This window comes from Solea solea, chromosome 2 (assembly GCF_958295425.1).
Source record: "Solea solea chromosome 2, fSolSol10.1, whole genome shotgun sequence".
NCBI lineage: Eukaryota > Metazoa > Chordata > Actinopteri > Pleuronectiformes > Soleidae > Solea > Solea solea.
In genome coordinates this window covers 23,105,133-23,221,687 of record NC_081135.1, presented here as the reverse complement: position 1 = coordinate 23,221,687, position 116,555 = coordinate 23,105,133, and the positions used below count along the sequence as shown (strand labels likewise).

General features: G+C 39.5%; 8 protein-coding genes across 14 annotated transcripts in view; 6 read left to right on the top strand and 2 right to left on the bottom strand.

Moving 5' to 3' along the window:
* The first annotated feature begins 15,582 nt into the window (after positions 1-15,582).
* Positions 15,583-24,603, top strand: chn1 (chimerin 1). Its single transcript, XM_058617198.1, has 7 exons — positions 15,583-16,294; positions 17,688-17,772; positions 20,349-20,522; positions 21,948-22,025; positions 22,698-22,835; positions 23,136-23,241; positions 23,445-24,603. The coding sequence occupies exons 1-7, from the start codon at positions 16,043-16,045 to the stop codon at positions 23,614-23,616; spliced, it is 1,005 nt and encodes a 334-aa protein (XP_058473181.1). The 5' UTR covers positions 15,583-16,042; the 3' UTR covers positions 23,617-24,603.
* A 3,945-nt stretch (positions 24,604-28,548) lies between these two features.
* Positions 28,549-36,146, top strand: LOC131446144 (acetylcholine receptor subunit alpha-like). The gene is made up of 9 exons (XM_058617184.1): positions 28,549-28,795; positions 29,753-29,895; positions 29,985-30,029; positions 30,400-30,509; positions 30,948-31,143; positions 32,036-32,273; positions 34,745-34,968; positions 35,179-35,415; positions 35,503-36,146. The coding sequence occupies exons 1-9, from the start codon at positions 28,753-28,755 to the stop codon at positions 35,629-35,631; spliced, it is 1,365 nt and encodes a 454-aa protein (XP_058473167.1). The 5' UTR covers positions 28,549-28,752; the 3' UTR covers positions 35,632-36,146.
* Positions 36,147-37,215: 1,069 nt separating this feature from the next.
* On the top strand, positions 37,216-47,573 carry gpr155a (G protein-coupled receptor 155a). The gene is made up of 16 exons (XM_058616138.1): positions 37,216-37,474; positions 38,185-38,665; positions 39,308-39,707; positions 40,140-40,308; positions 40,406-40,561; positions 41,488-41,571; positions 41,661-41,781; positions 41,897-41,981; positions 42,239-42,329; positions 42,440-42,647; positions 42,780-42,869; positions 42,968-43,098; positions 43,494-43,589; positions 43,670-43,734; positions 43,849-43,983; positions 45,764-47,573. Exons 2-16 carry the CDS (start codon positions 38,236-38,238, stop codon positions 45,957-45,959), a joined length of 2,457 nt encoding a protein of 818 aa, XP_058472121.1. The 5' UTR covers positions 37,216-37,474; positions 38,185-38,235; the 3' UTR covers positions 45,960-47,573.
* An 89-nt stretch (positions 47,574-47,662) lies between these two features.
* scrn3 (secernin 3) lies at positions 47,663-51,414 on the bottom strand. 3 transcript variants are annotated; one of them, XM_058616154.1, is made up of 8 exons: positions 51,286-51,414; positions 50,915-51,081; positions 50,651-50,832; positions 49,839-50,038; positions 48,551-48,763; positions 48,303-48,465; positions 48,022-48,202; positions 47,663-47,925 (listed from the first exon to the last, which is right to left on the bottom strand). In XM_058616154.1, the coding sequence occupies exons 2-8, from the start codon at positions 51,068-51,070 to the stop codon at positions 47,764-47,766; spliced, it is 1,257 nt and encodes a 418-aa protein (XP_058472137.1). In that variant the 5' UTR covers positions 51,071-51,081; positions 51,286-51,414; the 3' UTR covers positions 47,663-47,763. The 3 variants fall into 3 exon arrangements, with proteins under 3 accessions (XP_058472137.1, XP_058472131.1, XP_058472146.1); XM_058616148.1 differs by having other exon boundaries at positions 50,915-51,084; positions 51,286-51,387; XM_058616163.1 differs by having other exon boundaries at positions 48,049-48,202; positions 50,915-51,084; positions 51,286-51,387.
* Positions 51,415-51,676: 262 nt separating this feature from the next.
* Positions 51,677-56,931, top strand: cir1 (corepressor interacting with RBPJ, CIR1). Its single transcript, XM_058616126.1, has 10 exons — positions 51,677-51,858; positions 52,238-52,332; positions 52,547-52,620; positions 52,758-52,771; positions 52,898-52,950; positions 53,045-53,093; positions 54,050-54,170; positions 54,944-55,050; positions 55,343-55,428; positions 55,762-56,931. Exons 1-10 carry the CDS (start codon positions 51,787-51,789, stop codon positions 56,435-56,437), a joined length of 1,347 nt encoding a protein of 448 aa, XP_058472109.1. The 5' UTR covers positions 51,677-51,786; the 3' UTR covers positions 56,438-56,931.
* Positions 56,932-58,672: 1,741 nt separating this feature from the next.
* sp9 (sp9 transcription factor) lies at positions 58,673-61,109 on the bottom strand. Its single transcript, XM_058620938.1, has 2 exons — positions 60,952-61,109; positions 58,673-60,618 (listed from the first exon to the last, which is right to left on the bottom strand). Exons 1-2 carry the CDS (start codon positions 60,970-60,972, stop codon positions 59,320-59,322), a joined length of 1,320 nt encoding a protein of 439 aa, XP_058476921.1. The 5' UTR covers positions 60,973-61,109; the 3' UTR covers positions 58,673-59,319.
* A 37-nt stretch (positions 61,110-61,146) lies between these two features.
* On the top strand, positions 61,147-109,080 carry LOC131448466 (obg-like ATPase 1). Of its 3 annotated transcripts, XM_058620952.1 has the most exons (12): positions 61,147-61,294; positions 61,374-61,403; positions 64,585-64,676; positions 69,623-69,766; positions 70,857-70,984; positions 84,237-84,412; positions 87,781-87,861; positions 88,156-88,253; positions 98,932-99,072; positions 99,625-99,721; positions 102,961-103,083; positions 108,648-109,080. In XM_058620952.1, the coding sequence occupies exons 1-12, from the start codon at positions 61,199-61,201 to the stop codon at positions 108,747-108,749; spliced, it is 1,308 nt and encodes a 435-aa protein (XP_058476935.1). In that variant the 5' UTR covers positions 61,147-61,198; the 3' UTR covers positions 108,750-109,080. The 3 variants fall into 3 exon arrangements, with proteins under 3 accessions (XP_058476935.1, XP_058476956.1, XP_058476945.1); XM_058620973.1 differs by lacking the exons at positions 102,961-103,083; positions 108,648-109,080 and adding an exon at positions 100,023-100,596; XM_058620962.1 differs by lacking the exons at positions 61,147-61,294; positions 61,374-61,403 and adding an exon at positions 64,312-64,462.
* A 6,144-nt stretch (positions 109,081-115,224) lies between these two features.
* The window catches only part of sp3a (sp3a transcription factor), a 9,095-nt gene continuing 7,764 nt past the window's right edge, over positions 115,225-116,555 (top strand). For 2 of the 3 annotated variants that reach the window (XM_058622722.1, XM_058622721.1), the window contains exons 1-2: positions 115,225-115,399; positions 115,774-115,874. In XM_058622722.1, coding sequence (XP_058478705.1) covers positions 115,393-115,399; positions 115,774-115,874 — 108 coding nt within the window. In that variant the 5' untranslated portion in view covers positions 115,225-115,392. The remainder of the gene's footprint in view (positions 115,400-115,773; positions 115,875-116,555) is intronic. The other variant, XM_058622723.1, reaches the window with a different exon arrangement.

Sequence of the window (116,555 nt, the reverse complement as noted above, 5' to 3'; positions counted from 1 at the left end):
AGTGTTCTTGACATTGACTTGCATTACTTGTGTTACCCCTCCCCCGTTTGGTCTCTCGGTCCACCGCTCCTCCCCCCCTCAGCTCTCTGTGCACTGACCAGTGTTACTGATTGCTCCAGTAGCATCGTAGACACAGTTGTGTTGATTTATTGGCTCTGCTGCAATCTTGATCCCCCTCATTAGCTCCTTCATTACACCGTCGATCATTTCACGGAGGGCCATATTGCACACATTGTTCTGGGTTTTATTGAGCTGGCTCGGAGCACATTCTGTGGTTACTGTTATAGATCCAATATTGTATCACATGTGATCTTCAATTTAAAATCACTTTGTTGTCAGAAATAAGTAAAAGCCTCTTGAGCACCCGAGGATTTCCCTCTGGTTACACAGCAGGATTGTTGTGGGGGAGTGGGGTGAGTCCCCCGCTCCCCAATTTGGGCCGTTGTATGTCTCCTCCAAGCTCCGGTCCTCTACCAGTGACCTGGGAGCCTGAGGGTTCTGCACAGTGTCTTAGCTGTTCCTAGGACTTCACTCTTCTGGACAGAGATCTCAGAAGGTTTTCCTGGAATCTTTTGGAACCAGTTTTCCCAGTTTGGAGGTTACAACTCTTAGTGTTCCTATCACTTACCTAGTGTAGTTTCCTTTACTCGCCACATCTTCTCTAGCTCCTCTCTGACCTTGGTATTTCTCAAGCTTCTTGAGTTGCTTCTTCTAGATGTTGCTGTTGCTTGCCACATCTATCACTAACCACTGCGGCCAGTTGATTATCCACCACCAGTTTGTCTGTCTGGATCTGGAAGTCCCATAAGATCTCAGCCCTTTTCATTCTCAACCACCTTTGCAGGCATCTGCCTTCTTGATCCTGGGACCTCCAGTCCATACTCGGCGCAGATGTTCTTGTACACTATTCTAGCCACATACTTGTGGCATTCCATGTTCGTCTTACCGGCCAGCATCTTACACCCTGCTGTGATGTGCTGCACTGCCTTAGGGGCATCTTTACCCAACCTACACCATGGGTCCTGCCTGGTGAGATAAACCCCAGGCCCTATTGATCTAGTGCTTCTGGCCTGCTCCTGTGCAGCCGTGATCAGCGCCTCTGTGCTGTCTTTTAGTCCAGCTTCCTCCAGGCATCGGTATGTTTTTTCCAATATCAGCCACTTCTTCAATCTGATGGTGAAACATGAGACGTAGGAGCTTGTCCTTCAGTGTTTGCCTCTCGGCTGCTCCTCCTCTGAGGCATTCATTTAGCAGGTCATCACTGAGAGCCTTTTTCCAAGTGTATTCTTTGATGTTAGTTGTTTCATCCTCGGTAGTGGCTTTGACACCCACTAGTGTTTGGCTTCCTTCCCTCTGCTCAGTGTACAACCTCAGTTGTTGCTGGACTTGGTGAGGAGTGTCCTTGTTTTGATGACAGTGGCCTCTAATCTCTTCCTATGGCCAGGCAGTTATGCCAACAGAGTATCTTATTACCAACAGGGAAAATAGGCTTGGATCTTGTTCAGACCGTTCAGCTGACTCTTGAGGACCATGTCTTACTTGGTGCAGATATTTGGTTGTGGCAAATCCACTCCCTCAGTGAATGAAAAATATTTTACCAGTTGTGTTGTCTTTTGTTTTTTCATTCCGTTGTGTGTATTTGTCACTAGTGGATCATTACTACTCATTGCTGTTCACGGCACACTCTTCTACTGAAGCCTCTCTTGTGCAAACACACAGCGAAACCAAGTGAAACAATAAACAACAATTACCATGACACCTTCTTGCTTTCTGACGTTGGAGATGACCCTTAGGTGTGAATTTGAATGTAAATGGTTGTTGATTTCTGATAAGATAGCAATAACCAGTTTCCCCTGGGACCCCCAGAGGAGAAGAAGTATAGATAATAGATGAGTGAAAAGATGACTTATGGCACTTTTCCACTACATGGTCCCAGTGCGACTTGCCTCGCCTCAGCACGGCACGGCACGGTTATTTTCCTTTTCCATTAGCGATAGTACCTGGTACCTGGTACTATTTTTAGTACCTGCTTTGGCGAGCTTGCATGCCAGCTGAGCTCTGATACTATGCCACTGATTGGTCAGAGTGTCGTCACAATGCCGAACTGTAGATCGAATAAGAAAGAAAATCCTGAAAACTTGCGTTAATCTCCAACATTTAGCAAGGAAAGGTCTAAAATCTCAATATTTCTGGTGTATTTAGCGACAGCACTGCTGAAAGCCTGCGATCTCGATCACAGCCCCTGCTGCTGTATTTCAGTTCAGTGACTGTGTCAGATGGAGCCTGTGCTCCAGTCATGCAGGAAGTACTGAATGAATTTGAATGACTTTTTAATGAACTGATTGCAATGATTCAGTACATTGAAAACAACTGCTTTACAAGTCACTCGTCACTAGTTTGCCTGTGTCGAGTATAAAACGAAGTCACAGAGAAGTTTCATGCAGCTGTGCTGTGACGACTCCGCCCCCATGTGTAGACCAACCAAACCGAAGCGTGCTGAGGCGAGGCGGGGCCATGTAGCGGGAAAGTGGCATCATAAAGCTGCTTGGCTCTGTTGGCCCTGAATGTCTAAAGTGGTTGTCTCAGGTCTGACTCACCATCATACTTATATGGTGCAGCTCCACTGAAATGACTTTGTGACAATATACAGTAGGTGAGAATTGTGGGCCATTTTCTACCACCGTTCAAAATGATATCAATCAAGACCCTCACTGATGTTTTATTTTCCACTCAATTGTTTTTATGGCGCTGATAAATCATTTTCTTTTCATCAATAACTGTAATGGGTCTAATGAACTGCGCTGGACATTCTCCCTTCACAGTGCCACTGAATTTTTATTTTCACCACGAGCCATGAAAGACGAGCTCAGTCCATTTTTGTCACAACAGCTGTATCTTCTAATTTATACAGCACTAACTCAAGTCAGTCACCCTTTAATGGGATTTCCATAAATCTACTAAATGAGTTCAAACACAGCCTGGTTCTGGTGTGGATTTCATAAATCCTTATGTGGATTTTTTCTTAAGTGTTTAAGATGCACACAATTTGACAGAATTAGTTCTATCTCAGCGATGTCCTGCATGGTCTCACACACAATTTCTCCAAGGGGCTGAGCTTGATGAAGTTAATGGGATTACAGAAGAGGCTGCTCACCCCACGATTTAACAATCAAATGTTTAAGAGTAGTGCCGAGCTAATGAGGGCTCTTCTCATCACACATGACGGGGGGTGTTATTGCTGTGACTTATCAGATGTCACCGGGAATGGCAGGGTCATTGCTTTTATTTGCAGCATTAAAGTCTCTTTTTATGCTTCTCGTGTCCATGAAGTGCATCATCGAGGTGAATCGAGGTCTGACAGACCTGCGGAGACACGCTGTACAGCTCTGCTGCTGTTCCAGCTGATGACAACGCTATGGAGTCACTGAGTGGGATATTTCACCAGGAGATAGATTTCAATTGCTACATGAAATGAGTTCAATGTCTACATTCTCAATGAGCAGAAAATAGTCTTCAACAAATAGTGTTTAGTATTATTTGAATATTTTCTCCCGCTGAGCTGTGCTGAACCTTCCTCTTACATTAAGAATAAGAGTAAAATAAGAATATTTGTGGCCACTTTTTAAAGATTTAAAACTTCAGACATGGTTCAGATGTTAGAGATGGAGGATGGTGGCTTTAAGTCTTTTCATGGGATTTTATTTATTCATTAAAGCCACAGTGCGTAACGTTTTGTGATTTTTTTTGTTTGTTTTTGGTGATGTTCTTATTCATGCACAGAAACAATGAAACCATCAACAATGCAGACAAAAGAAGGCAACTTCTGTTAAGCATAAATAATTCTAAATAATGATGAAATCTCTCATTGGTTCCGTCCAGATCGTCCCAGGGACGCAGGTCTCTGGCCAATCAAATGTCACTGTCAAGGCTGTCATTCAAAATCACTGCCCTGGTGTCCAATCCTGAAGTCAGTGGACGTACGCCAGTGACTCCAATAACATGCACATGAAGTATCCCGCTAACACTAGCCTGTGACTCATGTAAATAGCTCGTCCCTGTAAGCATTACTCGAATAAGCCCTTACTCCAGCAGTGAATAGCTGGAATAAGAGAGCTGTGTTATTGCAAAGCTCGTACACCTCTGCAGCTGTTGTCCGTCTCTCACAGCTCACAGCTCTGAACAACGATCATCATGTTTGATCTTTAATCGATCACTTACCCGTCACTTCACTCCGCATCAGCTGTTTTTGTCTTCTCTTTTTTTGATTCATAAACAAAGTTTCAGCCGCAGATCAAAGTCTGTAGGATCACAATCAGGCTTCATTACGCCATGTAACTTGTAGAAAGACCTTCACGACATACTAAAAAAAAGAGCCTGTAGATCAGTTAAAAGATTTTAAATTCCTGAAAGCAATCATGAGCCGAATCACAACCGCTTCCACCGTATTTCAGTTCAGTGGCTGTGTCAGACGGAGTCGGTGCTCCGGTCATGGAGAAAGTATACTGAAAATATCTTTTTAATTAAGTGATTCTAATGATTCAGTACACTGAAAACAACTGCTTTACTAGTCACTTGTTTGTGACAAACAACGTCACGACAGTTTCGTGCAGCCGTGAAAATGATACCAAACCAAGTAGAGTCAAGCCGTGCGGAGCTGAGTCGTGCTGGAACTGTATAGTGGAAAAATGCCATAAGCGTTGTGACTGTGAATGGTGTGTGTGTTGTCGTGTGTGTCAGATTAATCATACAGGGATTTGCTTGATTTTAAATTTGGTATGAAGGGATTATGGATATTTTTTTGACTCAATCTGTATCAATGTTGCATGTCAAATAGATGTTGACATACAGTTGTCAAAGTTAATTACACAGTCACACACAATATTATCAGTAGTTTACAAGAACAATTTAACTTGCAAACTAAACAATGAGAAGTGAAAATGTCACAGCAAAAAAACTCTTTACCCATCTGACATTTTCCAGTGATTTTAAAGAATAGACTAAATGTGTCATGAACTGGTTTATTAGAAGTAGTGTGTATTGTGTGTTGTTGTTTATTTGACCCATATTCATTAATGTTGAAGATGCAACGTTGAGGAAAACAGTTCAAGCCCTGATATGAGATGAGTCGAGAGAATCACCATGTATGAAATGGAAATATACATCATTAATTGTAAAAAAAAAAAAATCCAAGCTGTGTCATGAATTTGGATGTATGTTCGTTGTCCTGATCAATGGTTTTAAGCACAATCGTATCTTTCCCTCGCAGCAGACAGTCACAAAGATTGCCGTGTTGTGATGATTACTTCCACTGATTAGCAGACTTGCAGCTGCTTGCTTTCATGTTGATGAATGAATTAATCAAGGCAACAAAGACAAGTTAATCACTGTTTTCACATGCACCCATTAAATTAAGTGATGGCTAATTACTGTTTGTGCTTTAAGACGGGCTTTAGGGGATTCGTGAACTGACGTGCAGTCAAATATCTTCTTTGAACGATTTCTAAAAGAGTCTAACTTTACGCTGATGGTTGCAGGTTTGCGCCGTGATAATCACGCGGCACTATTTCATACAGGTTACACTTTATACTGTATTTAATATATAGAATCATAATTATCCAGTAAATCTATACTGCCAATAATTCTATCTTTAATAGACAGAAAATAAAAAATGTTAGTTTTGTTTTATGAAATATGAAAACTGCTTTATTCCCTGACAAACCCTTGATGATCTCTGTGTAAACACGTGGCTCTGCAGACAGATAGTGATGAATCCAGACATGAAGTGATATGTTCACCCTTTCTCTCATTACATATATGGTTCAGTGCAAACACACCTAATGCCTTTCCACTGTGTGTCAAATCTAAAATTGCAGTTTGGCACTGTTCCCTGGTCAGGAAAGCAATAACGGGGGAATTAGGGTGACTTAAACCACAATCATTCTCTCCACCTCATAAGCCTTGCCTTGTAAAGACTGCCACTCTGCTCAGTGAGCTGTGCGTTGTCGGTCACATGGGGAGATATTTCTCGACAGGGGAGTTTTAAAGGAAAATGTATAATATTAAAGATGCTACAGAAAAAAAAATCTGTTCTAAAATGTTGTCAATGGAGAAGCAGGGAGACACTAATGCTATGTGCGTCACTACAAGTCATCATAGCAGTACTGTCATACATAATGCATACATAATGACAGTTTCATCCAATCAGTCCCGCGTTATAATCACTGATCCACTTGATTTTCCTTGGAAACAGAAAAGCATTTAGTGGCTTTTGTGGAGCTTTAAATTATTTCCCAGAATCATCAGTGCTGTGTTCAGTATTTACACAAAAATTGATATACTATAGCCCGTGGAATTAATTTGATTTATTTAGCATTGTTAAATGCTTTTGTAAATGTCATTATTTTTTAGCATTTAGCAAAAATGCTATGTCACTGAAGGAGCAACGCAGGAGAGGAAGAGTCATTAAGTCAGCAAATTGACTCAGTAATTATCCATAAGCTCTTGTTCATAAGACAAACTATTGTCTTAAGGCATTATCATGATTATAAATAGTTATTACCAATAGTTGGATACATTCCATCCCTCTTTTTTTCCTCTCTCCAAAATTCATGTTGTTTACTCAGCGGTTAGATGCCGAGGCTGATACATTATCTGACTCTAGAAAGAACAGAGCCTCTGCAGGAAAACCAGCCAGAGGCAGCATGTCTACAATGAGCAAGATTGTCTTTGCATAACAGTGCAGAACGAGATGACGTATTTGACAATTCCACATCTCTATGAAATGTACTCAGTGAAAGAAGCGTGGTTCAGAGGAGTTCAACCCCAGTGGTCGCAAACAAAAGCAGCTCTGTCTGAAAATCCTGGCTGATTACACTCAATAACCCACTGCTTGTGTAATGTCTTTTTTTTTGGACATTATGTAAATTGAAACTGTTATTCAACCCACTGAAAATGCACTGACAAAATAGTCCTTTTTTTTTTACATTTAAAATTTCTGTTCTCCGGCATCTGCTTTAATAATAACTGGGGTGTTTTCCCCTCTCTGTGTGAGAAGCACATCCCTGTCTTTAATATGTTAATGGCCAGGCAGCATGAGGAGAACATCCACAGATACCGGTTGACCAGATGTCAAATGATCTCTCTGTGCTGCGTAATTTTGAATGATTTGATATTCATGGCCTGCTGATTTGGAAACAGCCTCAAGCCAAATGCCTGGTTTTGAAAAAAAATATAAACTCATATACATTTCTATCTGTGGGCTTGTTGTTCATGCATCAATCAGTGTCAATCATCTTTTGCCTCTGCCATCTGCCATGATGCTGTAGTACATGAAAGTGCAGCAGGATACCATACTAGTTTTGGAGAGCTCATGCTGCAATGTTATGTAATCTGGTCTCATTTTCTTCTGTTGGTGCAGATTTTATTCCACTTTGCCCACATCATTTACAAATGTGATCCCGCTTTATGACGACCATACTCAGAAAAGCAATATGTTCTCAGTGTAGCGCAGTCTGAAGCACACTAATCAAGTTATTCATACATCAGTACTTCTAAAATACCTATTAACATTGCCTCCTCCTGGGACTAGTCAGCTAATTTCAGATGTTAAAATAACCAGTGGTGTATAAAAGAAATCCTTCAGCTTAGATACATTGTTCTCATGGGAACTTGGAACTCTGAACAGATGTTGTTCTTCTGCAGCAGCGAGTGAAACATAATCAGATACAATATGGTCAGCACTCCACAGGTTTCTGTCCTCTCCAGCCAGAGCAAATAGTGAGCACATTATGGATCAGTGTGCATGGGTTTTCTCCAGTTTCCCCCCACTGTCCAAAAACAAAAAATTGGACTGTATGGGTGAGTGTGAGAGTGGATGGTTGTTTGTGTCTATATGTGGGTTAGGGTTTGGCACCAGCACCCCCCACGGCCCTCATGGGGAGGATAAAGCGATAAATAGATGGATGGATTATGGATCAGCAAGTCGAGCACCACTACTACAGTAAGATGTGACTCTATGCTATAAATTGTGTAGGTTATTAGATTTCAATACTGAAACTGCATCGTGTCTATACCTCAAAAGTGGTGAAAAACTAAAATGATATATTATATATCATTATATTATAATAATGCCTCTGATTTCAGCGACCCATCCCATTGCTAATATGGATGGGGTTTTTTTTTTAGAAAGAGAATGTTCCTTTGTGCAGACAATCTTGTGATTTCTATGTGATGAAAATAGAAAGGACCTCAGGGTGACAGGTGGAAAAGTGTCATGTGAAGGAAGCAGCTTTGAAATGGTTGTCAAGACTAGAAAAGTGCCACAGATCATTTACCTCTGATCTGAAGCCTGTTACTCACTGATTGTGTAAGAGCTGATCATGAAACCTCCTTGTCCTCCACGTAGCCTGTCTTTGTCTCTCCAGGGATGTGGAGGAGTAAAGTACAGTTACATAAGTGAGAAAAATATATATATATAATATAGAAGCTCTCGTCATCTGTGATCTGTGAACAGTGCGTGATGTTCAGCACTTTTCCATTAGGGATGTTCACACAGGGACCTTTCATGCTGATATATATGTATATATATATATATGTATATATATATATATATATATATATATATATATATGTATATATATATACATATATATATTTATGTGTGTGTACTATTTCAGAACAGTATATGAATCGTGAACAGTAAAAGTAAAAGTACCAAATAGATCTGACATTGTTTTTGTTTATTGTAAATTATACACACGCTAATGTGTGTATAGTTTGAGACAAATATGAGATTGAATATCAGGCACAGTGTTTTCCCTTTGACCCATGACATGTCCTTTTCAATAGGAACACATTACTGGCTGAGGGTTTTGACGACAGGGTTGACAAATCTGGAGAAGGCACTTTTCGTTGTCTTCTTTTTGAGGGCGGAGACAAACATGCAGTTGAACTTTTCGCCGTTCAGAGTGACACCCACAAACATTTCAAATGGAGAGCCCCACGTCTTGCGCAGAGTCTTGAACAGCTCTTCTGTGAGCATATAATACTGACTTGGGATTTCGGGGACACGGATGTCTGCATCTTTGAGCTCAGCCCATGCGATGTACACCAGATGTTGAACGATGGACTCATATTGCTGATAGTATGTGCAGCGTACGTTGGTTAAGTCTGCAAATCCCTCCGTTGTTCTCGCCAGTATCATGAGGAAGTGGGTCACGATGGACCAGATAGACGCTCTCTTCATTTCGTCTACCTTCGCTGCATGCACACTCGCCCACATCCAGCAAATGTGATACTCGGCTTGGTTCGTCACCCACCATCTCATTAGTGCCTGAATAGAGGTCACTCTGCTCCAAATGTCAGCATACAAGTGAGGGTGTGATACACAAGCCGATGCCTCTTCTAGAGAAGCATTACTCATGAGGTGGTGGTACATGAGATCACTGAGATTTGTCCTGAACTTCTCATCTAGTCCATGGTCCAACAGAGAGCCAAGTCTGGCTATAAATGTCCCAGTCGCCACTTTGCTTTTCACGTTGGTGTCTTTGGGGAATTCTTTCCGCAGTTGTTCCAGGGTTCGGTGGACCGATGCTTTGGCCAACCTCTTCATGAAGCACTTCTTTATGTTGACTCTTTGAATATCAACTGGCATGGACAAGGGTGTGTTGATGCCCTCTGTGGCATTTTTTATATCGCGGGCAGTGTCCAATTTTATTATCTCGTAGTCTGGCACGTTGTCCATGAGACGCTCTGTGAGATGGCTCACCTCCTGCCTAATTACTGCCTGGACACATGTTTCACGCATCATGTCGTCTAATGTGATCGGTCTCCGTGGAGGATCACACATAAATGTCCGCTTGGCCACAAAAGTGCTTAACATTTCGGCAACGGCACCAGCCATTGTGTGAAGGTCATGAGGGAGGGTGGTGGATGGTATCACTGGTGCCGAATGAGGGAATCCATTAGGGTGGGAAAGGTTCAAAGTCTTCACAACCTCCTTCCCGATCATGTGCTTGAGCAAACAGTACGAGGAACACAGCACTTTCTCGTTACGGCCGAGAACACTGGCAAAGCTATCCAAGAGTTTGTTGCCGACGGCGTGCTCGACGTGCTCCTCAGTCACAGGCCGTGTCATATTCTTTGCGAAGCGTCTTGAGATGTCTGAGTTGAGGTCCAGAACCAGCACTGCAAACAAAGTCATGGTGCTATAATCAGGCTCTTTAGATTGTATTTGCACCCACTGGTTTTCTGTCAAACTTGCCAAAATAGGCTCAATCAGAGATTGGAATGTTTCCATTGTAATCAGTGGCATTTCACGTTCATTCATGCTGACGTCCATGCTTCACAACGGTTGGCTTGCCACAGCTCTCTTCTTCTTCTTCTCTTTCCTTTCTGTCTTCTCTGATGTTTTTCTTCCTGTCATTGGGATGTTTAATGAAGTGTCTTGCAGCAGCTCCCCTAGGGTGTGGCAGTTAGTTGGCATCTGTATGAATAACTGCTCTTTATGTCCATTTCTTGCCTCTTCAAAGGAATTAACAGACCAAAGGAATCAAGGGAGTCTTAGTAGCCTATGTTCTCAAAAGAGAACATACGTCAGAGTCACCTTGACTTAAGCCCCGCCCCCTGATGGCGACTGTCTCTGACTTTCTCGACAACCGTTGCTAGGTGGCGACCGACGTTCCCTCCACTTGTCTGGCGTGAGTCAGTGAGGAGAAAGTCAGACGGTCGTTGTACTGTAGGTGTCGTGCGATTTTCATCGCAAAACTCGACTCAAAACAACGAGTCGCGTGCTTTCACCATGAGGAGCTAACAGTGACAGAGCTACCACCGGCTAACAGGTGCAGTTCAATGGACACACGCACACATACACACACACACGCGAAGGTTATAGCTACATAAAGTTGTGTGCGTGTGTGTGTTTTGTAGGTTGTGAGGGCACATTCTGAATCAAAACCTGCATTTGTGAACACATTTTGACCTTGGCGAGTCTTCACAACTTTAAAGGGCTTTGGTTTTAGGTTTAGAATTGAGTTAGGTTTAGGATTACATTATGGAATATGGTCAGTCACTTAGTTGTGATGGTTAAGGTTAGAGTAAGAGGTTAGTCATGTGCTCACTATGAATGCTGAGAGTAGTATGTAGTAATATATAAGACACTATCCATATAGACATAAACTAAGTCGAATACTGTTGTAATATATTATAATATTATTCAATACTGTATCATTAAATAAACTAACTAAAGGCAAGTAGCTCTCGCTGTCTATAATGTACATTATTTTGTAACTTTTCATAGTCATGTCAATATCTTTCTATTTTGTACTTTCACATATGTTTATTATTTTTAAGCTTCATGTAGTTGAATCACCTTTTTGAACATTTGAGACATTGAACATGTTATAGAAGTATTTCAATTGTGCTGTCCACGGAACACACTAAGGCTGCGTCCACACTACTGAGTTTCCATCCTGTTCTCATCACCTCGTTGCCAAAATAGCTGATGCACAATGACTCATTCATCAAGTTCTAAACACTGATATTCACACTGCAGATGGGGGGGATGGAAACTGCTCTCCACAGAATCACACTGAGCTGAAGGACCACTCAAGCCTTTTTAATTATTCTTCACAGCCATTTGTCATTCTGTATAATGCCCAGTTGTTCTTTATAAAAGCCGGTGATTCGCAAGTAGATGGCTTAATGTTTTTAGGATAGGCTTAATTGGCAGTATTTGTACTTGACTGTCCATAACCCTGAGGTTAGGCTTTTTTGGAGGTTAACCATTAATCATAAATTGATACTTAAATTTAAGACCGTTATCTTAATGTGCAGTGGGGGGTTTTCAAGAGGGTTGTTTTTGATGAGTGGAAAGTGCTACAGTCATAATGCCATCTCTGATGTGCTTCCACGTCACTGAAGCATTGAGTCACTGTTATGCTCTTCATTGTGTAACATTTTTAGACTCCTGGTACTCGTGTATATATATATCTATTTTTCTCTTAGGGCTGGTTCTGTGACTCAAATATTTATTTTAAAAACATACAGGCGAGTCACAGAATAAAGGAAAAACCGGCAGTTTAAAAAATGCAGCTGTGACTCTAACCTGACACCATGCATCATGAAGAGTGTGTTCCATGCATGCTCTGACCTTGCTGCATGAATAGTAAACTCCGATAGCAAGCTACCATACATCACTGTCAACGCACAGACAGTCCCAGCTACACGCAGGTAATCTATTTGTCTTGGAAACAATATAATGAAATTTGCTCGCGGTTTCTTGCAAGCTCGACAAAAAAAGCAACTAATTGCAGTTCATCCTGTGGTTCACCCATATATAGTCTCTCTGTATCCATGCTTCACATTATTGTACATATTTACGTATCATATGTTGCATTTTAATAGTTATAGATTGTATAAGTATAGTTCTGCAGCATCTACCATGTTTGAAAAAAGGCATATATTTAAAGATGGGACAATATATTGTGATAAAAAGCACTCGCAATATGTCAGTTGTGGTGAATTAATATTAACAGGACAATAGTGAACGGGGGGAAATTCCAAAAGGGGGAGCCTTTAATAATTATCTCATTCGTGGGGAATGCTGAGAAGAGCTGAATAATTAATAGTATTCAAATTGAAATCGCAGTTTGCAATTCACAAAGGGTGCAGTTTAATTCTTCTATTCTTGTCTTTAGTGTATTATCATCTATGCAAACTTAAAGATTTAACCCTGCTTTGTGACCCAGTTGGAACAAGGTCCTTTTTGCATTTTGCATGTTCTTCCTGTGTGCGTTTCTCCGGGTTGTCCGGCTTCCTCCCACAGTCCAAAAACATGCAGAGGACACTCTAAATAATCCATAGGTATGAGTGTGTGAGTGAATGGTTGTTTGTCTCTATGTGGCCCTGCGATGGACTGCCGACTTGTCCAGGGATAAAGCAGTAGATGAATAAATGAATGTTCTCATCCTTACAATCAAATTTGGATGAGATATTTTGGTGCCGTCCTGTGATAAAGCTCCATCACATTCTAAATCTATTACATAGTGAAATAATGAACTAAACCTTAATTTTAAAAAACATATCTTAGAAATAAAACTACTTTTTTAATATTTCCTCAATATTTGAATAATTGCAATTCGATATTTCCCCAAAATAGTGGTTCCTAACTATTGTTTTCCTGTTTTTTGTTTTTTTAAGATTATCATTTATTATTTTTAATATTGTGATGCACAACTTACAGTAAAGCTGTTTCCGTGTGATTTAGAGCCATTTTAAGAGTTTAAAGCACATTTACTCTGCAGTAACATCATGAATCAGGCTTATTTTGCTCAAGATATGACATTCTTATGTCATCTCTTCGCTACATGTAGTATCATGCCATTCAGCTCTGTGTACAGGCATCATAGATGCTGACTTCCGTTCACTGTATTCCTGGACTTGATTATGACGTGGCTTTCACTCTTTTCACTAGTTTCTGCTTATGTAACATTATGTAAGTCAGTGATTTCCTGCATTGGTGAAGGATGTGGTTGACGGATCAGGAGTGTTTTGACATTAATTTGAAGGCTCTCAGTGTTGTACATCACTACCACTTGATTTAGTATTTGCTTTAGCTGTAAATTGAAAGCTAAAGCTCAAACGAAGTACGTTAAGTCAGAGGATTATAGATAACCCTGAGAGTGTGTAGTCAGATCAGTGGAGGATACTAATGTCATCTTAATTGATTGACATGTTCCATGCTTGCTGAAGTAACAACCTCCTTACAGTGCAGAAATAGTCAGCACGACCCTTAATGGCTTAGTTAAGAGACTAGTGTGGGAGTGTGGAAAGAAAGTTTTAACAAAGAATGTTAAAGTTTGAGATTGTGCTAGTTTCAAATCAAACGCAAGTTGTTGGACAGAAAGACTGAATTGCAGCTTCTGTCCCAAATGTGGCAGGAACCAAATGCTCAGATAAGCTCAGATGTCCAGGCTGGAAACAGATGGACGTTACTGAGATGTAAAAGATACTGCACTGTTTACATCCGCTCTCAGGAGTCCCATCTCTGGACATGTTTACGAAACAAGCAAATCAATCACTGTCAATTAGAGTTGCGTTCAAAGTAAACCACATCCTGGGAGTCAGACGCTCATTCTGCACTTAACAGCAGGCAACACAATTAGGCTGTGGCAGAGCGCTGTAAAGTGCTCAGGGTATGAGAGAATGAACTGGTGCATATAAAAGGCTCTTACTGACTTTTATCTATACCATGCTCGGGTATCCTCCCGAGCAGAGACTATCACTGAGCATGAGAGAGGAAAGCTGCACTGGAAGCCCTCTGTTTCACATCTTTCATGTTCCTGACAGACTCTGCAGTTTGGGATGCCATTCTACATAAGTACACTGCTGCCGAAAGCCCCCATTCTTTCTGCCCCCCACCCACTGTGCTTGCTCTCATTTTGATACCCATCTGCTGACGTTCGGATAGCAACAGTTACAGCAGTCCTTATTGGTTTCTGAAGGAGCGTCTGTACAGTCACTTCCTCTCCAGCTGTGCTCCATAAAGGTGAGAGCATTGCACTTTAACAGCTAGAGTCTAAATCAGGCTTTGAGACGTGGGAGCATAATCACATTTGATGTGAGGTGTGAATTACAGACGCTGGTTTGTGCATCCTTTCTCCCACACCACTGCTGCAATGCTATATTTGATACTCAATTTGCATGCACACAATACAGTGCTGAGTTAGTGCAAAGCTCAAGGAAATTAATTTTTGAGACAAAGAGAAAAAGAGCTCCCAGCTTCTGGTGCAGACATACGTTGTTAAATTCTTTATTGTATATTTTATCATAATGTAAAAAGGATGGGAAATATTGCTGGTGCAAGTGAATATCGATGTATATGTGATACAAATTGTTGAACTGAATGTCAACATATATAAGATAAAATTAATTGTATACTTCCTCCATGTAAACGTTTATGAGTAAAATAATGTGAGCGACGAGCACAAAGACAATTGAGAAAATAATGAACACTTGCAGTGCAAGGATTCAATTAGTTGTTCCTGGATAAATGTGTAAAAGCTGTTTCTTCATAGACATTTGATTGAAATACAATATTCCTTTTTGACAGTGATGCTCTCATGGGACCTGTTTTTATTGTTTATGAGTGTACATTTATTAAATGTTTTGATTTTGGTTTAGATTTTAGTCCACACTATGGTTTGTTTTTAAATTGTATGAACACTCCTGGATCATCCCTCATGAAAACCCGTTGGTATCGATGACCTTACATTTACTGCTGCCGTGCTTGGTGCTTTTGTGCTTGTCCTCTTTGTGGTCCCAGCCATGACCAGTTTCTGTGGCAACATGATTTTGAAAACAGCTTATCCCACTAACGGCCCACAGCCGTCGAAACTTCTACAGCCCACTCCTGATGCATTACTCATTCATTGCTCATTATCATCCCACTCTCATTTCATTTTTCCCTGCTTGGATATCTGATGGAGACGGTTGTGTGTGGGGCGGGGTAGAGACTACTATGAAGCCTGTTTATCCATTCTGCGATTGGCTGGTGGGATCTATTTAATCCGCTGTGGCTGCTGTGGGTCCGCCCCTGCACTCCTCCTCCTCCTCCGCGCTCTGCCTGCCCCAACAGCATCCATACACAACAGTGTGCTGTCTCTGTTCCAGGGAGAATATCAGCTCTGCACAGGGAGGAGAGGATTAGCGCAGCCGCTCAGCTCATCTGCATACACATTCCCAGAGAACCACATGAGTGCTCAGGGCTGCACCTCTTTTGTATAAAACCTGGCACTCCTATCACAGTGGTTTCACTTGTACCACTGTCACTGCTGTGAGAGGATTTAATAAGGACTACTGTTTTTGTTCTTTTATATTCCAGACTTTAAATTTAAATTTGTTGTCTCTGCTGCCCCTTTTTGACTGGGACAATGGGAGTAACAATGTTTGATTCAGACCTTTTCTAAGCATCTTTGCCTCTTTTTTTAATACTTTTCTGCTGGGATTGTTCCTTCACCTGGTTTTGGAGGTGAGGAGTAGCAGAATGCCATCTAGAGAGTCCTACGAGACTCTCAAGGAAGAAAAGTCCCTGGTGCAAAAGGCCAAGCGAGAGGCCAATCAGGAAGATATTCTGGTGGCTGCTCTGGGGATGAGGATGGGGCCACAGAAACCGCCAGCCACTTTCTGGCAACCACTAAAACTGTTTGCCTATTCACAGCTCACCTCACTGGTGCGCAGAGCAACACTGAAGGAGGGCGACCGGACCCCCAAACCCGAGAAAGTACACAACTTCAAGGTGGGAATTGATCAACTTAAATTACTCTTGTCCGCTGTTGCAGCTGTAAAATGTTTATTTTATTTTCATCATGTATGGTTAGGTTGCCCTTTCTCATGCTTGTGAAAGATGGAGGAGGGGAGGCAGGGTTTTCCTGAGTTCAAGGGAAAATGAAAAACAGAGCTGTCCATTAAGCTTTTTATCAAAAGAAAATCTGTTGTGTGGTCTGTGGACCAATGGTGATAGTGTGATTACCAGATGAACAGATTAGGGAACTGAGAGGGAAAACAGTGGAGGAGTGTTTCCATGTTCTGCTCATTCTCACTTTTCTGGCAGGCTAATGGAATGGAGAGCAGGGTGTGAAATTTTACCTTCAAGCCTTTTAAATTGCTGCTGCTGTTCTGCTGCGTTGTACTTTTTAAGTGCTGAATGTTGCATTTCAACATTTCCTTTGTTCAGAGGGCGTGTGTGAAGAATGTTACAGTACATTAGTGTGAATTCATGATGTATTATTTAAGTAACATGAAATGTGCTCAGAACCTTGGTCAATTTAAAAACTCTCGGGGTTATGTAATCTAACAAACATGTCTTCTGTCTGGTAAATTTCAGAAAACATGTGCGATATTATCTTTCTAATTTTGTCTTTTGGAATTAATTTGATGGGGGCTGTTGGTGTTACTAGTTAGATTACTCCTATCTATATTTTGTACCTCAGCCTTTTAAGTTAATCCACTAACCACCTACACTTACAAAGTTTTTACTAATAGAAAAAGGAATCATTACATTATCATAACAAGTCAAAAATGAAAAATAAAAATGATTAGATGTAAAAGATCATTTATAAATCATTTGTCTCCTGTAAACACATACATGACATCACCATAGATGTTCAGGATAATCGTAAGTGATAAGCTAATTTTATATGTGTCCATATTTTGTAACAAAGTCATTACTTATTCACACCAGCAACTACCAATTCTGTCGTGAATGGCCCTCCTGATGTGTCTGTTATTGACTCCATGCAGAGGAACTGTGGGAGTTATCGCTCCCAGAAGCCTCCGTGATTGGCTGCGCTGTTGTTACCTGGTTGAGAGCAATGACTTCTTCCAGTTCCATACAACAAGCACGGTGGCCTTTTTCTGTTTCCATACTGAATTTCCCTTGACAGCATACACCTTCTGTCTCTAGTGAAGTGTCAAAACCTCCCCTGCTTGGAGTCACCACTCCACATCAGTGTTGTCAGCTTGAGGATAATCCTCCTCCTCTACCTCATTTAAGATGGCAGCACCTTCAGACCTCCTTGCTTGTTAAGAAGGAAGATGCTGTGGAATAAAATACCTGCTGTTCTCCCTCTGCTTTGTCACTGCTCCAGAATCGTCATTAATGTGTGTCACTGTCCTCTTCTCTGTTGCAGGTCCATACCTTTCGAGGGCCTCACTGGTGCGAACACTGTGCCAGCTTCATGTGGGGACTGATGGCACAGGGGGTCAAATGTGCAGGTACATCTTGTTCTCATGGCTTCATTAACAGAGTCTTATGTAAACGTCACATCACGCTCTCATTACATACATGTGTACAAAGTGAGCATCACTGTATATGGGTTACTTGGTTTTCAGTGCATCTGGAGCTGGATTATTCCATTTTAATCTAAAATCCCCAACAGTTGTTTGTGGATTATGAGTTGTATAACGGACCAAGTGCAATGGTGGCCCAATAGCTGTGATGTAACAGGTCTGATTAAAGGCCCGCATGTTTCTTCACTGGCTTTGTGAAAGGAGTAATTATTTTGAAAGCGTGCGGGATCTCACACCCCTTTGTCGTTATTGCAGAAGCTTTGTGCTTATAAAGGGAAAACATCGGCTGCTACTGTCAGTCAGAGAACACACAGACCAGAATTCTAATATATTCTTATGCAAGCTCAATTCTCTGCACTGACTGAATGATGTCAGTATGTGTGTATTACCTTTTTCAGTCTTTATACATTTTCACATTATATTTTTCTGTTATATTTGTCTCTTTGTTTGTCAGATTGCTGTGTTTATTTCACTGTAGAGCCATTGTTAGAATTATTTTTCCATTCCGAGAATAGTATAGTAATACTCCCTGATGTGCCTTTGATGTTTTATGGATGAAACAAAGTGTGTCACACAAATCTGTGGTAGTGCTGGCATTAATAAATTATGTCTTGATTTTGAAAGCTTACAGCAAACAAAATAAAGGCACATACAGTATGTGTGGAGCCAGTCTGTATCGACTCAAGAGATCGCCATTCCTTCAGACTCAGCCACAGCCTCCAGAATCTAGGGCAGCGAGGGCTCACATGATGCTCACATTTGCATACCAAAAAAAAATGTTCTTCCCACCTCCTTTTTTCTTTTTGTATGTGTGAACTGTGTTTGGCTGAGTGCCAGAGAGCCAGCCTCTGCTTGCGCTTGTTGTGCCACATTTCTTCATCAGAGTACAACCCCCCAGCCTCATCCCATCATGCCTATGAAGGAAAACAAAGCTGGCATGTCTCTGTAATGAGGCGCGGAGCTCAGAGTGTGGGGAAGGAGATCTGTTTCTATACACATTAAAATTCGAAGGCTTCAACCAAAGAGCTAGGTCACACAGCTCAGCCTCAGTTTAACTTAAATAATTTGTAGAAAAACCAAAACATCCAACAAATGAGCGCTGCTTTTTGTTTTTAGAAACCGGTTTCAGCTGGTAACGCTGCTGGTTAGACACAGTGATAATGGGCTGATTAGCATCCAGCAACCATTAAACCTCTTTTCATAGCCTTTAAGCCAAAAACAAACTGCATCCCAACACCATAGCAACACAGATAGAGTTGATGGTGCAGTGAGCAGCATCCCCTGTTTCCTGGCTATTGGTGTCCCTTGGGGTGTCCCTCCCTCACCCTCACCCGACCCACCTGGGACCTACGGCCGTCAGCGTGCTCACATGGACACCAGGAGCTCAGCAGCCTTGTGTCTGATGACAGACTCTCCTCTATTATACTGCCTGTCTCATATCCTTAAGAGAATCATCTCTTAAGGTAATTACATTTCTGCATCAGTGCATATAAATGCTGGCTGGACAAATTTCTCCAGGGACTCATATTAATCAAAATATGGTCTGAGATCCTACAGAGGCATAGATTCTAGGCTTGTAGAAAGATCATTTTATCTAAAATTACAAAGACGCGGTGATCAGAATGTAATTCTTTTTATGGTTTTCAAATCCAAAGGCATTCAAAATCTTTCAGAATTTGGAGAGAGCTCATGAGATCTAAGAGCTTGAAGAGCTGCCCCCATTTTAGTCTGGGAAAGTAGGTCTAGTGTAGCCCGCAGCGGCTCAATTGCTGCTTCCACGGCCATTGTGTGTGAGCTTGGATCTGGAAGAGGATAGAGTGTGGTGCAGCATCGCTGACTGTCCCTCCTCCAGGCCACAGGGTTTTCAGTGTTCCTCTAATTCTCTCCGTCCTTCTCTGTTACAAAGCAGAGCTGCGGTCGCTCTGTGCGCCTGCTCTCCACAGGCTTCTCTGTTCCCAACAAGGTGAATTCTGCCCTGAAACATATGCGCCTCAGGCCCATTCCACTGCCACTAAAGACAAAACACACTGTGGGAAATACTTACACTGACATCATGACTAATGCGCTATTTAAAGTCCAAAAGAGATTCATTTTAATGAAAATATTGGGGTGATAAAATGACAAAATAAGACTTACCTGATGTATTTGTTTTTGTATGTTTATATAATATAAAAACAATATGAATGTCCTGTATTCTGTTTTTATTTTACTAATAATATTGCACTTTAGAGGTGACTTTGGGGTGATGCAGTGCTCAAGGTGACTCAATACCATGTGTGGCCTCATGAGATTCTGCCAACAAATATTGATCTAGATAATTAACACTCTTCTCTGCAAACCAAAACACACACACACACAAAACCATTCGACCTGTTCAAAATTAACCTCATGTTGGATTTCAATCATCATTAAGTCATTTTCAGGAATATCATGGCTGTGTTGACTTTGACGTGTCGTGTTTTTGTAATTCTGCAGTAATGTGCTTCTGTCTCTCTCTGTAGATTGTGGGTTGAATGTCCACAAACAGTGCTCGCCTCTGGTACCCAATGACTGCAAGCCAGACCTGAGACACATCCGCAAAGTCTACAGCTGTGACCTCACGACCCTGGTGAACGCCTGTAATACAGCGCGACCCATGGTGGTGGACATGTGCATACGGGAGATCGAGTCCAGAGGTTAGTTCACGACCTGTGTGTGTGCGTGTGTGAACTGAAGCTCATAATAAGAACAATATTCCCTGCAGATGTAACTGTAGTAACTGCTGTGTAAATAGTAAATAAACACATTTTAAGCCATAAAAGCTTAAAATTTAGACAGATTTAATTCCACAAATGCTGCAAATGGATGGGGATGATCTATGAAGGCAAAGAACAGCTGCGATAATTGAATTTTTAAACCAAATGAATACTCACAGTAATTGTCACTACTAAATATTTTATATTGCAGATTTAATGTAGCTCAATTAAAACATTTTATTTCAACTGTCAGTTTCTAAAATGACCAAAAGTTGAGTTCAGATTTATACGTTTATAATAATAATAACAATCTGGATCAAGTGACTGTCAGAACTGGGACTGTGATTGACTTTAGTTTCAAAATGTTTATCTTGAATTTGATGTTTGACTTTACCCAGTCCAGTTTGACCCACATTTCATACTCACAACTATATTGAGTGAACATTGATCACTTGATTTATTCAATTATTACAAAATAATTGCACAATATGAAACAATCCAGACATTTTACAAACCCCATAAATCTAAATACAAGGTTGTCACCGTTTATTAAAGCTCATAAAAAATTAAGTACTACTTCCATTTCCTTAAAGATGATAAAAAGAAACCTTACTGATTTCATTGTTTTCATAAGACACGGAGTAATTATTAATCAGGCTAATGCCTGCTTTTCTCTGCTCAGGTCAGAAAAGTCGTAAATTATTCTGACATAATGTCTTTCTTTTTTTTACATGCTATGATTTCCAATGGAATAACTCTAACAATAATGTTTAGTTTTTTTTAACAAAAAATATCTTTTTAAACGACCCCTTGAAAGTTGAATTCAGAATGAAGTTCATGTCATTGTGATGCCTGTTGTAAAATCATTCATTTGGTTTTATAGTAAGTGATCTAAACTGTATGTACAACATACAAGTTAAGGTGTTTAAAGTCACTTTTATTATTAACTGTGTTAATGTTTTTTGGTGATGGGTGTGTGTGGTTGACTGTGAGGACTGAAGAGTGTGCTGGTAATTGTAAACCTATAATGAGGAATACATTACTCCGTTTCCTGCTGTCTCTGTTGATTGCATTTCAGTTAAATCATTCAGCTATGTAGGAAACTCATTGCTGCCTTATTGTCTCCCCCCTAATCCTTGTACATCTGTAGCTAAGTTTGATTTATGTCTTCATTATTTTACTCACTGATGCAGAAAACTCTTTGCATCTGCCCATGTCCTACCATTGTGACACTGTGGACATTTTATCCAAAAATGTCTTATGCATATTTAAGAGTGTTAAATGTTCTTTCCTGAATTACCCAAGGCGATTCGCGGGGGCTTGACAATATCTGAAAGGTTGTTTATTTCATCTTTGTTCCTCAAGGACTGAAGTCTGAAGGCCTCTACAGAATATCTGGATTCAGTGATTCAGTGGAAGAAGTCAAGACGGCGTTTGACAAAGGTACGTTTCCCTCAGCCCGCATCACAATGAAGGCCATTTGGTGATCATGCATATTCACAGATACACAGAACACTTTAGATTAACGAGAAAGTGACACATGCGTGAAGGATTAGTGTCCATCTGGGAGAGCAGATCCTGTCCTGACATGTCCCTCTCACACAGGGTTTCGCTGTGGGCAAACCATGCATCTACTTTCACTGCCTACAGCCACAGCTGTAAAAGAAAACCTCCCATTGTTGTGTTTGGATTCAGCAGTAGGTTTTGAGAGTATGAGCCTGTCTTGGCCCAGTGCAGTGTGAATTTTAGCTGTAGAAAAACCCTGCAGCAGTGGGATAAACTCTTTCCTAGAGCCGCATGTGGAATATCCTCCATGACAGAGTGTCATTCCAGCTCACAGCACTGTGGTGTTCAGTCTGCCAGCACAAGTAGGCCATGGCCTGCTCTGCATAGCATAACCGAGGGGAAGTCAGAATAAAACAGGCCAGGCGGATGATGGCAGCTACTTTGCAAAAACACAGACACAGAGAGTATTGTTTTTTCACCCATTGTATCACAATCTCTCCATTCCGTAATTCACGCTGTGATGTGAAAGTGCTGATGTGAGCCATTTTCCCCAGTGTGACAATTGTCTTCTTCTTGTTGTCTCCCATCACACATCTCACGTCCTTGCAGATGGTGAAAAGACAGACATCTCAGTGAACGCATATGAAGACATCAATATCATCACGGGTGCACTGAAACTCTACCTCCGGGATTTGCCTGTTCCCGTCATCTCATACGACGCTTACCCCAGGTTCATCGAGGCTGCAAGTAAGTCACAACCAGAGAAACAGTTCAAGTTTAAGATGATGTTTGTAAAACTTTAAAACATTTATAACCTTTACTTTACTATGTCACAAAGTTAGCACAACTACACAAAGTGCACAGAGCCAATTTCCATAAGCTCTTTCGAGCAGCCTGCTCTCCGCAGACTTCCTCTCCTGTCTAATGGCTTTTATTACCCCCCAGGAAATACTTACATTGATTTTTTTTTTCCAGATTGTGCTCTCTGAGGTCAGAGAGTTTTTTTTTTCTGACCACACTCACAGCAACTTCCTTTCTGTTTCACAGAGCTCACAGATGCAGAAAAGAAGCTGAAAGCGTTCAGTGAGGCTCTTTCTCTGCTGCCGCCATCACACTGTGAAACTCTCAAGTATCTCATGGCACATTTAAAAAGGTGAGCAACCCAGTCAAGCACTGCACGATCAACTATTAGGGAGAGGGTTTAAAAAAAGCAGGTTAGTCTAAGTGAGGCATAGTCATTTTTTTTCAGGAGCTTCTCCTGAAATGAAAACCTATAGTTCAGTCCCCTCCACCTGTCCACCCATCCGTCCATTTCCACAATCATTGTTGGTTTCTAACTCTCACATGTGTTCGCAGGGTCACGCAGAACGAAAAGTCCAACCTGATGAATGCAGAGAACCTCGCCATCATTTTCGGGCCCACCCTCATGCGTGCACCAAACCTGGACGCCATAACAGCGCTCAATGACATCCGCTACCAGAGACAGGTGGTGGAGGTGCTCATTAAAAAGGAAGACGTGCTCTTCTAAACACAGATCGGGGCTTTTATAGAGCAGAACGGTTCTTCTGTGTAAAAAAAACAAACAAAAACAGTTTGTACTGATCAGAGCTGCAGCGATTATTCGATTAATCGATTACTAAATGAATCTTCAACTATTTTGATAATCAATAGAGGTTTTTTTTATTAAATAAAAAATTAAAACAAGCTTTCTGATTTTTCTTCTCCTTAAGTGTAAATATATTCTGGTTTCATCGCTCCATCTGACAAAGAATATGGTTTGTGGACAAAACAAGATGTCAGAGAACATCATCATTTCGAGGTTTTTCAACATTTTATGGTCCAAACAAATACTCGATTAATCGATTTTGAAAATAATCGTTAGTTGCAGCTCTAGTAATGATCATTTTTTGTGTATGGACTAGTACTGACCTAACATCTGCCCCCCCCCCCCGTGCTGGGTGTGGATGATGAACCGTATACTCTGTGTCTCCCCATTTTTGTCGGGGGAATTTTCAGACGCTGACATTCCAGCATGCATGTTGCAAGCTCTTTGTTGCTTTGTAGTCGTGACCCAGCATGTGTTAAAGATCGAGTAGTGCTGTGATTTTTGGTTTGATCTGTCCTGTAGAAGCTGTAGTTCACACTCCCAGCTGCCTCCGTGCAGTGATTCTCGTGAAACATCGTATAGCTGGATGTAAATGAAATAAGATACTGATTTTTTCTGCTGTAATTTTTATGATGCTGTATTTTTCTCAACTGTTTTTATGTAACCTGCAGTTCTTGGTTAAATGAGCCTTTCCTGTCACTGAGTACACGCTGGTACTTTTGGCTGAGCGTAACATTTCTGTTGTGTTATAAACAGCATTCTTTGTGAACTTAGTTTTTGTACTGTAATGTTTTTTTTATACACAACTTGCATGATCAGTTTAATTTATTAAACCTTAATCTATATTAAATGCTTGATGAATCTGAATCTGATTGTCATTAAAACATCTACATCGCAACATTTGTTAAACCTACTTGAACTAATTGTATTTTTTTGTCCACTTGGGAGCAGCAGAAACAAGCTCCATGTGTAGTCACTAGTTTACTGATCGTCACCAGCACAATATTAACTGTATATAATTCTGTTTTTGGTCTCTAACTACTCATGAGGGCAATGTTTGTCTCTTTAGCTCCATCATTTCCATCACCATCCATCCTTTTCTGTCTTTTGCCTCAAACGTAGAGCTGAGGGAAGTGGATCATTTATTTCAGTGTTTACATAAAAAATGTTAATTCCAGCAGCTTTAATTTAGTTTAGTTGACATATTTTATTGTGGTGGTAAGCAACAGTCATATAGACTGTCTAGATATTGTAATCGGATCTGTGCCACAGGGGGCACCCATGGTAAATTTCCATGGGAATAATATACAACTCCTTTTATGGGGTGCGTGTTTATAGGTCACATTTTCAGGCTTTAAAATGTGTTTTTTTAATTGTGCGGAAGTTACAAAATAGACAATTTTTCTCTTTTTGCTAATAGAAATAAGCCAAGGGAACTTTGAACTGTCACACATTTCCAAATTTCACAAATTCAATCCGATTTTAAACATTTTTGTTTATAACATTGGTGAAAATGAAAAAAACAACATTTTCATCAGATTGCCTAGATTGTGCCAAAAAAAGGATACAAGACACTCTATGTTGCACATTCTTATAGCCTCTGTATATATATACACTGTGCTTTAACATTGTAATTGAAAAAAGCAGCCAAAATGCTCTGTGTTCTAAGGGTTAATTTCCTAAAAATAAGACTTGCCATATTGTAAAGACCAAAAGCCATTATTATTTTATCTCACCAACAATTATAGATGCAGTGTAGCCACAGTTACTCTGCCATTGAGCTCTATTGTCAGTGACCATGGTCACTTTTGTGTTAATCCACCACTAAAATAGTTCCCCAACAAATGCACTGTTTATTCCTATGTTCGTAACATTTGCTGCAAACTACGTCAGTATAGGAGATATGGACGTGTTGTTTTGCAGTCAAGATCAGGAGGTTGTTAAGCATAAAGGCATGTTACTGGTTTTAATAATTTTATGGGAGTTAATAAGAAAATACTTAAAATTAAAAAATATATATATTATGAATGCATGAAAGTCTACAAAATGACCTCTGCAGATCAGAGCTAGCGTGTTTCATTCTGCTTATACGGTCACATAATGACTTTTTTGTCCAGGTTTTGTCTAAGCGTCTCACATCATGTGACTTTACATAATCCCCTCCAAACAACACATCAGTCACACTGATGCACTGTGTGATTACAGCCGAACCCACAATACCTGAGGCCACAGCACTGTTAATTATGCATGTATGTGCAAACAATGTCACATGAAATGTATGCATTTTAGTTTTAATCACCCGAAGGTTAAGACTTTCCTCGCAATTTGGAAAAAGAACCAGTGATGCACAGCCATCAGCGCGTCTGACATAATCACCGCTGCACAATGTTCGAGCTCAATTATGGTTAGTATGTTTATCATGTAAAACACTTTATGTTAAATCTTCTTTTCCCAGTGGTGGATGTGGTCAAATGTGTGTTGTTTTTTATATTCGAGGTTCCATGATATACCTTTTTTTCCCCTATTCCATGTTGTCTCTGGCTTCACATTTCAGTCATTCCCATTGTTCAGGGTTTTGTCTTCAATCTTCCCCACAAAGCAGCTGAGAAGCAATCACTGCTTGACATTTAATCACTTGGGTTGTGCGACCACATCACACTGAGTTAATGTAAGCTGAATTCAGACTTGTCCCGGGTGATTGTGAGGCAAAATTGGATTTTCATCCAACCGTTTAGCCTCCGCCAGCAATTTTAAATATATTTTACCTTCATCCATATCAGCTATTGACTGTGAAAGGAAACCACACCAACGCAGCTATCAAACCATCTCTCAGCCTGATGATGTGATAGCACCATTGTGGATTAATGTCCACAAAATGCATTGTGTGGTGGATGTGCCTCATTCACAGTAATGAGACTAAATTTGAAAGGCTGTGATCCATGAGATAACTGACCTTTCTCTGTAGACTGCTAATGTTTTCCTCTCTGCTAACAGCTGACCTGAATACATATTCAAATGTTGATTTACAAAGAAAATGTCCAACAAACATCTTTAAGCAGTAGAAATGTGTGTTACGTTTCACTGCCTGCTAACGCTCAGTACAAAGTGGTTATTTAGGGTTTTTATTTCAAAACCTGCATCAGTGTTTTTTTTTTTAACACTCAAATGTAGGATTTAAAATAACAAAAATAAAGGAATAATACTCAGAGTGAAATATTTTTTCCGTTTTATGTGGGAATATAATGTACACACACACACACACATCATAATCTCTTATATGAAAACCTTATAATCCTCTTATTGAGGCAGTCCAGCTTTCACCCAGCCCTTATAGACCCTTTCATTCAGATTCAATGAACCTTTAATCAGATTCAAACACACACACACACACACTCTGCTAAAAGTGCTCTACAGAGGCTGAGTTGCAGTAAAAGGTGTTTATATGATGTAAAATCGTGCGGGTTGAGTGACTCAGGAGGGAGAGGCGGGAGGGTGGAGAACAAATCTCTCTTAATTCACACATTGCCAAAATGGTCATTTGTCTCTAAGTGAGATGAATGAGGCCTGTGGTTGAGTGACTGGCTGATTGAACGGATTGGGGATGTGAGGAAATTGAGTTGCCTGACCCATCACAGGCCTGACGGGGTGCAGAGCAGAGCAGAGCAGAGGAGGGAGACGCGGGTGTAACACCTGCCCTCCAGGAAGCACAGAGCTGTTTGACAATATGAGGTTCCTATAATTATCATTGCCACCAAATTGCTTCCGCTTTCCTTTTTTTTTTTTTAACAAACTATTGTGTAGTTTTTATGGTTCCCCAAAATATCAGCAATAGACCTGTTTTTTTTGGCACCAGTCTCCCTGGTCTGGTCTCCTTTTAAGGGTCTGTTGTGTTTAACTTCAGTTAAATCTAATCGTAACCTGCAACAAATGGTATGTTTTGCACCCATATTACTGACTTCTTTGTGTGTGTCCTTATTTCACATTTTGTTTGAAAGGGGATGTAACAAAATACTGTAATAAAACTGTATTTGATTTTTTTGTAAACATTAACATGCCAGTTATGATGTATAGTTGTAAATTGTGAAGTGTAATATTTTCATAACTCATGCAGCAGTACAGCTTGGTTTGAACATATGACAATTATATTCAAACCTACTTTAAATCTAAAATGGTTCAGGAGGAGAAATTCTTAGTTCTTAGCTGCCTGATATAGACGTTGATGTGTTTATCGTTATTATAATTGTGAAAAAAGTGTTATTTCAGCATCTTTAGCATTGCAGACAATTCTCTATAGTTTTTTTTAATCACGCACACAAAAGTCAAACAGTGAAACATGTTTAATAATAAATAATATTAAAACAATTATCTCGATGTTTTTCAGCATTGCTTTTTTTTAATCAGATTTGCCCAACAGAACAATTCAGAATTTACTTGTTATTATTAATTATATTTCGTTGTTTTTTCCACCCACTTTTCCTCGATACACACACTGTTTTTTTCCACGGCTGATTCCAAGGTCAAATTGAACTTGACAGTGCTTTTAACTTTAAGATCTGCAGCTTTATGGTGACACTAAATACTGCATATCACATATCACTAACTGAAATGAGCCATAACACGTGCAGGTTTCACACGGATCAAACAGACTTTATGTGAACCTTTTATTTATGTGGAAATATCTAAACCCAGGTACAAGGAAAAAGTGAGTGCACTGTGTGTGTGTGTGTGTGTGTGTGTGTGTGTGTTGAGTCTTTGCACCATGTGTGTTCAAGTTTATAATGGGATATTTCAGTGGTGGATTACTCCTGCATGTTGATCTTATAACAGATGACATAGAATGTGACCCTCTCAGATGACATGCATTGGCAGCCAGTCACTCACATCCGCTGTCACACAAAAACATCAAGGTTGCCAGTGCAGAGCCCGGAGGTTGTACAGTAAGTCACTTCTTGAAAGAATGTTTTAGGTGGGTCAAAACCTTTTTAATTCTCAGGTGGTCAACGGGCAACGTGTCAGGGCTGGATCTTGTTCTTGGAGGCGTGAAGTGATTTGACAAGAATGAAGGCTGCATTTTTCATTTTTCTTCTCGTCGGTCTAGCAGGTAAGAACTTTGCTGACAAACACGTGTTCATGTGTGATTGTTTGTATTTGGAATAGCTTACATTTTTCCATGTTTATCGAAACAATGACAAAGAGCACAGCCCTTTATTCATGGTTCATTAATGCTGCTAGGTCCGTGAAAAAAACAGCAAGACTAATGAGCAAACTTAAACATGTGTAACCCAGCTCTTTGACTGACAGGGGCATGTGTGTGTGCATTTTGCTTTTCAACCTTCAGCATCAGTTTTGTCACCACGTAGGCGATTCCTTTGCGTACTGAGGGAGTTCAATGACTTGAGAACCAGCCAACCATTCAAATATCATATTGCTGCAGTAAAATGACTTCATTTCAAGGTCAGCTGAAAAATGAAAGAGGACCCCGCTCTGGCTTGTGACAGATATATGCCATGGAAAAAAAGTATAAGAATATCTCCATTAACACCTCCTTTGCAGGAGTGCCATCACATGTTCGAATGTAGTATTGCCAAATTTAGAGCCCATGTCGTACACTGTAAATAAATACTATAGTGTATAGAGTACATTTTCATCACAGGCCAACATGTTTATGAATATGTGCTTGAATTAATCTTAACAAAGTGGCTCATGTTTATCACCTGGTGTGATGTATTGCATTTACGTCCTATTCATATTATGAATGTATTGTTCCATCGACCTGACTATAGGAGCAGTTTTGCTCAAACCTATGCATCTCTCCTTAAAATTACATTACAAAATACTTTCAGTCGGCTTAAACAACAACATGTGCCATGTATATACACAAACTGTAGCATGAGACTATCACTATCACATCTATTTCCAGCTCAACTTAAATGACCTCACCGCAGCGATCAGATGTTCTTAAAGGAAAATTCAAGAGTCACACGCACCACAATAGTGAATCCACTGTCTAAATGCTGCAAAAATAAATAAATGATAAATAAATCTTGTTTTTTTTCAGGGTTTGCCTGGTCCTCCACTGCTGAGACTAAGCTAGTTAAAACTCTCTTCACCGGATACAATAAGGTTGTCCGACCTGTCAATCACTTCAAGGAGCCGGTGGTTGTGACTGTGGGCCTTCAGCTCATCCAGCTCATCAGTGTGGTGAGATCTCATGTCACACACTGCCACCCCTGCTGCATTAAGATTCACTGTCACATCAACTGTCTGAATACATTCATGTGGATCCACAGGACGAGGTCAACCAGATTGTAAGCAGCAATGTGCGGCTGAAACAGGTTCGATCAATATCCCTATTTTTTAATAATCTTTTTTTTAAACATTTTGTTTGTGAAGCAGAGAGCATATATGATTTAATGTATAAGCTGGTGAAAATTATCTATCTATCTATCTATCTATCTATCTATCTATCTATTAGCTATATCTTTCTTTCTTTCGTTCTTTCTTTCTTTCTTTGCTCTGTATATGTTTTCCATAAGAGATACTTGAAAACAATAAAACATGCTCATATTAAATAACTCAGCAAAGTTTAGCACATGAAGAAAGTTTTAAGATTTTTCTTTTGTTGCGCATATTTAGCATTTCCCCATAAAAAAAACCCTGTAATAATTGTCGTCTTTCTTGTCCTTATTTGTTTTGTTTTTTCAGAAATGGAAAGATGTGAACTTGCAGTGGAACCCTGAGGATTATGGTGGCATCACAAAGATCAGAGTTCCCTCCACTGACATTTGGAGGCCTGATCTGGTGCTCTACAACAAGTATGTTAATGGGCTATATTTGATCCTGTTTCTCGACAGATTTTTCATCACAATAAGCCTTACGTGACCTAAAGCATCAAGGGTTCTAGAAACAGTCAGCACACCTGTCAGTGATGTTTTGAATCACACTTTCCTATGCACCAGTAAGGAGTGTGTGGGAGCTCAGATTTCATCTGGCTAAATGTGGCCTCTGTATTGCTCTCACCCACCCCCACCTTTCCCCTCACCATATGCTGCATCTTACAAACTGCCGCTTTTTCCCCCCCCTGACAACGAGCTCTGCTGCCACAACAACTTGTGCCAGCCAGAGTGCTGGTTGGCTGAGCTGTGTGGCAGCAGCATGAACCCGTCCTCAGGCACTGATGTCCACTTACGTTAACATTTAACTTACCCCCTCCCCCCTTGTTGATTCTGCTTTGTGTTGGTCTGTGCCCGCAGTGCTGACGGTGACTTTGCCATCGTTCATGAAACCAAAGTGCTGCTGGAGCACACTGGCATGATCACATGGAACCCGCCTGCCATCTTCAAGAGCTACTGTGAAATCATTGTGCTGCATTTCCCCTTTGACCTTCAGAACTGCAGTATGAAGCTGGGCACGTGGACTTACGACGGAAACTTGGTTGTCATCAATCCTGTAAATCCACTCAGAACATTTCTTGGAGAGAGTAATTGAACTGTGGAAAATATTTTTAGATTTAGAGTAAAAAGTTAGAAAACCCACATATGTCAGTCAAATATGAAGCTAAATAGCAGACAGTGTATAGGATAGAAAGTAGTCTGGTCCTGTCTAATCTAAAAAAAAAAAATCCAATTAATTATTTCATTACATTTTCTTTATTTCATCAAAACAACCCATTTTAATTAGGTTAAATAGGGATTTATTTGCCTGGTTGTAGCATCATGTTTGACTACAGGCAGTGATACAAGCTATTCCTTTAAGTACCCCACATATTTCCCTGTTTAGATGAAGGCAAAAAACAAACCCACTTTTCATGGTCCATAAAATAAGCTAATCTAAGTTATGGTAAAATGTTATTGATACCATGTTGGGGAAATTGTTTAAGTAACAAAGATGTGACAAAATAGAAAATGGGAACCAAATAAAAAATATGAGTATTAAATATTGAACATGCTAAGATCCTTTGCACTCAATATTCAGGGTATTCAAGACTAGCTCAAACTGAAACAGAGATTTCAATATGTAAATGTTGAATGTTGTTTTAGAATGTTATACAAAGCTACTGTATTTTCTTTTGCAATTGCAATTTCAATTTAAAATGCTCCACTGCAATAATAATAAGAATAAGAATAAGAAAAAGAATAAGAATAAGAATAAGAATAAGAATAAGAATAAGAATAAGAATAAGAATAAGAATAAGAATAAGAATAAGAATAATGATGATAATAATAATAATAATAATAATAATACCGGAAAGCAATCAAACAATATTGAGTGATGTAAACACAAAATACAGTCATTTAAACACAATCATCCTTTATTCACTGTGTTTGCTGCTTCTCCTTAGGACAGTGAAAAGCCTGATCTGAGTAACTTCATGGAGAGTGGAGAGTGGGTGATGAAGGAATCTCACAGCTGGAAGCACTGGGTGTACTACGCCTGTTGCCCAGACACTCCTTACCTAGACATCACCTACCACTTTCTAATGCTGCGGCTCCCGCTGTACTTCATCGTCAACGTCATCATCCCCTGCATGCTCTTCTCCTTCCTGACCGGCCTCGTCTTCTACCTTCCCACAGACTCTGGTATGTTGAAAAGACTTACTCATTCATTGTTGTTTTCTTCCTCACGTTTATGACACTACTTTACCATTCAAAAGTTGTTGTTTTTTTTGTCTGATTCTGAACTGCAACTAAACAAGTCAGGTGTTTAAAATTGAATTACACACAATACAAACATCGGGGAAGAAGTAGGGTTAAATTGTCCATGATCTGCCTCAATCTCAGATCATTGAATACATAACGCATGTCTGCTGTTTGCATAACTTGCTTTCTTTCTCTGTTGATTTATGTCTTCATACGCCCTCACAATTTAGCTCCAATATTTTTTTAGATGCATATGTCACAGCCATTGCTTGCTAGACTCATACGCTTTGAGGCCATTATTGTAACGATGTATTTGCTCATCATATTGTCCATTTCATGCTTTATGTCAACAAGACATTGTGTTTGCTTTGGCATTGCATTCTCATGTTGTTTACGGCATGAGAATGATTGAGGGGAATCTGTAGATGTGGAATTACAGTACATGACAAAGCAACTGATTGTATGTCCATGTATTTAACTTTTTATTTATGTATATATATATATATATGTATATATATATATATACATATATATATATACATGGTATATACATGGTTCCTTTTTAATATTCCAAATTATTAGGAATTCACATGTGCTCTACATAGACAGACATTCAATTTGAATTATATTTACGGCAAATATTTGCTTATATATTAATATATATATATATATATATATATATATATGTATAAAAACATTTGCAGATTAGCATTTCAAACAGATGTATTGTTTATCTTATTCTTACATTTTAATAACATTTTAAATTAGGTCCAAAGGGTTTATTAGCAGAACTTTAATTTACCAATATGTACAATATAGTATGTTTGTTTATATGTATGTAAGTGTATAATCGCTTTAAAAGCAAACTTGTTTTGAAGCCTCAGAATATTTTAGAATATATTAGGCAAGGGCCTTATTATACAGAGTCCATCAGTTTGCGTCACCCTGTTCCCACAGCATGTTGAATAGGCAAACCAACCAGGTCATGTGTTGTGTTTTGAATGCATAAACCGATGAAGGGGAAGAAGAAGAGGAACACTAGAGAGAATATGAGTGTTTACATCCTTTCTGGTCTGCAAAAGCCTTTATTGTTCCCTGTGTGCTTGGGAAAGGTTGGGGAGAGTAGAGAAGTCTTTGCTGTCTCAGTGTCAATAACTCTTGCACTGGACCTTTAAATCTTGATCGAAATAGCTGTACCTGGAGTATAGATGTGACCTGTCTGTGCAGATAAGAAGGAGTATGCAAAACATTGCCAAAATTATTTAATATCGACTGTAAACCAATCCAGGTTTAATTTCAAGTTTTCATGATATGGACAAGCAATGCATTGGACAAATCCTTGCCTTTAATGGTGCCTGTCAGTCTGAGTTGTCCTTATGTCAGTTGCTATGGGATGTGCACCACTCATGTGCACACGTGGCTGTGTTCCCAGTGAGTGGGTCTGCCTCATTACCCAGGATCTCTCTGCGCTGTCATGTCTGAAAGCGGGCCTTTGCTTTAATGTATAATACATCACTTGAACCCTTTTTCTGATATGGATGCTGACAGGATAGTGTAAAGCTGAAGGAGAAGCTGGTGCCAAAACTCCCTCTCTCAGGGACAACTGCTCTCACTGAACAACAAAACAACATGCCTTGCTTTTTTCTTCTGTGAAACATTGTCAGAATCTATTTACTTCTTCTGTTTTTGGTCATATGGGGAAAGAAGCAGCCTCTCCAAACTCAACATTTTTAATATGATTTGCTTGCGTGGCTGAACAGTGCAGTTATTATGTTGTGTGAACACTAGCGATGGACTCCTTATTGGTTGACTGGACACGATTTATATATTTGAGTCAAAGAAATTACTCTCATCTAAATTGTTTTCCCCTGTGGCTGCTGGAGAGTCTACATGACGTTTACTGCTGCAGTGCCATATTTCAACTCAGTTGTCACAATTGTCCTTAAAGCTCAAAATGTGCATATGAATGTACATATGTGTACACATGTTGAAATCGGGAAATTCATTAATAGGGAATAAACATGTGGTTTCCAATCCATTGACCCTACTGTGTCCCCTGAAAATTAAGCTGTGTCCAGTCTAACTGAGGAAAATCTTCATTTTGAATTTTTAGTCCCCTTAACTTACATTACCTTACCTTAATTTCCCTCTTGTTCCCTTCAATAGCCCTGTAAAATCTTTCACATGAGCATAATCAATGTACTGATGAAGACCACGTGCTCCTAGTTAGAGTCCAAGATTAGATTGTTTGTATTACATCGTTTGTGTCTTTAGTTTTGTAACCTGGTCCTCATCCTTGAATAACAAATATTGATTACATATATTTGTTATTCAATTACATGACATGTGATATTTAGACAAGTTTAAAAGTCCTTAAAAGCGATTCATATGCTCCATTATGTCTCTCCCAGGTGAGAAGATGACTCTCAGCATCTCTGTCTTGCTGTCTCTGACTGTGTTCTTGCTGGTCATTGTGGAGCTGATCCCCTCTACCTCCAGTGCTGTACCACTCATTGGAAAATACATGCTTTTCACCATGGTCTTCGTCATCGCCTCCATCATCATCACAGTCATTGTCATCAACACCCACCACCGCTCTCCGAGCACTCATACAATGCCAGAATGGGTCCGCAAGGTAAGGACAGAAAAGAGTGATAGGATAATGACTTTAAATGAGTTTACTGTGAAGCTGAGGAACATTTTCAAGCATGGAATGCTTTGGGAAACTGCTCTCAATTCTTTTCCTCTGCATTACACTGCCATCTAGTGGTACAAAGATAGAATTTCTGCTTCGACGCTGTTGACTCCATGGCTTTTGTGTTTATCCATTGTCTCTTTTTGGCAGCTTTTCATAGAAACCATTCCCAACATCATGTTCTTTTCAACAATGAAGCGCCCTGGCAAAGAAAAGCAGGGTAAAAGCCTCTATGGAGCTGACATGGACATCTCAGACATCTCAGGCAACCAGATATCTGCTGTTCCCTACCAGTCACCTATCACCAAGAATCCTGATGTCCGCAGTGCCATTGAAGGAGTCAAGTACATTGCAGAAACCATGAAATCGGACGAGGAATCCAACAATGTAATCTCTCACACACAGAAATGGGCTCTAATGTGGTTCTTTGTGATTTTTGTGTGTTGACATGTTTCCACTTCTTTTTTTTTCCAGGCTGCTGAAGAGTGGAAGTTTGTGGCCATGGTGCTGGATCACATTCTGTTGTGTGTCTTCATGGCTGTTTGTCTCATTGGTACATTAGGAGTGTTCGCAGGGCGTCTTATTGAGCTGAGCACACTGTAAAGGCCTGTCCCCAGTTTGTTGCTCCATGTGAAACATATTTATTACTATTGTCTTTGATGGCATAATATATACTGTATGTAAATCTCTGCTTTTTATTGTTTTGCAGAACGGCTTTTTAAATATGTACTGTACAAGTATATACATTATACTGCAACAAGTTAACATGTTTTGTCAGAGTGGTGTTGTTTTCCTTTTTGTTTCACTGTACATGTGAAATGTAAATGATTATGAACTTTCTCGGACATGCTGAAAAGGAACAATATAACCATAAGTGTGTATCAATAGTGTGATTTATTTTTGATAGACTTTTAGCATATTTAGAGACATACGTGAGTAGATGTACAATACAATCACACATGAATCGTAATATAAAATATTTTTACACTTGGACTACACAAAGGACATGGGGGGAAATACCTGCCCTCTGAAACATTGTTCCACTGCACTGTTCATTTTGCATAGAATTTTCTACCGACTCTCTATTTGATATTCAAATAAATATGGAAATATCCACATTTATGTTTCTTGCGCTCTATATTTTTGCCTGCATGGTTTCTTTCCACATTCCAGCAATATGGCAGTTTTCATCCTAGTTGCTCTGACAACTGTGTGGCAGGTCTGTAATTATAGGCAAAAAAATAACTATTATTTATGTAATGTGGGTGTTTGCACATTGCATGAATAATAGTTGCATCTTGTTTGGTTAAATTGCTTAAGTTTGTTGGTGTTAACATTTACGTGGTTGACACTATATCCAAATTAAACTTCACTGTTCAGCCAACTGAAAGAAGTTCAGATTTTTCCTTCAAAATACTTCAATATGTATTTAATAATAAGACATCTGTTTGTAATTATCACATTATTAAATGTATTACAGTCAACATGAAATTGCATCTTTATAAGCTTGTTTTTTTATTTTTCAGTTTTTTTATATGAATATATTTATTTTGCAACATAAATGTTATATATCATTCTATATCCATATAAAACACTTTTGCATACAATTTTGTGAAATATAATCATGAATATCTTTATTGTGATATTATGATGGAATATTGTTCTTCACTGTGGGCGACTGGACAGTTTAAGGAACGAGTCGTTTATATTCATTAGTCAATTTATATTAATAATTTACCATTTTTATACATTTTAGTCACAACTTCTAGAACAGCCATTCAAAGACATTATTTTAGAACCCACAGGTGGGTCACTAATGAATTGTGGGTTATCAAATAAATTAGCAGACTATCTGCAGTACAACCTCTCACGTGAGCTCCATACATAAACACTGCGCTAGAGCGTCTGACACTCACATCTATCCGTGTACAAATACAACAAAAACAAATGTAAAGGTCATTCAGGCTCAGCTCGTTGCACAATAATACACTACAGTACGTTACATGTACAACAGAGTAAACTCGGCCCTCTGTCGATGGTGAGGCTCTTTGAACTTCTGAAGAAGAGAAGTACTTTTAATCAAGAACTTTGAACTGTAGAGGGCAGCATTACACCTGTCAGTGCACAGCCTGCCGACAATCATTATTAGAAGAAGAAAAACCCCGCCCTCTTCTTCCGTGTCAAGAACGTGATTGGTGTATATCGCGGATTACGAAAGTTTCCGTGGGTTGTTTTTTTAAAGTAACCGTGTCACAAATTTAGACGAAAATGTTTACCACAGAGTCCTGAGGTTGTGAACTGACTCCACGGCAAAGTTATATCCGCCGCCGGTAGCCCAGTGTGCGACACTGGGTCCCGTTTCCTCCTGCCGTTAAGCGGTAGTTCGCTTGCTAACTGTTAGCTCGTGCTGTCAGTTGAGTGTCGAGGGCTCAGCAGTCGCTGTTCGGTGAGGATCACTTTCACAACATGTTGTTTTTTTGGCATTGTTAGTAATGTGACTTCTGCTTTTATGTATAGAGTGGGGTTTGCCCTGATCTTCAATCCAATCCAAAATTATGGAATATGGTGTTTTTACTGCGGCTACAAATACAGAAATTCAGCCATTTGAACATGCAGATGTGGGACTTTTAAGTGGTACATTCTCTAAATACACATATACAGTAAAATACCTCAGTTTAATCAGTCTTTGCCACAGATTATGAAATCGTTTGTTTTTATAGCAGCACAAATATATGAAATTAGGCAATTTTAGATTACAGATGTGGGACTTATACAATTTGGAATCACTGAAGTACAAGTAAAAAATATTATATATATATATATATATATATATATATATACACATATACAGTAAAAGGGACATTATAATGATATTATGTTCATCATCATATAATCAGTACATAATCTTATCAGTAGTCTTGTTTCCTGAACTTTGCATATACTCTGTTATTTATTTACCCATCAGCTCATTTTGTTTTCAATGAAGCGGTCACATTTTATTTTGTTTCTGTTTCACTCTTGTAAAATTAATTGAACATACATTTCTCAAAATGTTATATTTGAATATGTCCTATATATAGATATTTTTTCCACTCTGAATTGTTAGGACTTGACTCCACCTCCAACTGCATATTTTTCCCTTTTGTTCTCTTGTAGTGATGCAGACATGACCACAAATGACAAGCTGTCACTGTAGGAAGGAGCAGCATGATGAAGACACCAGGTTTCAACTTCTCATATGAGGAGGACGAGGACGCCCCAGACTCCTCTGATCTCCCCTCTGCCATGTCGATTGACAAGCTCTTCCCAGCTCTGCTGGAGTGCTTTGGGATAATCCTGTGCGGATACATCGCAGGGAGAACAAACATCATTACCTCTAACCAGGCCAAAGGATTGGGTAATTTTGTGTCTAAGTTTGCCCTCCCAGCACTGCTGTTTAAGAACATGGTGCTGCTGGACTTTGGTAATGTCATCTGGCCTTTTCTCTGGAGCATCCTCATCGCCAAAGTGTCTGTGTTTTTTCTGGTCTGTGTCCTCACACTGATCGTTGCCAGTCCTGAGAATCGCTACAGTAAAGCTGGGCTCTTCTCAATATTTGCAACGCAAAGCAATGACTTTGCTCTGGGGTATCCAATTGGTAAGTACAATGCCTTTTAAAACTGACCTCCACACTGTCTTTTTTCACTGCTGTAATTTAAATCATGCTGATTTAATGCTTGTCCGATGCCCATCCATCACATCTAACTACCTGAGAACAACAAACTGGATATGAATGTTTTTGGGAGTGTAGTCCATTATCTAATACACCCATAACCACTAATCATCTATTCAGTAACCTGTGGTTTAAAGGGAGAGGAGAGGCTTTCAGTGTGTGTGCAACACACAACAATAGACTTGGTAATTCAGGAATTAACTTATGCTAACAAAAAATATTTTGTGTGAAACAAACCACTTCAAGCATTACTTAACTGATAATTATGTAAAATACTTGTTTGACTGGCTGCTCCACCTCTACAAAATTCTCAGCTGACAGAAGCAACGTCAGCTGAGCTCTACTAACAACTGATGACAAATGACTAAAACTTAAGTTTAATCAGACCAAATAATTTTTCTCTGAGAGTGTGATTTTAGGGACTTTCTTGTACCCGTGTTTATAATTAAGGGCCCAGTCTGTGTTTTTTGTAAATCTGTAAACTTAACTGTTTGTTTCTTGACTTTTCTGACTGTGTTTCACAAGATTACAACATAATGAACCATTTGTCCAAATTTCTATCCATAGTTGAAGCATTATACCAGAACACACACCCAGAGTACCTCCAGTACATCTACCTGGTTGCTCCTGTGTCGCTGATGCTTCTAAATCCCATCGGCTTTGCTTTCTGTGAGATCCAGAAATGGAAGAATCAGGAAAACCCCCAGCAGAGCAAACTAATCATCATGGGACTTGTCGTTTTACAAGTCTTGAAGAACCCAATAGTATTTATGGTTGTCATTGGCCTCATCACCCACTTTGCCCTGCACCAGACAATTCCTGCCTTCATGGCGCAGTTTGTGGATGGCTTGGCCAACTCTTTCGGGGGAGCAGCTTTGTTCTACTTGGGTCTGTCCATGGTGGGCCAGTTGAGGAAACTAACCAGATCCACAGTTGTTTCACTGATATTACTCCTTACTGCAAAATTGTGAGTAAAAAAACACATCCTTTGGTGATATTTCAGATGACCTCTCAACCTGTGAGAGCGCAATTGAACCTAAAACAACAAAACATATGTAGCGTAAGCAGCCAATCTTCATTAGAACCCATATTAATGACTTTATGTTATCAGATGACCTTACAGTTTTAGAATGAGCTATTCTGTAGGAGGTTAGAGAGTCAGCAGGTCAGAGCTTTGTGAAGTCCTCCCAACGTGTTGTTATGTGCTGATGGTTTGGATGAGTCTGACTTTTCTCAGACCACAACCCCTTTACCAAATGGATGTTATGATAAGTGGTCACAGGAGTTTGTGGCATAGTAATGATAGCTTGAGTTTGAAAATATATTAGCAGCACAGCATTGTGTTATATCACCTCTCAAAAAATGGCAAATGAAACCTGTCTTTTGTTTTGTTTTTCAGGTTGCTGATGCCCCTGATTTGTAGGGACATGGTGGAACTGTTGGACAACACCAACAGCAGCTCTTTGAACCACTCAAGTCTCTCCAATTATGCCTTTCTATATGGAGTATTTCCCACTGCACCAAGTGTGGCCATCTATGCTGTCTATTATAATGCTGAGCTAGAAGTTGTGAGTTGTTTACCCCTTCTTGACAGCCATCTTTCTGGTTTTCGTTTACCGGTTTTCTTTTACATCCACTGTTCATAATGTGTGTGTTTCGTTACAGGTAACCTCAGGGATGGTGATCAGCACTTTTCTCTCAGCTCCGATTATGTATGTTTCTGCATGGTTGCTTTCCATGCGTTGGATGGATCCTGAGCTTTTGATTAATTCTCTGCAAAACGTCAGCTTTAACATCAGCATAGTGGGCTTAGTTGTACTGGTGAGTCACAGCCATTCACTTCATAGTTAGGTGAATTGTTGTCAGAGGTGGAAAGTAATGAATTACATTTACTCATGTTACTCTAGTTGAGTAGGTATTTTTGCCTAATTTGGCCTAAAGGTCCCTGAGTGAGTGAGAAAGTTAAAGCATTTGTAACCATTTACCCATTTTGACTGATACATTATGTGTTCACAAGTTTTATTTAGTTGGCACTTTAATTTGTAAAGGTTTGCCTTTTAATTAAGAACAATTAATGTGAGATTTGTGTCAACCTTGTTAAAAAAGTAACTAAGTAACTTTTACTCTGAGTAAACAAGCTACTTTTTTTTACTTTAACTTGAGTACATTTTTAGACTGGTAAACTTACTTGCACTTAAGTAAAATGTTATCCAAATAGTGGTACTTTTACTAGAGTAGAATATTTCAGTACTCTTTCCACCTCTGATTGTTGTTGGATAATTGACTGTCCATTGTCTGATGTTTGTGATCTGGTGTGAAAACTTTATTTAGAGCGTGTTTCACTTCATACCTGAAAACAGTTTGGCCAATGATTACTATTACTATGCTTCTGTAAAGTCACAATTCATTATTCATAGTTTTTAATGTTGCATCATGTGAGTGAAAAGGAAATTTGTTTGCTCACACGTGTGACTGACTTTCAGACTCACTTCCTCAATCAACTGTCTGTAAGAAACCCTTAAATATACATATAGTAGTCTTTGCTGAAATGAAACATATTCACATTTGTCTTTATTCTGTAGTATCCTCTACTCCAGTTGTTCTTGGGTGTTTGTGCTTCTGAAATAATAATAATTCTGTTGAACAATTCAACCTTTGCTTTGATTTTATAATGAATCAACCAGCCAACAGATGTAACATTTTTGTGTTTGCAAACATTAATGTTTAGATTTTTTTCTTTCTGACAGGTGTGGACAATTGTTGTTATGTTTTTAAGCAAGAAATTTAAGAGGCTACCTCACATGTTCTCTGTCAACCTTTTCTTGGCACAGGTGAGCATACTGGTATATTGTTTTTATCAAGAAGGAAAGGAAATGAAGTTGTATGTAAATACTGATATTTCTTGTGGTTTGTTGATTAGTTTCTCACCTGTATTGGGATGATCTTGTGGAACTTTGTGGTGAAAGAAAACAACTTCATAGGGCAGATCTTGACTTTCACGTTATTATGCACCTCACTCTACAGCACCTATGTGTGGCCAGGTATGTAAACAGGACCTATCTCCACTCACAATAACCTCACAATAATCAGAGTTATGTTACTTAGATGGTTCTAATGAAGATTGGTTGCTTATGTTGCATATCTTTGTTTTTTTAGGTTTAATAGTGCTCTCACTGGTACTCTTGAGAAGTTTTCAGGATCTGAAACTTTCACCGGGCATATTTGTAATTGCAGGCTGGGGGTAAGTCACTTAAAATAAGAGTGAATACAGAAATGAGACCAAACTTCCACTGAAAGGTGGAAATACAACCGATATGTTCCCTGTCCTGAGGTATAACCACACGGTTTAAATTCATGAACAGATACTGCTCTAAAAGCTGGATCAAGAATATTTAATCTGCAATTCAGTGACACAGGCCTTTTTTAGTACAGTGTTACTGAGCTGGTTTATATTTCACATTACTGTCAGTGATTTGTCGTAAATGTTTTATATTACAGCATTCCTGCCTCAGTAACTGCCATGCTGCTCATTTCTGGGGAAAAAATGTCTGACACAATAGACTCATCATTCTTTTATGGCAAACCGCAGGTAACAACATAAATGGAAATTAATTTGAAGCTATTTAGGAGCTTCGTAGGAAGGAACCAGCTGAGAGTTCCTTCAAAGTCTAAATACTGTGATTTTGTATGAATCAATAGATAATCTGCACAGTAGTTGTTGCTGCCCTCAGCATACTACTGGGAGGGAGCTCACTTGTGTGTCTCAGTAGAGGAAGCTGGCCCCAGAATGACCAAATCCTAGAGGGAAACTCTTCATCTGGCCCAATAGAGGATCTTGTGACTGAAGTTGAACCAGAAAACCAGACACCTTTTGAGGCTGTTAATACGCCAGGAGATCTCGACAGAGGTATTTTCACTTGTGATACTTGGTGTTAAGGCATCCAGACTTTGGTTCAGATCTCCACAGGCAGGTGGAGGTACCTGCTGTTATAATAATATCGCCACAGAATCAGTCTCACTCTCATCTTTTTATTATCAGCATGCCTCTTATGTGACTGTGCACCACCCCAGCCCATGCCTGACATGATCCTCAGCACAAGTATGGACAACACACAAACCACCGTCACAGGTATTGCACCATTAATGCATCTGACACTTTTTTTTCATTCTTATAAATCCAAAATGACCATAATCATTTATAATTACAATCTCTGCTGTCTTCCTAAGGTCATTGTGAGAACAGGTGTGACTCCACAGACTGCCTGCTTGTCCAAGTGGAAGAGTTTCAACAGGTTGCAGATAGACAAGTGGCCCGTCACGTGCTCTTGTGTCTGCTTCTGACTGTCGGCTTGCTTGCAGTGAGTAAACTTCTGCACATGATGTTGTCCTTTCTGCCTGCATTATTATGTTCATTGTATCAAAAACCATATCAGACAAATGGCCAAGCTGTGTAATTTCACCCCCTTCCAGTATTGGAGGAAAAAGAGGAGGAAAGCCATCAAAAAATATCCTCAAAATAACAGATAACATATTAAATAGAAACCTTATAATATAATAATTGAAAGTCCATTTAATATTTCAGTGTGTGGTGTTGTGTGTCTGTGAAACAACTGTAAAAACAATTTAGTGTGCATCCTTTCATGTTTCAACACAGAACAAATTGTTTTTGTTTTCAACTGTTTCCAGAGGTTGGTTACAGGATTTTCGGATCTAAAATGTCAAACCTGTAATTGCTCCATGTCTATTTGCACAGAACCTATCGAGCTGCCTGTGGTTACTCTTTAACCGTGTCCCTGGTCGACTCTACTTGGAGCTGCAGTTCTTCTGTGCTGTGGCCAACTATGGACAGGTTAGGTTCCAAATGATGAGTAATATATTTGTTTTGTTTTTCTCGTTGTAGCAGTGTTATGACATGTTGTCTATTAACAGGGCTTGCTCTCTTTCGCTCTGTTTGGGCTGGACAAGCTTTTGATTATATTACCATTTAAAAAGAGGTAAAGATTAAACACTCTGAAGTTTTATACACACAATAAAATATATGCCATACAAGTTATATATAGTATGTTATTTACATGCATTTCAATTCTGTTTTTGTGAATTATCTTTAGGTTATACAAACTGTGGAATGGAAAAAAACAAGAACGGCTGCTGAGTGATTTACCTGAGGAAATCAGGATGACCTGCACCAAGTTCACCAAGTACCACAAGGATCAGTGTTTTCATGACATTGTTAAAAATAAGAGGTAAGAGCACACACAGTCATATTCACTGTTACCCTGGTCAGACCATGATATGAAAATAAACAGATTGAAGGCCGTGACAAATATGTGAAGACACAACAAGGATGGCATTAAAGTAAACATTTACTGTAGCATGGTAAACAAAGTAAGGAAACTCGGATGCAGATAGAGATGTTTTCAGTCAGTAACATCAGAAATGTAGATGTGGATGGGTGAGCATTGTGGCGTGTGAGATGTTAAGTGCAAACAAAACAAAGACAAAAGGCCTCTGATGCAGGCCGATATGAGTCTGTGTGTGAGAGAGATCAGAGAGATGCAAGCACGCTGCTTTCATTCACTAGGTGTTTCTGTTCTCCATATTTTGGAGAACTTTAAGGAAGTCTCTGGAATCTGTGTGAATTTATTTGCAGAAAGCTCAGCTGAGAGAACAGAGGCAACATCAAGACAAAACTGTATAATCGCCTTTAAGATATTCCATTAGGGCGTGGATGACACGTACTCCCTCTGGAATAATCAGTCTTTGTCTCCTTGTTATATATGGTCCGACTGTGTCCGGTTCTGATTCGTTCCTTGCTGGAAAGGAACGCAAAGTCTTCCTTGTGGTGCTATCCTTGAGGCTAGCAGGATAGTATTGTCCAATCAACGTGAGCTAGTAATAACAGATGTCTTACGCAGAACTGTGTGTGACTAATATGACCTTTTAACTTTAAGTCAGCTACATGCAGTAGCATCATTGTTTACGTCCATCTATACAATAGAATCTTTTTCCAATCACAGGTTTTCAATTAGCAACAGCTTTATGTGTAACAGCTAGGGGAGGGGGGGGACAAAAAAACATGCAAATCAGTTATTTGTTATGAATGGCAAAAAAAGGACCTTAATGATTGATTTCACACCTCGACTGGTCACAACCTGAAACTGGCTTAGCAAATGAATGGCCTGCATTGTTTAGCTCTCCAGATTCTCGGAGGCAGCAGTTTTTTTCCACCAGTTGGTCAGAACTGAAGAAGCCTCTTGAATTAGAGCTAAAATATCACTGTACCCGAAGATACAGTGACCTGGTTGACTGAGAACCTTCTCAGACAGAACACAAAACATATTCTAACAGTATTTTTATGTTTTCTCATAATTCACCAGTAGTGAAATCGTCATATTGAGTTATTCTCAACTAGAGAGGCTTTGCAAAGGTCATTTTAGTTTTCCTATTTTCCTAATAACTGCTAGTGAGGCATGTGGGCCTGAGTGTGTCAGAGAGACTTCACTTTATATTAACAGCGTCATTAATGTTTGTCAGTATATTAGGCCTTGAGTTTTTTGTCTCAGTAATGAACACAATAACATGTGGGTAGTTCTGGAATCAGCAGCTCTCTGTCATAAAATAGGATTCTGTTGTTTTGAAATGAAATATTTATTGAAGGTAAGCAGTGATGACACTTTTATAGATTTCGCTTATCCTAATGTGTAACTGAAATTGAGGGCCTATATTAAACAAAGCATTGTATTGCATCAAATCTAATCAAATTGAACCAAAACACCCCTAATAAATAAGTTTTATTCCTGAATTAATGACTGAAGTTCATGAACTTCCCTCACTTTAAGGGAACTATGGCCAGGTGTTCTGAATTAGCTGCTGCATCTAGCAGTACTGGTAAAACATACGTAGTTAGAGCCTTCATAGTAATGAACATTCTGAAAATCGTTCCGTTTCTTGGGACTGTCCGCTTCTCATCTGCCTTCTGTGGCTTTTCATTAAAAAAAAAAAACAGTTTCTTTTGACTTTCAGATGTGGGACCAGATCTACTGTGGACTGCTTTCTTGGCTGTGAACTTGTCGACTGGCTGCAGCAGGTTGGTTTGTCTCAGGATCGTGGTGAGGCAGTACTCTACGGGACACATTTACAGCAAGGTGGTATTATCCAGCACATCAAGCAGGAATATGACTTTCAAGACGGTCGCCTTCATTACCGTTTCATCACATAAGACCAAAAGATAAGAGCTGACTATTATTTTATCACAAAAGTAAACATTTCCGTTCACACATGACTAATGTGAAATGCATGCTGTGGTGAAATGGCAGTAAGGCCGAGACTGATCTTGATAACCAGACATTCTCTTTGCACTGTCATTGTCGTGTCAACACCCTGTTCAACAGTGTTTCAGAGTGTACACTGAGGCATTTTAACATCTGACCGTTTAACCTGAAAGACTGGCATTATTTTCATTTCCAGAGGTTGATCTTAAAAAGATTTATTAATATGTATGTTTTAGGGTCGGAGTGAAGGATTTAGGGGCATCTGTCAGTGAAGTTGCAGACTGAAAACTCCCTGCCACACAAATCACTTTCAATCACGTAAGAAAACCTTTGGTGGCCTTATAGACGGTGTAAAATCCAGAGCAGTATTTAGATTTGTCCCCTCTGCGCTACAATAGTAACATTGTGAAGTCATGTGGACATAGTAAATACAGGACAGTGCTTAAGAGCAGGTAATTATACAATAACATTAACATAATTATAAATATTATGTTCTATCTCTGCTGATAGAGCCACTAAATCCTTCACACTGAACCTTTTCATTGTCAGGTGGTCTTACATACTGTTTTGGTTAAAATTTAAAGTTGAAGGAAGAGAACTTGCCGTGATAATCTTTTGGGATCTGACTCCTCAGTATACATTTCAGTTTGATCAGGAAATTGATTTTCAAAGTCTGTGTCACTTTCTCTTGCAAGTAATCATGGTAGCCTGATAGTTTATATCTGTCTGTGTTCCTTATAGACTCCTGGTGTGATATAACTGTGTCTTTCTTTATCTGGGAAAAAAAGGCTGTTCAGTAAAATATTAACTAATTAGGCTGATGACTGCAAGTAAAAAAATAACTCAGGGCTTTTGCATTCAGCATGTTTAACAATGACGTACATTTCTCATTCATGGGGTTAGCTAAAGGCATTTGTAATTTTTATGCAGGTTATGTTTTATACAAACACTGGAACTTTCTGGAGTTTTATTTGCTGCCATTATGTGAGAAATAATTTTGGATAGTATTTTTTATTTTTCTATAAATGCTGCTCGCTAAAAAAAAGAAGGGAAGATGTGTAGTTTCTTACTAATTTATGATTGAGTTACTAGTTGGTTAACTGGTAATGTAGCTTGACGCATATGGTGCACATTATTGCTTTACTTTGATTGATGAATGTGAATTGCCAGTGATTGCACTGTTTATCAGGACTGTGTGAGCAGTGGACACAGTAGAAACATTTCTATGGCCTTCTTGTGATTGTTTAATTTTTTTAATGACAGCTAAATCAAACACTCTTTTGACACGCTAAAAGTATGTTGTTGAATATGATGCAGTGACAAGGACTGATGAACTAAGAGTGTTTATGCATATACTTAGCTAAGTGTCCAGCTTGACTTTGAAAACCAGCATCCTCCTTCAATGTGCCACATGCACGTATTAACTCAGAGTTGGAAATATAACAGCTAATCATACAACCTTTTAATATTTATAAGTGCAGAGATTTGTGTTTTAACTCAAATGTTGGAAAAAGTTGTAAAGACAATTTTGTTTTGGTTTTTAAATAAAACATTTAATATACCGTTTGCACAAAATTCCTGTGAAAAGCTGCATATATGTTTTTTATTTGAGATCAGTTTCACAACTAAATTCTTTGACTGCACAATGAATGGGTTCTGTTTGTCTATACATATTTATTCACACTGAACTCTTAACATTTTACTGTTTCCTGGGCTGATCGCCATTTGGTAACTAGTAAGCTGCAGGCCTTTTCAGCTTTTGCTGTACAGGGCCATCTCCTCCTGCACAGAATTTGGGAACAAATTCACCAAAAAATCAGGCTGCACAATGCCACGTGAAAGAATCTCCTCCATTTTTGTCATCGTCTCTTTTTCCAGCTGCCTCATACTGTCTGTAATCTTCTTTCCTTTGTCCTGTAGACAAAAAAGCATTTATAAGTACATTTTTTGGACAGTGACCACATTAAAGTAAGATAAGTCTATGTGCTGTATTGAATTGAATTGATGGACCTTATTTGTGTCAATGATGTCAGCCACCAGTTCATGCTTGATAAATAACTCATGTTTGCGGTCAGGCTTGCTCTGGAAACGGGGTTTCTTCTTTACAGGGTCGTTTGGACCATAACTGGGAGAGGTCGTCTGCTTCAGCTGATGAGCGTATTTCACAAAGATGAATGGCTTGAATACAGACCTTTTATTTAAGGGGAAAAAAAATAGAAATCACTTTAAAACATGATACACGGCAGTGAAAATAAATCTAAAAGGAAGCTTTATCAGCTGCAGTTCTTGACCTTTGGGGGTCTGGAGTAGCTGTAAAATAGTGAACTCCTGGCAGATGAGGATTTGTGGGAATCACAGACACCATGCTTCCTGTAGTCATGAACATGCCCTCCATGTTGATGCCACTGTCTTTATCCCTCAGGATATCCATCATTGTCTCAGCAGTGATGTGACCTTCAATGAAACATGAACATAAATGAAACCGTTTGTCTAATGCAGCCACAGGTTTCAACGGTGAGCTAAGTGCACAATGACTTACCATTGTTTTTTTCCAGCAACTTCTTTCCCTCAGAGCATCGGCTCCCAGAGGCTTCTATTCTGGCAGTGTTCATAAAAGAGTAAACTGCAGCAAAGTTGAACTGAGACTTCCCATCCCACCAGCCCTTGCTTCGAGCATATTCCCTCATCTCTGGATGTTCCTTGTCTATCTTTGTTCTTATGGCATACTCGTTTGAGATGTTGCGATGTCCACCTAGAGGCAAATATAAAATGTGATGATTTGCCACCAAAGTGAAAACATACTGCCACAGTACGATAACATAAACAGGGCAGTGTGCCATTAGAAAACTGCTTTTTCTTGCAAGGCGATTTTAACAAACATCAGTTAAGAATGCCATAACACAAAAACAAAAAGTAAAGTGGAAAAATGAAAGGCTCTGTTAATACAAAAAGGGCTCAGACTGGCAGCTATTATTGAAATCAGATAGCATTTATGAAAATGTACAGTACTTGGCAAATAACAAACTAATCCACCTTTTTATTCCCAGATTTGAGCCGGTTCGCTGGGCTTCTCTGAGAAGTCAGAAATTAATCAAGCATAACACTCAACCACTAAAACATTTTTTTCTGTTCAAGAATGAAAGCGAACAACTATAATTTGACATCTGAATCAAGAAATAAAGTGCTTTAATATTTTGTTTTTGTAAAACAGTAAATTTGAAAAAGCATGGATAACAATAATAATTTTATTTTAGCATTACAAATATAATTTCAGGTTACAGAGCTTCTACATACTGGTGTATTAACCATTACAGAAACATAAATAAAAATATTTTGATAATTACCAATGCTGTTGATTTAGGGCAGCTGTGGCATAAACCTTATACTCACTCACCTTATACTACTGGTGGTCTAATAAATGTGTTAAGCACTGTACTTATTCAAGTTACTGTGAGCAATATATGCAGGGAGTGGGACATTTTACAGAAGAAAATTAACCTAGCAGTGCTCTCTGGTGGCCAAACTATGTAATGGACCGATTTAACTTACTGGATCAATCACAACTGTTAAAGCTTGTTTTAATGTTGTGGTGGAAGAGTGTCTTTTTCACTTTGTCAAGCCATGAAGCTATAAAGAATAAAATAAAGCTCTAAAAGAAATCCCAGATGATTAAGAATTAACTTTTAAAACGGCAGAGGCTCACACTGCTCTGCCACAACATTAGAAACCGTTCTCAGCTTCCTAGTTGTGAATGATCAGTGGTATATTTGCCACATGTACTGGAAATGTTTGTCCTTTAATAGATGCCGTACTGTGCTCCTTCTTACCTTCCACTCTTTCCGCAGCCCAGTACCTCCCTGACGTTTCTAGCAGCCATGCCTCCTTCCTGTCCGAGATAAGGAAGCTGTTGTGGTAGGTGAAGCTACCCTCATCCTCCATACAAGGTCCTCCCTGACCATATTTCTCCAGCAGTTCAGTTATAACATCCACCGCTCTCTCAGCGGTGTCAGCTCTCTCCAGTCCAAGCCTGTGAAATAACAGGGTCACAGAGCAGAGATTTGTTCTTGCAAATGTGTTTTAAACTGAATATAGAATTAAAGAAAATTAATTCTACAGTTCAGTAAATGTCTGTTCTTGACAATGGAGATATTCTGCATTCCCGTTCTAGTACCATAGATTACAGTGCCCCATACTTTAACACAAATGACAAATATCAAAGTCCCTGTCCTCTGTATCGCAATGTGGGTTTGACTTGCTCACACTCAAGAAAGAAAATAACCATATAATGCTCTGAATTTCCAAAAGCTCTACTTCTGAAGCTTCCATACAACCTTACATCACTCATCGCATTGAGAGTACATTGTCCACCAAACTATTCACCTTAATATCTGTCATATACCATTTAAAATGAATCTTTGTCTAATGTTTTCATAATTATTGAAACTGCTTTTCTTAATTCCTTGTTTCTCTGTTTGCTGCACTGTGTAATTGGTCAGCCTTTGTTTTGTTGATCATTTCAGTGATTTTAAATTGTTTTGCCACTCTTGGAAAGGCTCTGCCCGATTAAAATTAAAGAACAGAAACAGTTTGGCAAATAGCAGAGTCGGGAAAATACAGTGTTTACAGAGGGTTTTTTTACCTGACGAGATCCATGCCAAGAAGAGCCTCATCACCATCAGAACTCTCTCTGCCCCACACCGCCTCATTGCCAATGCAGACTTGGTGCTCATTTGCACCCATCTCTGCCCCCCACAGCCATGCTGGTTTGCTCAGCACAACTGCATAAGTATGGGCAACCTGGTCAATCTCTATGTATGTACACTATAAAGACAAACAAAAATGTGTCAATAGTTAACCAGTGGCAGGTTTAAGTGCACTAACAAACTGCCTTTGTGTGAAGTACCTCAACCTTCTCCTCTGCACCATAGTCTTGAGCAGGAAAATAAACCACTTCCTGGACTTCGTCACAAGGTCTGTCAGAGTTTTTCCCAAATATGATACGGTGTCCCTCAGTGGAGGCAGGCAGAGCCACAAATGTGTCACAGGAGGATGGCTGCATGTTTGTCAAAGCTGCTGAGAGCAAACGGAGAGGACAGTTCACTTTTTAGGTTACAGATATGACCAACACACAAACTGATGGTCCTATTTAAAGAGCACAATTTCCCTTGGATAACAATTCACTACACTTCACTGCACGGATTTTAGTTCAGGTGGAAACATAGTCCTGTGTGAGCCAGAATAGTCTGTAGTGCAGTATAATACGACTGTACTCACCAAAATATCAGCTTCACTAATGTCTTACACTCCCACAGGGCACTTAAGTTTCTATTTCCATTTCTGCTTGCACGAGATTTCACCACCTCACTGTCTGACGCGATAACACTGCAGTCACGTGACCTGGTTGAAGTTCGACTCAGGTTCGTAGTGAGTTCACTTTTACTCAATTTAATTCCCATTTTTAGTCACATTTTCGCCAAACTTTTAAAAAACTTTTAAATGTGAATTTTGCACGTACCTGATGCACATACTTTGATCTGTCACTCGCCGATTTTTGATCTCACCGAATATTACGTCACTATATATTTTATTTTCATAACAAAAATCGATATCGTGTGGCTGTTCAGTAATCTCGCGAGAACTAGCGGGACTGGCTTCCTCAATGTAAAGCCATCTTCGTACGGACGTTTGTTTACAAGCGGGGTGATTGAGCTAACAACGTCGTCAGCTAACATAGCATTTTATTTTCACTTAAGATAACCTTATAGGTTGCCAACCATGGGGAAGTCGTTTGCAAATTTCATGTGTAAGAAGGACTTCCACCCTGCGTCGAAGTCAAATATCAAAAAGGTAAGTGATAGACACAGTTAGCCCAGTTAGCATACGTGTTAATAAGCGAAGCTAGTGGTAGGTTTCGTCTTAGCAATAGCTTCCATGTTTTTAACCCTGTACATAATAATGTTTATTTTAAACGGTATTTTTCTGTATGAACCATTTAATGCCCATTTAGGGAATTGGTTTAACTTCTGTGAATCATTGCTAACGTTCCGTTTATTTGTCTTATGTTCACTTTCATTGAGTGAAAATCATACACACACACACACACACACATATGTATGTATATGTGTGTGTGTGTATGTGTGTGTATATATATATATATAAAAAAAAGACTGAACGAACATTTCCCACTTAATATGTAATATTCCATCTGATTTTATTTATCTTGCAGGTATGGATAGCAGAGCAGAAACTGACATACGACAAGAAAAAGCAAGAAGACCTAATGCAGGCTTACGTGAAAGAACAGGACGTATACAACAACAGGTTCGATAAATACACAGCTTGAAGTTGTTTTAAAATCATTTTCTTCTTTTTTAAAACGTACTTAACTGATAATTGCACACTGAATGTTTTACACGTTGAATGATATTTTCATTACACGTGTCCCCCATGAGGCTTTGGAAAACCTCCAAAATTTAAATGTTGTTTAATGCTGATTTCTGAATTAAATTGTCATGACTTTTATCCGAACCTTCAGATTGTTGATGGGTGATGACCGTGTTAAAAATGGCCTCAATTTCATGTACGAGGCTCCACCCGGAGCATCCAAAGGTAAAGTGTCCCTCAAATGAATCATCTGTAGTCCCTTCAAATGTTATATCCTGTACCACACAAATGATTCTTGAGAACATAATGCATTAACATTGTAATATTTGTTCTGCCTTTCACATCTGTCTTCGGTCCTCAAGAGGAACAAAAAGAGGTAAGTTAGACAAAAGAACATGTTAAACACAAGTTTCATGTGTTTGGTGTAGTTTTTGTCTTGGTTTCCAATCATACTTAACAATATGTGAGTAACAATTCGCAATGGAATTTGTGTATTTGTCAGGAGGGAGAAGATGAGTGCAAATTTGAGTGGCAGAAGCTTGCTCCTCGAGAAAAGTAAGTGGCTGATTCTTATACTATGACATTTTCTGTGAATATTGTCCAGTGTTCTAGAGTTGATGTTGTTTTTATCTTCAATTTTCTTTTGTAGATACGCAAAGGATGACATGAATATTAGAGATCAGCCATTTGGAATCCAGGTGTGTAATGATTTGTATTTTTTTGAAGCCTGCTATTCTGTACTGCAACAAGGATTCATAAACTGGGAATTGACTCTGACTTTGACTTAAATGTAAATGGTACACTAGTAATCTTGTTCTTTATGTGATGTTGTGCTTTTGTTTCCATGATCACAGATTTTATGTTTTAGCAATTAGCAAGAAAATGGCACAGCACTGAAATCACCCGATAACTTAAAAATGTTGTAGCAATTACCAAATAATATTCATTAGAGCTGCAACTAACGATTATTTTCATAATCGATTAATCGACCAATTATTTTCTCGATTAATCGTTTGGTCCAAAAAATATCAGAAAACCTTAAAAAATGTTAATTGGTGTGCATCAAACCTGGAAATGATGATGATCTCAAATGTCTTGTTTTGTCCACAAACCAAAGTGATTGACTTTTAATAATTTCTTTGTTATCTAGAGCAAAGAAACTGAGAAAATATTCCCATTTAAGAAGCTTAAACAATCAAAAAGCTTGTTTTAATCATGAAAAAAGCTTCAAACCGATTAATCGATTATCAAAATAGTTGTCGATTAATTTAGTAATCGATTAATAATCGATTGATCGATTAATCGTTTCAGCTCTAGTCATCATGAATAATTGTTATTGATCAAAGTGTATGACTAGCCTTTTGACCATAACTGAGAAGCCCATATGTTTAAAAAATAAACATAACAATGTGAATAACAAAGTGAGGTTTTTCTTTTAATTTAGATTGTCTTTCCTGGAACAAATAACATTTTTATTAATATATAATATTAATTTTATTAATATATAATAAAAAAAACTACTCTTGAGAGGAGGTTTTCTATTCCCGTCTGAAATCCACCTGCAGTACCTCCAAGGCACACCAGTGGGCTGTGGCCCACACTGGGAAGCTCTGATTTAGACAATTGTGAAAAATGTCTATTGTTAACTTCACAGGTGCGGAACGTGAGATGCATCAAATGTCACAAATGGGGCCATGTGAACACAGACCGAGAGTGTCCTCTCTATGGACTGTCAGGCATCAATGCCAGCTCCATGGCTTCAGAGGAGGCAGCAGGTAGAATAAATACGATAACATTGTCACAAACACGCTGCCATGCTTTTCCTTTATTCTCTGTGGCCATTTTGTCACTGTTCTAAAATTATAACATTAATTAATGCTCAGTCTGCATTCACTGACAAATGATGATGCAGAACAACTAAATGTACCACTTCCTGTCTTTGAACCTAGAAGTAATTGTTAAAAATATTGTTTTGTACTGATTTTATTTTTCTGTATTTTTTTGTTTTACTATATATGTACATCTGTTAAAGATATTTGTTGGTAGTTCTATAAATGTAGAATAATTTAATGCATTTTAAAAAGAACAGGGATCCAGAATATCTGTGATATTTCTAGCCAGTAGCTTAGTCTTAGTCTGTGACTAGACTTTGCAGGCAGGTGTTACACCTACTAAAGGTTTCCTCTCAGGTTTCAGCTGGAGCTCCTGTTCTTCAGCTGATTCCGAGTTCTGCAATCAGCGAGTTGAGTAGTAAAGAAGGAATGTTTACTCAGGCAGAGTCCAGTCGGTGTGCGGTGTTAATGCTGGAGCGCCGTTATGGTCCCCTTCTGTGCCGGCAGAAAAAATGTAATTGTTGTGTATTCTGGTTCCCCTAACTGCTGCTTTGGCAGAGAACGATATTCTATGATTTGCTCAGCCGGAAGTGGAGTGAGTTGATTTGATGTCCCATTCTGTTAACAAAGCCGCCCCTGAAATTCCCACTGTGGGGATAGTGTCTGGCATGGGTTTGACATCAATGAGACTCTGAGGCTGTGATTTGTGCTAACAGGTCCGTCGATGCACCCCTCGGAGTTAATGGCGGAGATGCGAAACAGTGGGTTTGCCCTGAAAAAATGTGTCCTTGATCGGAATGCTACTGTTTGTGATCCATCACAGGTAATTGTCTGTCTCGCACTCCCATCTTTGCACACATAGGACAATATAGGAAAATGCACACGTTCTCTACCCTCCAGAGAGAAAAAAGACTAACCACAGCAAGTGTAAATGCTGCAAAGTAGCCGGTTTTTAGAGCAACACAGTATGAACACATTAGACAATATCATAGATTTAGGATTGTTTCCGCTGATGCAATTAAATGCATTTGCTCATATTTGTCTTTGCTTAATTTGAAACTTGTTTTTTGATTTAAATGCACTGTGTAATATGCGGCTTTGTGGGTTTTTTATAGGGATTTGTTGCCAGCGATGAAGAGGACGATCCTGAGGTAGAATTTCTGAAGTCATTAACGACGAAAGAAAAACAGAAGCTCCTCAGGTAAACGCTTAAACTCTTTTTTATACATAAAAACTTAATGTAACTAAACTCCATTATAATTGAGCCAAAGGTAAATAATACTTTACATGGTTTTGATATATTGTATTGGTACTTTAGGCTGAGAAACGTCCTTGATAAATGATTCAATTAAAAGATTTCCCTGATGTTGTATTTCATAAAAATTTTAAATAAAACATGTCATCATTTTTTGTTACATCTTTTCACCATTATGGTGCTGTGGTGCTGTGTACGTCTTTCAATGTGTGACTCATGTTTCAGTTGCCTTTGACAGGATTGTTATTGAAATAGCGATGCTTTATTGTTGTTTTACAGAAAACTTGATCACCTGGAAAAGTCTAAGAAAAAGAAGAGCAAAAAGCAGAAGAAGAAGAGCAAAAGAAAGCACAAGAAAAAGCATGAAAGTAGCAGCAGCTCCAGTGACTCCTCCAGCAGCAGCGATAGTGGCTCAGATTCAGACAGTCGCGACAAGTTCAAGAGCCAAAAGCGAAAGAAGAACAAGAAGAAAGATTCCTGTAGGGATAAGAGCTCCAAGAGCGAGCAACAAGTCAAGAGTCAGAAAAGGGGCTCCTCTCACATGAGCAGTTCATCGAGCCCTCACACCAGACACAGGAGGCCTGAAGAGGAGCCCCAGAATTATAGAGAAACACGGACAGAGAGAGGAAGGAGCAGGAGTCGAAATTACAGCCCGCAAAACAATATCAAGTTGGAGGGAGGTCAAGAGAAACAAAGACACACCAGCAGGGACAGACAGAGACCTGGCAGCTCCAGGCCAGGCAAGGACAGAAGTAGGAGCCGTGAGAGAGGCAGGGAGGACAGGGGTAGAGACAAGCATCGCAGCGGTGATGGTGAGAGGAACAGAAGTGGCACAGATGGATGGAGAGGCAGAACAGTAGATGGGAGGAACAGAAGCAGGGAAAGGAGGACAGAAAGGAGTAGGAGTAGGGAGAGAAGAGAGAGGAGCTCAGACAGAACTAGAAGAAAGCACTGAGCTTTTTTTTAAGTTATTGTAACACACAAACAATACATTACACATGAATAGATTTTTTTTTCTGTTTTGATTTTGTATATAGCCATCTATTAACAAATTGTGTGAATTATCACACATAGTCTGTTTTCAGACAGACAGTGAAGGTCTCCGTTTCTTCCAGTAGAGGGAAGCAGTAGACAGAAAAAAAACATCTCTGTGTAGCTCATTGCACTCTGGTGATGTCTTGGACTGTGTGAAAGCGTCCAAGTGAATTGATTAGCATTGGAAGCAATTTGCAGCTATGATCTGCTGATGGGAAAATGTTGGACTCATTTTCATGGTCAGGTGACTTTTGGAAAAGACCTAAGGTGTTTGTCTGTAGCTTCCATTTTTATCCTTATTTTATAATCGTGCATTTTGAAGGGAAAAATCGACACTGTTAGTTGGAATGTTTGACGGCCATTGACGCCTGTACAAATGTGATTTTTGTCCTCTGATTAAATGTTTAACCCTCAGTTTAATGCCTTTTTTCTTTGTCAGGTGAAATGAATTACAGCGCCATTGAGATGATGGAAGACAAAGATGTAGACTTCCACCAAGTGTTGAAATGCTCTCAAACCAGATTTAAATAAGTGTATTTCACAGCTTTACAACCATATAAGGTGTGTATTATTTTATGGTAATTAGTTAAATATACACAGATGTGTGTATATATATATATATTTGTGTGTGTGTGTATGTATATATATATATATATATATATATATATATATATATATATATATATATATATATAATGTGTGTGTACACATTTGTGTATATTTAAATAATTATCATAAAATGATACATGCTTTATATGGTTGTAAAGCTGTGAAATACAGTCGGCTGGATTTTTTGCGAGTTGGAAATAAAACATCCAACGCGTAAATACAGAAACAGCAAATCAACAATGAGAGCGTGCGGATAAAGCGCCGCACATTGTTTATTTTTTGTTTAATGCAGACCAATTTCTATATATTTTGATACAGGACGTGGCGCGCAATATAGAACATATTTATGTTATTTAAATTAAAATTGACATTTTTTGTGATTCACAATTACAGGCCTAAAATTGACACGTGCAATTTCCAATTCTTTTTTCTTTCTTTTTTTTAACAACGGGATAAAAAAGTTGAGTCCATTTAAAATAAACAATTAATATTTTTTCTTTTATCAGTAAATAAATATCTGTGAATTAGCATTTAAATGCGCCACCTCGGCGTTACATTTCCCACATTTTCCGTAAACGCTGCTGGCGCCTCTCTCTTTTTATATATTTTGATGAAATTCAAATCGGCAGTCTAATTTAATAGTTTTCACTATGTGGCCGTTTCCTTGAAGCCGCTGTTGCACAAAAGGAAATGAAAATAATTTCCCTCTATTGCCTTCTGGTCAATTTAACATCCTCTTGAAAAAAAAAGAGGGGGTCTGGGTGAGATGCTTTTCCCTGACGTGTTCCACGTCCTGGACCCACGCTGTAATTATTCCCTGGCTTTTTCTTTGAGTCGGACGCTGCAGTGGGTAAGCACAAAGAAGTCGGAGAGCATCCTTGAACCCTTTCAATTCGAGGCCACTGATATTCAAATAACGCCCAGAAAGCATTTGACTGCGCTGCGCAAAGGCCATTTTAAATTCAGCATTTGCATGTGACTCTTTGCCCCCTTCTCCTTTTTTTCCTCCTTAAGTTTAAAAAAAACTGTTCCCATAACATCTATGTGGTTTCTGTAAAAAAAAAAAAAAAAAATAGACAGAAGCCGTATCCCTTTTTTCCTCGGCCCACCGATTGCTATGCAAATGAAAGCAGTTAATTTGGACAATTAGAATAAATATTCAGGGACCTTTGTCATCAAACCCCCTCGGAAACCCCGCGATAAAGTGAAAGTGAACAAAAGATGCCTCGGAGATTAATTAGATATTTGATAAGACACGAATCCCTAATCGCAAATACAAAACACATGGGGCTGTGATGTGCTCCAAGTCATAATTAATACCGTTTAACAAGATTTTCATTTGGGCATGAAATGTCTTTTCCGGGGCATTAAACATTGATTTATTCCATAGGGGAAAATAGTCAAAGTCAAGGTATCATACAGGCCTATAGGTAATTTAAAGAAAAAAAAAAACCCATGAACAACCTTAAGTTTTGAAATAATTTCTTTTTTCAAACCCAACAAATAGATTAAACCCCAAATATAAAATGTGCAGCACACAATCACAGCCTTTTTTGACACGTTTTAATTACGATAAAATGAAAGTCTTGTACGTGTGACTTTATACAGGTAAACATTTATATATAGATATTTTTTTGAGCAAAATAAAATAAAATGGTTAACCAAAGTTGGGAGGGGGGTGGGAGCTGTGTACATACATATCCACAAAGTGCGTCGAAAGTAAACTCCCTGATTTCCAGGATATACCAACACGAATAAAACAATCATTAAGCCTAAACATTTACATGAAAATAACACAGAGTTTAGTCAGCAATATACAAGATGTAACTCGCATTGTCCAACCAAAGAAATTCAACAGGTTTGTTTTCTCGCACCCTCTGCAAAACATCCTCTTTTTTTCTCATTGTCAAGTCCCTAAACGTGTCTCCAAAGGCCAGCAGTAAAACATCTCTGGTGTCTTTAGATTGAATAAGGAATTAAAAGAAACTCGTCACGCGCCTGCTGCTGTGGAGAATTTTTTTTTTTTTCAGACTTTGAAATCGCTTGTGGAAATATTTTCTCCTGTATTGTCCGTCAGATAAGACCCGTTTTCATCGCTGTGCAGTTTTTTTTATTCTGGTTTGATGATGATTATTATTATTATTATTATTATTATAATAATTATTATGACTTTTATCTGAGGGCACTGCCTCACTAGGGCTCGTCATGAGGAGACGGATCTTTAACATTGATTCTGGGATTGACTCCGTCCAAAATAAGTTCAGGAGACTCGGACCTCGGGGTCTCCAGGTTACTGGTGTCGGTGTCACTGTCGCTGCCCTTTTTGCTTCCTCCACCGGCCGTGTGCGTTTTGATGTGCTTGCTCAAATGGTCACTGCGCATGAAGCGCTTGTTGCACACCGGACACGCGAACCGTTTCTCGCCGGTGTGGGTGCGCAGGTGTCTCTGCAGCTCATCGGAGCGCGTGAACCTTTTGCCACAGAAAAGCCAGTTGCAGACAAAAGGCCTCTCGCCGGTGTGCCATCGCAAATGCGCTTTGAGGTGAGACGTCTTCCCGTACACTTTGCCGCAGCCCGGGATGTGACAGCTGTGGAGTCCCTTTCTCCGCAGACTGGCCCCGGCGGGTCCCAGCCGCTCAGCCTCCTGGCAGTTAGGACAGTCACATGTTGCTCTACCGGAGTAGCGCCTGGACGACCGCGACGAGCTGCTTATTCCTGAGCTGCCCCCCGAGATCATGGCGTTGGCGGCGGAAGCGTCTGTGTACGCGGGGATGACTGTTTTGAAACCGTCCTGTGTTAACAGGTGCTGACTGGTGGAGAGCAGATGAGACGCGGAGGGGCTGATTCCCGTGGAGCTGAACGCCGAGTGCGTCAGGGAGGAGAAGTCCGGGTTGTAGCCACTCAGCTGGGAGTGGATCGCCTGAGGCGTCCCGGAGTGCAGCGATGTCTGGAGGGTGCTTGCGGGGTTTTGGACATCGAGCCAGGATCCTGGGTTGGTGTGGACGTCCCACCACGAAGACGCGCCGTTGGCAACGTCGCCAGAGATGGTGGAGTGGAAACCGGACTTGTACCACGACTCGTAAGGGTGCGCCATCCCCACCCGCGGGTACAGGGTCTCTGCCGATGTGTGGACTTTGGAGATAAAAGCCGACTGTCCAGACTCTTGTGTTGAGACGCTCGCGGAGTTTGAGAACAGACCGCTGTAGTCAGTGGAAAACGCAGACGAGGTCGGGGAGGTGGAGGCTAAGCAAAAGGCGCTGTTGCCTGCGCCACTGTTCGGCGTTAGTCCTGTCGATGCGCGGCTCGTCGCTACTGCGAAACCGGGCAGACTGGATCCCAAGTTACAGCTGGAGGAGGATCTTTTCCACGGATGAAATCCACCCTTCGAGAACGCGCTGGAGTCAGGTAGAGTTGTAAGAGGACTGGTGTTACCAATTTTGTTGCAAGTTGCAGCCAGCATAGCTAGAGGTGTAGTTCCAAACCGTGGCTCTTCCTGAAAACACACATAGCGACACACCAAAAGTTAGACCCAGAACAGACAAACTGTAAACAAAGATTAAAGATAAACAAATAAACAGAGCTTGTGATTGTTTGGAGAGAGACAACATCAAACTATTAGTTTCATAACCCAAAACCTATCGCATGTATTAACATTTGAACAAACTTGTACACATAAGATAACACATAACAACACTATAACGCTTAATAAGGTCAGATGTGATGAAGCACGCTTCATTTAACCGCTCATTTTAAAATAAAAGTTATAAGTCACAACTCCAAACTCCAGAGAAAGTAACTTTACGCACAAGAGCAAAGCCACACTCACCCCAAGTATAGACGTAGCCATATCCAGGGTCTGTGCTGGGATGAGAGTGTTCGCGATTTCACTGCTACAAACGAGCTCCTAATATGATTTGAGTCTCACCGTGTCCGACTCGGGTCACACGGTTCCTCTCCTGGCTCGCAGCTCTCGGCACTACCTAGTTGTAGAGAGCGTGTTCTTTGAAGTACAGCTGGCGAGGGCGCGCAGCCAATCCGGAGGCTGCGTTCTGGGCAGGGGACGCAGTCAGCCAATGAGAGACTCGACCGCACACAGAAACACCAAAACCCCCGCCGTCAATCATGTGTTGTGCAGCTTCTGCTCAGACTGTCATACAAGACACGATTTGGTATGTTTTTTTTTTATTTTTAATGCATACAGTTATTTTTTTTTAATGTATTCTCACACGATGTCTCCTTTCATTGCAGAATACAGTTCACACGGCAGTTCTTCACGAGGTAAGCGTTTCACTTATTTCCGGAGCGTCTGCCTGTGTGTGTGTGTGTTGTGGCGACACTGTGCATATATATACACTGTCCACGATTCCCTTCGGATTTTCAACATTCAGATCATGCGCGACGCGTCATTGGGAAACTGTTGCTATTTAAATGCAGAGAATGCTGAAGGATGATGTTGCTGTAGGTGACATTATATATATATATATATATATATATATATATATATATATATATATATATATATATATATATATATATATATATATATATATATATATATATATATATATATATATATATATATATATTAAAAAAACAGCCAGTGCTGTGTGTGCGCAGACACGGCGCAGTTAATGCACAGGAGGAAACTGCCAGTTTGACAATTTAAAGCTGCGCTGATTGTGAACTGAATCACACGCGGATTGATATTATATTACTCAAGATTATTTATTCGCTGTCTGAATAAATACCTGAAGGAAACGTGACTGTGATTGTTGACAGTTTTATACTTTTCAGGCCAAATCCTTGCTCCGGCGCGTGTCCGTGTCCGCGCGCGCTCTCCACCTGCCTGGGGAGCGAAGGTGAGGGGTTAATTAAAAATGACAGCTCGCGGAGCTGATCTTTTCTTACAGACAAGTGTTTTATAGGCGGAAAAAAAAGTTTGAGCATGCAGAGGCTGCCTGCCTCAAGGCCGCCAGTTATCTCCATTAAACCCATTTAACAGGAGGCACGGTGCCCGTCTTTGTGGCTGAGAAATAAAATGTACTGCCATTTAATTAAATATTAGTCCATTAAAGGATGCACATTTTTTTCCCCCAAATTTGCGACTCATATTTTTTCGCCTTTTACTATTGCGACTCCAAAAGCCAGCGTATTCCATACAGCTTGTTAAATGCTCACGCATAATGGCGTAATGTAAAATTGACCCGCTCTGATGTGAATCATCATCCCTTTTAAAAGTTAAAGCAATTTTCCAGAGAAAGGCTTGACCGAAAGATGTGCATTATGGTATTCAAAGCGATCAAATAATGCCTCATTACAGTGTGTGAATGCTGCCAGTCAACACAGGCGCAATTTGTTCAAATACTCTGTATTATTATATATATTTTTTTTGCGTTTAAACCCCACCTTTTACAAAGGGTGAATAAAAAAAATCCGCCTCATCAAACACTGAGCGCTGCCAAGAAAATGGAATCATCTTTGCAATCATGACAATTTGGCAGAGTGCAGTTACCAGAACTAAATGTGTGCTCCACATAAACAAAGCTCACCGTTGCTACAGAAGTTAAATTAATTCGAGTGTTCAGTGAAATTCAAAGCAAATTGTTTTGGGTTTTTTTCTTTATTTAAAAAGCAAAAAAAAAAAAAAAATCGGAAAATAAATGTACCCTGCAATTAAAATCACACCGTTGAAATTTTTAATTCGATTTAATTCGATTTCACAATTTTATCTTTGTGTTAATGTTATTAAAATATAACCTCTACACTGCTTGACTGTTTATATTGTTTTATCTTAAATCGCAACCAATGTGATTCCCTCGAGCTTAATAATGATGCTTTTAAGATCAGATAAAAAAAAAAAAAGCACGTACAGGAATTAGTGCATCTTTCTGCAACTTGTCTTTTATATATATATATATATATATATATATATATATATATATATATATAAACTCTGGCTTGAATTTATTTAAGAAGGAAATTCACCTGGAATAATAAAGTGATGGTGCTTTTTTTCAGAGGATGTTTACCTGAGACAAAAGGAGGAAGAGCATAATCTTGCCTTGTCATTCAAGTGAGAAATTTGAGTCGAATCTGTAATTCTGGACTCCATTCGTGAGCACTTCTCTGTGGCAATTAGGAGCCTATTACAAGCCATTAGATTGATCAATGTACCTTAAACAATGGGAATGATTTATATGGTCGAACAAAACGCTCTGCACCTATTGTGATGAGTCTAAGTGGGGGTGCATCCATCAACAAAAGATAAATGATTAATTCAGACCTATTCATTTAAATTCTGTCTAAAAAGCCACAGCCTCACTTGCCTCAAATCCAGATTATTAGAGCCTCATTTTCTGCATGTTAAACCAGACAGTCTTCTGGATTTGGGTGATGGTTTTTGGTTTTGCCCCTGCGTGTTTTAATTTGTATTTCTATCGAGGGGAAGTTTATTTGAGGACATTTAACTAATTGTCGTAATTTTGTGTGTTCATGTGGCTACACCTGTTTCTCTCAAAGGGGGCTGGAGGAAACTATGAGTGCACGGATGTTGTACTTTTTTTCCCCCTCTGGTGCTGAAGCTGTGGGCTGCTGTCTGATTCGTGCCCAGCTGATCAGAAAATGCTTATTTAATAAAGTATAAGCATGGAAATGTGTGGCGCTGTTTTCATTTATGATAAATGACTTTCCTTCATCTTAAAATACCAACACGGCTCAAGCAGTGTTTATCCATCTTTGTTTTTTTATGGGTGCAATGATAATGACTGTGTTTTGTCTGTGGTTTGCCATGAGTTAGTTGCACTTTAAGATTTGTTTTGATTGCATGCAAAAGCCACAGGGAGGAAAGTGAACGGACACATACTACACATGTCTGACCTATCAGCTCAGATCTGTGAGTCATGGATGTCTTTAGTTAAACGGCTGTCAGACGGAGGATTCAAATGTTAATGGAAAGCGAGCAGCTGTTGTCAAGTCTCTGATAAAGATTAACTAGACTTGCAAAAGGACTGCACTTTTAGAGGAACAGTCCTGTGTGAGATCCCAGCAGCAGCTCATCAACCCTGCATTGATAGTATCGACAGCTAAATTTGGAAGCACAGGTCAGCTTGCCAACTTACAGTGTCGACTTTCATTTCCAGAGGCTGCATGTTCTATTTTGAGAGGTGGGGGGTGAGCCAGTTGAAGTGCAGTCGGCTGGTAACATTTAAGGACTTAGCTTAGCCCGTGTTCTGTCAATGAGTGTGTGTGTGTGTTTTTTCCTCTTGGGGTTGTGAACTGCTGTGGAAGTCAGTAAAAAAAAAAAAAAAGTTTAGCTGTGAGACATGGCTCCGAAGAAGGTGTGTTGTGTTTAGGGATTTCTTCATTCAAACATCAGAATGCAGTGCAGGTTATGTAACGGCAAGTGCTTCTTCTTCTTCTTCTTCTGACTGCAGATGTCTCCACATTATCTTTATTATAGGGAAAAGGAGATGATGCACCGAAACCGCCACCGCTGATTGGAAGATTTGGCACCTCACTGAAAATAGGAATTGTTGGTCTGCCTAATGTTGGGTAAGTGAAGTGTTTTTTGGGCTTTCTTACCATGAACATGAACTACATGCAGCAACATGTGCTCTGTTCACTCCTGCAGTGTACTTGCCTTTTATGAAACTATAAATATAAATGCGTGTACTAAGTTAAATGACATTTGACTTTAGATACACTACACAACTACAGATTTTATTTGATGTTTTTGCTATACAGGGAACGTTTTATTGATACAAGTAAAATGGCATAGAGCATAATGCTTTTAGATCTACTGCACACACCAGCAAGAAGGTAACACACTCCTGCTCCTCAGATGACTGTCCTTGGTAAAGATTCCAATGTCCCTAAACAACCTGCAGAGTTCTTATGGTGTCGTTAGGTGCTTGGAACCATGTATGACCCACAGCAAGGCTTCAGTCTGAGTAACTGTGTGAGTTATTTTAACAGTTTCTATTCAAACAAATAATTACTGTAATATTGTCTATTCTGTGTATGTTGTCCTTACATTTATTAATGTAATTACTGCAACAGGGTCAAGCTAAGAAAATAAAATAGCACATTAAATGTTTCTACCAACGGAGATATGAGGGTTTGACATGGTCTATAAACGGGGGGCCATGTTCTGCTGTGGCTGCAGAAAAGGACATTAAAAGTATGCTTTTATATGTGTGTGTATACTCGCTTTGAAATAGAACATTTTGCGGCCCTAGAATAAGCCTTTACATGTACTTCAGCTTGAGCCACCCTGTGTCTACAGCAGTCAGAACAGACAACCCATGCAGTCAAAGTGTGAGTTTTGTGTTTTGAAGCAGACGTTTGGTACACAAACAAAAAAGAATGAGATGTGTCCTGTCATGTGAAGGCTGTCTTAGCTCCTCTGATGCACTCTGGAATAGGGAAGTGTGAGGAAAGGAGTCTCAGTCTCACCATTAGATAGTTCTCATTCTTGTTCAAATGTTCTACGTGTAGGATTCAGATTACTCTTATTACTTGGAATACTGGTTAGTACGTGAGAATATCCTGACCAGAAGGATAACGTGACATACTTGAGATTGAACATGATTGACGTTGACATCGTATTAATCATAACATGGATCGATATCAGTTTGTCACCGAATGGAATGCTCTGATGTTGACTTTATTTTGCCTTCAAACATCAGTCGCTTTCCTGTTTCGTTTTTCATTATGTCTGTGGTGACGAGGAGTTGGTTTTGAGGTCTGTGTTGTGGTGGGAGCCACTCATTTGTTGATGTTAACAGACTCCATTCCTTGGCTGCCATTAGCTAGTGTTGCACTGTGTCATCACCGTAGGGGAGCAGAAGAAAGGCGTTGAGGTAAGGCACTCAGGAACAAACATAAAAGCCACATTCTTTCACCTTTCCTACGTCCTGAGTCCTTTACCTAGAAATCAGTTCACAGGCGTTTGAAGGCAACAGAGAAAGTGAGGGAACGTCTAATCTTTGTCGAGTGACATTATAATAAGTCAACAGACAGTTATACATATGGTGACATATATATTTATAGTATATATAGAGAGTATTTATATAGAGAGTATTTATAAATGAATGAAAAAACACTAACAAAGTGTGCTGTCTAATGTATTTTAAAAACCCTTATTACACATGACAGAGTCTGCACTTATGTCACCGTACAGTATGTCATAACGTTTAACAGTGTCCATTTCATCTTAAATCTTTAAACTATGGAGGAAATTAGCACTGAAACATTTGGGGAAAATATGTAATATCTAAGTCAATCTTCAGTTCAAAGTTCACTCTGTAATATATTCTGATACGAGGAGGAAAACGTAAAGATATGAATGAACGTCAATAAAAACCTTTAACGGTTGAGTATTATCCCTGTGTCAGATGAGCCGCGTGACGTGTAGCTCAAATTGCAGCCCTTGCGACGTGCTATAATTGTGATCTCTATTTGAAAGCGTTGAAAGGAAATTCTGGGGCACACACACACACACACACACACACACACACACACACATACATACATTTCATTGTCCACTGTGCCCTTACAGGCCAGTTCCCGCTGACAGATTTAACATGTAATGTGTCGATATTGACAGAGACATGTAATGCTAGTACATTTGTTTTTTGTTGAGAAAACTGTGTTTAAGGCCACATTTTTTTTTTACATTAATCAAATTGAAAAAACAAAACAGGTTATACCCTGTTTTATCACTTTGTATTTCCTTTTTTAAAGGACAGGGTTGCAATTGTTAGGACACGTGCAACGTATGTTTAGGGTCAATTATGAAGTAACTGTTTGTATGCGAGCCTTAAAATCTGCAGATCGATGAACCGAAGAGCCAAATGTGTGTGTGTGTGTGTGTGTTTCTGTGTGTGTGCTTACATGTGTGCACTTTTAAGTTACAGATTTAAGTAAGCACTGAAAGAGGACACTTGCATGACGTGAGTGATGACGTTGAAGCATTTATTGGGAAAAAAAGGACACATTTTTGGATTGTTTAAACGCTGTGTGTGCACCAACCTGAGTTTTCCCCAAAAATACAGACCTGATGATTCAGTTTGTGTGACTGTGTGTTGAGACACTGTCCGCATGTCAGACATGGTCAGACACATCCAAGGTGTCTGTTAGCATCTACCAGGATGTTCAGCATCATCACTGACAGGGACTAATCACTAGTTAGACCCTACATGACCAGCACCACCCTACCCACCCACCCCCATTTCCTTTACAGAGGTCATCTTCTGTTCAGGTTTTCCAGCTCCTTTAATTTCTTTTGATTCAAGCAGCCATCAAAGTTTATAAATGCAGAACTCTGCATACTTTAAGGAACAGATAAGACTCAGGGATGGCGAGATATTATCAGTAGATGTTTGGAATCAGTGAAGTTGACACTCATGATAATGCTGAGTTACATGTGTATATTTAGAACTGTTCATTGATCATGGAGAGTAGGTCGATTGCAGAGGTTGGATTTGGTCCCACAGTGTTATCTGTCATGTTGGATTTTGGAGCTTATTGCACAGAGACTGCAGTGTTTTGATTTCTCACCAGCAAAACAACTATTTCTTCCTGGTATAACAAGTAGAAGTCATCGAGGTTGTGGGCTGCCGAGTCACATTTGTGTCAAAGTACATCTTATCTACCCTCTTATGGTGTCTGCCTGCTGTTAGCGGGGCGTAGCTGACCATTCTTCACAGACATGGGGAACTTAAGAGTGTAATTCAGCCGTGCAGCCTTGTAGCCTTTCCTACACCGTCTCTAGATTGTGTCCCCTTTGCTGCCATTTTCCACAGTCATCTAATTTAGTTTTGTCCATTGATGTCCCTTTTTTGGTACCACATATACACAACATATGACCCGAACACCACAAGTCATTTTCAGAGGTTTCCTCCAGTTCACATACTACACAGACACACACCAACTTAATAGAGATGCATACCTGCCGAGTGCATCGACACGCTCCGCATCATGAAACCATCATTGACTCACGTTTCTCGTGTAGCAGATGTGAACGATTAACCTAAATAATTACTTCTCGTGTCTTATGAATCTCCCTCATTCTCAAAAGCGCTCTTAAATATAACACAGGGTGATTTCTACTCAGCGGTTGAAGATGTTTTGAACAGTTCTCATGCGTGGATATAAATATATATTTGGTGGCCACAGCTGTTTATTATTGACTGCCAACAATAACTGCAGAGTTAATGAACTGGTGTGCAGTGACAAAAACCTCCAGTAATTAAGAGTACCTGGCTGGGTTTTCCACTTAATACTCAGTTTGACTCTGGAATTACAAATATTACAAATTTATAGCTCCACATTTGTTTAATGGGTCACTTTTTGGTCTTGGTTTTTGCACTGCAGCTTTTTCTAATCAAACAGACCATTGGAAGTTTGACTCAAGCTAAAAATCACGTGTATGTAGCACAGGCTAAAACAGTTAGTGACATCTGAAGAGATGTTTCTGGTTGGTCAACTTAATACATATATATTGCAATGTTATTAATCATCAAAAGTTCAAAGAAAAGTCACCCTGAGTTAAATATAATCTGTGATTCTTTCTAATAATTGAATTTGAATATATAAATTATAGTGTTTGTCTACAGATTTTTTACAGAATGATACTTGGAGTTTTAACATTTGTAATAATACACTGCTTTTTTGGATTATTATATATTGTCTTAGTTCATACAATTGGGTTATTATTTGGTGTAGTCATGTTTGACATAAATCTACGTTTACATGTAAGAAAAGTTCTCACTGCAACCGTCTTAATAAACGCCACTTTACCATGTAATGATCATTATATTACAGTCTACTTGACATTTTTGATTTCACATTTAGTCATGTGCAGTGTAATTATTTGGACCTCTTTGATGATAATAGTGTTATTCTGGATGGTTTTAATTCCCCCCCCAAGGTGACCCAAGAAAAGCCCTCAGTAACTTCATAAGGAATTAATGCGTGCACTTTAGCAATTTCATGCAATTTATGCCCATAGGACTTAGCAAACAATCATTTCAATGTGAAGCACCAAGTGAGGGGCTAAAGATGGAAAGTCCTGAATTATAGTTAACTGCCATGCCATTATTACTCTTAGACACTTGTTATTGTCTGTGGATTTTGAAGTACACTTGAGCTACTTGTGCGACAGCAAATAAATCTCTCTGTGATCACAACACGGGGCAGCTTTTGACTGATCCAGTCCAACAGCTGAGATCCATCTAAAATGTAATTTGCCCCATGATTCCATGTACAATTGATCTATTATGGGATTATCTGACTTTGTAATTGGGTATAGTATTTAGCAGAAAAACTCAGCTAGCCAATCCATGACGATAACCTTTTTCCCTCTCGCATCGAAAATAAAGAAAGTGCGTCTCGCATAATTTATTGAAGTGTTTCAGGATCATTCTATTAAACCACCAGGTTGTGCACACTGGCACTCTGAGATGGCCTGACCTCACTGCTGTTTTTATTTTCAGGAAGTCGACCTTTTTCAACGTGCTGACAAAGAGTCAGGCTGCAGCTGAAAATTTCCCCTTCTGCACCATTGACCCAAATGAAAGTAGAGTGCCCATTCCAGACGAACGCTATGATTTCCTCTGCCAATTCCACAAACCTGCCAGGTATGGGGTCTCATCATTCATGTATTATTCACACTTCAGGTCTGTAGTCTGTGACGGTCTTCTTGCTGTAGGGTGTGAGAAAACACACAACAGTGTTGTGTATGATATGATGTATGTTTGCTGCTGTATTCCAGGTTAAAGAAAAGCCGAAGCGTATAAGCCTCCAACACCTGGATGTCATACGAATTTATAGAGGCTGTTAAAGTGGGCTGGATTCAGATTTGCTGTTCTGTAGTGATCGTTTACATGCGAGGAGCTCCTTTGTGACTGACAAGAATTGGCATGCTGAATGCCACAGAACATGTCAGTACATGAATTTGAGTCACCGGATTTATCCATCCAGCATCAATCTCACCATCGTGGTTGGACTCCGTTACATCTTAGTTATCAGCGATACAATAAGTTAAACATGTGGACCTTTACAGTTTTACAGCTCTTATTTACCTTCCTTCTCTGCCCACATCTGTTAATATACTACGGGGTTGACTCTAGATGTCACATGAGTGAGTTTGTTTCGACTGCCATGGTGACAAAAATGAACAGCGCCAGTGCTGGTTTGAAGCTGTCAGACTTCACTGTGCACTTTAACTCCACGGAGATCGAGCGATGTATCTCAGAACCTGACGACTCTGGAGAACGCTTACACATTACAATAAAAGCATGTCATATAAACAAGATATTCAAGTTTGTCAGTGTTGAATTTTGTAAGTGATCACGACACGTGTGCTATCTGCTGCCTGTGAGTTCCCATCACTCTGTCTTCTATCTTTGCTTTGCACCATCATCACTTGTTTGGCTTCCTGCCAAAATGGCATTGTTTTGGTTCCAAGTGTTGCATGACCAGATTGCGTGTCATCGGCTACTATATGTGTAAAATACTAAAATGCTAAAACCAATGGGAAAGTATTTTCAACATTTGTAAAACATATAAAACAACATGTAAAACGCTTACTCCTTTGATACAAAGACAATCAACATTATTACATCTGTAGTGCTTAAATCTATTTATATGCCTATATTTATGAATAAATGAATACAAATATATATATTAAAATGGTTCATTTCTTGTGTTTTCTTTTTTGGCTTGCAGCAAAATCCCAGCATTCCTGAATGTTGTAGACATTGCTGGTCTAGTGAAAGGAGCTCACGCTGGCCAAGGACTGGGAAATGCTTTCCTGTCCCACATCAGCGCTTGTGATGGCATCTTCCACATGACACGTGAGTCACAGGTGGAGGGTTGCTCAACTTCAACATTGTCTTTGTCTTACACAATTTTTAAAGTAACATGCTAGAATATTTAAAATGACAGCAACTCAGTCTTACACAATTTTTAAAGTAACATGCTAGAATATTTAAAATGACAGCAACTCAAATGAATAGCTGAGTTTGTTTACAACTGTTGTTGACTTTCCATGTCAATGAGTTGGAGGTGGCAGGTATCGAACAGCCACACAGAAAGGGTTAATATTATGGGTATTTTTCTGTACTGTAAATTGTGTCTATGTAAATCCGTTTGAGCATTTATTCGATATCCTTGATATTGGACTTAAGGTCTATGTACTAGTAGCTTTCTGTCCTCACAATTTTGTGCACTATAACTACTGCGTCTTACTAGTAACGTTTTTTCCACTACTACTGCCACTTTTAGCCTACTAGTGCGCAATCAAACCTTACTAGTAAATACTGTGCTGCACTAGTAACACCAGGCCCAACTAGTAGGCATGTGTCACTCACTAGTAGCCTCCTGGACCCTACTAGTAGCACCAACATGCCCACTAGTAGCACTAGTAAGGCATTTTTGACCTCACTAGTACTACTAGTTAGTACAAAATGTCCACTAGCAGCACTAGTAACATTGAGAATGCCCACTAGTACTAGTGAGAACCAAAATGTCCACTAGTAGCACTAGTAAGATGTTTTTGACCTTACTAGTTCTACAAGTGCGCCAAATTGTCTTACTAGTGAGGACAAAAAGCACAGTACATGGACCTTAAGTCCGATATCAAGGATATCGAATACATGCTCAAACGGCTTTCGATATGTGTCTGTGTATCACTGACAAGTGCATTACTTCTGTTCCATTTCACATTTTAAATAGCCTTGGCTGTAGTTCATGAATGGTGGAAGACCACCCTCTTTAAGACTTGGCAATGATTAACAGAGGAAACAAGATACTATAAATGAGATAAATAGCAGGCTATGCTATTGCTATTTTCATATACCTTTGCAGGTTATATACCTAAATGCTATGTTAGTCCATCTCCTACTACACTAATGGGACGATGATTGTTGTGGAGGATGTAGTTTGTGGTGCTGTTGAACTGTAATACACTTGATAGACACGAAGCAGACAAACCATCAGCATGTTATGGAGGATTAATGAGGACTGGGTTAGTTTTATCAGGGTGTACCTAATAAACTGGTAAGTGTTTTTAAATCTCTTATGAAAAAGGCTCAAACATTCATGCAGCAATTCCTCCTCTTATTATTGCATTTTATGTGTATTTATGTGTCCACAGTTTATTTCATATGGAACAAATGTACTGCACATCCTCACCCTAAACCAACTCACACAATGAGGACAAACATTTTGAAATAGGAATATCAACAACTTCTTCTTTGTGTTGTGTCTTTGCATCTATCTGCTCTGGCATACCATTGTTCCCACTCTTTTGAAACCCCTGAAACAGTGTGTTTCACAAGTTAACCATTAAACATGGCTGGTTTTGTTTTGTAATTATATCTATCTGGTGTTGGGCAGACTGCAATGCTAAAGTCACTACTTTTATAGAGGGTGATTATACAGTTGTGGGGCATCGCACTTTTCTGTGTCTGAGTGGTAAGGTTTTTTTTGTCTGGTAATTAGTAGAAGGGTTTATAAAGTTAGTTCAAGGAGGTGAACGGTGATTTTAACTTGAAACATCTCAGCGTGTTTGTTCCTGCCAAGCAAAGGCACAAGCAGTTGATGACATTAATTTAACTTTACAGATCAGTCCTAACTTTCTGCCGGTTCTGTCTATGACATTATTTGATCCTTTATTCTCTATTTGTTTACACTTTTATGGATCATTATGAATAAAATAGTTATAAGAGAAATTGAGTTATAAATAAGGTTGCAGATCAAAAATCAGAACTGATCCGGACACTATTTGCCATGAGAAAGCTGAATTTCAATTCTGCTTGATACTTTATACAAAATCATGTGGGCTATCAAAAAAGGTTGAGTTTGCTGATTTTTCTTAAATACAACAGGGGATATGATTGTTGTTTACATCTATGACATGCATATTTGACTCAATGCTAGAAGAACACAATTTTTATTATCTAAAATAAATTTTTATTATCTATTTGACACTTTCACAAATTATTTAGAAATCACACTGGATTCCAAAACCGGACTCGATAATCACTGAAATGGTAAAATTCAAACGTAAAACCATTAAATGGTTAAAACCAGATTCCCCACATATAATATAATAGGTTCAAAAAGTTTGGGAACTGTATCAGGTGGAGGAAATTACTTTCATTAAGGCTCCAAAAATCCACTGGTTCTGTCATGCCATTGTTAATAATAACAATCTTACATTTCTTTTGTTTATTAATATCATGCACAGCTGTAATGGGAAACAAAAGCACCTTATGAAAACGAGTATATTGTACTCTTTGTGAATGAACAAGTAATAATGAACATGTTGAAAGGTTTTTAGCATAACATGAAGGTGGAATAGGTTGTTGTTTTTTTCCCCCTCACTGAGTAGGCTAACTGGATTTTTCTAGTCTGGTAACAAGATTCCTGCAGTAGTGTACATGTCCTGAATACTTCTCAACCAGTAATTGGCTTTTAGAGGCCTGTGTAAACAGTGGATTCACTTTCAACAATACCTTCCAAAAACTATTAGGACACATGATGACATCCTGAAAGCTGATTCAGTTGATTGCCTGTTGTTCCCTGGTCTCGCTAGCAAATGGTTTGCAGGCAAAGTGTTCCCAGTGCTTCTGCAGTGACTGGAACACGTCTGGATCCTTACTGTCCGAGACAAGACACAGACATGCTCTACTTCGTATCTTCTTCTATTCCCTGCTACAGTGACTCTGCCAGCTCACCTGGCCTTATTCCCAGATGTTTGGTTTCCATCAATTATGTTTGAATGTTCACACAGTGCACCCCCACCCTACCCACTGTAAGAAACCTTTAGCTCTCTCCCAATAAAGACACATTTACAGTTGCATGACTGTGGTGTAGCACTCAGGGACTGGTTGTTGCTGCTGCTGCTGCTGCTGCTGCTGTTGTTGTTGGCAGCTGGCTGGAAAGTATGTTTTGTCTTTTATTGGTGAATCAAAAATATTCATGCTCTCAGAATTCCTGGTTAAATTGTGACTTTTTCCTTGAAGTAGACATGGGGAAATTATGGGTGATATAGGTGAAAGAAGTGACCAGGCAATTGACAGCAACAGATTTGACATGTGGTTGCTTGAGGCATTTTGTGAACAAGAGGGTCAGATGTTTAGATAAAAGATGAAAAAAATAAGGGTGATAACTCAGAGTGTATTTTGTACTATTTAAATCCATTGTAGTGTAAGATTAAGGGACTTCTAATGGTGAGACTGAATTGTAACAAACAGAGGACTCCTCCACTTACTTCTCCCTCACCCAAACGTGTTTGCGAACAATGGTGGCTTTTGCATAACAGAAAGAATGTCTTTGTTTTCTTTGTAAGACTCTGCTTCAACAATCATCCTATTCAAATTTTGGCATGAAAATCCACAAGTTAACAACAAAATCTGTCTATATTTCCTGTTCCTAGTCATTATTTCATTATTTTCTAAATTTGAGGTCAGTTTTTCATCTTGTAGATATCTATATTCAGCTAGCTAAACGACTGTAAGCTAAGCTAAGCTAAGCTAATAGTGGGTTATGTAGCTGCAGATATTGGTAACAATCCTACTATTCACATTTTGTCATGAACATCAATGAGCTAACAACACAATATGTCTGTATTCCCTGTTAATAGTCACAAACTATGAATAGCTATCACCCACAGATATGTGCCCATAAGAACTAAAGCTCCAAGGAAAAGTCTGATATTTGGAGGAAACACAGACTGTTTTACTACTTCAATACACACCAGAGTGAAAGCAAATTAGTGTTAGTGAACATGTTGCTTTCCTGAAATGATCTTGTACAAATTCATAAAAGGGCTAATCAGTCATTTATAATATCAATGAACTTCAAGGGTATTGGTGTTTTATCAAGGAGCATTTTTAACATTTACAACTGGAAACATGGCCTTTTTTCCCCACCACATTCAAAAATATCAATAATGTGAACAAATATAACTGAATATTAAAATGTCAACAAAAAAATATGTTTAATTCATTTGTTTCATAAATTTATTTTAAAGGGTGTAATAATGTTACCAGGTTCTCCATTTCCATTTGGTGAAACTTTTTACCTTTTTACTCACCTCAAACGCTATTCACAAATTAAAATGCACAGTATCCGCAGTGACACTCACGTGAATCATTAGTAACAGATGAGTATCTGAATCTGAGAAAGAGCGAGTGATCTGATTCATTAGCAAGCAGATTATTGCAGAATTATAAGCTAATAGTATTCCTGTTTAAATGGTACAGAAATCAGACGTCAGCCTTGACTCCACTAATCGCTTGCAGTGAATAAGTCAAAGTAACAGGCATTAAGAGCAAACTGTATTGTGTAATACACACAGAAATGACTCATGGCCCGCCTGCCTCCGAACTGACGCCAGCAGTGCTATGCAGGAATTCAGCCAAATCACTCACCATCTCACATATTTTTCAAACTTACTTACAAAACACCTCAATCAGCCCAGTGACTTCCCTGTGTGTGCGTGTGTGTGAATTCGACAACAGTTGGGTTGTGCAATTGGTTGTTGCATTGTTAAACAAGCAATACTACTTTGATTTTGTCCCCAGCGGACTAACAGAAAACCACATACTGTAAAGACAGAAGTGCAGTATAAATGATGCAATGCTGTATTTGGGAATTAAATAACAGATGGTAGAAAGGTGATTGTGCCGTGTTTTTAAGAGGACACTGATATGTCTTTATTACTTTATTGAAGTCTATTGGAAAAAGTAAAGGAAGTAGGAAGTAAATACCATGGAGAACACTAATGGTGTAGACTCCTCACATTACAGGTTTAACCTGCTTAGAATTGACATGTTATAGAAATATTAACTCATGGTCTGTTATTGTGCAGCACGTAACAACACACAAAAACTTCTTACTGGAAGTTCTTACTGGTACTGTATATCGTAAATGTACATATCCTATTGTTTTCACAGCTTTATTCCTGTTCATCCACGATAAGCTCTCGACAAAGGGACACACATCCCTCACCAAACAAAAAAAAACAAAACTGTCTCAACTGGGTCGTGACATCTGCCCTGTTATTTGTGTGTAAGATATAACTGCACCATAAATGAATCAGAAAAAAATAAGATGGCATGTGTTGTATGTGCCTCCTTGTTTATGTTTTAACCAATGTTATATATTTCAAAATCTAGCTCAGTTAGCAGTGGGGACCATCCTCCTTTTGTGTGCTTTCGGTCAGTGTTGAGGTGCTGTCACAGCATTTAAATGAGCATTTTGCTTCAGCAAGAATGAAGCGTTTTTGTCAGCCTCCACTCATCATGGATGATTAGAGCAAAATGTCTACCCATCTTGACTGGAGATCGCCACAGCTCCAGATAACATGCTTGGTGATTGAAGGTCGCAATATTTTGAATTCTAATGGGGCTGCAAGATGAATTGCCTGAAATAGACTGTAGAATCTTCCTGCTTCCTCCTTGTGCCCCCCTTGTCTGTCCGCTGTGAAAAGAACCACTGGGAATGGCAAGGCCCGATGATCATAGAATTATTGGATGGTGATTCTAAACCCTTCAAAGAGGAGTTGCTATGGAGATCTCGTTCCAAACTGTGAAATGATTCACCTTTGAAAGGCTGGAGGGCCTGAAAGCTGAACACATCATTGTTCAGGTGGTGGTTGGTTAGGAAATTGCTGGTGCCTGTGCAATCAGTAGCACTATAGCAGTTAAGGATCTAAAAAGGTTTGTTCGCTGCATGATGTGGGACAACAGTGGCGTGCATATGACAGTCCCTTTCAATCAAGGCGCTCTCATGCACTGTGGTTTAGCAAAATAAACGCCATGACAGAGGTTACGCTAATCATAAACAAATTAAGACTTTGTTTTCTGTCTGAGTTTATGAAAACCAAACCCCCCCTGTACATTCACTGTTCACAGAACAGGCTTGTCTGAACAGCTTATCCCCAGACAGCGATATCAAACATAATAGAAACATGAACCTTAATACTCCATTTGAGACACTCAGCTGACAGTAGATTACATATTGGAGACACTTTGTGAGGTACTGATATTCAAACTATCGAGCCCTGTGACTTCACGGGGATTTATTATGAGAGATGGGATTATGTAGAAAACATGAGTGAATCACTACAGAGCTCAAAACTGGGATACTACTGACACATGCAAAGAAATCAACACTGAATATACGCCAAACTCTGTTTCAGAATCAGCAGACTATACATCTCTGTTAATTGTGTGTATCCTAAAATGAATGTCAAGAAGACCTTTCCTGAATGAACATAAAAACCCTTGTGCGCATTGCCAGTGTTTTTACGCTGGGAAGACATCTATAATGTGCCTTTCCTGACAGACTCATAAAGCAGCTTTTACTGCTGTGAATACCAGGAGAATTGCAGCACTGACTTTGCATGAACATTTTAAAAGCAGCGTGAGGAATGCACGTTCTTCAGATGTGCTCTTACCCATCTTGCATGTGAAAACATGCACAGGAAGTAAGAAGTCAATGAATACTGTAATTTAACTGAATTATGTTGACCACATATCCTCTCAGGTAGCAACATTAGAGGAAGCAGCTCAATCAGTATTGATCTTAATTTTGACTTAGATGACTGCCTTGTCTGTGAACGTGACAGGAAAGTAATGATATAAGCTAGCTTGTGTTAAGCGTGTGCAAGGTTAACATAGAAAGGTAATTAGGAGAAAAAATGTTTTACATATGAAAAAGATAAAAATGTTAGTATGATTGGGTTAACACAAAAAAAGTTAAATTATGCAAAATTATTTTCCAAAAATCTTTAAATTCTGTTCTGTTTGTGACGTTATAGTTTTTCACCATCCCGCAGAGCAAAATGTAGGCTTGCACCCAACTAAACTGCATTCTTAATTATGTTTTTTAAGAAACATATTTTCTCCCAGATTATGTTGACGTAACCACAGATGGTAACCTTTCACATGTTTTTGAGGCAACGTTCTCACTGGGAGAGGCGAGTGGCAGCACATAAAGTCTGTCAGTCGCCCACCAAGCAACAGGCCACAGTTCAGGCCAATATCACACGATTTCAACAAAGAGATTCCTTGTTTTTCAACAAGATGTCTATGAGGATGCCCAAAAAGCAGATCCCAAAATATTTTCCAAACCCTCACCAGATGCATTTTATGCTTAATCCTAACCACAGGTTACTCACGGTTCCACAACCAGGGAATGGTTATTATCACATCATTTCCTCATTTACACTAAAAGGCAGTTAAAGATAATAGATCATTAATAGTTAAGACAAAATGTAACATTTCTGCATTAAAATACCTCAAAACAATGATGTTATTGTTATGTATTTTCTCGAGTAGTGAAATCCATTGAAATACAAACATTTTCATTCAATATAATGGAAGAAATGATTCAGTAATACCAACTAGCTTTTGTTTTGTTTATTGTTTTCATTGTTTTTACATTTGTGCATTCTGCCACCAAAGCTCCCACCATAAAGAGCAAATGCACAGGGGAACCAGACAAGACAATCCCCATGATCCCACACTACTTCCTGACATCATCAAACATCTTTTGTTGTTTTGATTGAGATACCCCTTGTGGCTTGATATACCGTCTAGCTTCAGTACGCCATCTTGCAGTGCCACTGTAAGACCATAATTTTGCTGAGCTTAGTCTGATCCCTAATCAGGCCACTGAACACCACTCACCCTCGAGAGACTAATCCCTTTGTTCTGTTGATAAAGGAGCACCTGTTAATAATGTCTTCAAAACATACATTATTTGAAAATGAAGCAGGAGCTTTTAAATGAAGAGACAGACCTGACTCCTGAGAGAGAGAGAGAGAGAGAGAAAGAGAGAGGGGGGGAGCCTTTATAATCGCTTTCTTTTTTTTCTTATTGTGCGGTTTTACTGTCTTGGATATAGCTTTGTGTGGCGCTGCAGCCTCACTTGCACCGTCTCCACTGAGCTCTACCCAGGCCCACTTGTTAAAGGACTAATTGTGGAGACTGCCCCCTCAGATTTCCCTCCTCTCTGTCAGCCGGAGCATTTGTTCTCCAGCCCTAAGCCTTGAATGGGGCGGGGGTAAAGTAGATGTGAATGTTAAATTAGGCGAAATTAATTAAAGCAAATTACTTTGGAATATGTGGTGAAGAGTGTCAGCTGATGACTAAATAGTGAATGATCAGCTGCTGCTGGTCTTTCTTTTAATTTCTGATTCATCTGCCTTCCAGTGGGGTATATAACAATGGCTAAACTGTTGATTAGCTACTTATTTAAGTAAGAAATATTTTTTTTCCAGAAATGATTGTCCATACACTTGTTCTAATGGCTCCATTAACAGTAATTTATACCAATCATGAATGATTTATTATCAATGTGAACCCCTTAAAAAGTACAACTTTATGCTCCTAATTAAAATATACTCAAATGAACAACAGGCTTGTACGCAATCCCCACTGGACACAGTACATCACAACTTTACATCATAATTGTCTATAATGTATTCTTGCAGCTAACAAAATTATTACAGTGGATTATATTTTTCTGAGACACAGCAGACACAATAGCAAATTTTCATTCCAATCAGCGCTGTACAGGGAACTGGTAAATTGGTGCAGCAAAACAATAATTCCACTGATTAGCCCCTTTCTGTGTGGCGTACGTGAACTGTTTATACTGTGGAGTACCTCTGCAAGAGGAGAGGAACCAAAACAGCCTGATTAGGCAAAGAGTAATTGGACAAGTTCATTTCACCATGAGGACAACGCACAGGATGACAGCTTGCACAAAATTCTACAGCTTCTGTTGACTCGCATAAGTAATAAAAGCACTGGTGTTGGGTTATTGGTTGCCTGCGATTTTGTTGTTGAGCTGTGTCTGGTTTCATGCTAATGATGAGCGATGCTCCATTTAAAGAAGCCCTTTATTTCCATGGAAAATCAGGTACTTATCCCTCCATGATACGATGTTCTGTGTATGTGGGAAATCACTGAGGATTTCATATCGGATCACTTTACAGTTTTGTGCACCCTACAATTTTAAAACACTCCGAACTGGTCCTAGGGGCACTGGATCTTAGTAAAGAAGATTAAGGGTGCTTTCACACCTGGAAGTCCTGAATGTTTTTATCACTTTGTATACATTTGAGTTGGTAATTTTTGATTTCGCAAAGCAGTTTAGGAATTTGTGAATGACATAATGTACATCTTACTGTCATCCCCGCCGCGAGCTGCATTTACCTCTGATTGGTTTTGTAGAGACGTGTTTGTCTGATGTTGGTGTTTTGTCAATTTTGTGTGAATTAGTTTTTTCTGATTCATGTCCTTGCAACTTTCACTGGAAAGCCACCAACTAGAAGGTGCAGTATTTGAAACAACTTCAAATGAGCCTCGTTCAAACATTATATCCCCCGAGGTGATGTCACCGTGTTTTGCCGTTCTTCTCATTCCTTTTCTTCTTTAATTGTTAAATTGTGTCTCAACCACCTTCAGTCTATTAAAGACCAAGACCCCCCCCCCCCCCCCCGTCTGTTGATCTGGATGGTGAGGTGACTGATTAGGTTAGGTTAAGTTGGATGGTATATGAACCAAACCAGATGGTGAAGATGCCCCAAGTGTCTGCAAACATGCAAGGAGCATATCTACAGCTGACTTCATGTCTATTGCCATAGCTAGTACTCCTACTACGACCCTCTACTTCCCCTAACTCACTTCATGAATGCATTTGGTTAATGCGTGGTTGGTTACTGCCTCATTCTAGAGTTCTGGCTCCAGTCTTGGGATATTGGAAAAGTTTCACCTCGATTTTCTCTTCGACCGCAGAGAGTGAAGCTGCTTTCAGACATGCACTGAACTCCATAGATTCTCTAGAGTTTGTCCAAAAGAGTTGTGAATCTGAATCTGCAGCAGTTTGTGTGGAGATTTTCCAAAAATCTTCCTACCATTGTGTCAGCGACGCACAGTCATGTGAATCATCAATGTTTTCTGTGTGTATCACTGTTAGAACTTGTTGAGCGATGATGTGACAGGTCTGATGAGTAATGTGTATCACTGTGGTGACGTTATTAGCTCGCAGGGCCTCACCTGTCAACAGCCCTTCACACACTCAGGTGTCAACACGTGAATGCGGATCGTTGATAAAGTTGAAGAGACTCCACCATACACATTCCAAACATAGTGAGTCTCAACACAGCAATAAAGAGAAGTCATCATTTGCCTGACATCCACTACCCTGTTGAATGAGATACTTCAGTCACTTACAGTGACTCGCAGTTGTTGGCTGATTTACTAATAAGTGTGTTGGTATAGTCTAACCACAGCTATTTATTGATTGCATTAATCTGCCATGAATGCCTAATAATATTCAAGTATTAGTTTATTAGTTATTCAAGGCTGACAGATGGGAAGTGGGAAGGAATTATGAAATAAGATGGCCTTTCTTTTCTTTCTTTCTTTTTTTTTTCATGGAAATAAATGGCACCAGAAAACATTTGAAGGAAAAGGAAAGTGGGTGGAGGAAATGTGATTCAAGCTTTGATTCTGGCTTTAATGCGGCTGTTATGGCTTCTCCATATTCAGTGTTCTATGTCGTAGAGTTGCATATATGTTCTACTCACACAGATACAGTATACAGGTTCAATAAATGCTGAAAGTTTGCTAAGAGTTGCAGGATTTGACCGGTGCCATGTCAGTTTTTTAAATTGAAAATTCACAGAAATTCACCTACAACCAGGCACCTATTGGACAGTACCAACTGTCAGTCGTACTGCACACTTAATCGTCTATGTCCTCTAATTGGTAACATAATTTAAAGAATTGACATCATGTGCTATTGAAGAAGAACTGAAACTGGTTAGGCCATATGTTTTTCAGTAAAATTTACTGATGTTATGAATCAAGAAAGAAGCTGGCTAATTTGCCTATTCAAACCGAGTCGCCCCCTGGTGGTTAACTGCTACTTACATCCTATTTCCTGGGCTTCACTTTACTTTACTTCACTTCTATGCCGGTCACACATGTTCAGTAGATCCCACATTCCATTCTAATTTATCGCCCCGTCAGGACCATGTGCAGGCGATGCATATGTCTTTTTGCGATGACATGTAGCAACTACTGTAAAAACAGGTTTGTAAAGGTTTGAGGAACATGTCAATGAGTTCAAGGTGTGAAGGAGTTTGTATTATATATTATATAGTTAAATGAAGCTTATGGATATTATAAAAAAAAAAAGGTCCTGGCCCACAATTTAACAGTCACCATCAGAGGTCATGAGGAGACTATGCAAAAAGTCAAGTTGTTTTAGTCAATTGAAACGACCTAAATAATATTAGCAAGTGGAATCTAGTGATAAGGTTACAGTACATGTTGCAACCATTTACCTTCAAACATGTAGAGCCACTGCAAAATGGTAGACTCCATTAAACATGCACTTCAAATATAAGGGGCTCATTATAAGACCAGGAAAAAACAGCATTAGCTTCAGGTGATTATAAATCAGTGAGAATGCATTTGCAAATATAATATTAAATGTATAATTCCTCACTGAACCTTCACTGTTGTGGATGAATGTTGTATAAAACAACCTTGGTACATTTGTTTGCTATACAGCGGGCTACTTACATCAGCGATAATCATCCAATAATATACTTTTTTTTTTAAAATAACAGTGACTAAAATCTTTTTATACACTAAGTGCACTTTGCTACCAAACATTACATTTTGTTTATTGTACTTATAGTCCATTGTTGCCTATTTTTCGATTTGGTTTAACATTGTAAAATAAATGCTGCACAAATTGTATGACTTGTACAATATAGAATGCACTGGATTCATTTTCAGTCCACTATTGTTACTGCAAGTAAGTGTGAAAAGCTATCACTCTCACGTGGCAGATGTACGCACGCCCTCGCTCCACCTCTACCCCCACCCACAGTTCTGCTGGAGAATCAGAAGGCGTCCTGAGAGCCACTGCTCTGGATAAATGGTCTGCTTCAGAGCCTCATTACCTAATCACCAGCACAGCCATGGCAATGAGGCAGATGATAAGGGGAAGACTGGCCTCTTTCATTCATGGCTGTTGACATTTTTCTCTTAAATCATATACACTTTAAAAAAAATCAAAATAAAAAAAATCATTAGCTGATATAATTTCTCAGTCCAGTGTGTAACATTTAGGTGAATACACTACCCCTTAAATGCTTGTATGTGTATAATTGCTTTCAAATAATATTGAGTTGTTACATTGTCACATAATATGTCACTTTGATGAAAGATTCTATTTAAATGTAACAGTAACAGAGTGTGGTTCTCATATCCTTAGAATAAGCCATTTTTTTGTGTAGTTAAAGCAAGGGGCTTGCTTTGAGGTGGCTGCCATCTTCCATCAAAATAGCCAGAATTTGAAAAACTTAATATGCAAAAAAAAAAAAAATAGATCAAAGGCCATTGCAGTTCCCTGATGCACATAAGAAAGGGAGGAGTACGCAGTTTCTCACCATTAGATGTCAGTAAATGTTACACAATGGTCCTTTAAATCACAGTGGTAGACATGACTGACCAAACCCTCTATTTCATGCTGGTTGACAGACAAAATTATGTTGTTGCACTTAAAGGTCCAGTGTGAGAGATTTTGGTGAAGTTCCAATTGGCAGAAAAGGAGTATACAATAATTTAACTTTTTTATGAATTGGTGGACCACCACGTTTGCACAGTATAGCACACGAGGAACAAACTTAATTTCGAGTTTTAGTGATAACTGAAGTCTGCCCTACGTTCTCCTACATGCTTGGGAGGGAGGAGTGAGGTGAGGGATATTCAGCTACAACATTCAACTTCATCAATAAATGTTGCTAAATCCTTCACATTGTACCTTTAAAGCCAGTGTGGATGTTGTTTCTTTACATAACAGTATTTATGTTTGAGTAAAAAGTGATATTAAATGTATTCATATTTTCTTCTTTTATTGTGTTTTTTTTTTTTTTAAATCAATATTTTGTGAAACCTGTTAGTTACTGGACTACATCTAATAACCATTTCAGCATCTCAATTCATTCTTCATTTTTGTTCTACCGTATGTATTCACCTAAAGCAATGTTGTGTCATATCACCGCAGGTGCTTTTGAGGATGAGGATATCATCCATGTGGAGGGGACCGTGGACCCAGTGAGGGATATGGAGATCATCCACGAGGAACTGAGGCTGAAGGATGAGGAGATGATCGGCCCTGTTATTGACAAGCTGGAGAAGACTGCCATTAGAGGCAGTGACAAGAAACTCAAACCAGAATATGTGAGTCAATGTCCCAGCAGGCCCTTTGCTCTCCCTCACAGCAAGGCTCAAATAATAACCCTCCCACACACATGGCCAAGGAGGAAAAAAAAAGTATGCTTTTTTTAATCTCCCTCCAATATGTCTCACCCCTCCCCCTGCCCCATTTTTTTTTCTCTTTCTGAGATTGAAAGTGATCAGGGGTCAGAGGTTTTCTGCTGTAGAAATCATTAATAGAGAGTTACTTATTCAGCTGCTGACCCTGGGTCACAGCACTGGGCTAATGAAAGTGTTTCCACACAGCTCTTTTCATCTAAAGTAATACTCAAATCATGGCACCACTCTTGCTCATGCTTATACTCCTACAGCAGCTCAGGAAATTGTGTAAGGCCATACAGCGGGTGACACATGTGACACTATATCTTGCTATGAATACCGTCAATGTTTAGAATATTCTTTGACAGAAAATTGTCGACTATATGCACCGAGGTCCAGGAGAAAATGCACGGTAAGATCAGAAAAAATTCCATATCCTGGATGTCAGATTTAAATATATGTGGATGCACTCACATTTCTGGTGGCCATATTGTTAAGGTAATGAGGCTTAGCACCCAACTACAGCAATGATTTGGCTGTAAATGCCTCATGATGCCCTACCATCAGCAGAGCACGAACAGACAGACCAGTATACGAAGGGATTTGGCCTTTCACTTGGAGCAGTGTGCCCAATTTTAGGCCCCAACACACCGAGGCTCTGGCCACTCATTACACTAACGAGAGGGGCTATTTCACCTGCTGTAGAGGCCCCTTGCCTGGTTGGTTCCCCTCAGTCTAACCCCCGCCCCCCCAGCCAACAACACATCCCCACTTCCCTGTAGCCCCATAGACAGGAGCCATTCAGACTAGGCAGGTGGCCGTTTATGCATATAATTGCTAACAATTTTAGGCAATGAATAAAAATGATCTACATTACTTGTCAAAGGTTGTGCACACGTCGGCAAGTGAGAATCTATAGAAGATCTCTTTAGATGGCAAAGAATGGCACTTATCAAAGCCTGCACTAAGCTTTTAGATGGGGTGGGGTGTGAGGGGGTGTGAGTGTGTGTGTGTTTGTATCGGTGGTGGAGGGGTGGGGGGGAATTCTTGTCTCCCAGGCGGTGCCTGGCATTTGCCATGCTCAGCCGTGCGCAGCCCCATGTACACATGTTTATGTCAGCATCTATATGCACACTCGCTGCATCAACCATTATATGACAAAAAACATACTGTGTCCGTAGTTTCTTATATAGTCAAATGATGCTGTGAGCAAATCAATTTTATGCAACAGTTTAGAGGGTGATTTTTTTTTTTTTACTACAAAATAAACATACTATGGTGACATGAAAAAGTGAGGGCAAATTATTTTATATTTACATATATGATTATTGTCACATAATCTGGTATAATTCAAAAAATGATGCACCATTCATTGACCTAAACTATACTAAAAATCCAATATTAGATTTAAACACTGTAACAGTGACAATCAGACTAAAACTATTATTATGTATTATTTATTTATTATTATTATTATTTATTATTTAATTTATATTTTAATGTTTAACTCATACAAAATCAGTAATCAAATCTAAATTGTTGCATTTTGCTCTCATTTTGTTCTCATTAAAAATTGTAATTAAAATATTAAGTATTGTGAGAAATGTAGGCTGGGTAGGAAATATACAGTGCATTGTCATGCTTAATAGAACTGTTTGCTAGAGGGCACAATTAATACAAAAAAGGAAAAAGGCATTAAGTTTAAAATGTCCAAAACACATTGTGTCAGTAACAGTTGCTACTGACTCAGTGTGTTTTGAATAACGATGACCTGGATGAATGAGAATCTACACAGGGATGACTGCAGACTGACCTCACTGTTGTGAATAATTGGGATTTTGTGGGTGATCAGGAATTTTAATTTACTGTAAAATAGTATACTGTATTATGGATCTGCTATCAAGCAAAAATAGTGTTTTTACCTTTTTCTTTGTGACTATTGAGCTTAATTTATTTGCATGCTGAGGCACGAGTGTTCATATGTATGCATTGTTTATAAAGATTTAAATCAATTTTGCTGGTGCTGTGTTTACATGAACAGCGTTTCATTGCTTTTGTGGGAATGAATCCTCAAAATCCCTATCCTTACAAAACAATAATAAGAAGCCGGCCCACCAGCGGCGCTTCATGGTTGCAGGCGTATGTGTTTGACCCCTGTGGGACCTATATGCCTTTTATTAACACCTGCCTGTTAGAGGAACACCACACGGTGGCTGCGAGCTGATGAGGGAAACCTGGAGCGGGTTCGGTCTGTGTCACCGGCCGTTTGCTGTTTCCATTTCACAGATGATTAATCTCTCTGTGAAGACTTGGGCCGGCGCGGGCGGAGTGTATGCAGCTCTTCCTGCGCTCTCTCCCGCTGGCTGCACTCTGGCTGCCTGACTAAAAGGCCTTTAGAATTCCTGTGGAGAGAGATGTGCAGAGAGTGAATGCAGCTGGCTGGGGGTCAGTGTGTGGAGCTTTTTCTGCCATTGTGTAATTGAGGCTCTGGCAGGATTTTTTCCTCAGTTCTTTCAAAAGGGAGTATGATTGTGAAGTGCTGCAAGGGTTTGGGGAGGGAAAAGGAGGTAGGGGGAGTGTTGCAGGGGGTGGGGGAGTTTTTATATGAAGGGGGAGGTCAAGTTGACAGGAACAAAAAGAATGTGTTCCGCTAATTTCGGTGGGGCTGGATCAACAATAATAGGCTCAATTTCTTTATTACAAATTTCATAACTACCTCCCACCCTTTTCCCCACCCTTTTCCGCTCCAAGATCCTGTCAAGACCCAGTCCTGCCTGTGGTCTCAACCCACAAGTACCGTCAGCATGAATGTAACAGACATAGCTGGAAATGTTCAATATTTTCTCCACAGGAAACAGTGAATAATTTCTTCTGCACCTCACTAGTGCTAATTCAGCATGACTACATTCTGCAAAGTGCTCGAAGGAAGGTCCAACAATTTACACCAAACTAACCAACTTCCAATTAGTTCCCCCGCTCTATCCAATTTTGTCTTTCTCTCCATTCTTTTCATTAAACAGTCCCGATGGAATATTGATGTGTAAAACTGTGACACTTTAAGCGAGACACCCCAGAAGGCATTTTGTCATGATTTAGAGGAGGGAAGGGGGCCTTGTGCACACTATCCCTGTCAAAGCCAGGCCACTCCTGCTTTAATGCGAACACAGCCATTGTTCATTTTGGCATCAGGATGCCATGCATTTAGGAAATAATTACCCCATACCCTGCTGGGTTTATATTCTTTTTCATCTCCTTTAATGGCTTCTTGTTCATTCTCTTTTAACCCCAAACAGGACATGATGTGCAAAATCAAGAGCTGGGTAGTGGATGAAAAGAAAAATATCCGCTACAATCACGATTGGAATGACAAGGAGGTAGGTCTTCAAAGTTACAGTAACATTTCATTAATGTATATTTATCTGTCCTCAAAGTGTACAACTGTTGTTTTATAGCAATGTGTCTTTCGTGTCGATCACACACACTCATATTACGCAATCTTGTCACTTCTATTTTAACTATTCTAACTTGTGCACACACTAATGACATTTGACTGTGCTGATCTTGATTTAAAGGCCTTATAGTCACTCCCCACAAATATATTTGTATCCTCAAAGGCTCCTTTGCAAAGTTTGAATTCTCAGTACATGCCTTGTGTGTCTTAACCACAGATCGAAGTGTTGAACAAATACTTGTTTTTGACATCCAAACCAATGATTTACCTTGTTAACCTCACTGAGAAAGACTACGTCAGGAGGAAAAACAAATGGTAAGTGCTTGAAAGACGTGTTGCATCTATTAATCATCACCAAAGAGCTTTTGGTGTTACACTCTAATTTCTACAAACTTTCAGCTTGTAGTTCAGCAGTGAAAAGCGTGTGTGCATGCGTGTGCATATACGTACACGTACTGTGTGCATATGCACTGGGCTGTGAGAAGTGTTTGTTTTGGTTTGCATGGCTGATCTACTGACTGCAGTCTCACGCTGACAGAAACGGTCATATCTTTGTGAGAGGGTCTGCCTGGAGGTGGCACAAAGTGAGCTTTAACACAACATCCAGCCCTACAAACCTCAGCCAGCCTCCGCACTCTGAAGTTCATTAAGCACATACTCGCATATGGTCTCAATTTTCCATCAAAATTTCTCATTTCCATATGATATCAAAGAGAGCAAAGGCTTTAAATGACACAACAAATATGTTCTTTCAAAGCCAAACAAATAATTAGTATCATGTGGGGACTGCAAATAGCTTATATTTATACGCCTTTGTTGCTTAAGAAGGATGATGAGCTTCACTTTACAGAGATTCCCACAGATAGTGATGACAACTGGGACTTTTATGTATGTATGTTCAATCAGTATAAGGAAATGGTAGCTAATATGGACATGTGTTTTACTCTTTCACATTATATTCAGTGATTTGGAAATAGGAAAATGTATTTGTATAGCACATATATATGTATATTAGTGCTGCCAGTTAAATGCGTTATTAACGGCGTTAACGCAATCCCATTTTAACGCCGTCAATTTTTTATCGCGAGATTAACGTTCTTTTTGGCCTAGCGAACTTTGTATTTTTTTCACATGCCGTTGCAACAACTAGTAACGTTAGAAAAACTACAACAAGTAGTAGGCTAACGTTACATTTTGAGTGGAGCCCGCTGTGCGCTTCTCCATCTCCAAGCGGGCTCTCTGTATCCAACGCAGCCTGGATCATTTCTCGACGCACTTCCCACATCCTAGTAAAGATTTATGCAGTGTTACCAACCAAGCTGACCCCCGAACCATAGAAAGGAGACCACCAAAGACCACTAGCTTCTTTAGCTCGGATTAGCTCGTTACGGCAACGACACATTAAACCGCGGGACTCGTTGAAGAACAGCACTGCAGGGTGATACACAGCCTCTCTTATTATTGTGCAGCGCTCACAATAAGAGGAAAAACTCAAAATATGCAGGGTGACAGAGATATTGTCTCAATAAAAAAAAACATTTGCACAAAGCAAGCTGATCCATGCACTTTTCTATGTTGATAAGAGCATTAAAATGGGAAAAAATAATGGGACAAAAAGAAATCAAGGGACATTTAGAATAGATAAAAATGTGCGATTAATCGCGAGTTAACTATGACATTAATGCGATTAATCGCGTTTAAGTATTTTAATCGTTTGACAGCACAAGTAGTCATACAAATTAAAACAATCAAGTTCAAGGATTAAACGCAAGAGTCAATGAGAGGATGTAAATAATAGTAAAATAAAACATAAAAGAAAAATGGAGGAAAATAGAAAAAATCTGCCAAATGCTTGTTTAAATAAAAACTATATGCACTTTTTGCCTTGAAGGTAAAACACTGTTTATAAGTGTGAACTGAATGAGGATGGGCTTTAATGCACATTAATTTCTTCATTGTGTTTTTGACTCTCTATATGTTCCCCTTCTGTGTTATAAGCACTTTTTAAAGTAATGTTGTCACTGGGCCACAAAAAGAGATGATCTCAAAACCTGGTGTTAGACATCTATTATATCTGAAAGGGCTACTTTTCCCCACTACAGCCGTTTTCTCAATAATATCAACTTGTGGAACGTTATCACACTTTTCCAATTGCCCTCTAGGCTTGCGGTGTCAGTTCTTACAACATTTGTTTTCAGTGGTTTACTTGGCAGCATTGTATTACAAGAGAAGTTGTTTACCCTATGACTGTTTGCTAAAATGTTCCTGACACGAACGTAAGACTGTCAGGCGAGGGGAGGAGGGAGAGAACTCATAAATCAAATGATTCATGGTATGTGGAACATCCGTCATCAGAAGGAAAAGAGGAGCGCTTTTTTTTCAGGTTTTTCAGTGTGCGCTTGCTTGTGTGTGTTTAACTATCTGAAATGCAATAAATCTCGGCGCGTTTTTAAACAGGCAAACAGTAGTGCTCATGTGTCCCGAGGGCTCCCCGATGAACAATGCTGACATCAAAGTGTTGACGTTTGACAAGTGATGAGTCACTTCCCTTGTCCAGAGAGGAGCTCACACCTGTATGGAGATGATTACAGGTAGATCTAGTTGGCCCTAATTGTACAATAAATGCTGCTCTCAGCCCTAATGGCAGCTAGTCTGCAGCAGAGACGCCAGACTGCCATTTGGCTGTCGCCATGCCCCCGTGTTTTTCCACCAGCACAGTTGAGATGATGATACGGTTAAGGTCTATTCAAAGCAAACAGCAAGACAAATTGCAATTTCAGCTTTAATGTGTAGAGGGAAAGAAGACGAATCCTATGAGGCAAATAAGCCAATTTTATCAGTGTCTCTCAGGACACCCATTCAGGCTATTTCACAGCTGTAGTACTTGTGGTTTGCTGTTAAATATTTGCTGTATTCTGTTGAGTGCATGCTGCCATTCAGGCTTTCGGGGCATGGTGTTTATTTTAGCAACATGTTCTGCCTAATATTATTTTGAGGTTGTTATGTGTGGAGGCAATTGCTTTTTTTATATATATGTAACTTTTATTGACACTTTGTATCAGGCTCTTGAGACAATTAGGGAACCAATGTTGTTTTGTCAAACACACGTGGGCAATTACAGGAGTTTTATCAGACTTTTTGAGCCTCCAAAAACGGTTCATTGTTAGCCGAGATCATCCTCTCTGGATATGGGAGCCACATACCAAGCTGCCCTTGTTTAGACAAGAATACACAGTATTAGCTTTAGCAAGCCATCATTAATGGAGGGATCAGACGAGGAGCAAGGCCTCCTTTCATCCCCAGGTTCTCTGCTGGAGACAGTACATCATTTACTGTTGAGAGGAGCACATGGCTCCAATCCTATACAGTGTATGTGTATAAGAATGCGTACATGTGCACGTTTGAAGTCTGTTTCAGAGGCGACTCCATGCTCATTTGGATGCTGGTGTAATTGCGGTGCAGAGATCAAAGGCACGCTGGCCGAGTGATGTTCCAGAGGAGACTTTACCACACAGCCCTCTTCTCTGTGCGGACGTGGCCGCCTGCTGCTCACCGCTCCCCTCTCCCCTCTAGCCATGCACTGCCCCCTGCACATCCCCGCTCGTAAAAAATGATTAAGGCTGCATTTGTCATGTGTTTATTACTGAGAGGCATTGCATGATAGGGAATGGCATCTACAAGAGTCTATCGAGAGGCTTTCTCCTCTTTCCTCGGCGTCGGTGAGCTGCCTGGAAGGCTCACATACGCCGCAGTTTGTGTGTTAGAGAGGTTCGTTTGTGCACAGCTGATGATGGCTGCCCAGTGTTAATGTGGTCTCACTTGTTATTTAAAATACTGTTTATTAAGCTTGTGGCCTCATCATCTTTATTTACCTCTGTTTCTTTTAATATGCTTGATATCAGATAATTGTTAATCCTCTGCAGAGAAGTAATCGCACGCAGTCCCATTTTGAAATGTCAGAAAAAAGAGAGATGCAGTTGAGAGTACTCCAGCTATGCGGTGACATTTTTCGTTCTTGTCATTTCTGGATTCTTTTCCCCTCTTTTGGACAATGTGCATTAAAGTAAATTGGTGCCTCTTAAGTAGATGTGTTGACCTTTGAGGAAACTAGCAAGTGTGTCTGTGAGTGCCTCTGCAGTGTGTGTTCTCCTGGTGAGTGTAAGAACTGCAGGGTACCATTTCCTGAAGCTTTTATATATATATATATATATATATATATATATATATATATATATATGTATATCTATGTACATGGTCGCTACTCACTACTATATAAAGACCATTTTGCTGCCATACTTGGATATTAAATGTGTATCAAACTATGGATTAAAACAAATGCACTGTTTGAAAACTATGGTGAATGTATTTATAGTACTTAAAAAGATGAGTCAGGAAGGATGCGTGAGAACTTACAGAGGGGAAATCTCATACTTCTTTTGGCCTGTAGGAGGAGCTTTGACAATTAAAGTAGAGGAAGCTCTGACAGGAATTTTCAGTGTATCACTTGTGGACTTGAGATCATATACCTCCCAAGCTCTCTCCAAATATGGAGAAAAGAGACTTCATTTGCAGCTCTAATGTTGACATGTATTTTGTTAACCCCCCGTTTTTGTTTTTGTTTTGAAGAATCCCAGTAATAAGTTAAACATGTTTTTTTCTTCTTCTCTCTCTCTGATCATTTTGACAAACAGCCAGCCATCAACACTTACAGACAGAGGGAAAACAGAGATGGTGTTTGGGGTGGGGGGTGTGGGGTGGGGGGCATTATGCTTCAGTGAAAGCCACTCCATGAAAGCAGTCACTGCAGCCCACTTCAGCTACTCCAAACCATAATTCCCATAAACACAACTGAAACTTTATTGAGTGCAAAACCACTGGCTCCATCCAAGATTTTAGCAACTACTATCTAGGGAGTTAGTGTTCACTTTTCAAAGTGGTGTGGGAGATATATGATCACTTGCTCCTTTTAGTTTTGTGCACAGTTTTGTCCACTCTCTCCTTGTGTAGTGTGGGATCCTGACAAACACTTTCCCATGCTACGATGTGTACCCTACTGCCCGCGCTCGCTCCTAATGGATGCCTTCAGCTAGTTTTCAATGAGAGAAAACAACAGGAGAGGTTGTATAGTAAAACGGAAACAGATGGTGCTTATAAAGTCCTTTCGGTCCAGTCGGCCTGGTTTTTGACTGTCCCGCGTCCAGATAATGAAAGGACTTTGTTGACATGTCACATCTCACCCTGTTGTCTTTGTAGAGTCTGGGTGGTGAGGACACAGCACTGTTGTTGTAACTAATGAGACAGACCCTAAATTTAAGAGACCATGACGGAAACTTTTCCTCTCTGCTCTCATTTGTTCTTTTTTGACCCTGCAAGAAATCTGTTTGCTGTACAAAATCTAAGACAGATTGTCACTTCTCCCCATTTATCAGGCCCAAGCCCAAGGACACTTGAGTCTCCTGCAGTTTGTAATGTATGTGGATACTGTACCTCCATGGCAGCACAACATACTTGCTTTCTTCTGAGGGCGCCGTGGGAATTTTTTCCCCCTGTAAAGCCCGTAGCCTGGCACTGGCGACATAAAAAGAAATGTGAGTTTCAAGTCCGTCTAATGATACATTTTGATAGCTTTGACTTTGTTGAGCTGTGCTTTTTATTATCTTTGTGATGAGGTTAAGACCGAATACACATGCATGCCACAGTAGTGGCCTGCAGCCTTGGCAGCTCTAATGAGACAAATAAATGAATTTAGTGTTGCCACATACAGCTCCTGAATGCTTATTATCAGGATTATTGTTGAACTGTTGTGAATGAAGAGGGGGGGGGGGGGGCGATGGAAGGGGGCATGATTGGCTGATGTTACATATGTCCTTGATTACCTTCCTTCTGCTTTTATTCTAATAAGTGGCATTCTTTGTACTCCCTAGGACAGCTAGACAGTCTGACACACGATGAGAATAAATATTGCATGTGGTAGACATTAAGCTGTCATCCTGGAAAAAAAAGAAGAGATGGAGAAATCCGTGTGGCATTCTTCAGTGCTACACTTTGCCTGCTCTTGTCACAATTGTCACATCTTGATGACTCCCCCACTCTACCCCAGCCCCCTTATTTTCTCTCGCCCAGTCAACTGCTGTAAATGACAGCACAGATACCCCATATAGAGCATTATTTTTGGTGATGCAGAATGTACTCCTCTGGGTTACTCTTTGAATTTCTGATGGTTTTTTCACACCATGGACTTAAACAAAGCCTTATGATAATGTGCTTGAAACAACCATCGTAAATAAAAAAAAAAAAAAACAGTAATGGTGCTTTGTTAGAGCTTCATCTATCATGTGCAAACATTACAGACACATTACTTCTTCTTTGAAAAAAAAATAGATGTAGGTATCAAAGACAAGAAAGTTGTTCAAGAAAGCTTGTTACCAGCACATCCTTGAGGTTTGTTTGAGGTATGATGTGAGATGATGCTCTTAATTAAAGCTGCTCCCATTGTGCCTGCACCATGTTCTGTTTCCCTCATCTCATGATTACTTTGAAGACTGAAAGATGTTGACAGTATTGGCCATGTTGCGTGTGTGTGTGTGTGTGTGTGTGTGTGTGTGTGTGTGTGTGTCAGATCTCCCTCCTTCTCAGTGACTGATATGTAATGCCTTTCCATCCGGCCACGGCCGCAGGGAGCAGAGAGAGCGTCTGCACTCTTGTTGCTCAGGAGCCCACCATTGGGAGGATGAAAAGCTTCCCACAGAGTCCCAGACATCCCAGCCTCAAAAGCCACCATGAGCTCATACCTCTCATTTCTGTCTCCCTTCACAGAGGAAGGAAAGAGGAGGGGGTTAGTGTGCGTCCTGTGCCGCCACATCCTAACTTCCTAGGATGCTTGTCCCTGCAACCTAGGGGCAGCAAAACAGAGGGGACCATGGGTTTATTATTACTTGATGAGTCTGCTGCCTGGTGCGAGAGCCAGCAGCTACCAGGATATTTGTGAATTGGCTCAGTAAAGTAAAACCCCGGTGAAGCCATGCATGAATCATTGGCGTTCCAAAAACAAAACAAGTTAGTGAAGAAAAAAAACCCAGCAGCATAGCCCTCAGTTATGATGTTACATTGGTTACTATTTTGCATCTTTGACTTCATTTTAGATGACATGATTGATGAAATAAATGATATTGAGTGATATTGATATTGATCACAACAAGCATTAATGCTACCGGCTATGCTAGTGGCTGGAAAAGGTGGAAATGCTGCATCTCTGACAAAAAACGAAAATGTGTGTGTTCAACTTGGCCTTACCCTCCCACTGATGCCGATCAGAGGCAAAGACCTGTTTAAATCTGCGGGATTAAACAGGTTTTCTTGACCAGCACACATGGCTGTTTAGCATGGGTTCAGGTGCTGGGTCCTCTACCTATTGGCTGTAGGTAGTGGATTATTCCTCAGGTCCTTCACCATGCAATTGCATCTGAAAGGAACATTCAAACTAAAGGAGATTGCCTGCCTTTTACAGGCTTAACTGACTAAGCGCTCATAATAAAGCCAACCTGTATGAATGCGTGTCAGACGCAGTCCCAGGTCATTGTCTCAGGTAGCTGCCCCTGTACTTTGGAAGCGCCCATTGTTTCAGCCATTTAAGCAGATCAAAGCTATGACAAAGCCCAGGGAAGCCCCGGGCAAGTGGAAACACAGAAATTATCCCCCCCTTCAGGATTCCCACACAAAAAACAAATAGACTAGTTCTGGAGGTTGGCCCCCTGTGGGACCTCTCCATTCAGAGGCAGTCTGTTGTGGAAGCTCCAGTTGTTTTGTTTGTAATATCACGCTATATTGTGCTTTAAATTACATGTATTGTGAATACAACGGGCATAAAATCTATAGATAAAAAAAAGACAAATAACATGACAACTGCTTTTCTTGATGTAAGATAAACAGGCCAACACAGAATTGCATTGTGGCACTTTTAATATTTCTGGTTTGTTAACATATACTAAAATTAACAATGCATAAATGTTTTATATTTATATATATATGTATGTATATATATATATATATATATATATATATATATATATATATATATATATATAAACTATTTCCGTCTTTGTATCGAGAGCAGTGGGGGGAGCACAAACACACGGCTTGTTCCTTGGACTTGTTTGAGCTTCAGGCTGGTGAATGAGTAGCAGAAATAATGTCCCTGTCACCCTTAATCACATTAAAACGTGGTTAACATTTAATTTTTCCCACTTGATATGCAAAAATTTCCAGCTGATTTGCAGCAGAGGCCATTGGAATTCCATTATAAAAAGAATAAAAATTTCAGGCATCATTTGTTCAGAGAGGGATATCAGGACCCGAAAGTGCTGAATCTTTCTATTAACTGAGCAGTGAGAGATGTGCACTTAATGCTGGGACATAAAAGGAGACTGACATGTCACGGACAAACACACACACACAAACACTCACAGACACACACGTCTTATTTTTGTGTAGCCTAGATTTGTAATAATACTAATAACAATTTCTACTGGTTGTTTGACTATTGACTACTGCAGAATAATTACATGGCATTGAAAAGAAATTGTAAACGGCCCTTGTATTTTTCTCTGTAATGCAGATATTCACAGATACCCCTCCATGATTCAGAATTTCATAATTGACACGAGGACAAGACAAAAGTATTTGCGACATGTGTTACATAAACATTTGCGCCCAATTTACACGAAAAGTCTTGCAAATAATTGGAAAGGACATAAATACAAATTGCAAAGCGGCGGCAGTGATGTTGACAGGATTGGTTTTGGGAGTCGTGTTGACGGAGCATCAAGGCTCTTAATTGACAGTGCTTTGTTTCTGGAGTTTAGAGAAGGGGGTGTTTCATGTTCCTATGGCAAGGTGTTTGTCTGGTCCTGTGTCACTCAGTGCAAGGACCCAGAGAACCCCTGTGCTCATTTGCAGCTCACGTTCTGTGTCTCGGCTTCACATTATTAAAATCATCCCTCAGCTTTCTACCAAGAGCCTCTTTGTTACTTGGCTAGCTTGGCTCGGCTCTGTCAAGTCTTCACCAATTACAGTCTCAGGTACAATGGTCTATTCAAAGGATCGCAGCCCTTGACTGGTGTGGAGAGAGTGATTTGTGAATCATTATTCAGCCGCCTGTAGCGAACGCAATACCTGAGGAATGCAAATAACGTGCCACCAAATAGACAGCTGTGCTGCTAAAAGTGACAAACTACAGCTGTTATTATCTCAGATTGGATTTTTTCCCCTCTCGGAGCGCCTGCCATCGCCTGTGTTTTCAGGTTTTTTGGCTTTGACTAAATGCGTTTTATTTTCCTGTCCTTTGTTGGTGAGACACTGGCTGCCACGAACATCAACTCAGCATACACAGTGTAGTGTGAGCAGAAAGGGAAAATATTAGGTTACGGCTCTTAATAGATGTGCATCTGAACAGACAGACAAACTGGCATATGAGGCATTTCAAATTTACCCTGTAGCTTGTTGTGCAAAACATCCAATCAAAGCCAAACTGTGATCTTCCTGCACCCGTTACTCTGTCATATATTGTATATTGATAATCATTAGGTAGGGGCAGTGATATGGTGCTGTAGGTGATAAAGTACTGACATTGTTATTGGAATAGATGTGGTATTGAGGTGGTCGGGTTCCTCCCAGTCTTTGATTGTTATGGGCTTTAAACAGGAAACTAGGATTACAGATAATGATGGGGACCCCTCTGAATCAATCCAGCCCAGGAGCCGTGTCAGGGCTGCCGTGTGAAAATGGATTTGTGTGATTTTGTTCTTTAAAACCTGTTCAATCCCAGCCTGAGAGCTTGTGGGGCTAATCTCATAATTGTCCTAACCACCTTATATTGTTCTGACTCTAAGTTACCATTAAGTGTAAGGATATCTTTGTCCTGCGATGTCAGGTGTCCTGCTGGACTGGAAGACAAAAAACAACAAAAAAACTTAAGTGTTAAGGGAATTTAAGAGACATTTATTAGCAGCTGTATTTCCTCCACTTAGCAGGTGTATGATTTTCAGAGTCTTTCTCTTTTTAAAACCAGGAAAACCGCAATGCTGTGGTTGATGTGAGCTGTGGTGTGAAGAAAAAAAAGAAAAGAAACCATTATTTATGCTCCTCTGCTTCAATATGTTTTTGCGATCTAATTTCACTTAAGACCCCCACAACCTCCTCCTGTGCAGTATAAACCGGTAGAAGATGAATGAATGAATGAATGAATGTATGAATTAATAATTTCACCCAAATATTCTACTTTATTACATCCCAGGTAGAATTTGTATTTTCAACCCACAATATTCATCCAGCATCTACTGCAGAACATTTCTCAAAGAAAACAAAAAAACTGGCTTTCATGTAATCTACATTTACATAGGGCTGCATAACACCATTGGCCAGCACTGACCCAGGTTTACAACCCAGTCCAAACCAGAGGTTAACTTTCATCTCTGTGTTGGCCCTGCGATGGACTAATCTGTCCAGATTATACCCTGACCTTTGCCCTATGTCAACTGGGATTGGCTCTAGTGGCCCCCATGACCCTCATATGGAGAATAAAGCAGTAGGGAATGAATGCATGTGCATTAAGAACCTCCTTAGATCATAATTCAGCATGTCGTCCATGCAGGCATCTGAAAACATTAAACTGTCAACTGTATTTCTTAAAATAAAAAAAGGGTATATAGCTATACTTTTGAAACATTTTGCTCAAGTTATGAAGAGATCAGTGTTGATTGTGCTCTTTGCAAAGAGTCAAATCAAACATTTAGCCGGAAACTTCTGTGGCAATAAAGTCAAACTCTCCGAACAAAATTCTTCGTTTGGAGTGCAGTCTCCTGCAAACACTCATATGTTCAGCTGCTTTCATGAATATTCATGCACCAGCAGATAACAAATACTTTGGTGTTAATTAAGTTCTCTGACTAGTTTTGCGGCTGCTGTTGTCTCTCTCTCTTTTTTCTTTTTTTACTAGGTTGGTGAAAATCAAGGAGTGGGTGGATAGTCATGACCCCGGAGCATTGGTCATCCCCTTCAGTGGCGGCCTGGAGAACCAGCTACAGGACAAGAGTGAAGAGGAGAAGGAGAAGTACTGCACAGAGCTCAAGACGCAGAGGTTAATTAGCATTCAGTCTCCCCACACTTTATTATCAGCTGTGTCCTCCATGCACTCCTTTAATTGCATGTGCTGATAGAATAATAAATGGCAGAGTAATTACCATTATAAAGCAAAGGATCCCTCTTCTTACTGAACAACTCAGTCAAAGGGTTTTCCTCTAAATTAAGTTTTTAACTGTCATCTGTCATCTGTAGGTATAATTATAACTTGGGCATTTTGAGTTTATTGTTCTTGTGTGAAAACCTCTATGGAGAGAAAAATTGTGACAGCAGATTTTTTTTCCCCCCTCTGAGCAGAACGAGGCATCGCGTTAAATTCTTAAAAATGCTAAATGAGTCCACGAGCTTTGTAATTAATCAAAGAAACCATTGGAGAGTTGAATGTCCTACGTGAAATGAAGTGACCCATCTTGTTCCTTTAATGAGTTTATATGGGAATGAATGGGGCCTTGCCACTGAAGTGAACTCTGTCAAGGCATCAGTGGCAGTAAAGAATATATAAACAAACAGTTCATACCCGATGACTCAAGCCGAATTCTCTCCCCACCAGCGCTCTGAGCAAGATCATCAAGGCAGGCTACGCTGCCCTGCAGCTGGAGTACTTCTTCACTGCTGGACCAGATGAGGTCCGTGCATGGACCGTTCGGGTAAGAGCCAGCTGGCTGCTGTGCATGTACATGAGAGAGTGGGGGTGTGTATCACGTGTACACACACACATACACACAAAGCGATACACACAGTGTTCCATGTTCCACCCTGCTGGCACCCTCACTGATATCACACACTCTCAACTTTGTCATGGTTGTGCTTTAGCTAGTCATTACAGGCCAAGGATAACTTCAATTACTGGTGAGCTGCTGAACAGTGAAAGTGGGGGCTACATTGATTGAGGAGGGCAACAATTGATTTTGCCCATTACGTCCATGAGAATGTTTCCATCCTGTGCAGATCTGCCTGCCCTCCTCCTGCCACTGGAGATAAGGAGCCTGTGCATTGTGCCTGCCTAATCTGTGTGACAGAGGTTGTCTGTGCCAAAATTGATGTCGCTTTTCATTCGACTGTTTGTGGGCCTCGCTGGGAGCTCCTCCTCCCCGTGTGTCTCAGTTTACTGAGCGCAGCCCGCCAAGACCTTTGTGCAACGCGATCACAGGACTTACATCAATACAGATGACGAAAATTAAGCACAGATATGATAAGGTACTTGACCAGTCATATTTTGTGTCCAAGAAGGTGGTTTCAACTTTTTTCTAAACCTGAAGTCCACATGAAAACGAGTCTAGATGAATCTGCCAAAAGGTTTTAACCGTATCTGTGTTTTATCCACATTGAAACTGTGTTGTGGGGACATCTCCAAACGCCCAATAAAACAACCAATATGCTTTTTCGGGGTAAACAATGATGCCATAATCCCACCTCCCTCTTGGACTTGCATTCACTGTTGCTTATCTTTGTCGTCGTCGTCTTGCTCTTCTAGTGTTTGGAATTTAGTTTTTTTATTTTGTTAGTTGTCTTGCTTCTTTCTGTCTCAGTTTCTGTTATTGGACACATTGTAATGTATACTTATTCGAATAAAGATTTATTGACAAAAAAAGGTTTTCTACACTGCGCATGACGCTCAACATCTTCTTCTCTGGTTTTGGTGTATTTCTGTAGCAGTGCTACAGCGCCACGTACAGGCCTGGCATATGTACTAGAGTGTACATATGCCAGTGTTTAGAGTTGTTTTGGGAGGACTTTTACAGTGAACGAAGACGTTTCCTGAAACAATGTTTCCAGAAAAATTTTTGAAACAAAAAAAACAGGATTGTTTACATTCACTTACATTTCTACTAGTGTGTTATCTTATCTACTTACAGATATTTTAAGTAATAAATAGAACATCCAACAAGAAAAAGAGTAATCAATAAAATCAACTGAGTTAAAAAAAAAAAAAAGATTATAGTGTTACTGGAATCAAAATAAACAGACCAGGCATATTTGGTTTGACCTGTGATGTGTAATATATTTTGAGGGTGATGATTCCTGTCGCCCAAAAAAACTGATTTGCACCCTGCATGTAACAGAATGTGGATCAAGGAATTGTATTTTTAAATCAAATATTTAATAAAACTAAACACCTTCAATCCCATAAACATCATTGAAAAGGCAATGTTTCATTCGTTGTCCTAATTTTTACACAAAAACAGTCAAGTAATATCTCAGAATATCTCATGATATATATTCAAAACCATTGATGAATAGGGAAAAAAACAAACACTGTCATGTACACTGTCAAGTATGTTAAGATATACCACATTGTTTGTTCTTTTTGAAGATCATTTTGCTTTTACAAGATGGTTTAGAAAGAACAATAAGTCACGGCAGCAAGAGATCACATATAAACCAAACTATTTCAGGTCCACAGTATGAGCCTCATAATGCCTGCACACGGGATGCCCCACATTGGTACTTATTAAATGTTATAGCAGTGTATCAAACAACTCTCTTGGTTATTTTGCCAGTGACAACAAAACAATAATACTAAACCTCCAGTCCTGCTGCTTTTAAAAATATCTTTGAGCCCAGAGGGAAAGGTGAGCTCACTCCCTCCCTCAAACACAAGATACATTACATTTAAGTCAAATGGAATCACCGGGTTGAGGCACACATTCATCCCCGTCTGACTGATGCCCTTGCTTTTTACAAAAAAAAGTCTCAAAACACTTCAAAAGACCTCCTCTAAAACATGCTTGTCCTACTCAACATAACTGATTACAGCCAGCCTTGATTGTGTGTGAGGGGCATTTAGTCAGGTAAGCATCAGTGAGTAACTATATTAAGCCAATACATCTTGCATTGTAAAAACTACACTCAGTAATGTCGTGTTCGTAAGTCCTTTAACATGGTTTATTAGGCAGCCTCGAGGTGACCATTATCAATCAGCCTGCTCTGCATAGCTCTTAACTAGGACAATGTGGATCCCTTGTAATGCACCATATGAAAAAAAAAAATCCTCCCTTAATCTATTTTTCTCCAGATAGACAAACCTTGATGCTGATTAATGGTAGTTAAACTCACAAGCACTCCGTCAGTGAGATTGCAAAGAGATGGTAATGTATTAGAGTCATTAAATACACATCATTCTTTTGGCATGAAATATGTTGACCCCAACCTGATTATTTACATAATTAAAACTGCTCAACAGTTCCTGAGCACAGAGCTGCAGAGCAGAGAGAGGGAGCCAGCAGGTCGACAGGCAGGACTCATACGGATACACATGCACCAGCCATGTCACTTATTTGGGTCATTTGTCATTTCAGTCCAGCTTTATTTTAGTGCATATAAATTGCACATTTTATCAAGCAGTGTAGTTGGGTCTTGTAAAGAGGAATTGATTTATTTTTACTTGTGAAATTTGATTAAAATAACTGCATGCTGATTTACGGATCCCCACCTCTATAACACTGAAGTAGAAATTAAAGGTTTTGATTTGAATTACCAAATTAGTAGTATCGCAATAGTGAGGCCTGGTGCAGTGAGGTCTGTATCACCCTGGCCTTTCACTGCAACACCAGGTCTTCTTGCTGTCATGACCAGAGAGCCGAGCAGCGACCCACAATAAGGCAAGATTGCTTGGACAGAAATCAATACAACCACGGAATGGGAATCAGGAGGCATTGATAACAGTTGCTGGGTCCTTATCTGTGTCCAGGCCGCTCTAGCAGGGCACGGCCGAGTGGAAAGCTATCCAGAAATCAGGTCTGAGGCAAGAATACCCCCGACTGAAAACACCCTGGAGTGATGCTCGCAACACTATCACCCTATCAAACACCATGTCGCTCGCATGCTGTAATCCATCTTCTCCTAAACAATTCATTTGTCCTCTCTTTCCCCTTCCCTGTGACAGAAAGGAACTAAGGCTCCACAGGCTGCGGGCAAGATCCACACAGACTTTGAGAAGGGCTTCATTATGGCGGAAGTAATGAAATTCCAGGATTTTAAAGAGGAAGGCAGCGAGAACTCTGTCAAGGTGAGCAGTCAGGGTGCCAGAGCAGATGAGGGGAAGTCTCCTGTGATCAGTGGAGCTGACAGTCACCACATAGATCTGACTGCAAACTGCTACTCACCTTTACTCAGGGGAAGAAATTACTGCACATACTCCAGCACCACTCCTGACAAGCCAGCTGATTCTGGCTCTAAACACTGCCACTCTGCTCCAGCTGTGCATATCTTTATCACAATGTGTCTTAACTGGCTGATAGTAGCTCTGTGCAGCTTAGCACAGCTGCTCAGAGGTAACATTTCTTCTCCTCACCAGGCATTTATCAGATCTATAGAGCGAGCGCTGTTAGCTTACAGCTCTCTACTGCCAAATGCCCCAGCCACTGAAGCCGTGTGACAGTGATATAAAGCGGCGAGTTAAATAAAGTGTGAAATTCCTCTTATGAGAGTTGTTTCATGGGTGTGAAGCACATAAATGGGACTTGCGTATCTCATTTCTATTATAGCCAGTGTTTGTTTTGACCTTTTAAATGGGTTGTGGGCACAATCTTGTCAAAAATAATATCAGATTTTATGTGCAAGTTTTACAATTTTCTTCGCATGTTTTAGATAAGGCATTCACTTACTAACCTGAAATAATAATGAATGAATGAATTTATTTAGAGCTGTGTAAAATAAAACATGTATGAAAACATGTATGCAAATAAAAGACAAAGAATTAAACAAAATAAAAACAAAACAAAAGAATAAACAATTAGGAAGATAGTACTTATATATAACAGTACCACTATATGCAACCCAAATATAAATGCGAGCAATTATTACTTTATTATTTACAATCTAATACCATAAACATGACTATACATTCTATTCAAGTACAAATGCTCATCCATATGTCTTTAGAAAAGTTTGTTACCTGCATTGAAACTGATTTATACATTTACTTTATTTTTTAGCTCCAGCTCCTAACTGTTCCACAAATTCACCTCCTCTCGAATTATAACTTTGTTATGTTCTTTCTTCTTTCCATTTTCTGTATGAATTCTACAGATTTAATTATATGTTAATCAACACTGTATAGAATGAACTTGTTTTTAGAATACATTTCCTTTTTGCACACATTTTAACTTGTTGAGTTAAAGGTCCAGTTACCCACTCTCTCTATGGTCTCCTCCTCCTTTTTTTGTTGCCTTATTCACTGGGTTTATGTAGGTGGAGTTGTTCTTTGTGTCATAAGCCTCCACTTCAAAATGCAAAAAACACTTTTGTTTAGCCTGCTATGAAAACATATGCAAAGCAAGACTTGACTAAACTAAATAAATTGAATAAAGTATTCATGGGTAGAATATTCATTTTCTAACGATACACCCTCCTAAATGTTACGCGCACCTTTAAGTAAATGAAAACCGGAAGTTAATCTTGCTACAGCACATGCGGCGTTTCTGAGCAGCAGCTCTTTAAGCTATGCTGTTACAATATCCCACTATCACCTCCACCAACTCCATAAACATTCAGATCTCTTCACTATTCAAGTCTTTTTTCTTTCTTTCTTTCTTTCTTCTTTTTTAAATAAGCATTTCATATTTAATGCAGCAGCAGTGTATTGTCCACACCCTTCATAGGCGGCAAACAGGGGGTGAAATGTGGCGGTCTCTCAGGGGTTTCACCATTGTTATCTGAGGTTCAGATCTGAGTGTCAGGTCCTTACTGCATGCTCTCTTACTAATCCCTTTTTGAGCCTCATAAGAACATGGAGCATTTCTGACTGTGGCATTAAGGTCTGTGCTATTTAATGCCAGTTGTGGGAATAGGCTGTCTGAATGGGGCCAGTGTACGAGGATATCACATTATTAGTAATCATATCTGCTTAAGCCAAGCTTGCTGCTCCAGATGGCTGCTTTCAAGTGCAAATGAACCAGTTAGACATGTCTGGTTTAATACATACTCAGGAATCACAAATAGCCATTGATTTTCTTCCCCGTCTCCCTCTCCATCCAGTGTTTCTGCTGGTATTGAGCTTGGATTAAATGGTCTCCTGAGCCTTTAAAGGGACATTGATTCCTCTAATTAATTGTGCGCTGTGCAGAACCAGAATGCATAAACCTGTCTGTATTAGCACTTCAAGTCAATTATTTTGAGATTGCCGGGACAGAGAACAAACACTTACTGTATACAAAAGAAATGTTAGAACTTATTTTCTTTCCTTGAGAAGTTTGCAATAATCAAAGACTTATAAACATTGTGTGCTTGTGTACATAAAACTGAAATGGGGATTTCAGGCGCCCGTGTGTGTATGTGTGTGCAGGTATTACTAATGTTGTGGGGACCTAAAACTGTTTACACAGCCACATTATGGGGACTTGTCTTCCTTGTGGGGACAAAAATCAAGTCCCCACAATGTAAATGATTATATTTTAAGGTGAAGATATGTTAGGTTAGGTTGAGGTTAGGGTTAGGGTAAGGTTAGGATTAGGCCAGTAGTAATTGTGGTTAAGGTTAGAGTAAGTCTCCAGGAAATTAACGTAAGACAATGCAATGTCCCCTCAAGTCATGAATGTCCAACATGCGTATGTGCGTGTGCGCGTGTGTGTGACAATGGAAACAAGACAAGATACAAGACACACTTTGTCAAAAGGAAGTAGAGTGGATCTTTAATGAAATAATCTGCATACACTTACTGTATGTGTGAAATTGAAGCAATAATAAATGACAGGCCAATAATAACATAATCTGACGACCTAACGACCTTGAAGCTTTGACCCCGAATCACCTTTTGCTAATAAAAAGGGAGCCGCTGCTGCCACCGGGATTGTTTGAGAGAGAGGATTTGTATTCACGCAGAAGATGGAAACGGGTGCAGTACCTAGCCGATCTATTCTGGAAGCGATAGATATGTGAATATCTGCCCCTTCTACAGGAGCATCAAAAATGGACTCAAGTGAAGCAAAACCTTAGTCCTGGAGATATAGTAATGATTGTTGATGACTCTGCACCAAGAAACCCATGGGTCTTGGGTCAAGTCATCCAAACCATTCCAGATGCAAAGGGACTTGTTCACAGAGTGCTGGTCAAAACAAAATCAAGCACTCAGGAAAGACCTGTAGAAAAGCTCTGTTTCGTTTGTGAAATGGACTCATAAAATTTCAATAAGACCTATTGAAATGTATACAAAAGGGCGGTACATGTAATGCATATGTATATTGCAGGCGCCTCCTTGCTTTTTTGAGTAGGTAGCCTTACTGCCTCCCAATTAGTGGCCGGGAAATGTAGGAGGCAGTATTGAGTTAATTTTGTTCAGGGTTAGTTTAAATGATTAGTGCAGGATTATTGTGTGATTTGTGAACAGTTAAAGTAAGTGTTGGCTTTAAGCCTTTGATTAAATATTCTTGCAAGGAAAGGAATGTGGCTTTGTTGACTTTCGATGTTATTTGATAAAAGGTACTGTGGACACTTTGATATCTTTGACTGCTATGATAGAGCGGGATTGGAAGATAGGTACTGGAAAACATCTAGCAGTTTTGTAGGGTGGTCATCATTCACGACCTGGACTAATAAGGGTGGTTTCCTCGGTGTGAGTATTTGCTCCAGGAGAAAAGACACTCTCAAGTGCAAGACCTTGGGTTGTCTCAAACCTCTCTCCTTTCAAACTGTTGGGGGTAACCCTAGGGCACTGTTTGTTGAAATGTATTTAACAAAAGCAAAAACATACGTGTCACCAGTGGAACATAAAATCCTTAAATCTTTTGACTACTTTTTGTTATTTTTGATGAGTGAACATTTAAAGCACAAAATAGGAACATCAAATTGTATTAATTAACGTGCTGCAAAACATCAGCAATCGTGTTTGTAGTGAGTGAGTCTGTGAGTGAATTAATGTTTTTTTGGTTGTGAAAGGTCACACAAAGCCTCACTTGAAGTCACTGAGCTTCTTGATGAGTGTAGTGACATGAGGATTTACTTATCTTCCCACTCTACTTGCTCTGTACCATCCCATGGCTTACCTTTTGTGCCCCTCTCAGGATTAATGGTATCAATTTATGAATGAGATATAGCAAAATACTGAACTATATGACTTGTTTCACAAAGTACCTTAACAATTATCAAAAACAATAATGCAAGTGTAGTGTCAGCCCTAACAATTTTAGTAGAGACGGCATAAGTATTTGCAGATGTTGTTCCACTGTCACAGGCACCAGTGATTATCACAAGATTATTGTAATAATAAAAATAATAATAATAGTAAGAATCAACAATAAAACTGATAATATTTGTGATATCAAGTCTCGTTTTGAGGTAAAATATGCGCAAAATGTTTCTACCTTTGAATGAATTCCAGTGAGCAAACAGCGTCATGTTGATACTGTAGATCAAAACTGTTGTAGGAGACAGCTAGACACCTCTTTTTCTATGCTCATCATCCATCTTTGATTTGTCTGTGTCATTGGACCTAAAAGACTATAGACCTAAACTATCTTACAGAAGTTTTGTTCAAAAGTTAATACTAACTGTGCTGTCATGTGCTAATTTAAGCTAACACTGCTGTTACAAAATTGTCCTAAAAGACTTAATTATGTCTTTTACTTTCTCAGCAAGAATAGTGTATGCAATTTTGAATGCTGTGATAGTTTACTGCATATTACAAAAGGCTGAGCAGGTTAAACTCTGGCTATACTGTAATACAGTGAAATACTGTTCACATTTCACTGTACGTTTACATCAAAGTTTTACAGTGTAGTCTTAATGATTAGTGCAGGATTACTTGTTACAGTGTTATTTCTGAACAGTTTAAAGTAGTTAACCGTTGGCCTTAAGCCTTTGATTTAAAATTCTTGCAAGGAAAGGAATGTGGCTTTGTGGACCTTTGATATGTTCAGTAGATAAAAGGTACCATGGACACTTTGATATCTTTGACGGCTATGATAGATAGAGGGATGGGTACTGGAAAATATCTAGCAATTTTGCAGGTGGACGTGTCCATTATTAGCTGTAGTAGGTTTGTTGTAAAAAGGTCAGGTCACACCACGTTACGTTATATTACTGTTAAATCAATACATCGTCATTCACGACCTGGAACATCAAGGGAATATTCCTATGTGTTGTTGATCCGAAAGAAGCTTGGATATATGTGGATGGAAATGTAATCTGGATGTACGGCAAGTGGAAATAAATGTGCAAACCCTTCACATGACTCTTTCTTGCTTTGGTGATTGATGATTTAAAATGGTATACCTACGAGTCAAGCCCTTAGGAACCTACCAACAGGTTTTTGGTGCCATTGGAATTAAGTGTACGTTCGCCACTACAATAGGGCTAAGGTTGGAGTAGTTCCCCAGTCAATGTAATGTCCTTTGAAGTCATGGAAACTGCACAATGTGTGTGTGTGTGTGTGCGTGTGCGTGTGTTTGGAGAGAGTAATACATTTACAGTAAAGTAATTGATGAAGGCAATTCAATAGATCAGAAGTGAATCCCACATGACCGTTTCTTTTTAAATTCCTGCAAATGCATGTAACGCTTTACTATGCATCCCACAATGTCATGATTGTTTTACGATTGTTCGACTCTTAATTCTCTTTTCTTTGTTTCCTTACAGGCAGCTGGGAAATATAGACAACAGGGACGAAACTACACTGTTGAGGATGGAGACATCATCTTTTTCAAATTTAACACACCAAATGCACCAAAGAAAAAGTGACATAAGAACAATCCCTTTGCTTACATAACTGACTGCATTGTTACCCCCCCATTCTGTAGGATCGCATCCCTTCTCGTGTGCCAAAGCACAGGTTCAGTAAACTCTGACAGCTTTGCTATTTAAGATCAGGATCGGCCCCCACTCCAAATTGTAGCAGCATTTGAAGGAGCATATTACTCTCCAGATACTTCATTAATCTCCATCACGGGTGCCAGCACTGACACAGCTGACAGCGGGGACAATGCCACCTGCTCCTCTCCCCCTTCTGCAGATAATGCATGTTTTACAGTAGCCCAGATGTCTACACTCAATAAAACATTTGACAAAACCAGTCTGTGTGTGTTTAGGGATGTCTGTATTGAGTTGGAAGCTGCATGGGGATGGTGATAGCGGTCCTGCCGACCACTGATTAGAGAATTAAAAGACACAGCTGACATTGACTGTAGCAGAGAGGGGACAATTATAATTAAATCTGTTAAGTGATGCTGATTTTAGAAGGTCACATGCTGGATGCAGGTGTTTCGGCCAAAATAATTGGTCATTTTAAATTGCTATTTGTAAAGCTGGGAAGAAAACCTTTCATTTACATACTTTATTGAAATTATGATTGATGAATATCCTTCCTTTCACTGTTCAGCTCCCAGCTACAATCTCCAAATATTGACAAAAAAAATACCACATTTGTAATGTTTACAGTTTTCCTACTCACACCCCTCAACCATGGCAAAATAAACACCTAAAAAGATAAAAGAAATATTCATCCAACTAGAGTTTCACCAAAAAGTCCACATTTTTTGATATTTTGTATTGTATGAAATAGAAGTTGACACAATCCACAGGCACAACCAGAAAACGATTCCTGTTGTCTGAAGTACCGTTTTTCTCGCCCCTATACTTTGTGTGTAAGTGTTTGTGAAGCGTTTATGCTGATGGAATTGTATGGCTGCAGCCACAGTGCTCCAAAATAAGATTGTATTCTCCATGGGACTCCCAACAAAGAGCTGTAGATCAGCAGTGCTTTTGCTGAATATCTTGTAACCATTAGGATTGCAGAGAACAAAATGGCCTTTTGATGGGAACAAAAAGATTGAATAAAAATGGTCATTTTACAGAGATAGTATTGCATATCCAACTTTTTGAATGGGATATTTTATGGAGCTGAGCCTGTGCCAGCACCACAAAGCACAGTGTTTGTCATGGAAATAAGGTGGATTATAGTTTTTAAGGTATGAGATCAGTGAGTAAAATATAGGATAGTGTTTATTGTGGTTACATGGAACAAAAGATGAGTGACAACATGTGCATCAACTAACATTAAGCTCGCTTGAGCATTAAGCACTGATTTAATCACACAAGCAAATTTTCTACAGCAATTTACAGAAGCCATTGCTTCATCCCTGTACAAAACTTTGTCCTTAACAGTTCACTGTGCAACAACAGGCTGTTTTCACCCGACAGTTGTCTAATTGAAACCATACAAATCCTCTGGAGAGAACAATGGCGGCTTGAGACAAAACTGTTTTTGCATTCTTCTCTGGGTGGTGGTGGTGTTGGCCAACCTAAACCCCACATAGAAGATCACTCTTGTGCTGCAGTGTTGAGATTCAGAGACTGACAAGTTGTTCCCAGTGGTCTGGTTTGTGGAGTATTTTGTTTTTCATAAAGTGACAATAAATTAAATTAGAGTGAGAAATAAAGATTATTGGGTGTGTTTTTTTTTTCTATCTTGGTTTCATCAAACACATTTCAGAATACACATGCAAACATAATGAATACAAATGAAATTATATTCATAACCACTAAATGACGTAGGTGGACTGTAAATGCGGTCTGACTAGTATAACCTCTGTGGGAATTAAAACGAGTAGAGGAATGTGGCAGTTTCTCTGTTAACACAAATGTACCGTCAGCACCATCAATCAAGTGGTGCCACTCTGCCCTGAGGCAAACCACAGTGGCATCACAAGAAGAGGGGCACAGAGCAGAAGGCTCACTCGAAAAAACACACACCCAGCAAAACAGACCGTGGCCGTGCTGTTATAAATTACAAACACACTAAAGGCCTTAAAGCATTAAATAAAGAATGTGTGAGTTAAAACAAATACACATAAAAGAACAACTGAGGCATTTTTCACAGCAGTAACTGTGCACAAGGGATTGCATTGGGAAATACAATGCTTATAATAAATGTATTGTATGAACTTATTACAAAGTGGAAATTATCTCTATTTTGGACGACAATAGTCAAGTGATGCCATGCTGTAATTATTGCCATTGTGTGACTTCTCTGTCTGACACTTGCGCTATACACCGTGCAAAGAATAAACATGAAATCAATATAGAATCAAGACTGCAAGTTCACATATGAGGGTTTATGCAACACTTTCCTCCCAATCATGTTGTACTGTCTTGGCACAGATCTGGGCTTTGATTTAATTTGATTCTAATTTGATTAGTGATTTAACATTGCCAGGATTATGCTGAGAAGAATGGGCAGCTTGGATCATGAAATCATAACACTTATTTTCTTTTTTCTAGTTTTATCGTGACCTTTTTGTAATTACTTTTTACTAAATATTTGATTTGGTCCTTATAAAGTGCAAAAGGTGCAGATAATGTTTCTAAATAACATGTCAGTATGCAATAAACAGGTAAATCAGCCATCTCATATCCAATATATCCTGTGTATATATATATATATATATATATATATATATGTATATATATATATATATATATATATATATATATGAAACTGTGAAGTAATCTTGCATTAACAACTTCTGTTTCAATACACACTTTAAATGTGATGCATACTGCATACACATGTCTTTTGTATTTTTTATGGTCTCTTGTTAATCATCATCATCATCACTCATTCGCCAGGAATCGTATATTGCAATTGTGTGGCCCTGCACACCACAGACACGTGAACTAATTTCTCAACCAAAATGATGTTACTTATTCACATATATACAAATCTGCATGTCAACCTAATAGTGTTTTAACCTGCTTTTGACTGAAATGAGAGTGATGATGTCTACTTCGTTATAAATATAATTAGGGTCACACACAAAAAAGCACCTTGTTGGTTATAGGAAACTATCTGTTTTTTTCCACACATCATCAATGTGTTATCCTTTTTTTCAGTGTTGCAGCATTAAATAACATATTGGCATTAACCTGTTTTATGCCACCACTGTCCTTACCACCTCCATGTAAAATTATAAGTGTCACTTGAAATGTTGATATGTCATCAATTAGCCAAAATGTAAAACCTCTTTTTCTGCACAGAATGTTCAACAGTTAATTGTTGGTGCCTTAGAGAAAGAACTGCATGATCATTCCCATTTCATGTTGTCTATAAAACACATTTTTTATATTCCATCCACACTACTCTATGCACTAGTTTCAATTTTCTCTCTCAGGTCCCATTTACAGTGTACCACATGGTGCCTCCAGCAGGGCAGTTTCTCTCCGTGGGGTCACTCTCTCTTGGACTGGCCATCATGAAAACAACTGTCAATATGTTAATGTAAAAAACACTCAGAGCCATTGTGGACTCGCTTCTCTAAACCTTCACATTCTGCACTGTGTCACAACAACAATGGCCACTCCTGAGGTTTTTGTATTCAATAATAAGTGTTTTTTATACGAATTTCATCTATAATTCCAAGCAGATTTCTAATTAAAGCATATCGTATTCCCCCACCACAATCCAAAGAGAGAAACAAAATGAAAGCGAGGTTTGTGCACAAGCAGTGAGATGGTCATGGATGCCCCATTTACAGTTTTATATATTACTTCATCCTTATGTGATGACACATCCATGGGGTAATTGCTCTACAGACTTCACAGATTCCTCTCATGAGGTGAATACAAGGTCTGTCGGTGCAATCGCATTTCCTCCATTTGCTGCTGCAGCTGGAGACAACACTTCCAGGTCTGAAGACAAACACCACAGCAGCTCCTACCTCCTGTAGGCCACCGCAGCAAGTTGTTGTTTTTAAGACATTTGACTTTTCCCTTTAACTTGGAGGTCTTTGTAGAATTGTTGATATGTTTCCAAGGACTCCTGGAGCAAGACAGACATAGCTGCAAGGTTTTTCTAAAGCTGTTTCCATTGGCCTGTGTTTACCTGACACTTGGATTGACAGCAGAGTGATTGGAAATATCCACCATTCACTGCCATGAGCTCCTGAGTGCACAGAAAGTGCTTTTGTAGTCTGGCTGTAATGGGCCAAGTTTGAATTGAAGGTTGAGAGAAATAGCCTCACTGCAGTCGCTCACTGTGAGGAACTGACACACCACAAATAATACTTCAAAGTGGGCTCCTGATAGCATCACAGGCACAGATCAGGTACAATAGCATGCAGGTTCTCATTTCAATGCACTTTCACAATGCTGTAATGTGCACAATCAGATGGAGGGGAAGACATCCAGTCAAATGCAAACTCCGATTTTGTCCTGATTGTTTGTTTTTGTCCGAGTAATCGTCTTAAAACTCAATTGCTGCTCACTCTCAAATTCATGCGTAAGACAATACCACTGGCAGCTTTCAGAAACACATGACAGTGAGGATAAATGGCATCGTGGTAGAAGTCTGATGTTTTTCACACATCAGTGTCATCAAAAGAGTAAAGATGCTTTGTAAACTTTACAGCAGTGATGCACTGATCTAACCACCAAATTGATATTGACCACAACTTGGTTGATCCACAATGAATCCATTCATTTCTGCATCAGTGTTGTTCTAAAACATGTAGTTTTCTCCAGTCACATTCAGATCACCAATGCAGTTTTAAAGCCAGTGATCCCATGTCATATGTTACTTTACAAATCACTTGAATACTTTTATTATTTAATAAAGTGAGGTATAAACATTTCTGAAAAAGAGAGTACTACGTTATAGGCTTGAGGTTTTGTTAATATAATTATTTACCATCTGTCAAACTGCCTTGTGTTATATTTTACTTTCAGCCACAATATGATGTTTGTAACAGGTGCTGCAGCAATTAGTTCGCAATACTTGAATTTCCCATGTTTTTTTTTACATTTGCAGTTGTATGCAATATTTATGTTTAACAATAGTCCAATAAATACAAAAGTGTGCTTAGGTTTAAAGCAGGGGTGTCAAATTAATTTTAGTTCAAGGGCCATCTCAAGTGGTCCGGATCAGTAAAATAGTAGTATAATAACCTCTAAACAACACAAACTCCAAAATGTTCCCTTTGTCTTACATTTAATGAAGTATGTTTTTACAAAACATATTGTGAAAAATCTGTAATTTCTTGAGAAAAACAAGTGCAGTTTCAACAATATTATGCCTAAGTTTACCATTTACACATGTGCATTACAACTTACAGATCACAGTGGATCTACAAAGGCACAAAACATTTACTGAAAAAATTTAGTATTCCACATTATGATTAGATTGTACTCATAATGTGAAATTTTCACAAATTCATCCTGCTGGCTGGATTGGTGGCCTGGTTATGGCCCACGGGCCATACATTTGACATCCCCTGGTTTGGAGGCATACACAGGTAGGCCTATATGGTAAAATGTGGTGTAAGTAGATGCAGAGCTGGGCATGAGTTTGCAGGTTAACTGCTGATGTTAAAGCTCTGGGACTGACAAGTATCTCTATACAAAAGTCAATATGTGGCACCTGACAGGACATCAGTCAGATGAGTGATTCATAATGTTGGTCACAATGAAAGTCATATATTTATTTCAATTAAATGCTTACCATATTCATTTACCCTAGTTCTGATGGAGAGGTTCTGCTATTTGTTATGTATTTTAAGTCTTGTTTAAAGGTGTCTGGAGCACTTTTATTTAATTCTTTCACTTGGGCTAGTTGGTGTTGGCATCTAACAGCAGTCGGCATCCATAATGTTGCATTACTGCCTTCTTCTGGATTTAATCATCCATTACTTCTTCTCTTTTCCTCTTGCACTTATTTTATAATGTTTCAATCTCATGTTTTATTACACTTGGTCTATGGTATGGTCTGCACTGCCTGCAAGACGTTTATCACAGAAAGCCTGTCTTAAAATTGCAAAGCAAATCGACCTGCAAATAACTTGACAATGTTCCTTAATGTTAAATGACAATGTTAAATGCTGGTGAATTTGGTGTATTTGGAAAAGTATCCACCTTTGTTTCTAAATTTCCAACACATGCCAGCTCTACTTAATATTTTGAACAATTCAAAAGTTTAAAGCTGCTTCCTCATGGCGAAGATCTGATTTACTTAGAACAAATGCGACTAAAAGTACACGATGTAACTACAACCTCCACTTTCATTTACGACGGTAGTGTAAAAATTGAAAATGCATAATAAACAGGAAGTCAAACAACAGATGAGTGACATATCAAGTGGCCAAGCATAATATGGCGAGTAAAACAAGTGGCCAATCACCTTGCTAAAGAAAGGCGGGATTTCCTGTTTGTGACGCAAGCACTCCCAGTCAACAGTAGAGGCCCCACCCTTTGTGTTGCCCATCGTACGTCAATCAAAATACAAAGAAATCTGACAGTTATCACCTGAATTTTACGCGAATGCAATCAATATAATTCGTTGATCATGTCCGGCGCCTTGTGACTATCAGGACTCCGTTTCACGACAGGTCACGCAATGACTGGTACGTAATATCTGTCTCACTCCTCACCCACGGAAAGCTAACAAGCTACCTCAGGCACCCTCTGGTTACATTAGCTCGCTAGCAGTGATGTCTGGTAGTGATAATGCTAATCAGCGCCGGCTAAGCTAGCATTAGCAGCTAACTAGCTTAACTTGCCCAGGACACGGCACAAAACGCCCGCTCTTCTGGGGCTAATCCGCACTACGCGGTGTTTTTGTGTGGAAGTGAGGAGCAGTGGGGTTGCGAGTGCATCGTTAGCTACTGAATCGACGCTGTCAGAACGATGCACACGTTGTGCATTGAATGTGGTGTATTTAGCTATCATTAGCTTCGGCTGCTACCACTCTTTAACCTCAGATGCTTTTATCACACAGCCCCAGAACAGCCATTGAAACCAGAGGATATGGCTGCCTCGGACGGGGACAGTAGTCAAAGCGACTTTCTGCAGCAGCAGGAGGAAGTCAGGGGCAGCCAGGTAAGTTTTCATTCGAGCAGCAACATACGATGTTGCGTTTTCGGTCGCCGACTGGCGCTTACTGAGATACAGACATTTCAAACTTGGAGGTGGGTATTGTACCCTGGTTTGAACCTCTCAGGAGACACTTCGTCTCATGCAGCTTTCAGATCCCGCCTCCTTTGCTGGGATGGAGGTGACAACCCAGTCCTTAACATCACCAGGCTGTTAACGCGGCTGCTGTTTTAGGGGATCAACCTCCGAACTCTGAACTTTGCTCTTGAGTGACAAGTGACACTTTTTGTGTAGCTCAGACTAATGGCCACTCATAGGCATGTAATGACACCGGATTCATACAGTACGATAATGCAGTGGTAACAAGTCCATGGTACTACCTGTTCAATATTATGATATCATCCACAGTATGATATTTATTGTGACATTTTGGTAATAACTGCTAGGGTCTGGGTATCTTTTCTATGACATCACAGGTAAACAGATGCTTTTTTATATGATACTTGTGTCTGAAACTGTATTCTTTTAAGTATGTTTATCAATATGAAAGTATGAAAAAAAAAGATGAATGCTAATAATTTGGCCCCTGTGGTAGCTCATTGTATAGTCACAGATAAAACTGTTCCTCTCTTGAGCTCTCGCTCTCTTGTGGGGAATAGTGTTTTTGATGTTTTCCGAGTTCTTTGG

What these genes read in the sequence shown, in the direction of transcription:
- cir1 (XM_058616126.1), top strand. Translation starts at nt 51,787, where the DNA reads ATGGGGAAGTCGTTTGCAAATTTCATGTGTAAGAAGGACTTCCACCCT. An exon ending in AAGCTTGCTCCTCGAGAAAA is followed by an intron (nt 52,951 to 53,044) that starts GTAAGTGGCTGA and finishes TTTCTTTTGTAG; the next exon opens with ATACGCAAAGGATGACATGA. An exon ending in GGCTTCAGAGGAGGCAGCAG is followed by an intron (nt 54,171 to 54,943) that starts GTAGAATAAATA and finishes TTGTGCTAACAG; the next exon opens with GTCCGTCGATGCACCCCTCG.
- LOC131446144 (XM_058617184.1), top strand. Translation starts at nt 28,753, where the DNA reads ATGAAGGCTGCATTTTTCATTTTTCTTCTCGTCGGTCTAGCAG. An exon ending in TCTTCTCGTCGGTCTAGCAG is followed by an intron (nt 28,796 to 29,752) that starts GTAAGAACTTTG and finishes GTTTTTTTTCAG; the next exon opens with GGTTTGCCTGGTCCTCCACT. An exon ending in GCAATGTGCGGCTGAAACAG is followed by an intron (nt 30,030 to 30,399) that starts GTTCGATCAATA and finishes TTGTTTTTTCAG; the next exon opens with AAATGGAAAGATGTGAACTT.
- scrn3 (XM_058616154.1), bottom strand. Translation starts at nt 51,070, where the DNA reads ATGCAGCCATCCTCCTGTGACACATTTGTGGCTCTGCCTGCCTCCACT. An exon ending in CTTGGCATGGATCTCGTCAG is followed by an intron (nt 50,039 to 50,650) that starts GTAAAAAAACCC and finishes GTTATTTCACAG; the next exon opens with GCTTGGACTGGAGAGAGCTG. An exon ending in GGCTGCGGAAAGAGTGGAAG is followed by an intron (nt 48,764 to 49,838) that starts GTAAGAAGGAGC and finishes ATTTGCCTCTAG; the next exon opens with GTGGACATCGCAACATCTCA.
- gpr155a (XM_058616138.1), top strand. Translation starts at nt 38,236, where the DNA reads ATGATGAAGACACCAGGTTTCAACTTCTCATATGAGGAGGACGAGGAC. An exon ending in CACACAAACCACCGTCACAG is followed by an intron (nt 42,870 to 42,967) that starts GTATTGCACCAT and finishes TGTCTTCCTAAG; the next exon opens with GTCATTGTGAGAACAGGTGT. An exon ending in TGACTGTCGGCTTGCTTGCA is followed by an intron (nt 43,099 to 43,493) that starts GTGAGTAAACTT and finishes CTATTTGCACAG; the next exon opens with AACCTATCGAGCTGCCTGTG.
- sp9 (XM_058620938.1), bottom strand. Translation starts at nt 60,972, where the DNA reads ATGGCTACGTCTATACTTGGG. An exon ending in TGGCTACGTCTATACTTGGG is followed by an intron (nt 60,619 to 60,951) that starts GTGAGTGTGGCT and finishes GTGTGTTTTCAG; the next exon opens with GAAGAGCCACGGTTTGGAAC.
- LOC131448466 (XM_058620952.1), top strand. Translation starts at nt 61,199, where the DNA reads ATGAGAGACTCGACCGCACACAGAAACACCAAAACCCCCGCCGTCAAT. An exon ending in ACACGGCAGTTCTTCACGAG is followed by an intron (nt 61,404 to 64,584) that starts GTAAGCGTTTCA and finishes TCTTTATTATAG; the next exon opens with GGAAAAGGAGATGATGCACC. An exon ending in GTTGGTCTGCCTAATGTTGG is followed by an intron (nt 64,677 to 69,622) that starts GTAAGTGAAGTG and finishes TTTTATTTTCAG; the next exon opens with GAAGTCGACCTTTTTCAACG.
- chn1 (XM_058617198.1), top strand. Translation starts at nt 16,043, where the DNA reads ATGCCATCTAGAGAGTCCTACGAGACTCTCAAGGAAGAAAAGTCCCTG. An exon ending in ACGGGAGATCGAGTCCAGAG is followed by an intron (nt 20,523 to 21,947) that starts GTTAGTTCACGA and finishes TTGTTCCTCAAG; the next exon opens with GACTGAAGTCTGAAGGCCTC. An exon ending in CAGGTTCATCGAGGCTGCAA is followed by an intron (nt 22,836 to 23,135) that starts GTAAGTCACAAC and finishes TCTGTTTCACAG; the next exon opens with AGCTCACAGATGCAGAAAAG.